At 43.2% G+C, this 144,179-nt stretch overlaps 1 protein-coding gene and 1 pseudogene across 2 annotated transcripts; one reads left to right on the top strand and one right to left on the bottom strand.

Annotated features, from left to right (window-relative positions):
• Positions 1-26,478: 26,478 nt before the first annotated feature.
• Positions 26,479-128,434, bottom strand: AP3S1 (adaptor related protein complex 3 subunit sigma 1). 2 transcript variants are annotated; one of them, XM_040343814.1, is made up of 7 exons: positions 127,970-128,434; positions 105,992-106,083; positions 104,943-105,054; positions 67,467-67,538; positions 52,569-52,676; positions 34,353-34,394; positions 27,416-27,503 (listed from the first exon to the last, which is right to left on the bottom strand). In XM_040343814.1, exons 1-6 carry the CDS (start codon positions 128,036-128,038, stop codon positions 34,359-34,361), a joined length of 489 nt encoding a protein of 162 aa, XP_040199748.1. In that variant the 5' UTR covers positions 128,039-128,434; the 3' UTR covers positions 27,416-27,503; positions 34,353-34,358. The 2 variants fall into 2 exon arrangements, with proteins under 2 accessions (XP_040199741.1, XP_040199748.1); XM_040343807.1 differs by lacking the exon at positions 34,353-34,394 and having other exon boundaries at positions 26,479-27,503; positions 127,970-128,427.
• LOC120925204 lies at positions 36,066-36,189 on the top strand (annotated as a pseudogene).
• Positions 128,435-144,179: the final 15,745 nt, after the last annotated feature.

Here is a 144,179-nt window from a genome sequence, read left to right as displayed (position 1 = left end):
AATTCCCTTAACCATTTAAGACCCGGACCATTATACCATTATGCAAGTTAAGGACCTTGCCCCTTTTTGCGATTCGGCACAGCGTCGCTTTAACCACTTAAGCCCCGGACCAATACGCTGTCTAAAGACCCAAGGTGTTTTTACAATTTGTCACTGCGCTGCTTTAACTGGTAATTGCGCGGTCATGCAATGTTGTACCGAAACGAAATTTGCGTCCTTTTCTTCCCACAAATAGAGCTTTCTTTTGATGGTATTTGATTGCCTATGCGATTTTTATTTTTTGCGATATAAATGGAAAAAGACCGAAAATTTTGAAAAAAAATGATTTTTCTTATAAGAAAAAGTAAAAAATATCGAATAAACTAAATTTTAGTCAAACATTTGGGCCAAAATGTATTCAGCCACATGTCTTTTGTAAAAAAAATCGCAATAAGCGTATATTTATTGGTTTTCGCAAAAATTATAGCGTCTACAAACTAGGGTACATTTTCTGGAATTTACACAACTTTTATTTTATGACTGCCTATCTCATTTCTTGAGGTGCTAATATGGCAAGGCAGTACAAAACCCCCCCAAATGACCCTATTTTGGAAAGTAGACACCCCAAGGAAACTGCTGAGAGGCATGTTGAGTCCATTGATAATTTTTTTTTTTTGTCCCAAGTGATTGAATAATGACAAAGAAAAAAAAAAAAAATTCCAAAAAGTTGTCACTAAATGATATATTGCTCACACATGCCATGGTTATATGTGGAATTGCACCCCAAAATACATTCTGCTGCTTCTTCTGAGTACGGGGATACCACATGTGTGGGACTTTTTGGGAGCCTAGCCACGTACGGGACCCCGAATACCAAGCACCGCCTTCAGCATTTCTAAGGCCCCGTACACACGACCAAACATGTATGCTGAAACTGGTCCGCGTGCCAGTTTCAGCATACATGTTCGGTCGTGTGTAGGCGCGAGCGGGCCGAATTCCAGCAAACATTTGCCCGCCGGGCCTTTTCCCAGCGGGCAAATATTCCTGGACGTGTTTTAAAACCGTCCGCTGGAATCCTGCCCGCTCGGACATGTACGGTCGTCAGTACAGACCTACCGTACATGTCCGAGCGCCCGCCGTCCCTCGCATGCGTCGAATGACTTCGACGCATGCGTGGAAGCCTTTAAATGGCAGGCCCGCCCACGTCGCCGCGTCATCGTCGCGGCGACGACGCGGACACGCCCCGCGTAGTGTTTACGCGCGGACTTCTGTACGATGGTTAGTACAACCATCGTACAGAAGCCCTCTGGCAGGCATGTACGGTGAAAACGGTCCGACGGACCGGTTTCACTGTACATGTTTGCTCGTGAGTACCCGGCCTAAGGGCGCAAATTTTTGATTTCACTCCTCACTACCTATCACAGTTTCGAAGGCCATAAAATGCCAAACTAGCACAAAACCCCCCCAAATGACCCCATTTTGGAAAGTAGACACCCCAAGCTATTTGCTGAGAGGCATGTCGAGTCCATGGAATATTTTATATTTTGACACAGGTTGCGGGAATATGACAAACTGATTTTTTTTTGCACAAAGTTGTCACTAAATGATATATTTCTCACACATGCCATGGTTATATGTGGAATTGCACCCCAAAATACATTCTGCTGCTTCTTCTGAGTACAGGGATACCACATGTGTGGGACTTTTTGGGAGCTTAGCCGCGTACGGGACCCCGAAAACCAATCACCACCTTCAAGATTTCTAAGGGCATACATTTTTGATTTCACTCACACAAATTTTGAAGGCAGCGATTGGTTTTTGGGGTCCCGTACTTGGCTAGGCTCCCAAAAAGTCCCACACATGTGGTATCTCCGTACTCAGGAGAAGCAGCAGAATGTATTTTGGGGTGCAATTCCACATATAACCATGGCATGTGTGAGAAATATATAATTTAGTGACAACGTTTTGTAATTTTTAATTTTTTTTGGTCAATATTCAATCACTTGGGGCAAAAAAATTAAATATTCCATGGACTCGACATGCCTCTCAGCAAATAGCTTGGGGTGTCTTCTTTCCAAAATGGGGTCATTTGGGGGGGTTGTGTGCCATCTTGGCATTTATGGCCTTCAAAACTATGATAGGTAGTGAGGAGTGAAATCAAAAATGTATGCCCTTAGAAATCTTGAAGGCTTTTAGGGGCCCCGTACGCGGCTAGGCTCCCAAAAAGTCCCACACATGTGGTATCCCCGTACTCAGGTGAAGCAGCAGAATGTATTTTGGGGTGCAATTCCACATATAACCATGGCATGTGTGAGCAATATATCATTTAGTGACAACCTTGTGCAAAAAAAAAATCAGTTTATCATATTCCCGCAACTTGTGTCAAAATATAAAATATTCCATGGACTCGACATCCCTCTCAGAAAATAGCTTGGGGTGTCTACTTTCCAAAATGGGGTCATTTGGGGGGTTTTTGTGCTATTTTGGCATTTTATGGCCTTCGAAACTGTGATAGGTAGTGAGGAGTGAAATCAAAAATGTACACCCTTAGAAAGCCTGAAGGCGGTGATTGGTTTTTGGGGTCCCGTACGCGGCTAGGCTCCCAAAAAGTCTCACACATGTGGTATCCCCGTACTCAGGACAAGCAGCAGAATGTATTTTGGGGTGTAATTCCACATATGGGGGGAGTATGCTTTGCACGTGGGTGTAAGCGTTACTGCCACTAACTAGCTACCTAGCGGCACCAGCGACACTAATACAGCGATCAGAAAAATGATTGCTTAGTGACGCTGGCAATAGGGGGGTGAAAGGGTTAACTCTAGGGGCAATCAGGGGTTAAAACCTTTATTAGAAAATGTATGGGGGTACCTAACGCTATAAAAACCTAGCGGGCGAACCTCAAAAAATAACTAGCTACCTAGCGGCACTAATACAGCGATCAGAAAATCGATCGCTTAGTGGCGCTGGTAATAGGGGGTAAAAGGGTTAACTCTAGGGGCAATCAGGGGTTAAAACCTTTATTAGAAAATGTATGGGGGTACCTAACGCTATAAAAACCTGGCGGGCGAACCTCAAAAAATAACTAGCTACCTAGCGGCACCAGCGACACTAATACAGCGATCAGAAAAACGATCGCTTAGTGACGCTGGCAATAGGGGGTGAAAGGGTTAACTCTAGGGGCAATCAGGGGTTAAAACCTTTATTAGAATATGTATGGGGGTACCTAACGCTATAAAAACCTGGCGGGCGAACCTCAAATAATAATAACTAGCTACCTAGCGGCACCAGCGACACTAATACAGCGATCAGAAAAACGATCGCTTAGTGACGCTGGCAAAAGGGGGGGTGAAAGGGTTAACTAGGGGGTGATCAAGGGGTTAAAAGTGTTAGGTTCAGGGTAGCCCCCTACCCCCCCAATAAAGGTTTTAACCCCTTGATCACCCCCTAGTTAACCCTTTCACCCCCCTTTTGCCAGCGTCACTAAGCAATCGTTTTTCTGATCGCTGTATTAGTGTCGCTCGTGCCGCTAGGTAGCTAGTTTTTTTTTAGGTTCGCCGCCATGTTTTTATAGCGTTAGGTACCCCCATAAATTTTCTAACGCTATAAAAACATGGCGGCGAACCTCAAAAAAAACTAGCTACCTAGTGGCACGAGCGACACTAATACAGCGATCAGAAAAACGATCGCTTAGTGACGCTGGCAAAAGGGGGGTGAAAGGGTTAACTAGGGGGTGATCAAGGGGTTAAAACCTTTATTGGGGGGGGGGTAGGGGGCTATCCTGGACCTAACACTAACTGCCTGACACTAACTACCTGTCACACTGACACTAAATGCAGTGATCAGTAAATGATCACTGCTATTTAGTGACAGTGTGACAGGGGGGGGCGATCGGGGGGGGGATTGTATGCCTATGTGTACAGGTGTCAGTGTAGTGCTTGTGTACTCACTGTGTGATGTCTCCGCTCCTCCGCCGGACGAATATACCGGCGGGAGGAGCGGTGACATCACTTCCTCCTCTGCCTGTGTTTACAATGCAGGCGGAGGAGGGCGGGGGAGGAAGCAGATTGGCTGGGAAGCGATCCGGAGGGGGCGGACAAAAACGAACCGCCGCCCCCTCATCCCGGATCGCTCCTGAAGCTTACCGGACAGCCGCAAGTACCGGGGGGTGGTCTAGATTGGACCCCCGACCCAAGTCAAGCAGGGCACGTACAGGTACGTTGATGTGCCTGTCCGTGCCATTCTGCTGACGTATATGTACATGAGGCGGTCCGGAACTGGTTAACTGACAATTAAAAAAACAGCAGTGATTAAATATCACCAAAAGAAAGCTCTATTTGTGTGAAGAAAATTATAAAAATGTCACATGGTTATAGTGTAGCATGACCACGCAATTGTTATTCAAAGTGTGACAGCGCTGAAAGCTGAAAAATGGCCTGGGCAGGAAGGGGGTGAAAGTGCCCAGTATTGAGGTGGTTAACCACTTAAGCCCCAGACTATTTCGCTGGCCAAAGACAAATCAACTTATTGCGATTCGGAACTGTGTCGCTTTAACTGACAATTGCGCGGTGGTGCGACGTGGCTCCCAAACAAAATTGACGTCCTTTTTTCCCCCACAAATTGAGCTTTCTTTTGGTGGCATTTGATCACCTCTGCGGTTTTTATTTTTTGCTCTATAAACAAAAATAGAGCCACAATTTTGAAAAAAATTCAATATTTTTAACTTTTTGCTATAAAAAATATCCCCCAAAAATATATAAAAAAAACGTTTTCCTCAGTTTAGGCTGATACGTATTCTTCTACATATTTTTGGTAAAAAAAAAAAAAAAAAAAAAATCGCAATAATCACTTGATTGATTTGCGCAAAAGTTATAGCGTCTACAAAATAGGGGATAGTTTTATAGCATTTTATTAATATTTTTTTTTTACTAGCAATGGCGGCGATCAGTGATTTATATTGTGACTGCGACATTATGCGGACACTTTTGACACCATTTTGGGACCATTGTCATTTTTACAGCGATCAGTGCTGAAGGGGTTAACCTGTAGGGGGCGCTGAAGGGGTTAAGTGTGACCTAATTAACTGTTAGGGGGCGTGGCTTTCCATGACATATCACTGATCGCTGTTCCCGATGACAGGAAACAGACGATCAGTGACATGTCAGGGGAAGGACCGGGAGATGTTGCTAGAACTAGTAAATAGATAGAAAGGTATATTATATTTACTTAACTACTAGTCCACCGGGCCTATTTTGGCACTTCTCTCCTTCATGTAAAAATCAAAATTTTTCACAATTTTTTTGCTAGAAAATTAATCCGAACCCACAAACATTATATATATATTTTTTAGCAGACACCATAGGGAATAAAATGGCGGTCATTGCAACTTTTTTTCTCGCACGGCATTTGCGCAATAATTTTTCAAACGCCTTTTTTGGGGGAAAAAAACGGTTTCATGGATTAAAAAATAGCAAAACAGTAAAGTTAGCCCAATTTATTTGTATATTGTGAAAGATGATGTTACGCCAAGTAAATAGATACCTAACATGTCACGTTTTAAAATTGCGCACACTCATGGAATGGCGCCAAACTTCAGTACTTAAAAATCTCCATAGGCGACGCTTTAAAATTTTTTAGGTTACTATTTTCGAGTTACAGATGAGGTTTAACCCACACGACGATACCTCACATGTGGCGTTTGAACGGCTTTTACATATGTGGGCGGGACTTGCATGTATGTTCGCTTCTAAGCGCGAGCTACCAGGAACAGCGGTGTTTTAAAAAAATAAATTTTTCATTTTATTTTTATTTTACTTAATTTTTACACTTTATTATTATTACTATATTTTTTTTTTATCACTTTTATTTCCTATTACAAGAAATGTAAACATCCCTTGTAATAGGAATAACTGTGACAGGTCCTCTTTATGGAGAGATGTGGGGTAATAAGACCACACATCTCTCCTCCAGGCTTACAAGCATTAGATCAGTGAAAAAAATTCTCTGATCTAATGCCGACAGCCGCGATTGCGGCTTTGTTTACTTCCGGGTACCGGGCGTGATGTCATAACATTGCGCCCAGACCTCCGACGGTCATAGAGATGACTGGTGACCATCTGGTATATGCTTTCCCAGCAAGCGCTGGCCGATTCGCTCTCCGAGCCCCCGATGGCACGGGAGAGCCCGGAGAAGCACCGGATGGCGGCGGGAGGGGGGGATGTCCCCTCCTGCCGCTTATAAGAATGATCAAGCGGCGAAACCGCCACTTTGATCATTCTTACTTATCGTGCACAGAATCGGCGGCTGAAGACGGCGATATCTGAATGATGCCTGTAGCTGCAGGCATCATTCAGATATCACCGCACAAAGTGGAGGACGTCATGTGACGTCCTCCCATGGACAAGTGGTTAATATTATTATTTACTAAACTTTGTTTTCCATTTCTACAGTTACTTCCAGGTTTCCATTTCCATATCCTAGGTTTTTGTGGTCTAGGCCAAAATGATGTCATATATCCCAGGAGTCTTCATGGGCATTTTTTTCTTTCATCGGGAGGAGGGGCACATCCTCCTGCCTGCATGCCTGAGCTAAGGGCAGATGGGTACCAGGAAGTATTTGCCACATGAATGACCTGCCCTTGCTACAGATAGACCTGATTAGAAATGAGAGGGGGGTGTTTCAAAGTGATTTTCCACAAAATAATGTATAGAGACATGATGGATAAGTGGGATTGCTTTGAACTAGGGTTGTCCAGATACCGATACCAGTATCGGTATCGGGACCGATACCGAGTATTTGCGGGAGTACTCGTACTCGTGCAAATACCCCCGATACCTAAATAGAATACTCCCCCCCCTTCCCCCCCCGCCGCTCCTGCCGCATCGTGCCACCGCATCGAGGGACATGGCTAGAGGGACATTGCTGCATATGTGAGGGACATGGCTAGAGGGACATTGCTGCATATGTGAGGGACATTGCTGCATATGTGAGGGACATGGCTGCATATGTGAGGGACATGGCTAGAGGGACATTGCTGCATATGTGAGGGACATGGCTAGAGGGACATGGCTGCATATGTGGGGGACATGGCTGCATATGGGGGGGACATGGCTGCATTTGAGGACACATTTAAAAAAAGTATCGGTATTCGGTATCGGCGACTACTTGAAAAAAAGTATCGGTACTTGTACTCGGTCCTAAAAAAGTGGTATCGGGACAACCCTACTTTGAACAATCAAAAATAATTAAATAGCAGTTTTAGAGTTTGTGTTCCTCAGATGCAGTTTAGTTCCACTTTAAATTCATTTTGAATGTGCCATTAGGGTGTGTTTATTTAGGGAGGAGACAGCACAATCTGGAAGGGATTTAGGAGCCCACAAATCACCTTATTCTCAGTTCCAAAGTCAATGAAATAATACAGACTGTTGATCTGTTTTGTCATTTATTTGTTCCCCTTTATACTGAAGAACAATTTAACATGTCAGATTATTAATTATTCTTTCATACTATTTGGATTTGTATGATGCATTATAGCCTCTCAAATATCTGATCCCTGTAGTCTTGTATTAATGTATTACAAACATCCTTACTAAACAGCAGCAGCTGACTTACAGTAGAAAGAGTTAGATGCATGCTGGATATATATCATTATGAAGGTTTAGAACACTAGGGTAATAGAAAAATCTGCACGTTTGATTTACTTGACATATAGGAATATTATATTGCGCAAAGACAGGAATAAAACACAGGTCCCTCAAGCAGCTGATTTCTGACTATAGAGGAAAATTCGAAAGCCTAACTCGGCTCTACTGTAAAAGGCCAGACAACCCAAACAGTAAGTTATATAATTTGAAACACCTAATAATACTTCTCTCCGTTACGTATAAATTTTCATGCATAGAAGTTCAACACTTTATTTCGATTTGTTGTGTGACTAGGTTCCATTGTGTTTGCTTTATTCGGTAAGCCATTTTGGGCCACAAGAGAATGACAGCAATTTCCTTTCATGTCATCGTAGTACAATGAACACATCTGCTACCAGATTCTGTCATCATATACCAGTTTCTATTTTCCCAACAAAGTGACGGAATTTATAACCACTACCCTGATCTGTCACTTTCTGACAAATCTTTATTTACCAAAACCTGTGAAAGAAGGCCTCATCCGCTGGGATCTGTATACAGTGTATGGGCACCTTAAGGAGAAACTGAACTGCAGCTGATCTTTTCTCATTACCAAACCTTGTTCTGCACTGGCTCTAAGTAAGGAGGCATTCATCTTAGTAGAAGAGTAGAGCTTTGCTTCCTTGGAGTTGTCCCACTTATGAGTGGTGATGTAATGACCAGTTGGGGGAATATTCAAAATGGAGCAGGAGAGCCTCAGAAAGTACAGATCCACAAAATGGATGAAACAGAAGCAGGGAGATCTTTATGCTGCAGGACTCAGGCACAGCATCCTCTCCAAAGAGAACAGTGAGCTGCACAGTAATGACATCACCAAAGCAAATGAGATTAATGGCGCGTACACACGATCGGTTAAACCGATGAGAATGGTCTGATGGACCGTTTTCATCGGTCCAAACCGATCGTGTGTGGGCGCCATCGGTTAAAAAAAACCCAACTTGTTTTAAATTTAACCGATGGATTCCTAACCGATGGGAAGAAAAACGATTGTTAGTAGGCATAACCATTGGTTAAAAATCCATGCATGCTCAGAATCAAGTCGACGCATGCCTGGTTGAGTAACACTGGTTGTTTGGATGTTCATGCGAAAGCCCAATACTTAGGGCATTTGGCATAGAGGAACATGACAGCTTTCGGCTATCAATTGTTGCTAAGGAAGCAGCAGCTGCTTGCACCCGCTACGTCCTTACCACGCACGGATGTCACTTGGTCCATTCACTTTCATGGCCGAGAATCCTCAGTCATGTAAGCAAATGGGGAGGAATAAAGCATGTCACATTATTGCCTAAATATAGCCGCATATGTACGCTAGGCATATTCATCCCTTTGATCATTGGATAATAGTTATGGAATTGACAAGAGGCTCACTCTAGGATTAAGAAGAACAGTGATAGCCTGTAGATCCACTGATAAGATGCCTAGTTCACAGACACAATACACCATGTAAATGGATAAAGAAGTGGGTCTATAAAAAAAAAAAAAAAAACCAAAGAATGCCTTCTGCGAGAACTAGATTATTCACAGCTTGCTTGTCTCATACTGCACAAGGTTGCATGAGGTCAGGTCCGCATTAATGAAAACCACACCACAATAACATTGAACTAGTCGGAGGTGTTGCTTATATTGAGAAACCTGCTTAAAATATTAGAATGTAGTTCAGTTTCAAGTGCAGTCAAAGCATGGCAAACATGGAAGAGAACCTAGCATACAATAATTCTTCATGGGATAAACCACAAATAGCCTGCACATAAACCTCTCTTGCCCATCTGTATGGACCCCCTCAGCAGGCTAGGTTTTAATACCATGATTCTTTCTACATTCAGATATGAAGGTGACCTTATGTTGAGTCTATACATGTTATATCTTCTTCTAGTAGAAGCTTTGTGCAAAGGAATGTATACAATCTAGATAAATGTTATAAATTCAACTGAAAGCAATTGCAAAAAGCATTTTTTTTTTTAATAATAAACATGGTATACTTTCCTGCTCTTTGCAATGGTATTGCACATAACAGCCTGGAAACGTCTCTTCTAGATTCCCCCACCTGCGCTCTTGATTCCCTTTCTTCTCTGCTGCCACCATACAGTAGATAGTACACCTGCAGGCTCACTCCCAAGACAGGCTGTGCCTCCATTGACATGCATAGCATGGCACAGCCCTGCCCCCTTACAGAATTAGATTGACAGAAGCCAGAGCCAATGACCCCTGCTGCTCTCTCTGAGCCTGTGAGGAGAGACAGAGAGAGTGACCAGAGCTGCTGCAGACAAACATAGCACTGGATTGAGAGGCAAGTATAAAAGGGAGGTGACGGGGTGATTCAGTCAGTGGGACATTTTTTACATTTTATATTTTTGTTATAGGGAATGCGTTTTAAAAATGTCTAGCCTTTAGAACCACTTTAACTTTGTTATGCAAGAGGATAACTTGTTAAATATTGGATTTTTCCACCTTTGCAATCAATTTTAATAAGTTAATTATATATGCAGAAAATAGTTAAAGAATTATGAGAGCAGTAAACTATAGTAATGAAGTACAAGTTTGATAGAACAAACCTTGCAACTGAAAATGTTTATCCAATTTCATATTCCAAATGATCAGGTAAAAGCCTAATATATCCCCATATATAGTAAGATTTATAGCATTATGTGAATAAAGCATGCATGTAGAATGTAAAACACCATCAATTTGGATAACCCCTATAATACCACAATATTGCACAAATGAGAGCTATGCCATCATAATCCTAAAATAATAGTTAAGATAGGGACAAGACGTGTCTAATCCTATCATAGGTATCATAGGTATTCACCCTATTGTGCTTTTTCCTTTTTCCAATGTTGTTGTCCTGCAACCTGAAATTTAAAAATGAATTTATTTGATTTATTTACTTTTTGATTTAAACATATTATTATTTTGAACATACATTTTTTTTTCTTTACTTAGAAGTGTAAAAAAAAAAAAAAAAAAAAAAAAAAAAAAGTACTTTTATGTTGCATAAGTTTTCACCCCACTGTTTCAGTGCTTGGAAACTTTTAAATTCAAGCTGCCAGTCTTTTGGATTCTCCACCAAAACTGTACTATTAGTCTTTGCAAAATTGCTTTATGCTTGGGCAGACAGCACTTTTTAAGGCTTGAGACAAATTCACAACCGGAAAGAAGACTAAAGCTCTGTACACACGGCCCAGAATCTCGTCAGGAAAAAAAACCTTTGTTTTTCCTGACGAGAATCTTGGCAAGATTCTCTTGCCGGCCGAGTGTACACACGGGCCATTCAAAAGAACCGCCGGTCTTTTGAATGGCACAAACGCAGTGACGTCATCAACTACGACGAGCATGTGCTCGTCACATTCGATGCCGTCGTCGCCATCTTGCTTCACCCTACCTATGCCTTGGAAGATACCACGCATGCGTCAATGTCATTTCAAGCAGGCGCGGGTTTCCATAGAGAGGCAAGTATACACACGCTCGGGTTTCTCAGCAGGAAAACACTGCCGAGAATTTCACAACGAGAAAATAGAGAGCAGGTTCTCTATTTTTCTCATCGAGATTCTGGGCAGTTTTCTTGACGAGAAACCTCAAAGCCTCATACACATGCTCGGTTTACTCGGCAAGAAAGCTCTGCCAGCAGTTTTCTTGCTAGTTCTTGCCGAGAAAACGTGTACGAGGCTTGAGCCTTGACTGGGCCTCTTAGTTTTAGACTGCTCCAGTGTAGTTATGGCTGTTTGTTTAAGGTCACGCCTTCCTGCTAGAAGGCAAACCTCGTCCCTAGCCTCAAGTGGCTTGTAGACTATAGAAGGTTTTCCTACAGAATTGCCCCGCACACCATGCAGTTTTTAAAATGCAACTGCAGTTGCGAGAAGAGGAGTCGGTGTTTACTGTCACAGGTGTGGGGGAAGAGATCAGCTGCTCTAAAGTAACATGTTACCCCCTAAATATGGGGTAATATGAAACAAGGTTATAAAGATGACTTCTACTTTAAGGACAAGCGCTGATGGGCTTCACTTCATAACTGCTTCTCTCCACAAGTTTATGGGAATGCAAAAGCAGGTCGACTGCACCTGCAATGATGTTTAACCACTTAAGGACCTGCTCATGTACATATACGTAGTTTTTTTAAAGATGGATATCTCGGTAACAGCAGCAGCTGCTGCCACAACCGAGGTATCCATCTTTAGCATGAGCGGTCCTGTAAATGATAACGGTGTTCTCCGCGGCGGATTCGCCCCCCCTCCCGCCGCTCTCCCGCACCCTCCGCCACTTACCGGAGCCGTCGGTAGCAGCAGAGGCAATCGGGGCCTTCAGCCTGCTGTGTGGGGATGCGAGTGAGGGCAAGATGGCCCCCACCCGTCCCCATAGCATAGCAGGGCGGAAGTGACGTCAAAACGTCAGTTCCACCTATGCGTCTTAAAAGGTAAAAATTTTTTGTTGTAATTTTTTCAAATGACAACATTTCCATTTTCTTTTTTTTTTTTTTCATTTAAGTCTAAATATGAGATCTGAGGTCTTTTTGACCCCAGATCTCATATTTAAGAGGACCTGTCATGCTTTTTTCTATTACAAGGGATGTTTACATTCCTTGTAATAAAGAGCCCGCGTCCCGACGAGCTCGCGCGCAGAAATGAACGCATACGTGAGTAGCGCCCGCATATGAAAATGGTGTTCAAACCACACAAGTAAGGTATCACCGCGATCGTTAGAGCAAGAGCAATAATTCTAGCCCTAGACCTCCTCTTTAGCTCAAAAGATGAAACCTATAGAATTTTTTAAACGTCGCCTATCGAGATTTTTAGGGGGTAAAAGTTTGACGCCATGCCACGAGCGGGCGCAATTTTTAAGCGTGACATGTTGGGTATCATTTTACTCGGCGTAACATTATCTTTCACAATATATAAAAAAATTGGGCCAAATTTACTGTTGTCTTATTTAATTCAAAAAAGTGATTTTTTTCCAAAAAAAGTGCGCTTGTAAGACCGCTGCGCAAATACGCTGTGAAAAAGTATTGCAATGATCGCCATTTTATTCTCTAGGGCAGGGATATGCAATTAGCGGACCTCCAGCTGTTGCAAAACTACAAGTCCCATCATGCTTCTGACTCTGGTGTCATGCTTGTGGCTGTCAGAGTCTTGCTATGCCTCATGGGAATTGTAGTTCTGTAACAGCTGGAGGTCCGCTAATTGCATATCCCCGCTCTAGGGTGTTAGAAAAAAATATGTAATGTTTGGGGGTTTTAAGTAATTTTCTAGCAAAAAAAAATGTTTTAGTCTGGTAAACACCCAAGGTCCTTAAGTGGTTAAATCATCTTACAAGTATCTCAAATTGATGTCTAAAGTATGACCATAACAGTGTTGCAAATTTAAGAAAGAATTTTAACTTTGACGCTTTCCAGATGTGTTGCTAAAGGCACCGTCTGATATCAGGCAAAAGTGCCAAAAATTATACTAAGAATGTAATATACTTAAAGCACAGTTCCACTCATTTGTAAGTCAGCAGCTATACAAAAAAAATGTAGCTGCTGACTTTTAATAAACAGACACTCATCTGTTCCACAGTCCAGCAATGTGGCCGCCCAAAGCCTCGTTCCTCTCCCCTGCCTCTCCGCGGCACCAGCATTGCAAGTGTGGGCACCCAGTTGTGACAGCTTGTTGCTTCACAGCCGGGTGCGCACTGTGCTCTCTTAGTGGACAGGAAATCTTCTGGGACCTGTGCTGTGTCCCAGAAGTTTGCCGAGAGGGAGGGGAGAGGAGGAGTCTCCTAGGTGGTGGGAGCTGGGTACCTGCCAAAACTAGGTACCTGCTCTCCCCCACCCAAAAAAAAAAAAAATGACATGCCAAATGTGGCATGTAAGAGAGCGAGGAGTGCTTAAAGCCAAAGTTCCACTTTTGGGTGGAACGCCGCTTTACAGGAGAGTTGCACTTTTAAAAACACTTTAGTTTATTCAACAAACATCCAGGAAAATTGAGCAAGTTTGCAAATATAACCGCTGAACATTTTTATTTACAGTAATTGCTTGAAAATCATAATGGATCATGCTTAGTACTCTTAGTTCTACTATCTTTTCATGCGCTAAGGAAGATTTTTGCAGACACAGTGCTCTCTGAAGACAGCACCTCTTTAACAGTACATTTAACCTAAGCCAACTTACAAATTAGCCATCAGGAACTAGCAAGAGCACAGACATCTAAAAGGCATGCCTTCTTTCACGTAACAATGAAAGGCACTGGAGCTTCTCCCCTCTCCTTCCCCTCAAAACATTTTCATATGCATTCTTTCAGACGATTTGAAGCAGAACTGTAGAAGAGATAAAGCAACTTTTAAAAGGTTGGCAAGCTTCAAAATCATATTTGCAATTAATCTTAGAAGATAGGTAGGTGCATTTGACTTCCACAGTTCAGTGCTTACAGGTTTCTAGCTCCTGTTAAGCTGGTGCCGTGTTCCCTGAAAACATTGCCATGAGTTTTGTTGTGCATTCCCATTCATACGCAAGCAGAAAAAAAGTCTATGTATTTCAATAAATGCCAGAAAAACACTCGCAAACATAAATGCCAGAAAAACACTCGCAAACATAAATGCCACAAAAATTATAATATAATATTCACCATTCAAAGCATTTCAGTGGGATCTCAAACTTGACAATCATTAAAGGGGTAGTAAACCCAAAATGTTGTCTTTGCATATCATTAAGTAGCTTTTTTTTTATTAAGAATGAATTGCCATGAGAAATTTTTACTGTATCTGCCTCCTGTCCGTGTTATCAATATTTAGTCAATAATTGAGTCATTACGTATACCGTGCATGCGCCGTATCCTCCTTCATTCCGGCAAGCCGAGACCCTGCCGGAAAGATTCAGTGTCCATGTCAGGGCTGCGTGATTTCCTGTTTTGGATGTCAGCCCCGACATCCCGCGATGCTTCATCAGAATTCCTGCACAGCGTGCTCCATTAGTCATGGTCACTCCTTTCTGAAGCACGCCATTATTAGTGTCTATTTGTTTCTGTAGTAACCGGAAACGAAGAAGAGGTTTGAATATCTTTACTAGTGCGCATGTGTGGGATTATAGAGACAAGGATGTTCTGTGGGCGGAAATACAGAGCGAATCAGACACGGAAGACCACTAGTGAAGATGGCGCTGGCGAATATGCTGAAATAATCTTTGGACGATTAAGAAAATATGCAGTAAGCTAACACATATATATATATGAAGTGGTCATTCGATTCATAATTAATTTGCCTTTCAGAATATTATGACTATAGCATTGATGTGGGTGGGTTTACTACCACTTTAAGAGGTCAGGTGCATGCAAAACATTATTGACCCAAACTGTGAACAAAATTAATCTAAAAGAATGCATCATTGGTTCTTCTCAAGAAAACCCTCCAAAAGTAAACCGTTATTGATCAGTTCATAGGTCTGAGAAGTAACAAACAGTTTATTATTTGAATACAGATGTGCAGTTTAACTGCACAGATTTTGATTTACAATATTATTATATATATATAAGTATATATACTATATATATTTACTAAAATGCATACAAAAATGTTTTTGTATGCAACATTAGTAAAACTGCTTTTGTTAAGTCAGCAGCATGGAATATTTTTGTATTGTGATTAGATTAGCATTCTCCTACTTTCATTAGCAGTTTTCAATGGACAGGGTGAAACAATGAACTTTAAGCAATAGCCAAAATTGGAAGCAGCTCTAAGCAATGTCACCTAATGTACTGTAAAAAAAATTTTTTATGGTAAGTGTAAAATCCTATTTCCTTAATAATACATTAAGAGACACAGCATGAAGAATTCTTGTCCAAGTGCAGTCCTGCGTATGGGTGGTTAAGACAGCACAAAAGGTGAACAAGCCCACAATAACCAACAAGTAAACAGAGGTAGCTCAACAGAGTCACCTTGTGATAGAAGCCAGCACCAGTTGAGGCCTGAGCATTCACCTGGTAAAACATAGATGTGTGAACAGAAGAAAAGGCAGCCTTGTGTATCTGAGAAACAGAGGCCCGATGCCAAAAAGTCCAAGAGGCACTAGCTGGTCTGGTGGCATGAGTTTTGAGACGGAAAAGGTCGAACTTTTCCCTTAAAGCGGGGGTTCACCCTAAAAACGATTTTCTAACATTACATCCAGCTCACTCTCTACATTGACAGTATGCCGGGTTTTTTTTTGCTCTACATACCTCGTACAGCCATTTTCTTCTCCGGCTTCCGGGTAGGGCCTCCCGCGGGAGTGGGTGTTCCTATCCAGCAGGTGATTGACGTGATGACAAAAACGACCTCCCCTCGTCGCATAAGGAGCGTCACTAATTGCCGAAAGAAGCCTAACGGCGAGTCGGCGCTATACGGTGCCTGCGTACCGACGTTCGGCTTCTTTCGGCAACTCGTGACGCTCCTTATGCGACAGGGGGGAGGTCGTTTTTGTCATTACGTCAATCACCTGCTGCATAGGAACGCCCACTTCCGCGGGAGGCCCTACCTGGAAGCCGGGGAAGAAAATAGCTGTACGAGGTATGTACAGAAAAAAAAAAAAAATGGCATACTGTCAATGTAGAGAATGAGCTGGATGTAATGTTAGAATTTTTTTTTTTTTTTTTTAGGGTGAACCCCCGCTTTAAGATCATAGGTCTGAGTGAGAAGTTGTCAAATCCATCTGGTGATAGTGGAATGTGAAGCAGGATGTCACTGACAGGGACCGTCAGGATTGATGAACAAGGAGTGAGACTGTTGAAAGGGAGCAGCAGCTGAGAAAAACAGTACATACCACATGCAGACAATGAAGAAGTCTCCCATCAAGGTTTGGGATCAGGACTTCACTAAGGTGTGGAAGGCAAGCGCTCTCTAAAAGAGCACTTCTAATGCCGCGTACACACGACCGTTTTTCAGGTTGTAAAAAATGACTTTTTTTAATGTCATTAAAAACAATCGTGGGTGTGCTCCAGAGCATTTTTTACGTTGTAAAAAATGGTCGTGTGTGGGCTTTAACGACTTGAAAAAAAACATGCATGCTCAGAAGCAAGTTATGAGATAGAAAGCGATCGTCCTGGTAAAACTAGCGTTCGTAAGAGAAAGCACATTCATCACGCTGTAACAGACTGAAAAGCGCGAATCGTCTTTTACTAATACTAAATCAACAAAATCAGCCCAAAGGGTGGCGCCATCCGCATGGAACTTCCCCTTTATAGTGCAATCGAAAATGTTGTACATCACCACGCTTTGCTAGAGCATTTTTTTTTCACGATCGTGTATAGGCAAGGCCGTTTTAATGATCGGGTTGGAAAAAACGTTGTTCTTTCTAGACCCTTAAAAACGTCATTTTTTACAACCTGAAAAACGGTCGTGTGTATGCGGCATAAGGTTTAAAATTGAACCTTGGTGGTACTCAAGGCCAATCGTTGATCCAGACCAGACTGGAAAAGACAGAATTTATCTAATGGAAAACTTTCAAGAATGGAATTACCACCATTGCACTAGGAGGAATATGCTTTCCCAGGTGAGATGGTAGACATTGTGAAAAGCAATTTTCCTAGCTTTTAAGAGTGTAGAGAACCAAATTCAATAGGCCCCTGTCCCTCAGGAAGTGTGCCAAGTTGCTAAAGTCAGCAACCAAAAGCAGGTTAGTAAACTGGCCCTTTTGACAGAAGATCCACGTGATCTGGGAGGGCCCTTGGGAGTCTGCTAGATGGTGACTAGGTTTGATTATAATGTTCTCATTCTACCAAACTGATGCATGAGAATCACCATAATGCCCTCCATTTTGATCTTGATTTTGAACCTCCTCAGTTTGTTGCTGAACCTGAAATTCAGGAGGTCCACATCCAGTGTCCTCCACTTGCGGCAAAGGCAAGGACAGAGTTTCAGACTGAATTTGTCGCACAGATTCACAAGAGCATCCACTACAAAGGCTAGTGGATGCTTTGGAGACCTTCTCAGTTTATTGTTGAACCTGAAAATCACAAGGTCAATATTGGGTGTGCCTCATCTGCGGCAAAAGGACTTTAAACACCTTGGAGTCCAGTCCCTGTTGTAATGGTCATGTGTACTGAGCACGCAAATAGCTGTGTGTGCAGCACCCACTTTGTTCAGGTCACAAGTCTTCTCTACCATTTTGTCATAAGTATGCATAGCCACTGTGGTACCAGGACCTTATCAATCCATTGATCGGACACACAGACCTCCCACTAACCAATCCACAATTTCTCTGTCTGAAAACCCTAATAAAACTGTCACCCTCACAAGCTTGAGCATTCTAGAGAACTAAACGGATACTCGGTCGTAAATGGCTCAGTTGAAGAGAATTGACAATACACGTCTGCTAGACTGGTTAGCACAAAATATTCTAAAACTTCAGCATGTTTTTTAACAGCCAGAATATAGACATATTTATCTCCCTTAGTTAATTTGTAGTTTGGAGCCCAAACACCGCTACTTTAGGAGTACTGGGAAAGGACCAACACAATTCCTCTCCTAGGTGAACTGGGCATCCGAAACCTGTCAAATGTATATTCATTGTGAAGCAAAATTCGGGCTGTAAAATATTATGCATGTTAGCAGACTGTACCCAGTCATTAAACCAAGGAACACCTAACAGGACTTAGGAGAGCCACTGTACCATTTGTGCTTGTTTGCTGGACTCTGCTGAAACCAAGATGTGCAAGTATTCTACATTTTTAACCCCTTTTTATTTATTTATTTCACATAATTGTGAACTGGAAGGAAAATAAACGATTTTCAATTTTTTTTTTTACAAATATCTGAAAAGTGTAGTGTGTATTTGTATTTGCCTCCTTTACTCCGATACCCCTAACTAAAATCTAGTGGAACAAATTTCCTTCAGAAGTCACCTAATTAGTAAAGAGTCCACTTGTGTGTAATTTAATCTCAGTATAAATACAGCTGTTCTGTTCAGCGTTTTCAATTCATTTCAATGGAAGGGGCGTTTTGTGTTTTAATAGCGCTATTTTTACCCCAAAAACGCACCAGTGTGAAAGGGCTCTAAAGCATAAAAAAAAGTCATAAGGAGTATGTATGTGCCCATAGTAACCATTTCAATTTCAACTCTTGGCTTAAATAAAGGAAGTATACTGGTAAACACTTTGACCCAACTGGTTGTTTTAGCAGAACAGGCTTTTTGCACTAGTTTTTATGCTGTCTATAGCAGTGTTTCTCAACTCCAGTCCTCAAGGCGCCCCAACAGGTCATGTTTTCAGGATTTCCCTCAGATGATACAGCTGTGGTAATTACAAGGCAGTGAAACTGATCAAATCACCTGTGCAAAATAATGGAAAGCCTGAAAACATGACCTGTTGGGGCGCCTTGAGGACTGGAGTTGAGAAACCCTGGTCTATAGGATGGCCCTAATGCCGCGTACACACAATCGTTTTTCGGGATATAAAAATAAATTTTTAATGGTCTAGAAAAAACGTTTTCTTCAACCTGATTATTGTTAAACTGGCCTTGCCTACACACGATCGTGAAAAAAAATTCTCTAGCAAAGCGCGGTGATGTACAACACATACGACGGCACTATAAAGGGGAAGTTCCATTCGGATGGCGCCACCCTTGGGGCTGCTTTTGCCGATTTCGTGTTGGTAAAAGACGATTCACGCTTTTCAGTCTGTTACAGCGTGATGAATGTGCTATCTCCATTACGAATGCTAGTTTTACCAGAACGAGCGCTCCCGTCTCATAACTTCTGAGCATGCGCGTTTTTTTCATATCGTTAAAGCCCACACACGACTATTTTTTACAACCTTAAAAATGACGTGAAAAATTAGAGCATGTTCTAAATTTTTAATGCCCATTTTTTACGTAGTGAAAAATGCTCTGTAGCCCACACGATCGTTTTTAATGACATAAAAAAAACTTCATTTTTTTACAACCCGAAAAACGGTTGTGTGTACGCGGCATAAGACTGCCCCGTTACTTCTCAACTTTGTTCACCCTCTGGCTCTATTCTACACTCTCCAACTCACATCTTCAATCTCACTATTTTCTGGCATCTTCCCCAACTCTCTAAAACATGCACTATTCACCCTCATACAAAAAAAGCCTTCCTTGGACCCCACCAACCTTAACAACCTGTGCCCATTTCCTTGCTCCCCTCTTCCTCCAAACTCCTGGTCTACAACCAAGTGACCACCGCATTAAGAATAACGTTCTTGATCCCCGTCAGTCAGAATTTCTCCCTCAACACTCCACAGAAACTGCTCTCCTAAAACTTAAACGATTTACTAACAGCTAAAACCAAATGGACACTATTCTATAGTCCTATTTCTGGACCTTTTGGCTGCCATTGATACGGTTGACCACCCCCTTCCCCCAAGAAAAAAAAAAAAACATTACTCCTTTGGTCTCAGACTACATTCCTCATGCTACCTATCCCACTGCACCTTCAGTGTCCCTTACACTTCCACTTCCTTCTCCTTTCTCTGTCAGGGTCCCCCAAGGCTCTGCTATTTGACCTCTCCTTTTCTCGATCTACATCTCCTTCCTGGTCAATATCATTTCTATGCCGACGACACCCAAATCTCTCTACCACTCAGCTCACAACAGTCTCCCCATGCATCACTAACTTACTGACTGACATACCTGTCTGGATGTCACGCCACTTAAAACAAACTTAATCAATCCAAAACCAAGCTCATAATTATTCCTCCCCCATATGCCCCTTATCCCGACTTCTCTGTCAAGATTGAATGACACAATCATCAACCTAACCCCCCTCCCCAGGGTGCTAGGTGTTGCACTAGACTCTGAATTCTCCATACAGCCCCACATCAATCACTGTCAAAAGCTTTTTGCCTCAACCTCCACAACATCTCCAAAATACACGCCTTCCTAACCAATAACATCACAAAGCTTCTAATTCACACTCTGGTCGCCTCAACTACTGCAACTCTCTCCTCATTGGATTACCTCTACATAGGCTATCACCCCATTAGTCCATCATGAATGCTGCGGCCAGACCCATCCACCTTACCAATTGCTCAGTGTCGGCTACCCGTCTCTGCTAATCACCTCATTGGCTGCTCAAGGAGCCGATGACGCATGCGATCGGCCGTGTCCAATAACAGCTGGCCACATGTAAAGGCAGACGTGTTATTTATCGGCTCTCCTCGCCTCACACTGACAGTGTGTGGCGAGGAGATCTGATCAGCAGCATCTCCTCGCAGGGAAGACCAGGACAGGTAATCGGGGCACTGATCATCAGTGCCCTGATCACAGTAAAGCCCCAGCAGTGCCCATCAGTGACACCAATCGGTGCCCACCAGTGTTGCATATCAGTGCCACCTCATCAGCGCACATCAGTGGAGAAAAAAAAATTACTTAATTTGTCTGAACATTTTGTAAATAAGGGAAAAAAAAAAATATATGTCTTCAAAATTTTCGGTCTTTTTTATAAAAAAAAAAAAACAGCAGTGATTAAAAACCACCAAAAGAAAGCCATTTATTTTTTAAAAGTTAGTTTGGGTACAGTGAAGCATGACCGTACAAGTGTCAAAGTGTGAGCACTGAAAACTGGCCTGGGCAGGAAGGGGGGAAAGTGCCCAGTAGGCAAGTGGTTAAATACCTTGGACTGTCTACTTTCCAAAAGGAGTCATTTATACCGTCCTGGCATATACACACACACAATATATATATATATACACACACACACACATATACACACACACACACACACACACACACACGCATTTGTAGGCTCTTCACAGACTAAATAATATACAATGAAGAAATGTAGCAGAATCCATTTTGGCCTAAATTTATGGGGATATATATATATATATATATATATATATATATATATATATATATATATATATATATATATATATAGTGATTAAATACCATCAAAAGTTAAAATTCGGTTTTAAAAATGATATTTCATTTGGGTACAGTGTTGCATGACTGATTGTACTTCTGGGTTCTCCCTCTATCATCCCCTTTAGTGGTAGTTAGTGTAGTTCCAGCTAGAGAAGTATGGACTTTTTTTTAATGTAAAATCACTGTTCCCCATCATCTCTAACAATGAGAAGCGAGCCATCAAACACTGCCAAATTGTTCAGCTCTCAGGGCTCCATCAGCGGAGAGCTGGTGACTCAGTCACTGCTCTTGCTTCTCTCCACCCCCCCAACCCCTTCATGCTCACTGGAGCACTGGGCTGTGGAGGCGGCGGGAGCGGTTAGCTCAGGCTCACAGTGGCTCGCCGAGAGGCTGGACCGCGTGCCAGTCCAGGCATGTGGGCGGATCACGAGTTCATTGTCGTGATCTTGCCCGAGCCTGGATCGACTGTGATGTCAGCCACCAACAGGGTTCAGCCCGCTGTCTGCAGAAAACAAGTCAAAGAACTGCACGCAAAGAAAAGTTTGGCTGTGCTGTCGGTTATGCATGAATTTGGCTAGTTCTGGTCAGATCAAGTGTATTCTTCTCAAAATGGGGGTATAGAACCTTTCCCATGCACAGGCAAGTTTGATGTCTGCTACAACCAGAAATAACAGTCACAAATTCTATATTTATAGGAGTTACTGCTTGTTAGGATGCACAACTGAATAGAACGTCAATCATAAATGATACTTATGTCTAGTCATAGCTTCCAATGTAAGGAATAAGCACTTACATCTTTTTTTATGTTTAAAAGAACCACAGTTGGAATTTATAGCAGAGAGCATTTTGTTGCTTTTAGCTTACCTCATTTCGTGTGATCAGCTTATGAAATACTTAAAAGCTCTGTAATACTTAGACGCTCAGTATGCACAGACTAACACAGAGCCAGGAATGGTGGGAGAACATCCAGTGCATGAGAAGAAAAAAAAAACCGAAGGGAGCACCAACTATTACACTGCCATCATGAAGGAAACAGCAGTTATCAAAATTGACAGTTTCCCTGTCGGCATTTAGGGACAGCATGATACTAGCAATTGAACATTGTGAAGAACAACATTAAGCTTACAAAAATGTAAATTACACCCAATTGGGAAATTATTATATATGAAAAGGTACTATTCAAAAGGCAAAGACATTTTTCACCAACATTATCTTTAACTAAAATAAAACAGTGGTGATTTAGAAAACCTGGGGGTGTGTAATTTTTCACATAATTTCCTGAGAACAGTACATTTTTACTAACCGCCTCACAGTCATTAGTAAGCAAGAATCCTGTTTATCCTAAAGTTTAGAATGTCAACAAAAATGATGTACCGATAAAGTTTTCCAAATGTATAAAAGGTTAACAATTTTATCAGCATGTATTTAATAGGAATGTCATGTCTGTGCCTCTGCAGGACAGGCAGGATGTATTAACTAAAGGGAAACGGCAGAAAACAGCAACTGATGGTCCTTCTTGACAGACAGGACACATTTAAAAAGGACTGTCAATGTAAAAAGCATTCCTGTAATCGAAAAGTTTCTATAGCAACCTTTCCGGCAACCCATTTGTTGACATGCTACCTCTTTGCTTCTCGCCCACTGCTGCAAGTATTCCACACTACCGGGTGTGTAGAACACTTGCTCCACCACTGCATGCTGTGGTTTCTCCCACTGGCTCGATGTCCATAAAACATCTATCCAACTATCCTTACCCCATCTCTGATCCCTACCTTATTCATTTCACTCTCCCTCGCCTCCTCTCCGTCCAAACGCCTAACGGTTACTCATAGAAACCTTCGCCATATCAACCCTTCTCTTCTATACTCTAAGACTGACCACCTCTGACTAAAATCGTACCGACCTAGCCAAATCTGTCTACAACACTTCACTTCTAGCATCACTGGACAGACTGGCCCCCCTCACTACACACAGAATAAGGCCACGCCCCCTACCATGAAGGAAAGGTACAAAAGGGCGAAACAAGTGTAAATAATGTCCATATAAACACCAATAAATAATAAAAAAACGCAGATCCCAAAAAAAGTTCAAATAATTGCAAATGTAGAACTGGTAGCGAGATCGCCGTGTTCCAGATTTAAGCTCCAACCACCATGCTCTCAGAAAGTGCAACATGTATATTAAAGTGCTTCACCCGAAGTCACAATCAAAATGCGCTCACCAGATTTAAACGGCAATAATTGACCTTCAGGCATATAAAGATTCTCTCAGGATCCTTCTTAATACAATCTCTCCCAAATAGGATCAATTCCCAATAAATCCAACACAGATGGCTCTCCTTGGTGAAAAAACTGTGTGTTCCAACCATTCAATCTGGAAAAAAATTCAAAACGGCTCCACCGCAATGAGCCACAAAACGGGGTATAGTGTATTATTTGTCACTTTAGGTGAAGCACTTTAATATGCACGTTGCACTTTATGAGAGCATGGTGGTTGGCGCTTAAATCTGGAACACAGCAATCTCACTACCAGTTCTACATTTGCAATTATTTGAACTTTTTTTTGGATCAGTGTTTTTTCGGATCTGCGTTTTTTTTTTATTGGTGTTTATATGGACATTTACACTTGTTGCGCCCTTTTGTATCTTTCATTCACAGTTATATTAGTCATTCACTAATTTTTGGAGCTGCACTTGTATTTTTTTATTGATAATTAAAGCTTTTTTTTTTAAGCTTTTTTATTAATCTTGATGTCACTGGTTCACTAGCGCAACTTACTTTTGACATCACATGCAATGTCTGTGCGATGCAAATTCAGCCATACCATTTGTATGGCTAAATTTGCATTGCAGTCGGACAAAAAAGGTGCAGGGCCCTTTTTTGGTTTGCACTGGAATCGGATCACATGGATTTTTACACCCATGCGATCTGATTCCTGTCTGATTTTACAGTTTTCACTGCGATCAGATTTACATTGACACTCGCAGCGTTTCACAGTGGGCAGTGTGAACTGCCTGCAAGTGAGATGAGGGAACCCGCACTAGATTGGCACCGGTTCCGGCATCGCACAAATGTGAACCGCGCCGTTTACTAAGGTGTAGCTAATCACCTTCTCAATGGCACACAAAACCATTTGATTTTTAACTAGGATCAGCTGTGGTCATCTTGATTAGCACAGCACGCATTTTACACAGAAATCGCTCAGCAGCAAAAAACAGGAGGCAGGGATCTGATGTCACACACTGCAGAGCTAGAGCACATAACTAAGGCTTGGAGTCAGCTGCTGTGTGCTGAAGGGGGGTGGGCTGTCTCCTAGAGGCTTAAAGGGGTTGTAAACCTTTGTGTTTTTTCACCTTGATGCATCCTATGCATTAAGGTGAAAAATCATCTTGCAGTGCCCAGCACCCCCCCCCCCCGTTTTACCTATGTGAGCCCCAAATTTCTGTGGGCGCGTCCCCACCGTCCTTCTCACCACAGAGTCCTGTGTTTGATCGGATAGATTGATAGCAGAGAAGCCATTGGCTCCAGCTGCCGTCAATCAAATCCAATGATGCGGGCGCCAGGTGTACGATTCAGGAGCTCGCCCGCAAGGTAACTCCCTTGGGAGAGCTGTCGAGGGACCCCAGAACAGAAGGCCACTCTGCGCAAAACGAGCTGCCCAGTTGAGGCAAGTATGAAATGTTAAAAAAAAAAAAAAAAAAGCAAACCTTTAATGTCACTTTAAAGTTTTTTTTGACGATTCATAGAGTGCGCAGAGGAATCGGAGAGGAACTACACTTCAGGGCAGTAAACACTTTAGAGGTAAATGTTTTGGTCATTTTTCACGTCTGGAGGTTTACAACCACTTTAAGCCCTCGTTCACACCATGCCGATTTGACATGTCAAATCTGAGCCTTTTGCCGGCAACATCCGAATTGGTGCGACGCCTCACAGATTCCCAAATGTAGTTTCTGCACTACTTTTGGTGACTTCGGGGGCGATTTCAATAGACATCTGTGCATGAAACCGCACAGATGTCTCTTAAATCGCCCCCCGAAGGCAGACTGAAATGCGGGTTTGAAATCGTGCAAGTTTAACTGAACTCGCACAATTTCAAACCTGCATTCAGTGTGAACCTAGGCTTAGTGCTGCAGCACAATTTTTTGAATATTTTGAAGGAAATCTTCTAGTAAACAATCTGGTTAAATCAGATTCCCCTACAAAAGCAAGGACTCCACAGCATAACTGATGCCATGAGCTACGTTTTCATCTACAATGCTGCCAGTTCTTTGATCTGAATTTAACTAATAATTAACAAACATGCAAAGGTTTATTTGCACCCCCTAATATCTATGTGTATGTAAAAAAACATTAAATGATCGGACCATATTTTTTCTCAGTTTTCAAACTGAGGGTAGTGTCTTTCTTATTTTTGCCTTAAAAAAGAATAGGGAGGAAAGCATAAAAATTCAGCTTTAAAGCAGGTTGTCAAGTCAAAGCATAAATAACAAGGAGATTGCTTTACATTTTGACCATAGGTGTTTGTTTCACTCATTAGTGCCTCTGTTGATTTACAGACATATATCTCCCACTTGTTGTCTAGTTGAAGAACTCACCTGAGAAAAGTCTACGTTATTTGGCAACCAATTGCTACATGCAATGTTAAAGAAAAAGGCTTTTAAAATTGTCAGTGTACAAAACAATAAATTAACCAAGCTTTAGCACTTGCTCCATAATTAACCTACATGTGGTGAAAAATCAAAACTTTAGTGGTTAATTTAAATTCAGAATACACGGATTTAAAAAAAAACTGCACATTTAAAATGCCTTGCCATTACCTGGTGCTGTCCTCATTTTCCCTTACATGTTTTTCCTCTTTTAAAAGAGTGTTATAAAATAATATGCCATTTAATGTACTGCAATTTGTTCACCAAAGAACACATTACTAAGCTGACCGAATCCTATACTTCCCTTTTAAACGCAGGGCTAGTTAGGAAGGAAAAAAAAAAACACAAGTGCACCATTCATAAAATATTTATTTTACAGTACATCCAACACATCAAACCAGAACATTAAACCTCAGCAATTTTATTACAGTGTTAAAATAATTATTTTTTATAAGCCAAGATCTATAAAATTCCACTGATAACAGACACTTTTTTCCCCCAGACATAATTATTCAAACCCATTTAATTTACACTTAAATGTAATGAAAAAAAAATGTAGTGAGACTAACATGCAGTCTACAAAATAAAGACATAAATAATCTGAAGAATGAGGAAAGGAACATACAGGAATGAACTTTATGGAATGAATTACAAAAATCAAGATTACCCATCAGCCGCACACAGTGGAGAGTCATTTTGTAAGGTAAACCAATGTATATTTTAGCAAATTGCCAGAAAGTGGTGATGTTCGTGGAGCACGAGGCACTCGGAGGTAAACCTAGTAAATTTCTTCTGTGGCAAATGCAAAAGTTACGATAGAAAATAAACACAAATCATTACTAATATCTATAAATAACCCCCTTTCATGCCTTATTAGTTTCTACTGATTCAACTTACAAAATGGCTGCCACTACCAAGCAGTTTTTAATATATTTTAGGAACATACAAAAAGGTAGCAACACTGAAAATTCAAGATTTTTTTTATTTTTGTAATACTTTCTCTGACATTGCAGCAGCCAAGACACGTAACATGCCTTAAAAAAAGGAGCTTGGATGCCATTTTGGAACCACGTTTCAGCTAGCGTTTTTTTTCTTCTTTAGCATTGGTGAGTAAAAAGCAATGCTTACATCCAACATTGCAGATTAGCACAAACAACCCAAGCAGTTCCTTCACTTAATAGAAAATTTACTGAAATTTGGTAAACTTATCTGAGCATCAATTGTGTGTCAGGGGAGGCAGTAGAATGCTATTTAAAAGAAGGCAAGTTTGGCACTTTTATACTGATGTCACCAATGTTAATGTTTCTTGGCATTTCTGGAAGGTTCATGTTCTTTACTGCAGACACAGCCCGAGCCGGAGCACCTGCTAATCCAGCCTGTGAGCAGAATAAAAAGAACAAATGAGAATCAGATTAATGTTTTCCCTTGATTGAGTGACCATGACCACAGTTCACTTGATAAAAATGGTCACAAAAGTTGTTGGGGGGTTTCCCAGTTTGCATGGAATGGATTAATAAGGATTAACGATTAGAAAAGAGCACAAAGACAAAGACGCATGAAATGTCAATCTGAACATTAACATGATTATGAGAAGGCCCATGAGGTGCTCAAATGCGAACAACCACCTATATCTGCCAGGTAGGTTACACAAATTCCAAATCCTAATTTTTTTCCTGAGCTAACCAATTTGCTCTTTTCAAGTGACAACTGGCTGAGCTTTATGTGGTTCTTAGGCAGCAGCTGGAGGTTACTAGTCAGACAAGCCTGCAATTAGCTGTAATCGGAATGCCTTTTGTCCAATAACGATTTCATATTATTTAATGAACAGAGATTTTTTTTTTTAAGCTTTACTCTGAAAATATTATGAAAAAAATATAACAAAGGACAAACTAATATAACCAGAATACATTTTACTACAAATGTTCTAGTTACTGTAAAAGCATTATGTCTGCATAGAATAAGAAACATAGTAAGAAAATGTAAAATCTGTTAAAAACAGAATTATTTGAGTAATAAAAAAAGGACACAGTGATTTAAATGTGTTAACATGTACAGTGAACCAGTTTACCTGTAATTAGTCTGCAAGGTAAGGGCCTACAATATAAATTAAAACGATAATCAAATGTAACAAATAAAATTTTGATTTTTTTTTGTAAATGATTTTTAAGTTTTTAGGTGCAACTTTGCTATAAATAAAAAACTGGAACAATTCTACGGCAAAATGTATCCATTGTTCCTTTAAGAAGAATTACTTTATTTCCAGATTTTACCAAGATCCCTTTCACACCAGAGCGCCACTAAAACAACGCTGAAGCGTCGGCTGTTTCTGCGTCAGTTTTCGGGCGCTAGCGGGCCGTTTAAGTTCACGTGACCTTTAAAATAAAAAAATAAAAAACACGCCACACAGAAAAACAGTTTTGTGGCGCTGCCTATTCACTGTAATGGGCAGGGGCATTTTGGGGGCACGATTTTACAGTGCTCCCACCCTAAAGATGCTGCTTTCAGGACTTTTTGTAACATCCCACAAGTGCACCACCCCAGTGTGAAAAGACCCATTGCAATGAATGGGAGGTGGTTTTCAGAGGCTATTTCTAGCGCTAAAATGCCTGAAAACCACCTCAGTGTGAAAGTGGTCTAAAACATAACATATTTGTGCATAATTAAGAGCATCTTTTGTTTTAAAAAATACACCAAGTCTGAATCAGTAAGGGCACTTTCACACTGAGGCGTGGGGGGGTTTAGAGGCGCTTTTCCGTTGTTTTAGATTTCAATGGGCAGGGGCGCTTTAGGAGCGGTGTATACACTGCTCCAGTGTGAAAGCCATCAGGCTTCACCTGGAGTGACAGGAGAGGCAATTTACAGTTGCTAGGTTTAAGGCTTGTAAAGCACCTTAGTGTGAAAGTAGCCTTAAAGAATGTAAAATTATCAGATAAAACCAATGTGCCCCAAGTTTAATATCCTAGGTCAGGGCACTTTTGGGTACCTTTGGTCTCTACAAGATGTCATGTCGAAAACACCTATAGAGAGATTGTGAAGCCCAGACAAGAAGGACACACAGGCTCACAAGACACAAATGTTCTCAAGCCAGGAACTGAGATTAGTGCTGCGTAAATGGTATGTGACATTAACTAAGAACATGATCAATGATGATGAATAATGATTGTGTGATGAGATCCAACCCTTAAAGCCAAGTAAATTGAATAGAAGCTATTGCATTTAAATGACTGCTGTACAATTACAAAACACCTTTCACTTAACTGTGGCTAAATACGCACATGGTAAATGGCATAGACTGTGCAATAATTTGCATCGGGATTCTGTACAATACAGTTATGCGATTTTACCGACCACGTTTACAAGCATTTTGGGCACTTAGTCACATGTGAATTGTGCAATATGTTATATATATTATATATATATAAAATGTTTTAAAGTGACAGTCTGCCAAAGAGCACAACCAATTATGAATCAGACATTGGCTGTGTAGTATAGCTAAAATATTAATTTGGTAATGTAGGTACATGAACAACAGGTCTTTAACTAGAGCTCTAGTTAAAAAGCCAAAATCCCCCAAAAAAAAAAAAAAGCTGGATTGTAGAAGCTATCATCTAAAACTTAATTCTGTTCACTGAGATAAGTCACTGAGGGCAAGCATGAGTTAGGTACTGCAACTTTTTTTCTCCTTTAACTGCTTGCCGACCAGCGCACCACTATATACACTGACAGCATGGCACGGACAGGGAGAAGGACGTGTATATATACGTCCCCTTTAAGATCGCAGCATTGTGGACGCACGCCCGCCGCAAGCTCCGTGAGCCCGACCGTGGGTCCCGCGGACTCTAGCGCAGCGGGGATAACCGCGATCGTCTCACGGTAAGGAAGAACGGGGAGATGCTGATGTAAACAAGTATCTCCCTGCTCTGCCTAGTGACGATGACAGTGATCACCACGTCCTGTAAATCGGAAGCGGTGATCACTGTCTTGTCACGTGTAGCCCAACCCCCCTACAGTAAGAATCACTCTAGGGCACACTTAACCCCTACAGTGCCATCTAGTGGTTAACCCCTTCACTGCCAGTGTTATTTTCAAAGTAATCAGTGCATTTTTATAGCACTGACCGCTATAAAAATAACAATGGTCCCAAAAATGTGTCAAAAGTGTCTGATGTATCCGCCATAATGTCGCAGTCACGATAAAAAAAAAAGAATACATTATAGCAAAAAGTAAAAAATATTGTTTTTCAAAATTGTCGCTCTATTTTTATTTATAGCGCAAAAAATAAAAACCGCAGAGGTGATCAAATACCACCAAAAGAAAGCTCTATTTGTGGGAAAAAAAGGACATACGTTTTGTTTGGGAGCCAAATCGCACGACCGCGCAATTGTCAGTTTAACGACGCAGTGCCGAATCGCAAAAAGTGGCCCGTCATTTGGCTGCCTAATGGTCCAGGGCTTAAGTGGTTAAAGTTCATTTTCAAAAGATAGAAATGAGAATTGGCCATCACCCTTACCCAGGCATCACTACCGATTATGTCACTGACCAGTAACAAGCATGTAGTCAGTCAAGTCTTAATTCTCATCCTGCTTCTATTGTTAGAAGTTACCTTGTGGGTATATAAACAAGACCTTGCTCTGTAGCCTTTTGGCAATCCACTGCATTTATTTTCCATAGCCTAAGATCTATGGTACTAGGCTAAGTGGACACCAGTTCCCAAACAACCATTCACTTTGAACTCCCCCCAAAAATCAGACATTGCCGGTACAGTACAGTGACTTTGCCTTTGGACACTTTTCAACTGCCCCTGAACTCATTTAATGTTATCTTATGTGTACATGTACACAGGTTTGTTTACTTTAGTTTTTAGGCAGTTGCATTTATAGGCCTTTTTTTTAAAGGCAAAAAAAATTAGTTCATACGCCAAGGTTTCCGTTGTTTCAGACGCGACTAAACGCGACATGTAAACGTGGCTAAATGGCAGTTTTTAGACACTGGTTTCTAGCTGTCAAGTTGAATCGTTCAGGAGAGGTTGAACAAAGCCCCGTGTACATGAAGGCTAAAAAGCACTTCTGTGTCCAGCACCTTCATAAAACAAGCCCTATGGAAGTCTTGAACATTCAGGCCAAAAGCTGAAAAAGTTCAGGGCTTGAATGCATGACTTAGGGCACTAAGGGAAATGGAAAAGTATCAATCCCTTTCAATCTCAAGTCTGAACAGTTTACATATCATTTAAAATTAACAGTAGTGGGGTTTTGTGCTTTTGCCGTCTCCTCCTTCAATATAAACTTTGATGGCCAAAAACTTTTTGGATACACACAGTACATGCAGCACAACAAAAACTCTCAAAATATAAGCTAGTGTTATTATTTTAGCTTATATACAACTAAAACTGCCACTTCTGTACAGGACTGGGTTACCATTGAAGCAGAATTTCCAGTGGCCACAAAGAGCTTGTGTTTTTCATTAAACATTAGGTAGATGTTTTGGTATGTTGAAACATCAAGTTATCGTTCAGTGTCAATGTAACAACGTAATTATCTTAGCCTAGACTAAAGAAACAAAAGGATCTACAAAATCACACTTAATACTACTGGCTTCACAAGACTTGGATACAAGATTTTAGGTGAAAGGATAGGCAACACGTTCACAAGGTAAACAGCATGATAAAACTACTTGGATGATTTAATGAAAAGAATCAGAGAAAGAAAACAAAATGAAGTCTGCAAATAGATTGAGATGAGGCCAAATTGATAGACGTTTACAGACATTTTTTCATTTTTCAAACTATGGAATCACAGGGATAGTAATGCAAGGAAATGGTTATATACTATGTCAGATTCATTTGCCAGATCCACAAAATAAAATAAAAAATTAAAATAAAAACACAAGGAAAAGAAAATACAAGCGATTACAAGAAAGTACTAGAGACTTGATTAAAAAAGTAAATGCTTATTATGGTAGTCACCAGCTTGTATTAAGCCTAGTACATGCATTTAATTGCACATTAGGCAACCATTTGAGAACCAGTGGTTTACCGTGGGTGTTTACATTCTAGTCCATGGCACATCTTATAAATATATGGTCTCTTATACTAGTGATTGGCTTCTAGTAGCACAACATAACTTTCTGGTTGTTACTATGACATCATTACACTGTGCCCGATGGGAACATCAAGCATATGTGAAGATATCACAGTCTACCTGCTCACCTAGCCTGGTGAACCCAGGCCATAACTTTACTTCCTGATGAGAATTCACAAAATAAGTACTTTCTGGAAAAAAAAGTTTGTTGATAATCTACCACAAGTTTAATCTTCAAATGTTCAGTGTAAAAAAAAAAAAGTTTACAGAATAGACATCGGGTTCTATTTTAGGAATATTTATGTTCTAGTCTGGTTCTGTTGGTTTTATAAAAATTGAATAATAAATGGGGTTAAAAACTACACACACACTGGGATGCAGCGACTTTTTGGGGATAAAGTAACCTGATTTGCCAGTGTGAATAAAGAACAATACTCATATTTGAGGAGAAAAAATAATAAAACAAACACACGCAACTGTAATGGTGTGGATGGGTCCTTTATATCTACACTAGTGTTTTTCATAACAGAAATGACAGGAACTTAGTCTTCACATTCAGTAAAAGCTGGCCTACCCAAACACTAAGTTTTAAACAATATGCATGTATTTTCAAACTTAACTGTGACAAAAACAAAAAATTTGATTCTCCCGTTTCTCTTTTGCCCCTAGGATTTATTTAGCTCTTTCACCACTGCTATGTGCCCAACTTTTTGCTGCACTTTTGCATGTATTGAATAAAATAATTGATCAATGCTGTATCCATATACATGGATCATTCATAACCCCTGCATGGGTTATATCTGCATATTAGCAATATCTAATAAATTAAAAAAAATACATAAGTTCACCGAAGAAAATGCAGACACATGTTCTATGCAATCCAATTACAGACTTTTGCAGGTGCAGCTCTGCCATGATTTAGTCAAAGTCTACATGTCTAAGGCTGAAAATAAAAGGGGTGTCATGTAGACTTCACTGCCCTGTGCTTTCTTTCACAAGGCCTGTATATCAAGGATTTGTTTCTGAAATATTGTTGGAGTGTTATCTAGCTAATGGTAAATTTGACATTTTATTTTTATAATATAATTATCTGCCACCCCCCCAATTTAAAGAGCAGTTCCAAGCAAAATGAGAATGTTGGTTTTAGATGGAGGTATAGGAAACCACTGAAGTTAGGTTGTAGTAGAGATATGCGGTTTAATGTTTTCTGTCCAACAGTGGCACCTTCTAAATATGCTGGAAAGCCTCAGATATACAATCAGCACAAGCAGTGGCGGCCCGTTCAATAGTGGCACCCCCCCCATCCATGTGTCCAGCCCCCTGATCTACATGCAGAGTGCTGGACATATAGATTCCAATCAGGGGCCAGAGGCTCCAATAGGCTTCCAAAAAGAGTGGGCTCAGGGTGCAGAGCACTGCGCCCTGATCCCACCCAGTTGCATGACAATAGCGAATGCACATTTGCTATTGTCACACTGATTCTCCTTTCGGCCAATCAGGAAAAGGGTCTAAGACATGTTTGCAGATTAGCCGAAAGGAGAAGCGTTCCAATTGGCCTAGGAGGGAGGGAGGAGACACGGCGGAAGCCGCCATGATGCCTACGGAGGAGAGAAGGGGAAGCCGCCGCCCATGTGGAGCACTGCCCTCCATAGATGGGGATGGTGGTTGTGGGTGCACGGTTTGCGCTCCCCCCAAAAAAGAATTCACCGCCACTGAGCACAAGTACTACAGAATGGCACCTTAGTATTAAAAAAACACATCATGGCTTTGCAACACTGGTACCCTATTGTATTTTGATTATTAATATAAATGGTCAATAAACCCAAATAATAGTTTTACCTTCTCCAGAATAACTTCTCAAAGAAATGCTTGACATACCATCAAAAGCTTATAATGCATGTTTTCTACTAAACTATGAACAAAAAACTGATATTACATTGATGAAAATAAACAAAGCATGAAATGCTACAAAATCTAGTAAAAGCACTACTTAAAAACAAAACAAAAAACATTGCACTAAAAATGGCCGTGTGGCTGGCACTTGTATAGGTTTGGGATTGATCTGAGATGTCTGGACTAAACAAGGTCACGACATCATTTTGCTTTGCCTTTCTCAGTAGTACATAAAGGAGATGCTGGCAGAAGTACCTTGGTCTACCTGTCCTGCCTGGAGGACTGAAAGATAAAACTCTGCAAGAGAGAAAGAATGCAAGAAGCTAAAAGAAAGTCGACAGCAACATTTACAGATTGTGCTTCCTAGGTCATCTACAGATCAAATCATACACATGACATATTTTAGAAACATCTGCTCACTGGAAATTCAGGGCTTTTACTTCAAGCCGTTTCTCATTAGTTTGAATCCGTGAAAATCTGTGGTTATTTTTAAAAAGGACCCGAAAGATTATATTTAAAAAGGGAAACATTTTCAGTAAGGCGCAATAAGAAATGTGTGGCGTTCTGTCCCATTCTCTGTTTAACAAATTAAAAAGAAGGTCAAAAGCTACACAATAGGATATGGCCATTTTCTGGAGTGAACCAACATATAGAGCATGGGTCTTCAAACTACGGCCCTCCAGTTGTTCAGGAACTATAATTCCCATCATGCCTGTGAATGTCAGTGTGTTACAATGCCTCATGGGATGTTTAGTTCTACAACAGCTGGAGGGCCATAGTTTGAGGATATAGAAGAATGCTGCCTGTAAATTCACAAGAAACTGCTTATATCACTTAAAACCAGCAAGGTGCTGGGTTCTAGGAAATGCTTGGCGGCATGATCTCATAAGGATTGATTTAGGTGCTGAAAACACAGCTTTCAAAATGTGTTACAGTTTTAATAGTCACTTTATACCATCAATCCATAATTCTAAAAGAAGCCCATGAGCATGAAACTACTTTATGGTCACCAACATAGCAGGAAAATTCATTTCAATTCTTAAACGGGTTTTCCTGGATAAAACACAACTGGATTCCTGCTGATGTCTGATGTCTCGCCTGCATAGCAAAATCAGAAGTGCCCACTTCATGTCTCCCTTTATTGTTTTATGGTGCTAAGATTCTTTATTTCTCCTGGTAATACAGGGGGAATAAAGTCTCAGCCCATTAAGCAAAATGTGACAGCAAGATATAGCATGGAACCGCTATTACAACATCAACATACCATACATCAGACTCACCCTAAAAATACCTTTAAGGCAGACACTAATTAATAGAATTTTAATAGAAAGATCCAAAAACCTATATTATAGTATTTACATTCAATACATTTTTATTGTTTACAATGTAAAGATTAAGACAGTGACACTATAATGCAATTTACAAAAGAACAAAACAAAAGAAAGCAAAGTACAAATACAGAGAGACAAATGCTCTAGCAACATAGCATGTTCAGCGGATAGTTTACAAAAAGAAAAAAGGGAGGGGACTCTGCATAAGCTTGAATCGCACATAATTCAATTAGGCACCATCAACAGCATAAAAATAAATCACTGTAGTTTAAAGGAGTTGTAAAGGCAGATAAAAAAAAAACAAAAAAAAAAAAAAACTTCTGCGCATAGCAGCAGCCCTCCTACTTACTATATTTTTAAAACACAAGACTTTACAATCACTTTAACCTCAAGAGGGTTGCTAGAGGTTTCGAGGGCACAGATTACTCTAGTTCTTGCCAGGAGCCTAACGCCCCGGGGGATCAGGGTTGGGTCCTTTTCGGAGGACCATTTGATGATGCACCCATCACAGTTTTTTGTGTATCACTCTTTATGTGTGTTCACATTTTTTCCTGCACCGGGTGAAGTTTTTGGGTTGTGTTATGCACGCCACAGGCTTTTCAATAAAAACAAAACAAAAAAAAAAAACAGGCTGCAGGTCGCTTCTTGGCCTTTTGGCTAAGATCAAGTGTAGTATCTGTTCTTATCAGTTGCCAGTAGGTGGTGCTATGCTAACACGGCTAGGTGGAAAGGGATGGCGGTTGGCAGATGCTAAACCTGCTGGGGTGGAGGTGGAAGCCTTCTGATTTGGATGGAGAAAACATGCGGTCGAAGCTGGAGGGCTGGGCCCCTAGCCTGGATTTTGTGGTGCCTGCCCCGGTCAGTTGTTCGGGAGAGAACACTAGCTCCCCCTTCCCACCGGGGGAGCGGTTAGTATTTCCCAAACATGATTAGGAGGGAGGGATGGGAGAAGCCTATTGGCGTGGGCTCTCCCGAATCTCTCAGAACTCCTACCTTCCTGGCTGGGATGGGTGCTGCTGGTCCGGGCCGTGGGTCAGGGTCTGTTGAAAAGCCTATGGTGATGTGCCCCTGGAGTGGGAGTCCAGGGGTACCAAAATCGCACTAGTGTTTTTACAAGGACTTTTGCTTTTGGGCACCTTGGTCATGTCACCATATCACACTTTTTAACACCTGACTCTAGGGCCGGGCCTTTTGGCTAGGACCAGAAGAATTTTTGATTATTGCACGATGGTCACTTTTCACTCTCCCTCATCTCCCTTTCTCCCCCACTTTTTATTATTTATTCCCTGTGTTTGTCACGTTTTTGTCTTTTTTTGTTTGGTACACGTTATTTGTCACTGTGTGAGATTAGTAGGCCAGCGCTGAACGTCTTGGAGTGGGTGGACATGGCCTTATGGCTTAGTTCGCCTGCTCTCATGGGGTCTCCCTTCGGGGGAGCCCTACCTAGTACTGGGAGGGTTCTGTTTCGGCAGATACTCCAAGGAAGTTGGGTCCGTGTCAGCTTCGGCTGCTCGGACAACTGAATACCTCAGTCCCCGTCTGGAGCCTGATGCCCCGGGGGATCAGGGTTGGGTCTTCCTCACAGGAGGACCACTTGACGTTTGCACCTGTCAAACTTTTTTGTGTATCACTCTTTATGTGTGTGCACATTTTTTCTGCACCGGTGGAGTTTTTTGGGTGCGTTTTGCACGCCATAGGCTTTTCAATAGAAAAAAAAAAAAACAGGCTGCAGGTCATAGATGTGCTAGTTAACATTCATTAATATAATTATAAAGCCCGGTAGGCACCAGTGAAAAAAAGAACCTAACAGCTCTGTGAAGTCGGACAGTTTTTATAGAACCGGTCGATGTCGCCCCAACATTCAGCCCATGTGTACTAGGCCTAAGAAAGCTGAAGTGATGGAAAAATTAAGGTGTTGCCCTCCATTGCCAAACATTGTTGTAATATAATGCAGAAGTGTGGGCAATACTCATTTCAGTTTTTACACAATCGCCACTACTGCTTACTTTTAACTGGGATAGATGCTTTTCTGCATCTTCGATTCTGCAAGTCATTGAATGGCAAAATTACAAGAGGAAAACAAAACCCTTAAAAGACAATTTCACAGTCTCAAAAAGTACCGACTACCGATTTGTCAATTCTGACTAAAACTACCACTTGTAAACCATTTGAAAAAGAAAGCTCCAGTGAGGACAAAACATAATTTGAGGGGAATATTAAAATATTATAATACTAATTTAAGGAGGTATCCAAATTGACCCGGCGTGAACATATTCTGTTCCAAACTCAAATTCAAAGCAAAACTTGTTTTCCTGGATTCATATATGTAAATGCTTATTGAAATATGAATATCAGTGTATATACTTTTTTCAAATATCGATTTATAGCTTTTATAGGACACAAATCGGTCTCCTGAAAACAAGCTGTTAACCTGATTAACATGCAGGCCGGGACACAAATACATAGGGCTAGATTCAGCAACGATTTACGCTGGCGTATCCATAGATACGCTGCGTAAATTCAAAGCTGTGCCGGCGTATCTTCTTTCTGTATTCAGAAAGCAAGATACGACAACATTAGCCTAAGATACGACTGGCATAAGTCTCTTACGCCGTTGTATCTTAGGGTGCATTCTCACGCTGGCCGCTAGGTGGAGCTCCCGTCGTTTTCGGCGGAGAGTATGCAAATTACCTAGATACGCCGATTCACAAACGTACGTGTGCCCGGCGTTCGTTTTTTACGTCGTTTGCATAAGGCTTTTTCGGCCGTATCGTTGTGCCTGCTTCTATGAGGCGCACTCAATGTTAAGTATGGACGACGTTCCCGCTTCGATTTTTGAATTTTTTAGGGCTGGACGTAATTTACGTTCAAGTCGAAACCAATGACTTCCTTGCGACGTCATTTGGAGCAATGCACACTGGGATATGTACACAGACGGCGCATGCGCCGTTCGTACAAAACATCAATCACGTCAGGTCAACACACACTAACATAAAACACGCCCCCCCTTACACATTTGAATTACGCGCGCTTACGCCGGCCCCATTTATGCTATGCCGCCGCAACTTACGGAGCAAGTGCTTTGTGAATACTGCACTTGCTCCTGTAAGTTGCGGCAGCGTAGCGTAAATACGGTACGCTGCGCCGCCGTTAGATTGCACGCCCCTACCTGAAACTAGCCCATAAACTCTAAATTTTAAATGCAAAAGCACCGATTCACTCCCATTTGCGTTTCACATTTCACCAGTAAGATGAAGGGCCAAAAGCAAGAAAGAAAAAGTAGGGAGCCAGCCTGGTGCCTCAGGAGTCAAACTTAACAAGGTACTGTGTGTGGTTGTTTATTCATTTTTTTATTCCTGCCTCATTCTAGTGATAATCAGCATTGGGACAGCTAGCAATTTTTTGAGAAGAAATATGTCTTATAGAATCTCCTGTTGATATTGAACATGTTTTAAAACCCTACACAAAACAGGCATAGCTACAAAACTCAATGGGGTAGATTCATGTAGGAGATACGGCGTATCTCCAGATACACCGTCGTATCTCTGAGTGTGCGGTGTCGTATCTATGCGCCCGATTCCTAGAATCAGTTACGCATAGATTCGACCAAGATCCGACCGGCGTAAGTCTCATGTTATTTGCAATTTTAGGCTGGCCGCTAGGTGGCGCTTCCGTATATTTAGCCCCCATTCACATCTAGGTGTTTTAACGCCTGTAGTGCTACGCCGCTGCCGCCAGAGGGATGAAAACACATGTCCCTCTATGGAGATGGTTCACATCTCCACGCTGAACGCCTGCCGCCTGAAAAAGGGTCCCGGACCTTTTTTTCCAGGCGGCTTTCGGCTAGGAAATGGGAACCATCTCCATAGAGGGGGTCAATCTGGGGCACATCTAGGCGGACAATACCGGCGTTTTGTCGCCGCAAATCGCGGTACAAAACGCCGCTATTTGTACCGCGATTTGCGGCGACAAAACGCTGCAAATTTGTCTGCCTGTGTGAATGGAGCCTTACGCGTCGAATATGCAAATTAGGTAGATATACGCCGATTCAGAAATGTACGCTTGCCCGGCGCATTTTTTTACGTAGTTTGCATTAGGCTTTTTCCGGCGTATAGTTACCCCTGCTATATGAGGCATATCCTATGTTAAGTATGGACGTCGTTCCCGCGGCGAATTTTGAAAATGTTTACGTCGTTTGCGTAAGTCGTCCGTGAACGGGGCTGTGCGTAATTTACGTACACGTCGAAAGCATTGGCTTTTTGCGGGTTAATTTCGAGCATGCGCACTGGGATTCTTTCACGAACGGCGCATGCGCCGTTCGGAAAAAACTACAAATACATGGGGTCATACTACAACACGCCCACATCATCCACATTTGAATTAGGCGGGCCGCCGTAACATGGGGCGCAAGTTCATTTTTTGAATACGGAACTTGCGCTCTAATTTACGGCGGCGCAACGTATCTGAGATACGTTACGCCCTGCAGAAAGATACTCCATTGTATCTGAATCTACCCCAATACCTTTTGGGTTTAGAGCTTTCACTCGGATAACCATTTTTGGAGAACCCTTCTGCCTGAAGCAAATTCAAAATCTAAAAGCCACTTTAAAAAAGGAAAAAAAAAAAGGGTTTACAGTATATTTAGTACATGTATACTTAAAAACGTATGTAAAGCATTACACTGCCTCTCACGTGCAATGTAAAAGGGCAACAAAAAATAATTACAATGCAAGAAATGGTTTACAAATCAAGGAAACTGGGGACTCCGGAGCACCCCCTGCTTAAGATGGGGGGGGGGGGGGCTGGGATGGTCGCTGCACTCCAGGCAGCACAAAAACAAGGTATGCCTGCCCCCTCCAACCCTGGAGAGAATGTAGCTCCCTGGTTCCCTCATGCTGCGTCCACCATGGTGGAGGAAACACAATAACTGAGACCATGGTGGAAGAGGAGGGATTTAAAGGTTACATGTGTTTCCTGCAAAAGAGGCGGAGCTGCGCTCTCTCCAGGGTTGTCCTGAAAGGCGATTTGAGAAAGTGTCTTTATTACCTGGAAAATGATTGCAATTTTTTTTTATCGCTTCCTATAGGTCCTGCAATATAGATGATGATTGCTTAACTTACTTTTCACCTTATCTTAACTTGGGTTAAATGGATATGAATTTTAAGACAAATGAGTTTGAAAAATAATAATTTCTTTGAAAAAAACTTTTTGGAGTACACACAGAAGCATAAAAGATTAATGAATGAGCTGGAGTTTGATATGAAACCATAATCCTGCAGTGAAGAAATTGCAATTTCTAATGCAACAATAAAAAGTATTCCATCAGACAGACAGAAATTATTTGTAGTAGAAGGTAGTAGTAGTAGAGTCAAGAAACCAACGCAATGGGTAGAATTACAAAAGGCAAATAAGCTGTTCACTCTGAATTTACCCTTAGCTTAGTAAATGTAATGAAACTATGCTTTGCATAAATTATGCAATAACCCAATAATGTGCAAGGAAAATAAAAAATGCATACGATTAGATAATGGGTAGAACTTAACTAAGCTAAGGGAAATTAACGCACAATTTCCTCTACAGAGTAAAGAGCCTATATGCGATTAGTAAATCATTCTGTAGTTTATTTGCCAGTAGGCTACAGAAAAGTAGGCCTGATATATAGTGGACTAAGGCCTTATTTCTCTATACAACAGAAATTATTAACATTGCCGAGGTATAAAGAAGATAACAGCTTTTAAAAAATGTTGGTTCAGCCACACAGACAGCCATTTTGCTACACCTTTAAAGTGGATGTAAACCCGGAAAAAAAAAAAAAAAATTTGATGTCACAATGTAGGGTATAAGACTGCCCAGTCTTGCCACACAGAGTTAATCCAGCCCTCTCCTCTCCTTGGATTGGCTGCATTTACTGTGTTTTGACTGGATGTTTCTCATCATGGGGTGTGATCCACAGTTCAGTGTGATGAGGAAATGCATGTATATTGCAGTGAAAACACAGAACAGAAAGCAGAATATACACAGACAAGTGATTTAGGTTAGATGTATCTAGTGAGAGCTGGGCAGAGGAGAAGCTCGAGTGATCTGATTGTTATATTGCAGTGTGTCTGAGGTCACCTGATCACAGTTGCAACATCAGGTTATTTACATATCTCATGCACTAGCCTGGAGACAGGCATTATTTTTTTAATTCCCACCCCCACTCCTTTTCTGAAGTCATGTGGTTACTTTTCTGGATTTTGACTGGATGTTAGGGATCATAGCAGAATTTAGTGTAAGGAATACACAAGAGAAAATGCATGCTGACAAGGGGAGTGTAGAGGTGGGCGGGGAGTCTACTGACCTCATGACTACACCCACGACCTCCAGACAACAGACCCACCCACAGAATCTGCAGATTTTCGGGTCTCATAACAGACAGAGGGGAGACATTTGACAGGTAAGGATACATGCAGGAGGCATCTATATCCTTATAGATCAGCACTAGGACAGTAGTTTAGAAAGGATGAGAGTGGGTTTACATCCACTTTAAACCACAAAGTTATTTTTTTCACAAAGCGTGTGCAAAGACCAGTGATAATATATTGTAACACGTAGAATCCTCCAAAATTAAGCTTAAAGTTAACATGTACTCTTTAACACTTTTTAAAAGCTTACTTTGGAGAATAATCCACACAATAGTCAGGAAAGCTTCTGCACACCTCTGATTAAGTGTCACTTGCTGAGGCTTTTCATTCCTTACCATGGCTAAGCCATATCAAAATGTATTACACCTACCAATGGGAGTTGCTCAGTGGCTGAAACCTATATGGCACACTTACTGGACAGAAAGATGGCAGTCAATGGAGCTTAGCCATGAAGTCAAGAAAAGCCTCAGTAACAAAAAATGCAACTTACCATATTTTTCGCTCCACAAAAAAATGGGGGGGGGGGGGGTGTCTGTGCTTCTTATGGAGCGAATATTGACCAGGTCCCTTCCCCCGTCATGTTACAATACCGGCAGAAGAGAGGACAACATCCCAAGTCTCCCAGCTGGGCCTGTCATGATGCATTGAATCAGTGCGACGTGTATCATAGGAAGCGGGAATATGTTACAGTGGGCGCTGGGATATTTGAATCCGTGACAGAGCCCCGCTACACTAAGGCTGCATTTAATTGGCACTAGTCAGGCTGCATTTCATGGGCACTGGTAAATATTTTAGTACACCATTTGGTTCAGAATTTATTTTTCTTGTTTTCTTCCTCTAAAACCTAGGTGCGTGTCTTATGGAGCAAAAAATACGCATGGTCAAATGTGAAGATGTGTGTACCACCTGGTAAGCACTTTGTAATTTGTTGCTAGGGCAGCGATGTTGGGGAGGAAGATTTTGTCACTTGCCAGATTAGTGACCAATCGGCCTGATCAAGAGTAAGGTTAAGGTCTCTCTCCCATCTGCTAACATAAGCCAGTGGTTTTGCAGTGTCTGGAGTAAGATGAAAGGCATATAGTTTGGAGATAAGCCCACGTCTATGGGGGGTCAGATTAGCAAACCCATTCGAAAAAAGTGTGAAACCTGGGTCTGAAGAGTCAGAAGGGGTACATGGGCTGGGAAAGCATTTGATTTGCAGGTATCGGAAGAGTTCAAAGGATGGAAGGCCATAGGTCTTGCAGAGTGACGGGAAGGATATGAAAGTGTTGCACGTGAAGAATTTATAGGCCCGGGAAAAGGCCTGCTGCTGAACACACAGAGAACGAGGTCGGGAGGACCAGGGCTGGATAAAAAGACGGGTTGCAAAGGAATGAGAGCAAAGGGTTGTGGGGGGACCGAAGGCCAAAGCAACCTTTAAGTCTATTCCATGTTTTGAGGCTATGTCTTGTAACAGGGTTCATGATGGGGTGACGATGAGATGGAACCAACCAGAGGAGATTAGCCATAGAGAGGGGTCAGGGTCAACAGATTCTAGAGCTACCAATAAGGGGGTTCCGTAGCATCATGGTATTTGGGGAGTTGAGCCAACTGAGCTGCATAGTAATATTTGAAGAAATTAGATACAACTAGGCCACTTTTGATCCTAGGTGTGTATATAACGCATGTTTGGATAGACGGGGCCTCAGTTTGCCCCAAATATATTGAGACGTCTGGGGTTGCAGGATACGCAAGTAGTGGGAAGGCACTGGGATCAGGAGTACATGGAAGACATGGAGGATTTTAGGGAGGATAGACATTTTGACAACAGCGATCCTGCCCATCCAGGTCATGGGTAAGGTGGCCCACTTGGATAGCAGAATAGTGAGATGGGAAAGCATAGGTGGATAGTTCACTGCATAATGATCCGAAGGGTTAGTCGTGAGTTTAATACCCAAAAAAGGGATGTGTGTGGTGGCTCATGGGAAAGGGAGAATCTCACGGAGTTGGGTATGCAGAGTGCAGGGCAGGGAGATGTTGAGCGCTATTGATTTATTGGGGTTGACTATAAGACCAAAGACGAGTCCAAAGCTAGAAAGAGAATTCAAAAAGTACAAAGTGGGGTGGGACTTTAAATGTAAAATTTTAAACTTAACTAAAAAAATGCACATTTAAAGTCCCACCCCACTTTGTACTTTTTGAGTTTTAGCTTACCCCTATATGCAAAGCTAGAAAGAGTATCAAATAGGTTGGGTGCTAAAATTAGGGGAAAGGACATGAAGACAAGAAGTCTGCAAAGAGACACAGCTTGTGTTGATGGCCTCAAAGTTCTAAGCCTTGAATGTTAGGGTTTAATTGAACCAGAAGTACTAGGGGCTCCATCGCCAGGGGGGGAGAGGGGAGAGAGTAGGCATCTTTGGCAGGTCTTGCATTCTATAGGAAAGGGGTCAGAGCGAAAGCCAGCGTATGAGACAAAGGCTGTAGAATACATGTACATCGCTGAAGTCCACCTTATAAAAACGGTTGCCAAATCCCAAAACGGTGTAAGATAAAGTGTAGGTATGACCAGGAAAGTGTGTCAAAAGCTTTACTTATATCCAGGGATATAAAGCAGGCAGGAATTCGGCGTGTGAAAGCCGCATGTGTCAGGACTCGGAGGGTAGCCTGCCAGACATGGTCAACTGCTTGACGAGAGGGGATGAACCCTACTTAGTTTTTGTGTATTAGAGATATTATAGGGGTTGAGATGGGTGGAGAGAATTTTCGCAAAGATTTTAACATCCATGTTAAGGATGGATATCGGTCTGAACTTAGACCAGGTGGAATTGTCAGTATAAGGTTTAGGAATCCTTCAAATGGCTTCCTATAACAATACAGCCTGCAACGAGTGATCATCCAGAAGGGTATTATAGGCTTCAGTTGGGAGTAGGGAAAGGAGGTCTTCAAATTTCTTGTAATATGATTTCCTCAGTTGCAACGGGTCATTCAAGGTTATCCCGAAGGGAGGGGAGAGAGGTTGGATGAATGGAAGAAAGGAGGGTTTCTGCACAGGCTTGGTCAAACGTTTTAGTGTCACGGTATAAATCAGCAAAGCGTCTACGAAATTCCCCAATGATTTTCACGGGATTACTGGAGTATGAGTTAGTAGAAAGATTCAACCAGATCGATTTATAGGTATGTTTGGCTCTACAGAGCACAAGGGTAAAAAAGGTGTCAGGTTTGTTTGATTTCATGCAAAAAGTGTGCCTTAACTTGCGAAGAGTTTTAGCAGCTGCTTCAGTCAAAACTAGTTATGTTATTAAAAAATAAAAATAAAACATAGGAAAGACCTTTTACTACACACCGCAGGGCCAGAAAAGTTTAGTTAAAAAAAAATGTAATTGGTATACAGCTCCATGACAGACCGAACAGGGTTTTGGGTTTGACCAACGGACCGAACCGGGGAGGGGGGCGTCTTTGGGTGGTTTGTTTTACCCCTCGGAGCACCAGCCATTACTGCAAAGAGGCATTTAGCCTACAGCTGATAATGCCAATTTATATTTGGCCATACAGGAAGTGCTGTATGAAGTAATACAGATGGTTCTGGGCAGTCCCAGGATGTGTAGAGTATAATTGATTGCTTTTGTAGCAGTTCTACAAAATTTCAAACATAAACTGGTAAATGTTTAAAGCTGAATTCCAGGCAATAAGGTTAATGCACTAACGCATACAAGGGAGCTGCCAAATGATATGGAATTGTTTCTAGCCATACCGGATATTTACATAGCTCTGCGACATAGCACAGCCTGTCCGATGGGGGAGGAGACCTGATTTTTCCCCGCTGTAATTCAGTAACACTTACAGGTCTTGTCCCACCCCCAGCCTGAGACTGGACAGTGTAGGAGAAGACTCATGAGCGCATCTCTACCAGTCTGCTCTCTCCTCCATTAGCATGCACCTTGCACTACAGCACAAATAATAGGATTTTTATAACAGCTTACCTGTAAAATCCTTTTCTTGGAGTACATCACGGGACACAGAGCTGCATAGCCATTACATGTGGGTTATAGAGTCTACCTTCAGGTGATGGACACTGGTGTAATCAATTAAACAGGAAGTTCCCTCCCTATATAACCCCTCCCCTACTGGGAGTACCTCAGTTTTTGTAGCAAAGCAATAAGTGTCCCAATATCCCCAAACAAGAGGGGTGGGAGCTCTGTGTCCCGTGATGTACTCCAAGAAAAGGATTTTACAGGTAAGCTGTTATAAAAATCCTATTTTCTTTATCGTACATCACGGGACACAGAGCTGCATAGCCATTACATGTGGGATGTCCCAAAGCAATGCTTACTGAGGGGAGGGAGACACCAACAACGCAGACCGCCATCAGACGTGAGGACCTATAATGCTGCCTGCAGCATACTGCGCCAAAAAGCTGCATCCTCTTGCCGTCTTATGTTCACCTGATAGGAGTTAGTGAACGTAAGCACAGATGACCAAGTTGCGGCCTTGAAAATCTGCGTCATAAAGGCTTGGAAATGCATTGCGCATAAAGCGCTTACCATCCTGGTAGGGAGCACCCCCACAAAAAAACAGGGGGAATCCTACTCTAACCACAAGCCTGAATAATAACCTGATGAATCAACCTTAACAGTTGATTTTAGACGCTGCCTGCCCTTTCCTGGGGCCTCCTGGTAGCGCAACATCAGTTTTCCGTATCCGAGCAGCCGCTTCAGATAGGCCTTGACCCTTCTTACTCCAACGAGAGAGAGAGTGTAACCATTTTAATAGCTGACCTGAACACTGCCTGCCCATCTAGGGTCTTCTGGCAGCCCAATAAAAACGTCAGCTTTCTATATCTGAAACCTTCAGATAGTTAACTGCTCTCATCTCAATTGAGAGAAAAGCAATAACCTTTCCTTCCGTGAAACAAGGTTTTGAAAAAAGGGAAGGTAAGAATATCTAGATTCAAATGAATACTAGATCCTTCTAGTAAATAAGGTTGGGTGAGGATGAAAATCACTCTACTTGTAAGAATAATTGAGTATGGCTCTATACCAAGAAAGTTGCCAATACTGAAACTCTCTTGGAGGCTACCACAACCAAGAACACCAATTCCTTGTTAAAGGATGAAGAGAAATATGGTGCATCGGCCCAAGGAGCTGACCCTGTAAGCCGACAAAACTAGAGCCAATCCTCCGAGCACAAGGGCGACCCAACTGGTGGACTTATGCACGTCACCCCTTGTATAACAGCCCGGACCAAAGAGTGTGAAGTAAGCGACCTTTGGATGCAAGGCCGAGATCGGATCCTTGATATAACTTAAGGCTAGCTCCGTCTCCTTTCCAAATGTAGGAAGGCAGGAATTTTACCTTTGACAAACTTCCACGGATGTCACCATCTGGTTTCACACCAGGAACATAGGCCTTCCAGACCGTAGGATATCTGGTCCTGGAGGCCAGCTCTCTTGTATGAATCAAGAGAATTGCCGCTGATTCTGAAAGCCCCGATCCTCGAGAATGTGGGCTATAATAGCCAGACCATTAATTCACCTGTTGCAAGGCAGGATGTAATACCCCCTGCAAAGTAGGCCTGGACAAGATGTAAGGGACTGTGGGTCCTCTACTACCACCCTTACTGTTCCTGCACCGAGAGGTCGTCAGGGTTATGCCGGAGTAATCAGGCCAGCTTCCGTTCTCCTCTAATGTTGCATAGAAGCCACAAAAGTCGCGGCACTGGGGGGAGAGACACAACCAGTGACAACTGGTCCCCCCGGATTACAAACACATCTGCCCCGCATGCGGGTGGATCCTTTATCCTTGACCCCAAGCTGTTCAATCTCTTGTTGAGCCTGGACGCCAATACATCTTATGTACAGGGTACTATTTCTGTGACATTTGGTCAGGAAAACAGTCGGGGTGTAGAGGTCATTCTCCCGGAGACACTTGTTGACGGCTCCAGCGAATCGCCTGCCAATTCTGCATTTCATGAAATGACGAATGTCAATAGGCAAGGCACAAGCTCCTCCTTGGTAAATTAAGTAAATCACTAGTATGGCATAGTCTGATTGTACTCTGACAGAACCAACCTGCCACCTGAACGTTCAGGCCCCTAAGCCAGATGCTCCATCGGTAGCTCTAGCTGACAGATAAGGCTCCCTTGGAGCTTGACTACTTCCCCTGGGCCATGGTCTCTTCCTGACCTGGCAAACCCTTTTAGTTAAGAATCACCAAGAGGAATTCCAGCATATCTCTGGGACCGGGTTCTTTGGATAACGCTAGGTCAATATCCACTCTTTCTAGGCCGACAAAATACTGTTTATAACAGCCCTGAATAAAAAAGTTAGTATAGGGAACTGTCTTGAATGAAGCCAGCATCTTCCCTAGTGCCTTAATCAAAAGGCCAAAAGTAAGGAACTGTTCCTTGCCGTGACCACATAGACCAGTTTTCTTATAGCGATGGTCTTGTCTGAGGCCAAAAAACTCTCCTTTTTGGACTGTGCCAAACATACCCAGCTTCTTGTCAAATGAAAGAATGTATCTTTAGAGTTCCAGATACTTGACCATGCTGGACACCCTTAGGTCCAGCCATGCTACTGACTGACCCACCCATCAGCAGGAGTTTGCTTTGGTATGCCATTACTGCTATACCCTGGGCCTACAGACCTGCTAGAGGTGGGCCCTAGCACCCTGACAACCCAGGCACGGAGGCTAACCCAAAAGGGCAAGACCACCAACTGGAGATAGTGCTGTTCCCCTGCGAAACGCAGACAACCTCTGCAGACCCAAGTAAATAAACACATCTGCAACTGGCTCCCCATGTGTGTATGTGGCAAGTGTTAAAGCCATATGCCTCAATGGAAGTGTGTGTACATGGCAGCGTGTGTTCCTGGAAGCATGAATTCATATAAATATGTTTTAAGCAAAACATGCATATAGCATGTGTGCTCTGGAACAAGCATCTTGCAAGCAAGCATGCGCTATAAACGTGTTATGCAACAATGTGCAACATGAACCCATGCTGACACGTATTTCTATGCAAACACAAGGAATCCTGTATTGCTTAATTAGGCCGCCATGTGCAACTTTAAAGTAATCATGCATCCTTATGCGATTCAGCATCTTCCATGCGATCAACATCTTATGCATTTTAAGCACTACTGTGCGGACAAGAACCCTTGTGTGACCAAGGACTCTTGTGTGACCAAGCACCCCTGTGCGATCCAGCATCCTTATGCACTCAAGCATCTTAATGCGACTTTAGGCATTTCTGTGAAACAAGCCTCTCTATGTGATCAAGTATCCTTGGGTAATCCAGGACGCTGTTGATCCGACAACCATGTGTGATCCAGCTTCTTTTTGCATTCAAGCATCCTTAAGCGATCTTTAGGCATTCTTGTAGAAACAAGCCTCTCTGTGTGACCAAAATATCCTCGAATAATCAAGGACTTGGGTGATCGGGTAATCATGTGTGATTCAGCATTTTTATGCCTTCAAGCCTCTTTATGCGATTCTAGGCATTTCTGTGGAAACAAGCCTCTTTGTGTGACCAAATATCCTTGGGGAATCAAGGACTTGGGTGATCAAGTAATCATGTGTGATTCCAGCATTTTTATGCATACAAGCATCTTTATGCGAACTTAGGCACTTCTGTGGAAACAAGCCTCTCTGTGTGACCAAATATCCTTGGGTAATCCAGGACGCGGATGATCAGGTAACCATGTGTGATCCAGCATCTTTTTTGCATCCAAGCAACTTTATGCGATTTTAGGCATTTCTGTGGAAACAAGCCTCTTTGTGTGACCAAATATCCTTGGGGAATCAAGGACTTGGGTGATCAAGTAATCATGTGTGATTCTAGCATTTTTATACATACAAACGTCTTTATGCGATTTTAGGCCTTTCTGTGGAAACAAGTCTCTCTGTGTGACCAAATATCCTTGGGTAATCCAGGACTTGAGTGATCAGGTAACTAGCATCTTTATGCACTCAAGCATTTCTATGCAACTCTAACAAACATGCAACACCATACAGACAGAAACATGTATCCTTATGCGATCCACAATAAAACATGCTCTGTTACTTGTTTTTATCCTACATGCATTCCAAACTCATGTATCTTATGCAACATGCGGACTGGTAAAGAGGAAGTTATCCTCTGTAGATGTGCGTTTCCTCAATTAAGAGACGTTCGCAATGTGTACCAGCAACTGTGCATCCCTCAGATGTGCATTTGGTTAGCCTGAAGCCGACACCAGGCTGAGGACCATATGGAGGTCATACTAGCCACCTATAGGAAAACCTCTCTTTACACTCTGAGAAGATAGAGGCTTTGGCCAAGTAGGCAGAGGGAAGTTATATGCATCATGAATCTCTGAAAAGACTGCAGGTGCAATCAGAACCTGTAGGGCTTTTGATAGCTTCTCCTCGATAGGCTGCAGCTCCTGTCTCCTGTCCTCTGACAGTGAACCTTCATCCCCAGCTCTTCTAATCCCTTTGTTTAAGGATTAAAGCAGGAAAAGGGACACACCCTGCTTTTTTTTCTTTTTTTTTTTTTTTGCTTCTTGTGAGGATGCTGCGAACATAGCAGTTAACCTCTTGTAGAACAACAAATGTGATGCAAAAAACAAAACACATGCAGAGTGGCTGCAATGTTGGGGGAGGCTGCTTTGATTGCCTGACAGGTCTGATGGCTCAATCTGTGAGCTGTCTCTACAGGGGAGAATAAGGGGCCACCAGGTTCAGGTGGCGATTCCTTTTTATATTCCTACCCCTGACCTTATTCAATGGGGAGACCAAAGTCCTAAGCTAAAAGCAGAGGAGCTTAACCCAGGTGCATCAACAGCTGAACTTAGTCTGGCAGCAACAATGCCTGCTAATCTGCACAGCTAGATGCGGAGTAGGCGTCTTAGATGAATCTGTATCCAACTCACACAAGGTGCTTGCGTTTGGGTCCCCCCAGCTTTACAGAGCTCTGACGTCTGGGCCTTTTTGAAGAGCCCTCTCTGCGACTGTACTGAGCCGGTGAGCACGTGCGACATCAGCCTGAAGCTGAGGAAGTGGGACGCACAATAGACCAGCTAACACTTAAGCTTCCGTCTTTGGAAAGCATGGTAAGCGAAAACATCAGGCATGTCTTTTACTGCCCATAGTAGTGGAAAACAGATAAGACTTGCAGCTACTCATGGAAGACAATGCTTTGCATAGGATTAAGGGCATTTTTTTTTTTTTATGTACCAGCCCCTTCAAGGGGAGATATATGGGTACTACAGCCATCCTGTCTGAACAGACATAGTGGCCCAGGCTACATGCCGGCTAGGGGAGGTATATGGGTGCCCTGAGCCATCCCGTCTCAGAAGACATCGTAGTTTACATTGCCCATGCATAAAAACATAATATAGGCGAGACCCATAGTCCCCTACAGAAGACCTACTGTCGAACCAAGTCCCGTAGGTCCCTCTCTTACCTTTCCACGCTGCAGGGTATTGCCAAGCAAGAGGCCCAATCTTCCCCCTTCACCGTGGGTATAGTCCTAGACCTTCAGGGACCGGGGTCCATGGCAGGAACACCACACCCCTGGACCTATATAGCACCCTGGCAGCAGAAAAAACATTTGGTCCTTAGAAGGCACAAAGTTCTGGAACCCAGGATCCAGCCCTCCGCAGAGAGGCATTATAGGCTAAACCTCGTTCTTCGTACCGAGGCCCGGGTACCGTCCACTTTGGCTATGAAGCACCTTGGACGGATCCGGATTTATGGAGGCTTTTTACATCCAGCATGGATCCCTCCAGTGGAGCTCCTAAGAGCACATGTTAACTCGTGACCAACACCTTAGACACTGATGAAAAAACTGAGGTACTCCCAGTAGGGGAGGGGTTATATAGGGAGGGAACTTCCTGTTTAATTGATTACACCAGTGTCCATCACCTGAAGGTAGACTCTATAACCCACATGTAATGGCTATGCAGCTCTGTGTCCCGTGATGTACGATAAAGAAAACTGGCTCATTTTACTGTGCCAGTCTGAGCTCCACTGTACACGGACTGCAAGAGGTAGGTTCCAGGTCAAATTTAGGTACTTGCATAATAATAATAAGATTTATTAATAGCATAGAGTTGCATTTGTGTCTTTTACATCTGTTCGGAGTTCAGCTTTAACCTACATGTCATAATATTTCGGGCCAATTCACACTACGCACACAGAGGAACGTGCTGTGCGTACCTGTGCGATTCCACATAGCATTCAAATTGTGATCTACATCGGGTGTCAATATTAAGATAAAGACACCCCAAACACAGGTGGGCAGAAATCGCAGCCCACAGACCTGCATGTGATTGGCACTAAAGTTCATCATATATGATCATTCTTCTGAACACTGGGTACTTTGCTGGGCTGGATTGGTCAGTTAGGACTCTGCAATACCATTTCTCCAATGCTAATTTTGTTCAATATCTACATGCTAACTAATTCAGCAATCAGACTCTGATGGTGTCATTACAGAGTAAGTTGCAGGTGTTTGACATGGATCCTTGCATTATACTAGACTAATATCCATAAATTAATCTACTAAGTCTGGAACTCTCAGCATGTGTGCTTTATGGTTAACGGGAAAAAAAAAATAGCTGGGGCTACGATTACCATCATTCTCTGACTCTCAGAGAATAATTTTCAAAGTGCTACAATACATTTAATTCCGCCATCACTGCCAGCTCCTACACTTCAATAAAATGTATTTCTGATAGTACTTATAAGACATCAGGTGCGAGTCTCATTCCTTACCTCAGATTTTTCCACTTTTGTCTGTGCATCAATCTGAGTAACAATTTCATTCATATTGGTCTCCAGAACCATACCTCCCATCACCATTTCTGCCAGGATGTTGTGGACCTAAAATACAACAAAACAAAAATATACAAAACTTTTTTTTTTTATATACAAAAAAAATACACAGAAATTACGACTTTTGTCCAACTGAAACCGATTTCCGATTTGGATAATAACTGAATCACTCTTCTTATGATGGTATAAAGTAATAAAGGCAATTTTAAGCAAAACATTTCATAAAATTTACAAACATGTTATACTTGCCTGCTCTGTGCAGTGGTTCTCTGCTCTGGTCCCCTGTCAGTGCTCCTGTCCCCGCCTTCTTAATGCCCCCAGAGCAAGGAGCTTGCAATAGCAGCATTGAAGCAGGCTTGCTCTTTAGTGGCTGCTCTGCGTGTCCATTCACACAGAGCTGTGGCTCGGCCCTGTCCCCTCTCTCATTGGCTTACCCGGTGTGATTGACAGCAGTGGGAGCCAATGGCCCCCGCTGTTGTCTCAGTTAGTGAGGGAGAGTCCCCAGAGAGATGAGGCTCTCGTGCACATTACTGGATCACGATGAGGCTTAGGTATGAGGGTAAGAAATCTAGAGCCTTTAGAACCACTTTAACAACCAGATCTCCTTGATGGGGTCATCAGGGTTGCTACTTCAACTAAAAGGGAAAGTTGTCACACTACCCATGCTGGATTCAGCACACTGTAAAGTAAAACTAAGCATTCAGCAGTTAGGGCCCTTTCACACAGGCAATTCGATCAGGTTCGCATGTCAGTATTTCAGGCAGAACCGATTAGGTTTGTGCATTCGCAATAGATTGGTGGATGTAAACAGACTTGTATCAATTTACACCCACATCCGGGTCCACTAAAAGTCCCCTTCTATTCCCCTAAAAAAAAAAAAAAAAAAAACAGAATCGGACTCGGTCTTCCTCTGTTTAGGAGGAGAAGATCAGCTGTAGCCAGGTGTAAATGGACAGCAGACAGTGTTGACAGGGGGATCTCTCCAGTGGTTGACTGACCAATCAACTCGAGGACATTCAGCTTGCCCATACACGATTCGAATCTTGTTCGGTTACTGCTCAACCGGACAGGATTTGAACCGTCAGACTGGCTTTACAACCACTTTAACCTCTAGAAGTGATGAGAGTTTATCCCCTTATCCAGCTTTAAAGCAAAACACAAGTTTACAAGGAAATGTTAGTGCCAATATGCATGCCTTTGTATTTGTTAATTCATGCTCTGATCAGGTTACATTCTACTTCCAAAACAACACCCATTTTGAGAAATTCCCTAATTATTGAAGTTAGAGATACAATAACATAATTCAAATTTCCGGGGCACTGAACAAGCAGTACTCTGCAGTCCTATAAATAAGCTTCCCTTTACTCGTGGAATATAAACAAGAGGTCTGGTCAGAAAACATAGATCAAGGCATAGTTGGTGTGTCTGAGATATTTCACATCCACAGCTGGAAGGTGGAGGAAATCAGTCAGCAAAAAAGAGCAAAGTCGGCAGTGAAATACCTCAGCTATACAAATCATTTCATCTCCAAGAATGGTGGAAAGTGAACAGATCTTCATATGAAGCATAAACTTTCCTATAAAGTGTCATTATGAGCCATTTCTTTTTCCAGGAAATTCTAGTGAACATAGACAATGAAAAACCCTCTTCTGGGATCAACATTGATTCTACCTGAAATAGAAAAGGACTCCGGATTTAATAAGACAGGGAGAAGCTGTCCAGGGAAAACAGAAATATTTATCAGTCTCAAACCTCCACAGGAAAAATGTATAGCACGTATATTCCCCAATACAGAGTAATATGGGATTTAGATCCATGAAGCCAGAACCTTACCAAATCTACGATTCCTAGAATTGTCTTTTTTAATATACGATAGATATATACATCTCTATCACACACACACACACTATTAACAATTGTGCATGCTGATTTTCCCATTTCCATACAAAAAAGATACATTAGAATTCTAATTGCATCCCGTTGGTCCATATTACCGTTAGAGGTTCTAAAAGTCTTAACCCTTTGCTTAAGGTCTTTGAAGAAGAAAAATTAAAAATGTATTTGTAAATATGCAAACTTGTAGCAACAAATAAGATCTTCAAAATACTTGCCATGCAAGTAGCAGATACTTTGGGGGTATATACTTTGAAAAAGGGGTTTATTTGGGGGCGTCTGTACTATCCTGGCATTTTAGGGCCTCCAAAACTGATAGGTAGTCAGAAAATTTAATGTACAAGTTGCGCCCTTTGAAAGCCTGAGGGTACTCGTTGGCTTTTCGTATATATATTTGAAAATCAATGTATTGACAGCATCTCATTTCTTAAGCCCCAGTAAAATGCCAGGACAGTACAGTTTTTTTGAAGTTCTATTTTTTTTGTCACAATTTTTTTTTTTTTACACATACTGTCACCAGTACCGCGTTATCATATGACTGACTGGTGACAGTAGGTTTAAGAAGAAAATAACTTATTACATTTTTTTAAAACGTTGTTTACTTACTTTTATCAGAGTAGTCCAGTATCACCATAGTGACACTGTACTGCTCTGGGGCGTGTTAATCAGAAATTAGTTATTAGTTTTTTTGTTTTTACACTTTGATTGCTGTTACAGTAATGATCACTGTAACAGCAATGTTTTGAACAGTCATGAATGGGTTACATTCACATCAGCTGTGATAACTAGTGATCTGTGATTGGCTACAACTAATCACATCGTACAGGGTGCTGTGATTAGCCCAAGTACCATGTGATAGCTGTTGGCCAATCACAGCGGTTAAAAATGAAATTCATTTAGAACAGTTGTATTGACACAGAGATCAAATGATTGCGTAGCGATGACCTGATATCCTGGTAATTCAAAGCCACCGGCTACTGCAATGCGCAATCGGCTGTGTCCGGTGGACACAGCAGACATGGGAGGGGCGTTCCAGTGTACATGTACTAAGCAATGTATGGGTACGCCGCTTAGCCTGCCCGTGCCGCCCTCCCGCAGTAAATAGAACTATTGCTACCCAATAAAAAAAAAAAAAAGCATACTGCTACACATAGTTTCCTCTTAGTCCCCCTGCAAAGTTCCACAAGCACCCAGGGAAGTCCACCTAAGGCTAGGTTTGAAATATATGCAGGTGTGGGTCTGCGTGCAAATGCACTGCTGTTAGCAAAGGTGCAGAGTGCCATTAAAGGACAAGTTCACTTTTTAGAAAAAAATAATAATAATAAATGAATGCACTTTTTATGCAGGTAAAAAAAAAAAAAAAGACCATGCAAGTCTGCTGCAGAGAGCAAGCAGACACAATCTGACAGGAAGAATTAATGAACTACCACGGTGCTCCACAGAAACTACAAGCCGACAGCCACAAAGGATATTGGGGATTGTAGTTCATTCACACAGAGTTGTGTGAATTAATGACGCGGACATGCGGGTAGAGCCCAACACAGCCATGTAGATTTCAAAAAGTGACAGCTAGTACGGGGAACTTCTCCCTGTAGTGCTGTCACAAGAAGTGGGGGAATCGGACAGTGGCTGCAGCATTGGAAACAGGTTACACCCTAAAAACAGGTGGAACATGCAACATGTTCCCAAAGGGGAACTTACTTAATGCAATTTCAGATTTCAATGTATCCCTTCATATCAATGCAACTCAGCATGGAGCGATTTTGGAAATGGTTCCTGTATTACTTTGGTGCGATTCCAATGCAATTTTGGCCCCAAAGAATATACAAGCCTTATCAATGTTGCATCCATAATAGCACTATATAATGACACTGAAAGTCGGACCAAAGCCGTACTTGCAGCAGTGTGAATCTAGCCCAATTCACATGCCTTTTTGTGACGGGAACCGCAAAGAATTATGAGGTTTTCCTTGTGGCTGCGATTTTGGAAAGGTGCAAGGACCTTTTTCCATAGGTACAGCAGCCCATTTGAATGAATATGTTGCTATGCTTGTGCAAACACAGCCGCCAGAAAACTGGCACAGTGTGAACCTAGCTTAGTGCAGTTTCCTCTGTTGGTGTGACAACATGCTGTATCGCTCCCGAATTTAGAGCAGAATATATATATATATATATATATATATATATATATATATATATATATATATATATATATATATATATATAAAACACATGCACAATTTTCATACTTTTGGCTCTGTATGCCACCAGAATAAAATTAAAATGAAACCATCCAAATGAATTTTAAGTGCAGACTTTCAGCTTTAAATCTAACCACTTCCTTCCCGCCGGCCATCATATTCTTGACGTTCTTGAGTTTGAGCAGGGATACCTGAAGGATGCCTGCAGCTACAGGCATCATTTAGATATCTTTTTCAGCTGGCCATTCCCTACACCATAAGAATGATCATATCGTCTGTTCCACTGCTTGATCGTTCTAACGGGAGGCAAGAGGGGACGTCCCCCCTCCGATGCTTCTACCAACTTACTGCTGCCATCGGTGAGTCGGAGAATGGATCCGTTGCCCCTTGGATGTTGACTATAGAGATTTCCAACAGATGGTCGCTGGAGTCTCTATGATCAGAGGCCGGGCGCAATGTTATGCCATCACGCCCGGCCTCTGCATTAAAAAACAAAACAGCGCTGCCTTGGCTGGGAAGTTGGGATAGACAACCCCCCCCCCCCCACTTCAGGCTTCCCAGCCTAGAGGTGAGATGCAGGGTCTTATTAACCCCATAGCTCACTGTAAAGGAAGACCTGTCATGTCATATTCCTATTACAAGGGATGTATGTTTACATTCCTTGTAGTAGGAAAAAAAGTAATATATATATATATATATATTTTTTAAAGCACCCCTGTCCCTGTGTGCGTGCACGCAGAAGTGAACGCATACGCAAGTCCCGTCCACATATTAAAATTGTGTTCAAGCCATACATGTGAGGTATCGCTGCGAACGTTAGAGCGAGAGCAATAATTTTGGCCCTAGACCTCTTCTAACTCAAAACATGTAACCAGCAAACAAATTTAATGCGTCGCCTATGGGGATTTTTTAAGTACCGAAGTTTGGCGCCATTCCACGAGCGTGTGCAATTTTGAAGCGTGACATGTTAGGTATCCATTTACTCAGCGCAACTTCATCTTTCACAATATGCAAAAACACTGGGCTAACTTTACTGTTTTTTTTGTTTGTTTTTTAAAGCACAAAACAATTTTTTCCCCCAAAAAACGTGTTTGAAAAATTGCTGCGCAAATACCGTGCGAGATAAAAAGTTGCAACAACCGCCATTGTATTCTCTAGGGTCTTTACTAAAAAAAAAAAAAAAAAAACACTATAGGTTTGGGGGATTCGATGGGATTTTTACATGTAGGAGAGAAATGTCAGAATTGGCCTGGGTGGCAAGTGGTTAAACATAAATATCAAGTCCAAATTTTAGGAACTGCAACCATTTTTTTTTTTTTTATAAACAGTCCATTGCCCCCCCCCCCCCCCCCTGGGTTGTTCTTGCAGTGTGTTTTGGATCATTGTCCATCGGTACTGTGAAGCGCCGTCCAATCTACTTTGCTGAATTTGGCTGAATGTGGGCTGACAGTATCTCTCTAAACACTACAGAATTAATCGGGCTGCTTCTGTCACATCAATAAACACCAATGACCCAGTGCCACTGGAAGCCACGCATGCCCTTCCATCACACTGCCTCCATCAGGTTTTACAGATTATGTTGTGTGCTTTAAATAAACTGTTCCAAGCCTTCCACAAGCTTTTTTCTTCCTGTCATTTTGTTAGATTACTCTTTGTAGACTTTGACATGATACACCCAGCTCCTGGAGAGTGTCCTTCACTTGTCTGGTTGTGAATGTGTTTTTCTTTACAATAGAGAGGATCCTGCAATCATCCACCACTGTTGTCTTCCATGGATGTCCAGGTCTTTTTATGTTGCCGAGCTCACCAGTGCATTCTTCTTTCCTCAGAATGTAGCAAACTGTTGATTCGGACATTTCTAATGTTACTGCTATCTCTCTGATGGAATGGTTTCATTTTTGAAGCCTTACAATTGCCTGTTTAACTTGCATGGACAGCTCCTTTGAACACATCATGTAGGTTCACAGCTATAGATTCCAAATGCAAATATCGCACTGGCCATACTTGGTCAAATTTCGAAAGCATCTTCTTTTGCATATCAGAAATTTTGTGTGTTTTGCAATTCAATGGTGCCACCATTGATTTTGAAATTCGACCAACCAATTCTTCAATTTCACCTCCTGTTACAGAAAAGAATTTGTGGCTGGGAATCGTCTTTTATTTCCAGAAATTTTCTTTTCTTGCACATGCATTTCTTTTGAGATTAGATTTCTTGCAAGATTCTCCCATCTTTGATTAGAAAATCGTTTTTCAAAATAATTCCAACATGCCTGATTACTCAAATTTGATGGTCGCACGAAAATCAGCTGTTGCTGCAGCCCACTAACGGTGGGAAATTCAAAGGAAAATTCTTAGATGAGAAAATTCTTTCAAAATTCGACCTGTGTATGGCCTGCCTTAGAATCAACTCCAGTACTTTTACCTGCTTAATTGATAAAGAAAGAACAAAGGAGTAGCCCACACCTGACCATGAAACAGCTTTTGATTCAATCGCCCGATTACTTTTGGTAAGGGGGATGGCTATTCTTAAGATATGCATTTCCTAAACCCCTTCTCCAATTGGATGTACATAACCTGAGAGTGTGCACCTTCAACCCATATCCACTATAGCTTGAATACATTTTGGTAAATTCCTGAAACCAAATTAAAAAATTGTGCCGGTATCCAAATATTTTTGAACCTAACTGTATCTACTATTGCCTCTGATGCAGTCTCACACTGAGTTGTAGGGTCTGAGGGGGAGCATCTAAGACACAAATGAAGGAGGATTTGGTTCAGTCAAGGAAGATGAATGAATTTTTTTCCTTTTACTTTATGAGGCTTGTGCATCACCATTAACTGAATTCGGTACTTTTTTTTTTTTGTTTAGACTGTCATAAAGGAGCCTTTAGTTGTTTGTTAAAGGCATTGTGTACTTTCCAATATTTTTATTGTTTTAACCACTTCCCGCCCAAGGACGTCATTTGACGTCCTGGACTTTCAGTGGGGATATCTGAAAGATACCTGCAGCTACAGGCATCATTCAGATATCCATCTCTTCAGCCGACGATCCTGTGCACTATAAGATCGATCATAGCGGCAGTTTCGCCGCTTGATCGTTCTTATAGGCGATGGGAGGGGACGGCCCCTCCCGCCACCATCCCGTGCTTCTCCGGGCTCTGCCGTGCCATCTGAGACCCGGAGAAACGATCTGCCGGCGACGGATGGGAGGCTTAGAGATCCGTGATTTTTTTTCCACAATCTCATGCTTTCCAGCCTGGAGGAGAGATGTGGGGTCGCTTACATATGTGTCCTGCCCACATATGTAAACGCTGTTCAAACCACACATGTGAGGTATTGCCGTGTGCGTTAGAGCACCAGCAAAAATTCTAGCACTAGACCTCCTCTAACTCTAAGCTGGTAACCTGTAAATAAAATAAAAAAAATAAGCGACGCCTATGGAGATTTTTACGTACTGAAGTTTGGCGCCATTCCATGAGTGTGCGCAATTTTAAAGCGTGACATGTTAGGTATCCATTTAATCGGCGTAACTTCATCTTTCACATTATACAAAAACAATTGGGCTAACTTTACTGTTTTGTTATTTTTTAATTCATGAAACCGTTGTTTCCCCCCAAAAAAAGGCGTTTGAAAAATTATTGCGCAAATACCGTGCAGGATAAAAAGTTGCAATGACCGCCATTTTATTCCCTAGGGTGTCTGCTAAAAAAAATATATAGTGTTTGGGGGTTCTGAGTAATTTTCTAGCAAAAAAAATATGATTTTTGCATGTAGGAGAGAAGTGCCAAAATAGGCCCGGTATGAAAGTGGTTAACTAGGTATTAGGCTAGGCTCAGATCTATGTGGGTGTGGAAATTTGTGCAAATCTCCCACATCCACATGTAGCCACACACAAAATACAGTGCTTTAACCACTTCCAGTTTGGGCCAATTCTGACACTCCTCTTAAACATGTAAAACAAAATTGTTTTGCTAAAAAAAAAAAAAAAAAAAACCACCAAGAAACGCTCAAACATTATATATTTTTATTAAGCAGAGGCAGTAGAGAATAAAATGGTGAATGTTGCATATTTTTTAGGTTACACGATTTCTGCACAGGTGATTTTCAAATGCAATTTGTGTAAAATATAAATATATATATATATATATATATATATATATAAAAATGTTACACCAAATAAACAGAAATGGCGCCAATTTAAAGAAACTAAAAATCTCCACAGGAAAAGCTTTAAAGCCTTTACAGCAGGGGTGTCAAACTGGTGGCCCTCCAGCTGTTGCAAAACTACAAGTCCCATGAGGCATTGCAAGGCTAACAGTTACAAGCATGACTCCCACAGGCAGAGGCATGATGGAACTTGTAGTTTCCGAACAGCTGGAGGGCCGCCAGTTTGACACCCCTGCTTTACAGGTTACCAGTTTAAACCCGGCCCTAAAGTTATTGCTGTCGCTCTGATGTTCGCAGCGATACCTCACATGTGTGGTGCAATCGCTGTTTACATGTCCGTGCAGGACCCACATGTGCCTTTGCATTTGCGCATGAGTGTAAACATTTTTTAAATCAACTTTATTGATATTACAAGGGATGAACAACACCCCTTGTAATAGCATGGGCCATGACAAGTCCTCTTTATGGAGAGATCTGAGGTCTACTAGGCAAATGGGAAGTGGTTAAAGACAAGTGGTGTGCCATTAGCGATTAATGGCACCCCCACACACTAAAACACTGTGGTCTCCCGCACACGGAAACACATGGTGCAGATAGGGACAAGCTTTAGTGAGCAGTGTGTCTTTGAATGCTTTGCATGCATGTCTGATCGAATTACTGTGTAGCCCTCACCTGCACCAGTGATAGCCTGGGAGGCCCAGGGATTGTGGGATAATAGGATTTTTTTGTACTCACCGTAAAATCCTTTTCTCTGAAGTCCATGGACGGACACAGCTCCTTAAATCTTGACAAGTGGGTTATGTTCCCTGTTTACAGGAGAGGACTAGGCAGAAACATGTTAAATAGTTAAATACATGTTACATTAACAGAGTTGAACAGCCCCGCCCAGGGGGCGGTCCCTCCAGACATAACCCTCCTCACTGCAGCCTGCAGCCTCAGTTCGTAACAAGCAGTACAAACCTAAAAAGGAGGGGTGGGAGCTGTGTCCGTCCATGGACTTCAGAGAAAAGGATTTTACGGTGAGTACAAAAAAATCCTATTTTCTCTTATCGTCCATGGACGGACACAGCTCCTTAAATCTCGACAAGTGGGACGTCCCCAAGCAGTGTCAAAAAACGAGGGGTGGGAAATATATCAGTAAAAACAATTTTTAACTTCACCCCAAAACAAGCAGAGCTCCTCAACGGAGGAGGTGCAACTTTAAACAGCCGCCGGCAAAAACTAGCGGCTGAAAAAAACATCATAAGATGCACTCACAGCAACCATGTAAATTCTGGAAAAAGCGTGAACGGACGAGCAAATCGCCGCCTCGCACGCCTGTGAGACCGACGCATGATGTCGGAAAAAAATTAAAAACCCCAGGAAGCACCAATTGCCCTGGTCGAAAGTGCCGTGACCGGAAAGGGGGGCCCGCCCATTAGGAGCATAGGCCTGTATGATGGCCTGCCTGATCCACCGAGAAATGGTGGTCGACGAGACCGCCAGGCCCTTTTGTGGACCAGACACCGACACAAAAGAGAGTCAGAAGCTCCGAAATGGAGCTGTAGTAGGCTGGTATACCCGCAAAGCGCGTACCACGGCTAAAGTATGAAAGGCCGAAAACCTCCTTCGGAAGAAGGGAAGGTCGCGGGCGCACCATCACCTAATCCTTATGGGGGGGATCAAGCATGGTGGCTTGCAAGACCGCCAACTCAGAAACCCCTCTAACAGAGGTAAAGGCCACTAAAGGGGCCACCTTCTGAGATAGTGTCAAGAGAAAATCTCTCTGATGTTTCCAAAAGGAAGGTTCCTGAAGAACCGAGAGCACCAGAGTCAAAACTCATGGGGGAAGAGATGGGCCAAGAGAGGAAAGTATATGACAAACCCCTTGCACACAAAAAAAGGGGACCCACCAGGGAACGGGCCGCAAAAAGGCCACTAAAAGAACACAGCCAAGGCTGAAATCTGCCCCCAAACGGTGCTTTAAGCAATTTTTAGATCCAATCCAAGCTTTAAAAACAGCAGGACCCTGGACACCGAGAGTATGCCCGTGGACGTCACTCCATCCCTTTGCACCAAGAGAGGTGCGACGGTAGATCCTCCGGAAGAAGACTACGGTGCCCTGTTGAGATGACCGAGTCAGACAGACCCTGGTCACCTAAAGTCTGGCTTCCAATAACCATGTTGAGCAAGTCAGTGACTGTACAACAGGAGGAAGTATGGGACCTTGAGACAGGAACCTCCTGCCCTGGCAATCGCCAGGGTGCCTCCGCTACCAGGCGCCCAATATCAGCGTACCAAGGACGCCAAGGTCAATCTGGAGCGATTAGAATCATCGGGGTCTCCTCAGCATCCACTCTGTGGAGCGGCCGAGGAAGCAACTACCATGGAGGAATGGCAAAAAATTACCGATACAGACAACACAGGGCCACCAGCGCGACTGACGCGTCTGTACAAGATCACTAGACCTGGCCGCTAACTTTGACACCCTTGCGGCGGAGACAAGCTGCCAGGAGATCCATGCCATGTGAGGCTCACCTCCTGCAAGGGAGCCGAAACACCCCAAGCACAAAGACCAGTCGCCCTGGTCCAGCATCTGGCGACTCCAGTAGTGCGCCTGCCGGCATACCTGATGGTAGACTGAAGCCACGGCCGTGGCGTTGTCCGGCTGAAACAGATCGGTCGACCACAAGGAGAAGCATAGCCTGATCGGCTAAAATAGTAGGACAATGAACAGTAGACAGCACCTGGTATTCCCAGGCGGTCTCCCACCAGGCACTAGCCAGGCCCGACCCTGGCTAGCTACCGAGACCAGACACATTCAAGGAGGTGTGGTCATAGGTCCACGCAAGTCCAGCGACTCAGGGCCGACTGGACCCCCCAGTTTTGTGAACCTCCAGGTTCACAACCCGTGAGCTGGCATCCGTCGTAAACACCGACCACTGGAAGGAAGGAACAACTTCCCGGACCGAAGAGTCGGGAATCTCTGTCACCAACTCAGAGAGACTCTGACTAGGTGGCGCACAGGAATCTAATGATTTCAGAGACAAGAGATTTTTACCACCTGGACAGTAGTTCCCCTGGAAAACCAGGGTGTGGAACTGGGCATACAGTACCACCTTGAAGGAGGCTACCCACAGACCCCGAACCAGCAGGCGCCCGGAGAGAAGACCGATTGCGTGATGCCAATACCTTCACCGCAGACTGAAGAGTCTGCAATTTCTCCAGGGGAAGAAGGACCTTTGCCACTGAGGAGTCTGGATCAACACTAGATACTCCAACGCTGAGTCGGAACCTAGCATGCCCATGATTTGAACCGTGGGTCGCACACATGGAGGGCAGGCTTGCTGCCACTGAGCTACACTTTCTGGCCTAAACGTTTAACATCCACCCGAATCTTCGGAGGGTCTGAATGGGAATAACCCATTCACTAGGTCGGAGACAGAAGCTGCTCTCAGAAGAAAGTCGTCCAAGTAGCCAATGAGGCAAAGCCTCGCTGTCCCAACAAAATTCAAATAAGTGCGAGCTCCTAGCTGAAAACCCATGGTGCCGACGCCAGATCAAAAGGGAGGGCCACAGGCTGACAGAGACCCTTCTCTCATCACGAAGCACAGAAAAAAAAAAAAAAAAACACTGTGACATGTGCAAAACGGGACATGTATGTATGCGTCCCTGATGTCCGAGGACGTCAGGACATCCCCCGGATGAAGCGCCCACCGAACAAATGGATTCCATGCGGAACTACCCGACGTTCACAAAGGTATTTAGGGCCCGAGGCCCATAGAAAACCCCAAAACTCTCGTCCTGCAGGAAAGGTAAAATTACCTCGCAGCTTTGCAAATCCCACACTGCCCAAGGCAGACCGACGGGCCGGGAGAGGAAGACACAAGGACAGAACTTTGTTCTGTGGATAGGAGGAAACCCTATCTAGTACTCCGAAGAGACCACCTCGCAGACCCACTAGTCGGAGAGCAGGGAGGTTTCACTGAATTGTGAACCTGCAAGCCGCCCCTGCCACCTAGAGACAGGGAGGGAAGGCTATATACATTGGCAGGATTTGGGTGCCGGCGTGATCGGCTTATGCACCCAGGGACAGATTAGTCCCCCAGCTGGGCCTTTGACGGCCTGGGAGGGTTGCCCCTAAATAATACACACACATAGTGTGTATGTATATTATGTAGGTGTATGCACACATGTCTTTGGAGGAAACCGGAGTACCCGGAGGAAACCCACGCAGACACAGGGAGCGACAATGGAAGCTCCAGGCAGATTGGCGTCAGTGTGCAGATTCGAACCAATGACTCTTTTGCTGCCAAGTACTGGAGTTAAGCACTACACCACCGTGTGCATAAAACCATTCTGAAACAGACCCTGGATAACAAGGGCGCAGCATTCAATAAGGAATCACAGACCTATATGAGGCCCTGGACCAGCTGGTCCGCTAGGCTAATAACCTCAGGAGAGAGTCGGTGCTCCTCCACTGTCTGGTGCAAAATGCTCACTCTGTGAGTTGTATACAGCACTAGGGGGTCAGGACTACTCCAGGATGGCCGAGCGTTCAGAACGCGGCCACAGGAAAATGGCCGGCACAATGTAAGCTGCGCCATAGCGCGGCTACGACAAAATGGGCGCCAATGGGAGTTTTCAATGTAATTGAAAAACCTCCCAAAAAATGGCGCCAGCGTCGACTGAGACCCCAGTGTAGTGGCCACAATAGGCCCGCAAGCCAGACCCCAGCATGGTAAACATGGAACGGGTCAGTACTTCGGATCTTCTATCAGTCAGATCCATACATGTGGGGGTTCCCGCCCGGCGGTGAGGGACTACAAAAGCCCTCAGCGGCTTTTCTCATTCCGCATCTCAGAAATTATCAAAGAAGGGCACAGAAGGAAAAAACCTACACAGCGGTCTGATTTGTGTGATCCAAAAAAGACCGAGCCCTCGGCGGAAACCCAGCTGCACTATGCAGCTTAGGAGAGTCCCTTGCAGCAGTAAAAAGCGCACCCATAAATGCCTTATTCTGCTTTTTTTTTTTTTTTTAACTAGGTACCTGGTCCATGGCTCCATAACAGAGCATTCCCCAGGGGATAACGGGGGAAGGGGGCACTCTTACCGCCCGCCCGCAGTCCACCCCCACCCTGGCACAAACTGTGTCCAGGACTAACAATAAAAACTCTGTGGGAATCCCAGGTGCTAACACCTGCTGCCACCACCAGCATGTAGGGGAAGGACCCAGATACTGACTCCAATATTTACATAGTGTGTATTATAATATGCACACCTGTCCATACAAATAGACAAAAGCTCCTAGAGCCCTATTCAGGGCCTCTCACCCACTTGCTGCGCTGACCAGGGGTAACCAGGGGACTCCCTCAGGAGGAGACTGCCCAGCGCTGCCTGTGAGGAAAAGAACCGTGAGGTAACTTTTGCAGGGACCTGTGTTTAAACAGGAAAAGCCTCCTAGGGCTTTTTTATTTAAGGATAAGACACAGATACAACATAAAAAGCAAAACCGTTACAGGTGTCACCAATCAGTCAGCGTCTGCTGAAGTATAATCATAAACATCTGTGCTCACCACAGGGCTTTTTACCTCACAGGAAAGCCCAATACAAAAAGAAAAAACACAGGCCAGATAACACAGTCCCCTCAGGAAGGCCCCCTCCCCCCTGACAGCGGCAATGTTAGCAATGCAGCAAGGGAAAGGAGCAGGGAAGTAAGGGGAAGGGACCCCCGAACCCCAGGAATGCCCAGCCGTACCAACCCACCGAAGCAGGAGGTACTGTACTTACCCGTCCAAGCGAGGACTCGCTGACGCATTCCTGACAGAACTACAACCGAAATGGAGGTAGCTGTCGGCCCGGTCCACTGTGAGTGAGACAACACCACAGCCCAGTCATATGTGGACCTCGGAGCAAAGCTCACCGGCCACCCCAGGAGTCATGGGGTATGACGTGGCAGACCAAGCCTCTTTGCAAAGGTGTGCCCACGCTTGCTGGTCGGACCGAGTAGACTACAAGGATCTATATTATCCAGCCTGTCTCTCAGCCGACAGTTGAAAGAAGATTCTTCAAGAAAAAGTAAAATAAAATTTCTCCTCAGGGCGCTGGGCCCAAAGGGAGCCATACGTCCTTCTCCTTTGCTAGGCAGAACGAAACTGAGGCTGCATGCTGCAGTGAGGAGGGTTATGTCTGGAGGGACCGCCCCCTGGGCGGGGCTGTTCAACTCTGTTAATGTAACATGTATTTAACTATTTAACATGTTTCTGCCTAGTCCTCTCCTGTAAACAGGGAACATAACCCACTTGTCAAGATTTAAGGAGCTGTGTCCGTCCATGGACGATAAGAGAAATATAGTTTCTTCACAAGAAGTGTCAGTTCTCACACTACAGAGGTCATGCATTACCCTGTGCAGTATCATGCCCAATACCACGTTTCAATTAAAAAATAAATTGTTTCTACAGGAATGTGAAGATTTCCTTTTTGTAGGCTGTGTGTACATGACACAATGAAAACGGCATGATCAATGCACATCTTTTGCAGGGGAAAAAGAGAGGGTACGGTTAGGAATGTTTACCATGCAATATAGGCAGATACATTACCTTATCTACATGGAAAATTAAATCAAGCTCACAGACGTTTTCAAAACATTTGTCCAAGGTTTCCACAAATACCTGGAAAACAAAAATAGAATTTGATAAATCTACTGGAATTATTACTATTCAGATTACCACTTAAAAAGGGGTTGTAAAGGCAATTTCTTTTTAAATAACAAACAGGTTATACTTCCCTCCACTGTGAAGCTCGAGTGGCCCCGAACCTGGTCTTCTGGGGTCCCTCGGCTGCTGTGTCGGCTCCTGCCCGCAAGAACTAAACACCTTCATGCGAGCGTGCTCCTGTGATACAGCCGGCAGCTATAGCCACTCACTGTATCACTTGAGCCCGCCGCATCTTTGGATGTGATTGACAACAGTGCAAGCCAATGGCTGCGCTGCTTTCAATCCATCCAATCGACGGGCAGGCTGAGCGTCGAAGGCGATGTCGGGGGCGAGCGCAGCAGGTGAACGGGTTCGGAGGGAGGAAGGGGAGGAGGAAGTAAATGAATGATCTACAAGTCCTGTCTTCCACTGGGGCAGAAGGCTTGTAATTCTCCTTTAAAATGTGAGGACGCTGGCAAGAGACCTCATAGTGCATTGATTCTCCCCCGATTTTCAGTAAGTCTGCCCATTCAGGAGGTGGCGACAGTCTGCAGGAGCCCAGCTCTGCTTCCACAACCTGCTGAAATGCAGGCTCCTAAAATAAATGCATATTTTTTACATGGAGCAAAAAAAATTTTTTCATGCCTTGTTCTTTAATATCCAGTGTCTGTGTAGCATGTGTATAGTTCTACTGATGTATTCCAGCGTACTCCTTCAAAGATGGTCGTCGGCAGACAAAGTCCATAAGCAAAGTGGTCACCAGTACACCATAAATATTGGGTAAATCTTTCCTTTGCCACCACAAAGGCACGGTGTTGATACTGATGGTATGCCAGTGACCACTTTGCTTATTAATTTGATCACTGTCGCAGGGTGTCTGATAAACCTCCTATGTGATAGTACACATTAGAAAATTAAAGGCTGTTTTCTTCTGTAAAAAAAAATAAAAAAAAAAAAAAAATAATAATTTATATATTTTTTTTTTTTTTACAGAAGAAAACAGCCTTTAATTTTCTAATGTGTACTATCACATAAGAGGTTTATCAGACACCCTGAGACAGTGATCAAATTAATAAGCAAAGTGGTCACTGGCATACCATCAGTATCAAAACCGTGCCTTTGTGGTGGCAAAGGAAAGATTTACCCAATATTTATGGTGTACTGGTGACCACTTTGCTTATGGACTTTGTCTGCCGACGACCATCTTTGAAGGAGTACGCTGGAATACATCAGTAGAACTATACACATGCTACACAGACACTGGATATAAAAGAACAAGGCATGACATACAGTATATTGCCTTGTCAGCCAAAGTTCTTGAAAGGAGCTGGCCCGTGGCAGTATTTATTATACAAATTGCATTAGCTAGTGTTTTTCCTTCTATATCTCTATGGATTCAGCTTAAAGGGTCATAACCAAGCAGCAATTATACAAAGAACGGCACCGCCCAACAATCTCCGCTTTCCCATAATTTATCCGACAAGGTTTCTTCCAAATAACTCTAAAGTGACATATTGAAGACAACAATCTGATTTCCTCGCCCTCGGCCAGTACAGAGGAGGGTCCCTGGGTATGCAAACTCTCCATGAACCCAATGATATCATTCATAGGGGAATACCAAAGGAATTCAAACCACTTACAACACAAATTTATGTTTACATACAAAATGTCAAGCGGTGCCTGCACAACATTTGTGATCCAATGCAACAATGGAAGTACATTAACCACACGGAGCCTTCACGATGGTCCAAAACCCCCCCCCCCCCCATTCCGTGGAAGCAGAAACTTCTACCTTTATAGGGAGATTGGAACAGATGGAGGCCGGAACAAGGCTCCAATATACAAGACTAAATCATATCAGTGACTTTTGTTTTAGAACATAAATTTATAAGATAATAGAAAAGGAAATTCCGCTGTTCTGTTAACACAGTGTTCACTAGAGATTTTATTAGCAATGTGAGCTAAACGAAAACAAGGATTAATCACATTTTCTGAAACCATAATAGATCCATCATGTGCTTGGAATTAAATTTATCATAACATAAAAACATGATCCAAATTCGATTAAGACCAGATGTGAAAAGGAACAAAACGCGACCAACAAATACGAGGTGATGAATGGCAGTTTATCAGTGATGTGAAGTGCACAATATGGTGCAGACAAGGCTTCTGCTCAATGTGGTAATGTCACTCGGAGTGTTCATTACGTAATGACAGAAAATGTGAGGTTCCAATGCAGCAACACAGCTTTGTAAAACAGTATTTTAAAGTGGTTGTAAACGCCTATATATACCCACTAAAGTGCCTAGCCTCAGGTAATGCACAGAAATTAAAGCCTCCTGCATAAGTTGTACCTGTTTATTTTCAATCCTCTACAGCCATTTAAAAGTACAGAATGTATTTTATTTTATTTAGCTCCAGCAGGCAGGGGGCAGGAATCTGATGTCACACACGGCACACCATACAGCAGGTAGTGGAGTGTAATCCAAGAACTGAGTGGAGAAAATAAATAAAAAATACAAACAAAAAAAAAAAAAAACACCCCCCTCTGCACTGTCTCAAAAAGTAAAAAACACGACAGCTAAAGCGGTCAATCACCTGCTGTACACTGAAGGGTCAGAAGTGACATATGCAGATAGCAGAGCACACAATGGAAAGATGCGCTTTACTCATTTTAAAATTTCAGTGGTTTATACTACTTTAAAAAAAAAAGGTGACACTTCAGTCAGTTAAATGAAATAAAAAAAATGGTAAAAAAGTATTTGCTACTGCGTGTTGCAGTGGCCAACTGAAAATGCAGTTGAAATGTCGCACATGCTACAAGTGTTGTAGAGCGCTGCGGGTCCAATTTGTAGCGTGTTATGGTACACCAACAGCCTATTCAAAGTGACCAAGTTGCCTTAAAGAGACCCTGTTGCTAGACCATATATTTAAAAAAAAAATTGTATTTAACATTTTAAGCATCTTATGTAAAAACCTCCCTTTATGTACATCCAAAAGACCCGAGCTTTATGCTGGGCACCAACATCATAAATGTGTCATCAGCAGCCCCAGGAGACTCAGGTGTCACTGAAGTACTCTGAACTCTATAGTATCCACCTGGCTGCTACATAAAGGGTACATGCATACAGCCGTATGAAAATACGGAAACAAACACACAGGAACTTGCTGGCAGAAGCTGCAAATGTTACGATTAGTAAGTTACATGACAATATCTTCCACACCCATTCATGTTCTGGGGTTTGGGCGGACTTGGGCACCTGAAGTATAAAAATACTTTCTGCTATAAAACAGACCAAAAAAAAATTTCTTAATCAAGGCAAGATTTTTTTTTACCGCATATTTTTGGTAAAAAATAAATAAAAAAAATTGGCGTATATTGATTGGTTTATGCAAAAGGAATAGCGTCTACAAACTTAGGGGTGTATGTATGTATGTATGTATGTATGTATGTATGTGTATATATACACACACACACATTATATATATATATATATATATATATATATATACACATACATACATATATATTATATATATATATATATATATATATATATATATATATATATATATATATATATATATATATATATATATATATATATTAGAGGTCGACCGATATGTGTTTTTCTCTGGCCGATGCCGATATTTGGAAATCGGGGTGGCCGATATGTGTGGCCGATATTTTAGGCCGATATTTTAGGCCGATTTTCTTTTTTTTTCCTTCATCTCAAAAAACCTAGGGTGGAGAGGTGGGGAGGAGATAATTGTTTAGGGTGGAGAGGTGGGGTGCAGCCTGTCAGTGACCACTGGTGCAGTCCATCAGTGCAGCCTATCAGTATCCATTAGTGCCCACCAGTGCAACCTCATCAGTACCCACCAGTGGAGCCTATCAGTGTCCAGAAGTTCCACGTTAGTGCCCACCAGTACAGCCCATCAGTGCCACCTCATCAATGCCCACCAATGCACCAGTGCATCCCATCATTGCCCACCAGCGCATACCACCAGTGCATTACCACATCAGTGCCCACCAGTGCATTACCACATCAGTGCCCACCAGTACATCACCACATCAGTGCCCACCAGTACATCACCACATCAGTGCCCACCAGTACATCACCACATCAGTGCCCACCAGTACATCACCACATCAGTGCCCACCAGTGCATCACCACATCAGTGCCCACCAGTGCATCACCACATCAGTGCATTACCACATCAGTGCCCACCAGTACATCACCACATCAGTGCCCACCAGTGCATCACCACATCAGTGCCTCACATCAGTGCCCACCAGTACATCACCACATCAGTGCCCACCAGTGCATCACCACATCAGTGCCTCACATCAGTGCCCACCAGTACAGCCCAATGTCATTCACTGCCACCTCATCAATGCCCACCAGCGGAGCGCTCCTTGCTCCGTTGCATCTTCTAGCCTAGCACAAGAAAGCTCCATTCGTCAAAACAGACAGTAAAACAAAGTAGCAACTATTGAAAGTCCCAAAGTCCAATATAATACTGCAGCAGCGCCATTTCCAAACAAACGTTTGAAAAACGAAACAAACTTCTATATTGATTATATAGAAGTTTGTTTCGTTTTTCAAACGTTTGTTTGGAAATGGCGCTGCTGCAGTATTATATTGGACTTTGGGACTTTCAATAGTTGCTACTTTGTTTTGATGTTTACATTTTTTTTGCAGCATTGTCTCATTTCTTGTGGCCAAATTTCTGTATTGCCTACTAATATCGCCCTTCCTTCTGTTTTAGCACTGCTCAGCGCTCAGGAGTCCTGAGCGCTGAGCAGTGCTAAAACAGAAGGAAGGGCGATATTAGCACTCTATCCACAAAGCTCCATTCGTCCCTGTTGTGCTGCCTACAATCACCAGAATGCAGAGCGGGCCGGTAACAACCAATCCGAGGCCGCCGCTGCCGTCATTCTCCACTCTGGAAAAAAACGTCCCCTGACGTGCTGCGCGCTCTGCCTACAAGCCCCAGAATGCAGCGCGGGCCGACAGTTACCGGCCCGTGCTGCATTCTGTAATTTGTAGGCAGCGCGCGCAGCACGTCAGGGGACATTTTTTTTACAGTGGATGAAGTCTGCAGCGGCGGCCGCCGATTGGCTGTTACCGGTCCGCTGGTTGGCTGCAGACTTCCTAAACGGAAACAAATATAAAGTCAGCAGATAGCGACGAGCGGGCGGGCAGGCAGGCGGAAGAATTCCACCCAGCACAGATCCTAGACAATCGGCCTAATTTACCAAATAATCGGCCGATGCCGATATCTTTAAAAACGCAAAATATCGGCCGATATATCGGCCGACCGATATATCGGTCGACCTCTAATTATATATATATATATATATATATATATATATATATATATATATATATACACATACATATACACACATACATACACACATACCAGAATTTGTATTTATACTAGTAATGCCGATGATCAGCGACTTATATCAGATAGCAGGGCTGGGATAATATGGTGTGCAATCTGACACTTTTTGGAAACCAATGACACCAATACAGGGATCAGTGCCAAAAATATACACCGTCATTGTACTAATGACACTGGCTGGGAAGGGGTTAACATCTAGGGTGATCAAGGTGTTAAATGGGTGTCTAACAGTGATTGGTGCATTTATCGTGTGCCAATTTTACTAAGGGACTGGTTTTTATTGCCTGCTTTGTAGGGAAACACAAAAAACTGGAACATCCCCGCTGACTGGACAGAGCTCCCTACTCTGAAGTGCTGGATTATGCATGAACGCATAACTGATCCAGCACAGGAAAGCCGCTCTGCTGTTGTACTCTTACATGAGGCTGTCGGCAAGCAGTTAAAAAGGCAAATAAACCACTCACACATAGAATATGATGATAGAGATCAGAGACTGCCAATAGAGAAACACTTTACTGCCTTGAAATGCGTAGTCACACCCCTTCATGTCTCCGGGTGTGCGACATATTTGGTCCATGCCGTCAGGTCAGCTCCAGAGCTTGTATATTCTTTTATTGGCAGTTCTGCTCCCCATCACATCTGCACTGCTTGGGTTTCTGGATGACAGCAAAAGAATTCATGACATGCACATTTTATTCTACTACATATGAGTGGTTTATATGTTTTTTTACTGATAAATGAATCTCATATATGGCATTTAGAAGCATCCTCTTGTTTTTCACCTATGTCCACACTACTGCAGAGAGGAAGCATGTTGTAGTTACAGGTTTTCCCATAATCACATTCATCCCATTAGGCTGCATTCACACCTGAGCGTAGAGTTTTGCGGCGTTTTTTTACCGCTATGTGTCGCGACAAAACGCGCCGTTTTTTACAGGTCTAGGGTCACCAATGTAAAACGCCCAAATTCGAGCGACAAAAAAGGGTCTAGAACTTGTTTGGGCTTCAGGCGTTCAGCGTCAGGCGTTTTGTAGTGGAGATGTGAACCATCTCCATAGAGAATAATGTATTTTTTCCCCTCTAGCGTTTTGGGGCGTCGCACTTCAGGCGACAAAACGCTCAGGTGTGAATGCAGCCTAAGGGCACCACTTGGCAGATCAGAGACCAGTGGGAGACAGGCATGCTAGCTTCTGCCACAAGTCCACTTTTTCCAAGAGAACTTTGCTTTAACATCCTGATTTCCATCCTTTCAGAAGTCTACTTTGAGGCTGCTGTGATCAGGAGAAAAGTGATGGCATTGTGCATTGGAATCTACTAGAAGGTCACCACAACCCAAACACGCTTCCAAAAGCAGCATCTGCCATGCATTTTCAAAGAAGACTGGAGCTGGTTCTAAAGAGGAATTACACTGCACAGGAGGGTCCCAGAAAACTGAACACCAGGCCAAGAAAATAAAAATCAACTAATGTATGAGAAAACAGCAACAACCACGCTGCTAGCATTTTCAGAAGGTGGTCAGCTATGGCATGGATGCTTTCTTCTAACGTTTATGTATAACAAACTTTTTGGGTTTCAGGTTACCACAAATTGGATTTTCAGAAAGAAAATGAGAAACATCCCAAGTGTTCTACAAAAATCAAAAAGGTTATTCATTAGCAGAGTAGGGGGAAGGCACTTTTTTTCTGTCTGTGTCCCGTTGCAAAAAAAAAAAAAATTCCCCTCACTTCCTATACAATGTTCCTCACTCCATTGAGGAACATTTTCTGCCTTGACATCCGCCTCATACACCACGATTGGACTTCCATCAGACAAATCCGTGGATTTATGTCTGGAGGGCGTTGGCTGTGAACTTGTTGTGCATACAGGACGCAGAACTTTTTCAGCCAACATTCACGAAACATGTTTTTTCTAGTCTTTAGCGCCACCCTTTGGGCAACTTCTGCCAAAAGTTGTCTTATGGTTAGCATTGGTTCGGAGCATGCGTGTTTGTACTTTGGATTTTGTGTACACACGATCGGATAATCCGACGTAACAGATTTATTGTCAGACAGTTGGTGAGCATGAACAACCAACATTTGTCGTTAATTCCACCAACAATTGTCCGATGGAGCATACGTACGGTCGGATTATCCGACACAACACGTCCATCAGACAATTATTGACGTAAAATCCGATCGTGTGTACGGGCCTTAAGAGTTAGCACAGCAGATCACTGGTTGCGGAGTCACCACTTGCCTATTAGAATGATATAGTAGCTTATTCAATTACAGAAGTGTCCAGTCTTTCGATGCAGAAGAGACTATGCCTGGAGCAGGTGTACCTTCCGTTGAAGGATATTGTGGCCTTTCCAATAACTGTGTAGTCCTTGTTTCCATTGATTTTATTAAATTTGAAAAAACAGAGTTAGTCTTACCGGAAACTCTGTTTCCAGGAGTCTTCCAGGACAGCCCTTGAGAGATGGAGCTCCTCCCTGGACAGGAAACACATCACCCCCAGCTCTTTAAAAGGCGGTCCCTCAGGCATCTGTTCAGTTTTAATCCAAGAACCGAAGGACGGAGCTGAAATACAGTTAATAACATATATACCATTTACATTATTCATGCATATATATATATACCTACCTCAAAGCATAGGGTGGGAACGTGCTGTCCTGGAAGACTCCTGGAAACAGAGTTTCCGGTAAGACTAACTCTGTTTTTCCCAAGGCGTCTTCCAGGACAGCCCTTGAGAGGATGAGCAAGCACTCACCAGTTTAGGGAGGGACTACTGCTTGGAGGACTTTTCTCCCAAAGGCCTGATCTTGATTACTCAAGACATCCAAACGATAGTGTCGAATGAATGTTGACATGCTTGACCACGTGGCGGCCTTACATATCTGCTCAGGGGTAGCGCCGGCTTTTTCTGCCCAGGACGTGGCTAACGCCCTTGTAGAATGTGCCTTCAAGCCTTGCGGAGGGTCCAGGTGCAGAGTTTTGTACCCTTCCAAGATGGCCATTTTGATCCACCTGGATATTGTCCCTTTTGAAGCTTGTTTTCCTTTTCGATTTCCGGAAAAAAGAACAAACAGGGCCTCTGATGTTCTAAACTCCTTAGTTGCATCTAGATAGGCAAGAAGGCATCTTCGGACGTCCAGCCGATGCAGCTGTTCTTCTTTGCTGTTTGCAGGTTTATTGCAAAAAGAGGGTAAAATAATGTCCTGACTCTTGTGAAAAGAAGAGGCGACCTTTGGAACAAAAGATTGGTCCGTTCTCAGAATGACCCGATCCTCCAATACCTGCATGTAAGGTTCTCTGATTGATAGAGCCTGGAGTTCGCTGACTCTGCGAGCTGTAGTCATTGCAATTAAGAAGACTGTCTTTAAAGTAATTAACCTTAGAGAAGCCTCTGATATCGGCTCAAAGGGCTCTCTAATAACTGCTTTCAACATAATGGAAAGATCCCATGTCGGTACTTTTCGGCATGGGGCCGGCCGTTGTTTAGCAACTCCCTTACAAAATCTGTTAATAAGTGGATCTTGCTGCAGTGAGCGTTGAACGTAAACTGATAAGGCCGCAATTTGAACTTTAATAGTACTTAAAGCCAATTTCTTGTCGATGCCCTCTTGTAAGAATTCTAAAATTGTTGGAGAATCGTATTCTCTCTTCCTATTCTCTTTCAGCCAGAGATTAAATTTTTTCCAGTGTTTCTGATAAATTGCTCTGGTATTTGGCTTGCGACTCTGCAACAGAGTCTTGATCACCCTGTCTGATAGACCCTTAGACTTCAGGATGTCTATTTCAGATACCAAGCCGCCAGATTCAAAAAGGCTGGGTTGGGGTGCTGGACCGGACCTTGAGACAGCAGATCCGGACTGCACGGCAACATCCAGGGTGGCCGATCTACTAAGCATAGTAGAAGTGAAAACCACGCCCTTTTCGGCCAAAAGGGGGCTATTAAAATGAGGGAAGTCTTCTCCATCTTGAATTTGGAGAGGACTCTCGGCAAAAGATGAAGTGGAGGGAAAGCATAGGTCAGGTTGAATGTCCAACTGTTCTGTAAGGCATCGACTGCTAGTGGCTGATCTCTTGGATTCAGAGAGGAAAAAATTTGGTAGTTTGGCATTTTTCCTGTTTGCGAAAAGGTCGATTTCCGGAAGACCCCACTTGGTAACTATGTCTGCAAACACTGTCGGATCTAGAGACCACTCCTCTTGAGAGATCGACTGTCTGCTCAAAAAATCTGCTAGACCGTTCTGCGTACCTTTGAGATGGACGGCCGATAGAGACTCCAGATTCCCTTCTGCCCAAACAAACATTTCCTTGGCTATATTCATCAGGCTGGGGTTCCTGGTTCCCCCCTGCTTGTTCAGATACGCCACAGACGTGACGTTGTCCGACCTGATCTGCACATGCTGATGTTTTAGTTGGTCTTGAAATGCTGCCATGCCTTTTGCTACAGCTTTTAACTCTCTGTAATTTGATGAGCGCTTCTTTTCTAGGTGACTCCAAAGGCCTTGCGCCCATTGATCCCCTAGATGGGCTCCCCAGCCTTGGTTGCTGGCGTCCGTCGTCAGTATGAGCACAACCGAGGGGTTCCACAACAGACCTCCTTTCAGATTGTTTTGGTTTCTCCACCACCAAAGTGCTTGTTTTGTTTTTTCTGCAAGAAACACTTTGTCCTCCAAGTCCTTTCCTAAAAGATTCTGTAAAAGGAATGACTGGAGCGGTCTTTGGTGAAACCTGGCCCATTTCACTGCTGGTATGGAGGCTGTCATGAGGCCTAAAACCGACATTATCTCCCTTACTGTTACAGGGAGATTTGTCTGTATTTGCGCTACTCGTTGAGTTATGTGATCGATCTTTTCTTGAGGAAGAAAGGTCTTCTGTTCTGTTGAATTTATTATATAGCCCAAAAACAGGATCTCCTGAGAGGGAATGAGGTTTGATTTCTCCTGGTTGATGATCCAACCTAACTGAGTCAACCACTGCTGGGCGACCACTAGGTCTGCCAGCAGTTTTTGCCTCGTCGGTGCTAAGAACAGTAAGTCGTCTAAGTATGGGACGACTGTTATGCCCTGGAGTCTTAGGGGGGCCAGTGTCTCCGCAAGAATCTTTGTAAAAATCCTCGGGACGAGGAGAGGCCAAAGGGAAGAGCTTGACTCTGAAAATGATAAATTTTTTCTTTCACTTGAATGGCTATGCGGAGGAACTTTTGGGAGCTTTTCCTGATAGGAATATGAAGGTAGGCATCCTTCAAATCTATTTTTGCCATGAAACAATCTTTTTGAAGCAGATTTTTCACAGAATAGATCGATTCCATCCGGAACTTTTTGTATCGAATGGCCGTGTTCAAAGGTTTCAGGTTGAAGATCAGGCGGTACTTGCCTGACGGCTTCCGCACTAAAAAGACGTGCGAGTAAAAACCCTGACCCTCCTCTTGTTTGGGAACTGGTATTATGACCTTCTGATCTACAAGCTCTCCTATGAGATGTTGTAATGCCTGGGCTTTTGTCTGATTTTTTGCCAGTTGTGTAATCAAGAACCTTTTTGGTGGTGCTTGATCGAATTCCAGAGCATAACCCCTTTCTATGACTCCTCTGACAAAATTGTCGGAGGTCAGTTTTTTCCATTGTGGAAGGAAGTCCCCCAATCTTCCTCCCACTTGGATCCTGATATCACTGGGTTTTGGGATTTTTGTCAGGAGGGTTAAAGAGCACATTGGCTTTCTTTTTCCCCCCTTGCGTCGCCCAGGGTCTATTTGAATTCCCTTTTTCCTGATTTTTCTTTTGCCCTTTAAAGGGACGAAAAAACTTATTGAAACCTGACTTTTTCTTGTCAGGAAGTCTTCTTCTTATCCGCAGTGCGTTCTAACGCTTCATCTAGCGGAGTGCCAAACAAAAAATTTCCTGAAAAAGGAACGCTGCAAAGGCGTAACTTAGAGGCAGTGTCTCCCGGCCAGGTTTTGAGCCAAAGAGTTCTCCTCGCAGCCACTGATAGAGAAGCTGCCCTGGCTGAAAGCTTTACCGATTCTGCCGAGGCATCGGCAATAAAGCCCACGGCTTTAAACAGCATGGGAAAGGATTTTAACAGCTCTTCTCTAGACGTACCTGCTGTCAGGTGTTCCTGCAATTGTTTGAGCCAAAACTCTAAATTACGTGCTACACACGTGGTTGCTAATGCTGGCTTAAGGTTAGCCATGGCCGTGTCCCAGGATCTCTTGAGGATAACAACCCCTCTTTTATCCATGGGATCCGCTAAATGTCCCATGTCCTCGAACACGAGATCTGAGTGTTTAGAAACCTTTGCTAGTGGGGCATCAAGTTTTGGAGATTGATTCCAGACCGCAGCAGGGTCCTCATCAAAAGGGAATCTACTTTTTAAACCACCTGAAAAGAAGGGCCTTTTGTCAGGTTCCTCCCATTCTTTCAGGACCAAGTCTGAAACTATTTTGTGCACTGGAAAAACCTTCTGTTTTTTCCTGCTTAACCCCTGATACATTTTATCATGACGTGAAAGCGAAGCTTTTTCCTCCTTCAACTCCAATGTCTCATGAATAGCCCCAATTAGTTCATCTACCTCCTCCTGGGAGAGTTTGAATCTAGTAGGGGTGTGGGAGTCATCCTGAACATTTTCTTGCCCAGAATCTCCCTGGGAAGAATCTGCATCAGAATTATCAAGGGAAATCTCCTCATTCTCTACAGGATCACCTGTTCCTGATGCTACCAGAATTGGAGAGGTGGGCACCTCCTGCTGTTTAGCAGCTGAACCTGCAATCTGTGTGTCAGCAATTAATTTTCTAAAAGACTGAAAAGTTGCTTGCATTTCATCCTTAAAAGAACCCAGAAATTTGTTGAGCGGGGAATCCTCTTCGCTATTCACAACAGTAGTAATACAGGGACCACATAAGCTTTTGGTATAGCCAGAAGCAAGCCTTGAATTACATGTGGCACATTTCTTTTTGTCTCTAGAAGGGGTTTTAGTATCCTTTGATTCTTTCTGACAGGAAAAGAGAGAGAGAGAGAGAGAGAGAGAGAGAGAGAGAGAGAGTAAATACATAACAAGTGCCCCCTCCTCCCCTGTTCTAAGGTGCCCACTGAGCTATACATAGGAATACAACCTATCTAGCTCCCCTACACAGGTGAAAAACACAGGCATAAGGTTCTGGCACAGCCAGCCTACCTGTGAAGAGCCGGCGCCAGACTCCCCTGGAGCGTGTGCAGCGTCCATGCTGCTCGGTGAATAGGCAGAGTACAGCCCACGCTTGCTGCCTTTTGAATGCGCCGACTCTGCCTTCTTCAAACCCCGCGCCAGAAACCGGAACCTGAGCTTCCGGCGCACAGTGATGACGCGCATTCCGGCCTGGAGGTTACGCCCAGCGACTTCCGGGTCACGGCGTCCACCGCAAGGAAGATTCTCCCGCCGCCAGACGCCGCCGCCCATGCACGCCATCACTGCCCACTCCCTCGCCGGGCACCGGAGGGAAGGAAGAACGGGGAACTCCAAACGCATGCGGAGGGAACCCGTGGCCCAAAAACGGAGAGGATTACCAGGTGAGGGAACAACCAGCCCAGCTGTCTTCCCCCGCCCTTTAGAGATGGACACTCTCCTGGATCCATCCCTCTCTGAAAAGACGGTTCCTCAGTGACATGTCTCCTCCGTTCTGAGGAAACACATAAAACTGAACAGATGCCTGAGGGACCGCCTTTTAAAGAGCTGGGGGTGATGTGTTTCCTGTCCAGGGAGGAGCTCCATCTCTCAAGGGCTGTCCTGGAAGACGCCTTGGGAAAATTAATGTCAGTAATTTATTAATTTGCCTGAGAAGAACACTTTGTGGCCTCCTGGCATAGAATTTTTGTATTAATTGCGGTGTGCAGTACAGCACGATCTTGCATGAGCACAGTCTGGCTCCGCTGTATGCCAGATTTCACACAGCTATTCTCTTCTTAGTTTATTATTGTTATAGGTGCTACATCGCCTTTTCTGGGGTCTACTTCCTGGAATTCAGCCATGTGACACAAAAAAATGTGTGCCCCTGTGACCCAATTTGAATCAGAGATAAATGCTTATAATGTCCATAGGTTACAAGCTGGCTGGTTATAAGCAACACATTTTTATTTATTTTTCTTCATGATGAACTTGGTGTCTGTATTTTAAGGCATCTTGCACAGGATACCCCTATTTGATCTACCTTCTCAGACATAATTTCAGGCTTTTTTATTGTATTTGTGCACATCTTTGTGCAAATTTGTTCTGTACAATATGAAAATGGACATTTGCGTGCATTTGTGTGCGTTCATGAGCCAAATTGCTGACCAGAAAATACAGATGTTTTCAATTTTTTTTTACTGAATACACGGTGCTCATTTGCACGCTTGTATGCATAGGCACATTACAATTAATGGACTGTATTTTAAAAACAAAAAAACGCTGTACTGAGCTTTTTCAGGTTGCAATGTACAAGAGGCCTTAAAGTGGATGTAAACCCGATTCATGAAATTTGAGCTGGGCACATATAGCTGCAGTATTTTGTTATCTCTCTTCAAAGAGCTAAGTCCTATAGCCCTCTCCTGAACTGTTCCTTTGTTATAAGCCTGATGACTCCTGACAAATTCCTCGGACCCATCAAATAAAAGCGAAAGAAAGAGTTGGGACTTTAAATGAGATGCGTGTTGATGCAAACAGTATGTATAAGTAAATAAATAAAGTAGTATAGCGCAATAACCAGGCTCAAACTTACCAACCAATGAAATAAAAGCAGCCTGACATTTCTGTTAGGGGAGGTTGCTATAAATAGATTAGCAGGGAGATGGCCCTGTCACAAAACACCTCTGAGAGTCTCTGCTTATGATGACAGGGGGTGTGTGCCTTTCCTCCAATCATCAATTTTAGCCATCTTGGCTGTATGCCCAGACATCACACTTTGTGTCAAACAGGAAGAGAACATTTCTTAACACGATCCAAACTTTCTAAACAGTATATAAATGTGAAGACAGGAGATATACATGTAAAACCTACTGTATGTAGGGAGATTTGGTTCATCTCTGTGTGTCATCTGAGGCTGTTCTCTTCACTGGGTGTATGGAGGGTTTACATCCACTTTAAAGTGTTAAGGTTTGAAAACAGAAGTAATTCTAGAAATAAAGGGGAGGGTTCTAACCTGTCAGTTTTTTTTTTTTACATCTGTGTCCCATTGGGGTGACTTCACTTCACTTTCTTTCCTATAGCCAAAACAGGAAGCGAAAGGAAATCCCTCCAAAGTGAGGGAATCATGGTGTGTCACCAAAACCAATATCTCAATTGGAAGATTTACCCTCTATTAGTGTTCGGAGGTCCACTCAAAATATAGTTATTATTTGATCCCCTGCAGATTTTGTAAGCTTGCCCACTTGCAAAGAAATGAAGGGTCTATCATTTTTTTTATCATAGGCGTATTTCAAATAATAGAACACACACACACACACACACACACATTTTAAAATGAGTTGCAGCGAGTAAAAGAAGTATTTGATCCCCAAGCAAAAAATTACTTTGTACTTGGTGGAGAAACCCTCGTTGGCAAGCACAGGAGGTAGGATGTTTCTTCTAGTTGGTGACCAGATTTTCACACATTTCATGAGGAATTTTGGTCCACTCTTACAAATCTTCTCGAAATCCTTAAGGTTGCTTGGGAACTCAAAGTTATAGCTCCCTCCATAAATGTTCTATAGGATTAAGGTCTGGAGACTGACTAGGCCACTCCATAACCTTAATGTGCTTCTTCTTGAGCCACTCTTTAGTTGCCTTGGCAGTATGTTTTGGGTCATTGTCATGCTGAAAGACCCATCTTCGGTGTTCTGGCTGAGGGAAGAAGGTTCTCATCCAAGATATGACAATACATGGCCCCATCCATTGGCCCCTCAATGCGGCAAAGTCGGCCCAAAGCATAATGATTCCACCTTTGTGCTTGATTGTAGGGATGGCGTTTTCAAGGTCATTGTCAGCATTTTTCTTCCTCCAAACACGGCAAGTTCCCCTCCTGAAGAAGGCACATGTACCGTCATGCCAATGAACATCTAAAGGATTCGGAGAAGGTTGGGAGAAAAAGCTGTGGTCAGATGAGACCAAAATGGAGCTCTGTCAATTAACTCGACTCGCAGTGTTTGGAGGTAGAAAAATGCTGACTATGACCCAAAGAACACCATCCCTACAGTCAAGCACAGAGGTGGAAACATTATGCTTTGGGGCCGTTTCTCTGCTAAAAGGCAACTTTGCTGCATTGAGGGGCCAATGGACGGGGCCATATAGTGTAAAATCTTGGATGAGAATCTTCTTCCCTCAGCCAGAACATTGAAGATGGGTCGTGGATGGGTATTTCAGCATGATAATGACCCAAAACAAAGCGCTAAGGCAACAAAGAAGTGGCACAAGAAGAAGTGGCCTAGCCAGTCTCCAGACCTTAACCCTATAGACAATTTATGGAGGGAGCTCTTTTTGCCAAGAGACAGCCAAGAAACCTTAAGGATTTAGAGAAGATATGTAAAGAAGAATGTACCAAAATCCCTCTTGAGATGTGTGTAAATCTGGTCACCAACTACAACAAACGTCTTAGAGCCCATTCACACAGGGGCAACACGACTTCTAGCACGACTTTGAGAGGCAACTTGGACACGACTTGAGTATGAATCATCAGGCAACTTACAAGGCAACTTCTAGTTGCCTCCAGGACAGAACAAGGCAACTTCAAGTCGCCTCCAGGACAGGAGGCTTTCCAGTGGCCAATCAAACAACAATAAGCTATGTGGGAGGGAGGGGTTTGCCTGAGAAATGTATGTTATCTTCCTGTACTGTTGCTTCAGTTAAGACAGTGATCTGACTTTTAAAGCGACTTCCATTGAAATCAATGGGTACAAGTTGCCTACAAGTCGGATTGAAGTAGTACAGGAACCTTTTCTGAAGTCGGAGCGACTTCAGTAGTGTACATTAAGACAGCTCCCATTCACTTCGATTAATTTTCTCGACCGCGCGACTTGAAGTCCGATCCCAGGTCGCCCCAGTATGAACCAGCTCTGGCCTCTGTGCTATCAATGATAATGGTAAACAAGACAAATAGAAAAAGTGAATCCCCTTAACAGGAGCAGAGACAGCAATAATGACAGGTGTTCCAATACCTGTCCAAAAAGTTGCCTTTAGTTACACTTTAACCGCTTTCCGACCACGCGTGGCAGGCACGCGTCTGGACTTTATGTCTGCTGGCGACCTCGAGTCATGCATCTGCCTATGTTAACAAGGCAGATCCCCGTTCTGGCATGAGACATCACGAAGATCAGTGATCTCTGGTGTTCAAGGCAGCCCTCCCCCTACAATTAAAACACTCACAGGGAACACAGTTAACCCCTTGTTGGCCCCCTAGTGTAAACCCCCTTCCATGCCAGTTTCATTTATACATTGATAAGTGCTATACAAATTTACTGATCAATGTAATATTGTCACTGGTCCCCAAAAAGTGTCATTAGGGGTCATATTTGTCCACCGCAATGTCGCAGTCCCAAAAAAATGAAATAAAGTTTTTAAAATTGTCGCCACTTTTGTTTATTGCGCAAAAAGTAAAATCCTGCAGGAGGTGATCAAATACAACCAAAAGAAAGCTCTATTTCTGGGTAAAAAAGGGACGTTAATCTTATTTGGGTACAGCATCGCACGACCTCGCAATTGTCAGTTAAAGTGACGCAGTGTCGGATCGCAAAAAATGACCTGGTCAGGAAGTGGGTAAATCCTTCCAGGGCTGAAGTGGTTAATATTTATTCAAAGCTATACTCTGGCTTCCATTGCTGATCTCCAAACAATACTAGCTCGCCGACAACCTTTGGCTGTAGTTCCGAGTCTCTCCTCAACCCGAGTGCAGATAATATATAGTCACAGTAAAGTCAACTCCTGGTCTGCGTACTAGTTACGAGTCTGTAACAAAGCCACTAGATCAGCAGGATAGAGATCTGCAATGGCTGCTTCCATATTCTCTCTGTACAAGTTTCCCCTAATGAACAATACTTGCAAGTCAAATCATCAAGACTGCAGAATCCTCTAGTACTATGGCAAATATCTTGTACAGGACAGTACAAAGGCATTACCTTAAAATAGCCAATATTGGGGGGGGCACACATAGAAGCTTTTGATCTTTTAAGTTAAGTTATGTCTGCTATATTGTAGATCTGACCTCCAAGCTGAAATTTTGACGGTCCATTTAAAAATAGTCAAGATTAATACAAGCCAAAAGAAAGAATTAAAGAAGAAGAGGAAGGAAAAAAAAAAAAAAAACCAACCCCGTCTCTACAGCAGTTTCTTTTGATTATGGCCAGGTCTTTTGTCCAGATTCTACAGCTTATAAAAATAAATCTTAACCGTCCATTTTATCCCCATAGCTAATCTTAAAAAATACAATTTAATGAACAGCTTCAAAGTTTTCAAGCTCCTGGGAAGTGAAAAAAAAATATCAGGAAACTGCAGCAAGACAGACAATAAGATAGATCCTATATGCCAATAATGTGTAATGAAAAAAAAGTGAGGTTTCCCAATTATCAAAAGTCAGTTTCAAAAAGGCAAGTCCTTTTACCTAGGAATTAGCTAAACAATTTGAAATTGTTGGCAAGGCTGGGCATGTCTTTCCAGCAATCACGGAAATCCGCCCCCACCAGAACACCACAGTGATTACAGCTAGTGACCATAACAGTCGCCAACAATAATTGCATGTAAAATCCAGCAGGCTGGTTGTACACAAGTTGAGCAATAAACCTAGGCACATTCAGCCTACACATACATGGTTCGAATATCGGCTTGTTCCTGCTGAACCACCCAAGATTCAAACAGTCTATGGCGATGCATTTAGGTGCATTGACTCCACTTTAGTCCACATTTAACAACTAAAGAGATAAAGAAGCAGACTACCGTTCTCAAAAACGGATCTGCTCAGAGCACCTTAATCAGGTACATGAGGGCAAGGTTTTACACTATTTACACATTGCATCTGGGCACAATTGACTTCACATGTGTAAATGTATTTCCAACCTGAGTTTTAATGTTGGTATATAGATAAATTATATGTTTTACCTTAGATAAAAAGGTACACCACGTGGCCAGATTTTGTACTCTGCAGTTTGAGTAAATCAACCCCATACTATCTTGTACTGATGCTGTGTATGAAGACCCAAGTTGAAACTGGAGCTCCAAGGAATCCCAGAGATGTTCACCAAGTTTAAAGTATAACTAAAAGGCAAATTATTATTTTTTAGTTTTGGATAGAGTGGAGATGGATTAGATCAGGTTTATTATGGCTGTCTGTGCCCCCATCAAGGGGATTCCCCCTCTCTATTTGTCCTGTGTACCATTAGCCTTGAGAGTGAAAGAAAAAGAAAACCCCCACATTTTTGGTTTTCCCCAGAAATGTAATAGAGGAGACATCTTCCAATGGGGACACTAGTTCTGGTACTTTGGGGTCCCCAAGAAATTCCCTTAATTTGCAGGGATTTCCTCTGACTTCCTGTTTGACCATCGAACACACACACACAACACACCTGACAAGAGTTATAACCCTCCCTTACTCTATCCAAATTGAAAATAAAGTTTTGCCCATAGTTCTACTTTAAAGCAGAGGTCCCCCAAATCTTTTTTTTTGAAGTCAGCAGCTACAAATACTTCACCTGCTGACTTTTAAAATAGAGACACATGTAACGGGAGTCACTTTTGGGCACAGATTGAGCCAGAAAACAATGGACATGCAGAATATGTCTTGGACTGCAGCCCACCTGTCTGTCTGTTGGGATGTAAATGAATCCAGACTAACTTCTAAGGATCTTTCATTGTGGCTTGTGCAAATTGACCCTGTATTCTGTGAAGGTCTACTGATGGTAATGTGTATTGTAAGTTAGCAGACAGCCTAAAGGTTAGGTGTATGAATCATCAGCTGTAGTTAATTAGCTCATGTAAATTATGTCAGGAGCAGGAGTCGGGATGTCTACTCAAGGATGTGTATTGTGGCTTGTTAGGAACGTTTGTGTGATGTTGTGGGTGGAGTTGGGTCATTGTTCATTTGGTTACTGTAGTCTTTTTGTGTATATAAGAGCCTGCTTTCTCAATAAAGATGGGCTATTCCTGTTGAACCTCAAACAGAGCTGTGTGTCTCGTTAATGGGGGGAATTCGTCTGGGTCGTGTTGGCTGGATTGTGATATACCATAAATGGCTTTAACCCCTGTGCCATTTGGGGTTCCGTTACACTTACCTGTCCAGGGTGCCCGTGATGTTGGCACCCGAAGCCAATCTTTCGGTCAGCTCTCGTGTGCTGCCGCCACCATCTTTGGTACGGGAATCAGGAAGTGAAGCCTTGTGGCTTCACTTCCTGGTTCCCTACTGCACATGTGCGACTCACGCTACACTATCCCACTGGTCCCTGCTGTATTCTGGGACCTGTGTGTCTCCCAGAAGAAACGGGGGGGGGGGGCAAAGGAAGTGGCGTAGATACCGGCAAATGGCTTGGGTATCTATGCCTGAAAGTGGGAGCAAATACCTGTATTACACAAGTATCTGCTCCCCCTGAAAGGTGCCAAATGTGAAACCGGAGGGTTACAAAAAGCGGAAGTTCCATTTTTGGGTGGAACTCCACTTTAAGTACAGCTGTGCAGGTCCCTCTTATTTATTAAAATGTCATGAGCCTGACTGAGCATTAGGGCCTTTCTAAACTGTTGCCAATGTTGGAAGTTCACAATTGTCTTTGAATGCTGTAGCATTAACAATACAATTTACTGAAAACACTTAATTATCTGGGAGGAGCATCCACATAAAATTGTGGCCATATACAGGGAGTGCAGAATTATTAGGCAAATTAGTATTTTGACCACATCATCCTCTTTATGCATGTTGTCTTACTCCAAGCTGTATAGGCTCGAAAGCCTACTACCAATTAAGCATATTAGGTAATGTGCATCTCTGTAATGAGAAGGTGTGTGGTCTAATGACATCAACACCCTATATCAGGTGTGCAGAATTATTAGTCAACTTCCTTTCCTTTGGCAAAATGGGTCAAAAGAAGGACTTGACAGGCTCAGAAAAGTCAAAAATAGTGAGATATCTTGCAGAGGGATGCAGCACTCTTAAAATTGCAAAGCTTCTGAAGCGTGATCATCGAACAATCAAGCGTTTCATTCAAAATAGTCAACAGTGTCGCAAGAAGCGTGTGGAAAAACCAAGGCGCAAAATAACTGCCCATGAACTGAGAAAAGTCAAGCGTGCAGCTGCCAAGATGCCACTTGCCACCAGTTTGGCCATATTTCAGAGCTGCAACATCACTGGAGTGCCCAAAAGCACAAGGTGTGCAATACTCAGAGACATGGCCAAGGTAAGAAAGGCTGAAAGACGACCACCACTGAACAAGACACACAAGCTGAAACGTGAAGACTGGGCCAAGAAATATCTCAAGACTGATTTTTCGAAGGTTTTATGGACTGATGAAATGAGAGTGAGTCTTGATGGGCCAGATGGATGGGCCCGTGGCTGGATTGGTAAAGGGCAGAGAGCTCCAGTCCGACTCAGACACCAGCAAGGTGGAGGTGGAGTACTGGTTTGGGCTGGTATCATCAAAGATGATCTTGTGGGGCCTTTTCGGGTTGAGGATGGAGTCAAGCTCAACTCCCAGTCCTACTGCCAGTTTCTGGAAGACACCTTCTTCAAGCAGTGGTACAGGAAGAAGTCTGCATCCTTCAAGAAAAACATGATTTTCATGCAGGACAATGCTCCATCACACGCGTCCAAGTACTCCACAGCGTGGCTGGCAAGAAAGGGTATAAAAGAAGAAAAACTAATGACATGGCCTCCTTGTTCACCTGATCTGAACCCCATTGAGAACCTGTGGTCCATCATCAAATGTGAGATTTACAAGGAGGGAAAACAGTACACCTCTCTGAACAGTGTCTGGGAGGCTGCGGTTGCTGCTGCACGCAATGTTGATGGTGAACAGATCAAAACACTGACAGAATCCATGGATGGCAGGCTTTTGAGTGTCCTTGCAAAGAAAGGTGGCTATATTGGTCACTGATTTGTTTTTGTTTTGTTTTTGAATGTCAGAAATGTATATTTGTGAATGTTGAGATGTTATATTGGTTTCACTGGTAAAAATAAATAATTGAAATGGGTATATATTTTTTTTTTGTTAAGTTGCCTAATAATTATGCACAGTAATAGTCACCTGCACACACAGATATCCCCCTAAAATAACTAAAACTAAAAACAAACTAAAAACTACTTCCAAAAATATTCAGCTTTGATATTAATGAGTTTTTTGGGTTCATTGAGAACATGGTTGTTGTTCAATAATAAAATTAATCCTCAAAAATACAACTTGCCTAATAATTCTGCACTCCCTGTAGATGTGTGATGGTCAGGTGTCCAGTTTTTAAAGAACAAGCAATACATTTTACATTTAATGCCCAGCAGCTACACATATTTGTCCATAGTGCCTTCAGGATGTCACCAGCAGCTCTCTGTCATGGCTTCTGAATGGGAGTCAGGTAGAAGGGGATCCAAATAAAGTAATTGTGGGAGCAAACCACAGTAGTCACTTAATAGAAAAGCAGCGCCACCGCCCAGAATTAAAATCCACTTAAAGGGCTACCGGTAAAAGGCATGAAGAGGTTGATCATCAGGTGTCCCTCAACAGCGGATGACCTCTCTGTGGAATTAATGATTACCTAGCCGCTATGCTAAAATTGCAGCAAAGGTTCCTAGGACACCAACCTGGAGCAAATGCACAGATCAGAAAACGCAGAAGGAGTAAAACCTCTGTTTATCTCAGGAAAGCCACAGGAAAAAGTAAAGCCTCAGTGTTTCTTTCAGGAAAGATTTTTAAGAGAAGGACTGAAAGTTCCTCTAATTTTGTTTAAAGGGTCCAATTCCTCAGAGAAACATCATATATTAAGCCATAGCTATGACACTGGGTGAGGAAACCATGTCAGAGGAGCTCCACAGTTGGATATAAAGAAAAGGGCCAGGCTGTTTTGATATACTGGATAGATAACTAATTAAGGACATGCTTGGACTCTCTCTAAAGTTCTGTAATGAATAGGCTTAGGTGGATAATTCCAAACATTCCACAAGTTCCTCTGCAGTGATGGATTTTCTTTGTGAGTGCAGCAACACAGTTAACCAGAGGATGCATTTGTGGAGGACTTTGTCGCCATCTGGTGTTCATAATAGAACACATCAAATATGAAATTGTGGTTTTCATTACACCTACATTATTGAAAAACATTTTCTTGAAACTATGAAAAGCAAAAAGCTGAATAGTTTACAAAAGTGTACCTGAAAAATTGTGAGGGCAAAAACTGTATGCTTTGAAAACTCTTGTATAGACTAAAAGGAAATGTATGCGGTTAAAAAAAAAAATGGAAAGCTCTGTAGCTGACTATGTTGTGATGCTGAATTGTTTGATAAAAACTTTTCTGTTAAAAAAAATAAAACAAATTGGAAAGCATCTTATTTTCATGTCTAACTTTATTTTCATTTTATGAAATTACTTATTGCGGGGATATGCAATTAGCGGACCTCCGGATGTTGCAGAACTACAAATCCCATGAGGCATAGCAGGACTCTGACAGCCACAAGCATAACACTCAAGAGGCAGAGGCATGATGGGACTTGTAGTTTTGCAACAGCTGGAGGTCCGCTAATTGCATATCCCTGACTTATTGAAATATTACTCTGGACTTCCAGGGGTCAGTCTAAAATGTTTCATTCAGGAGAAAAATCAGTTATGAAACAAAGCAGTTTTAGTACATACAGGGGCAATGTGCACCCGAAGTTCTGCTGGTTTGGTTATGTATAGACCAACCTATAGCAGTTGTTTGCATAATATACATCAGGGCGCAAACCCCAGGTGTCAAAAACAACCCTCCAGGTCTGCCGCTTACCCGCAAAAGGCAAAGTTTCTCTTCACCTGCACACACTGGCACCCCATGCACCCTCCGCACCCTCCCCCAGCAGATCCACTGCTACCCTACGGAAAGGCTCCCCTCTCCCTCGACACCAGCCAATCTGTGTGCACCGTGGCCTGCCCCTTCCCATGCAGGGAGGTGAGCAGAATCCAGCCCACACAGCACGCCACAACAAAAACAGCCTTAACAACCTCAAGTGTCTAATATCCACACTGAGAGCCCCAAAGGGACAAGCATCCCCAAAACCACCCAGTGAGAAAGCCATCCCATCCAGCTTGTCTGACTCCAGTCCCCTCCATGTGCAAATTCAAGATTTGTCACCTCTATTGCAGAAAATAAAGCCCTGTTAGAAAAAAAAACAAAAAAATGGCTCCTAAATTCAAAAGCAAGTCCTGATATATACAGTGGGCATAGAAAAGAACCCCCCCCCCCCCATAAAAATAATCACACTTTGTTGCTTTGCAGCTTGAAATGAAGACACAAACATCAACACGTCAGGAAAAAAAAGGAAAAGCAAAAACAGAATCACTGAGTTGGAAAAAGGATCACCCCCCTGTGTCAGCACTTTGTTGAACCACCTTTTGCTTTAAAAATGATAGCCTTTAGTCTGTTGGGATATGTCTCTACTAACTTTGCACATCTAGAATTTGAGCTGTTCTGCAAAGAAGAGTGGGCAAATATTGCAGTTAAATTTGGTGGTGACCTTTAATGGACTGCAGTCTCCAAGTAATTCCACGGGTTTTAAATGGGGTTCGAGTCTGGGCAAGGACATTCTTCTTTCCCAACCACTGTGTGGTAATTTTTGCTGTGTGCTTTGGGTTATTGTCATGTTGGAAGGTTTCCATTGACAACTTTCTGGCAGAGGGAAGCAGATTTTCCTCATCAATTCAATGGTATTTTGCCACATCCATTTTTCATTTATCCTCCAGTCCTTGCTGCAGAGAAATCCCCATAACAGGATATTACCACCTCCATGCTTTACTGTAGGAATGGTGTTATTTGCATGGTGATCTGTATTGGATTTCCACCAGACATATCAGTTGGCGTTGAGGCCAAATAATTCAATTTTAGTCTCATCTGACCAGAACACTTTTCCATGTGGCCTCAGAATCTTCAAGGTGCATTTTGGCAAAGCTCAGTCATGACTGCATGTGGTCTTTGAGTGGCGGCTTTTTTCTTGCATCCTTCCCATACAGGCCACATTTGTGGGGAATTTGCGATATTGTTGTCATGCATACAATGACAACACAATCATAAATTCCTACAACTGCTTGTGTTGCTGTAGGCCTCTCTGGCCCTTTCGTCAAGTTTGGAGTGATGCCTTGATCCAGGGAGGATCTGTGTTGTACCAAATACCTTCCACTTCTTAATAGACTTCACTGTGCTTCTAGTCATTAATAAAACCTTTGAAATTTCTGTGTATCAATTTCTCTTGACTTGTGCCTGTCCACAACCTTATCCTGGAGATCCCGGTGACAGTGCTGTGCCACCCAGAGATGATTTGCATCAGTTCCACTACCAGGGACTGAAATGCTCCAGGAAAGCCCTTTCATGCTGAGCTAATCAAAATGACCACAGCTGATAAGTTGAAAGTCAAATGGCTTTGAGAAGGTGATTAGTTACACCTGATTGAGTTTACAAGTCATTTTTAAGAGGGAGGTGATCCGTTTTCCAACTCAGTTATTCGGTTTTTGATTATTTGTTTTCTGACATATTGGGGTTATATCTTTCACTTGGATGGTCTAAGTGAAGAGTAAAGAGTAAGTACAGCTGGATAAAACCAAAAAACGGTCTTCATTTCAGGCTGCAAAGTAACAATGTGATTTTAAAGGGGGCGTTTTTTTGCTATACCCATAGACCTAAAGCAGAGTTAAACTGGCTGGCCTCTTCCAGGTGTCGGGCTGCAGCAGTCTTCATTGGTTGGCACAAGATGATGCCACTGCTGTGCATACGAGGGAGTGCAATGTGCCAAAACTTAAACAGAGCTGCCATTTCACATCTCAGTGTACATTCCAAAAAAGACTGCAAGTAGGCAGGTAGGTTTATTTTATTGCATACCTGCTGATTCTGCAGTTTTTGAAAGTAGGACATTAGTTCTGCTTTAAGATGGTGTTCTGTTCTTATTTAGAGACAACATGTTTCTGCAAGCTACCTTTTGACATTGCCAGCTCAGACTCGTCTAGGAAGCGGTGATCACACAGGGCAGCAGCCAAAAAGTGTACACATGCCCCAGCAGATATTAGGCCCTGTTGCTTTTGGGGGGTGTCATCGCCTGCCAATTGCGACCAATCCAAGTAAACAGGGCCACTCTGAAAGCACCCCATAACTGCATGCTTCCGTGGAGTTCAAGGGGTTAAAGAAGGTGGTAAGAAAGCAAAAACGCTGCCTGCTTTAACACCTTGTTTGCTGTACTGTACAAGGTTGCAGGGCACTTGCAGAGTAGCCTCATTCATTTGAATGGGTCATGCTTGGCAGGTGCTACATACACCAACCATCACAGGGTGTAGCACGCCTGCTGCTGTTTGTGTACACCCCTGGCTACTGAAGCTAAAGGGGGTATGTTGGGGCTGGGGTGGTAAAAACACATCTTAACTATTGGGTTTTACCAAACTGCAAAATGTAAATTAACCCTTAGAGTTCTGAGCCCCCTTTAAGGCTGCTTTCACACTAATGTGCTGCAGCTTACCTGCCCTGTGTGTTCAGCGCTGTGCATCTGCAACTTTCCTGGGTTAGCTGCGCTTGGCCATAGACTTGGATTATATCCTGCAGGTGGTGTGCAATTTCTGAACATGCACCAGAACTCCTGGATTCAGAAAGTTCACCAAACTTGCAGGATGTGATAGAAGTCTATTAGTAAACGCAGCAAGCCCGCAGGAAACCTGCAGGTACACTGCACCCACGGTGTGGGTAAACAGCAGCACATCATTGAGAAAGCAGCCCTATACTATTATGCCCAGTGTATTGCTTCACACTAAACTGAAGATCTCGTCCTTCCTGCTGCTTGCACCACTGCCAGCACTACAACTACAGAGGAGGCATCGGCTTGTGCGGCTCTTGCTCCTTACTACAGCTCCAACTTTTAAGTAGTCCTTCTGCATTGCAATTTGATGCTCTGGAACGGTGGGTCAGCAAGCCCAGACTGCGGTCTACCAGTCCCCTGTCCATGATCTACAGGTTGGGGATCCCCAGTGTATGGTGACCCCAAGGATATTCATTTTGTTTCCTGCTACAATTTCTATATATTCTAAACATAGGGCCAAAATGTGACAATAATAAGGGTCCATAATAAAGGGATTGTGCAACATTCACTGACGTATGCCTATTCCTTCATACCAATTTGTCATGCCTGTTTTAGAAGAACAGACAAGTGTCCCCCTGGAGTCCTAGTTGCTGTGTATTATTCAGAGTTTGAATGATGAAAAATAATTAAAAAATGTGGATGTTTTTTAGGGAATAAAATGCATTTATTCAGAAAAAAAAAAAAAATGAGCAATAAATCTAAAAACCCTTTATACTTTAACAGTAAATGGTTATCTAAAGCCATTTTTTAAAGCGCTAGTTCACTTTTGCACAAAACAGCCCTGATCCTCCTCTTTTTGGGTCGGTCCTGGCTCTCCTCTTCAGCCAGTGTCCCCAATAGCAGACCGCGTGCTCTGGGGGCACTGGTGCAGGCTCGCTCCTGAGCCCTGCTCTATGCTTCCATAAGACAGAGCGCTGCAGTTCAGCCACGCCCTCTCCTCATTGGCTTCCTGGTTGCGATTGACAGCAGTGGGAGTTCTTCTGTCTCAGCGAATGAGAGACCCAGGAGAAGCTCAGCTCTCATGCACATCGCTGGATCGAGAGGGAGCTCAAGTGATTATTGGAGGGGGGGGTATAAAAGCAAAACAAAGAGTTTTATAAGTAGAACAGACTATGGTATATTTTGTGATAAAATACTTCATTGAAGCAAATATACAAACTATTGATTTAAAAGGCAAATTCGCCCATCCTACCAGACACCAGTAAAAAAATGGTTATAAAAAAAAAAAAAAAAAAAAAAAAATACATGACAATTGTCATACAAAAAAGCACAGCAGGATTCCAAACGCTTCTGCAAAGTAGGTATCTATATAAGACCACACAATTCCTTGTGTTCAGCACCCAGGTTGTTAAAGTAGGGGTACCAATTTGCCAAAGCACCACTTGTCCCAGATGGGGCTAATGGTAGGCCAATTGCAACACTGATACCTCCGAATCTTCCTTTAAAAACAGTGCATCCTGGCTAGCAACAAATGAATTGGAAGTGCAAATAAACCACACCGTCAGCTGCAGTCTGACACATAGGGCCAATATATATCAGATAAAGGGTGATGATAAATTCCCAGAGTATTAGGATGGGCTGTGGGGGGAGCTGCACCCAGAAGGTTTTTTACCTTCATGCATAGAATGCATGAAGTAAAAATATGAGCCTTTTAAACCCACTTTCATTTCATTCCTGATCTATCCCTTCTATTACAGAAAGTGGACAGTTTATTTGTACAGAAATCAGTGACATGCGGTGCTTCTCCATGGGCGGTGATAAAATGCTTTGTGTCTGCATTTTACTGCAGCTCACAGCACCACCAAGTTGCATTGCAATGTGAATAAGGGAACATGGAAAGCAATTTTTTGCCCCAATTTTTTGCAGTGACCAATGTTACAGTGCGGGGGGGGGGGGGGGGGAGAAGAAGGGAAGAGACATTAAAGCACATGTTCCTTTCACCTTCTGTTCTGGTTACTGCCACTAGAAGGGCAGGAAAATGAGGGCAATCTTACAATAAGGCCCCTTTCAGACTGAGGCAGGAGCTGCGGTGGCGGTATAACGCCGCTAAAAATAGCGGCGCTATACCGCCGGGATTGTCGTGGGATTCGGCCGCTAGCGGTGCGGTATTAACCCCCGCTAGCGGCCGATAAAGGGTTAATACCGCCCGCAATGCGCCTCTATACAGGCGCATTGCGGGCGGTATTGCCGCGGTTTCCCATTGTTTTCAATGGGAAGGAGCGGTGAAGGAGCGGTATACATGCCGCTCCTCTCACCGCTCCAAAGATGCTGCTGACAGGAGATTTTTTTGTCTCCCGCCAGCGCATCGCCTCAGTGTGAAAGCCCTCGGGCTTTCACATTGAGTCTGCAGTGAAGGAGTTTTTCAGGCGGGATAGCAGCGCTATTTTTAGCGCTGTACCGCCTGAAAAACTCCTCAATGTGAAAGGGGCCTAAGGGCCGTGTGAGATGTTTTACCTCTTATCCCAGCTTAAAAACTTTCACCAAAAATATATGTAGAAGAATACGTATCGGCCTAAACTGAGAAAAAAAAATGTTATTTATAAATTTTTGGGGGATATTTATTATAGCAAAAAGTAAAAAATATTTCTTTTGTTTTTCAAAATTGTCGCTCTATTTTTGTCTATAGTGCAAAAAATAACAACCGCAGAGGTGATCAAATTCCACCAAAAGAAAGCTCCATTTGTGGGGGGGGGGGGGGGGGGGAATAAAAGGGATGTCAATTTTGTTTGGGAGCCATGTCGCACGACCGCGCAATTGTCAGTTAAAGCGATGCAGTGCCGAATCGCAAAAAGTGGCCCAGTCATTTGGCAGCCAAATGGTCCAGGGCTGAAGTGGTTAAAAACGCACCGTGGCCGGCCCGCAGATATGTGAACCGGCTCCATAGAGAAGGCTGCTGGTTCACATGTCAGGTGAATTGGATGCAGTTGAAAGCGCATTCAATTCACATATATGTGAACTGAGCTACAAGAAAAACAGAAATGGAAGGAGCGCACACCTAGTGCATTACCAGAGATCATTTAATAATATTTTATTTTTTTTGTATAAAAGTGGGTACTCACAAAATGCAACTGACAAAAAGCCATAAACACAGTGCATGGACATGCACAGAACACGGGGTACAGCCAACGTGGTTAGGGGCCGCACCCCCTTCCTCAGAGCTAGGCTAGCTGAGGAGCCTAGCTCTGAGGAAGGGGGTGCGCCCCTGAACCGCATTAGATGTACCCCGTGTTCTGTGCATGTCCATGCACTGTGTTTATGGCCTTTTGTGAGTACCCACTTTTATACGAAAAAAAAATGTATTAAATTATCTCTGGTAATGCACTAGGTGTGCACACCTTCCATTTCTGTTTTTCGTGTAGTTCCTTTGGGATTACCCCCATCTGAGGAAGGCATCATCCACCTAGCTTTAGGATACCATATATACCTTTTACACCACCATTTTATCTGATATCTGTTACGTCACACCTTGGAAGACCTATTAATCGCTGGAAGCGACTGTTTTTTGTATGTGTGAATGGAGCCTTAAACTGGGGCCATAGGCGATGTTGAAAAAAAAATTCTACAGGTTGCATGTTTTGAGTTACAGAAGAGGTCTAGGGCTAGAATTATTGCTCCCGCTCCAACGATTGCGGCGATACCTCACATGTGTGGTTTGAACACCCGTTTTCATATGCGGGCGCTACTCACGTATGCATTCGATTCTGTACGCAAGCTCGGCGGGTAGGGGCGCGGTTAAATAATTTTTTTTCCCTTATTTTACCTTTTATTTCAAAAAATGTCACTGTTCTTTAAAAAAATAAATACAAATTCTGTCACTTTTATTCCTACTACAAGGATTTAAACATCCCATGTAATAGAAAAAAAGCATGACAGGTCCTCTTAAATATGAGATCTGGAGACCTCAGATCTCATATTTACACTAAAATGCAATAAAATATATATATATTTTTTTCAAATGACAAAAGTTTTAAGACCACTTTTATCTGAAAGAGAATCCTCAGCTCTTGAAGAGGATATGAGGTTATGGTAGCCAACTGCTACTATAACAAATGGTATTCATCTTAAAAGACAGGACGTATATAGTCGTCCTATGGTAGGGAAGTGGTTAAAGTGGTTTTAAACCCATTACAACCACATTAACCTACAGGTAAGCCTAGATTAAGGCTTACCTGTAGGTAGAGCTGCACGATTCTGGTCAAAATGAGAATCACAATTCTTTTGCTTAGACTAAAGATCACAATTCTCAAAAACTGAATGCCGCCAAATAAATAAACCTGTGATTTATCTAAAAATATTAATATATAAAAAACAGACCAGTGATATGTCTAGAATGTTAAAGACCATATAACTCCTATAAAAAAAGCAGAATCAAACTTTGATTCTGCTTTTTTTATAGGAGTTATATGGTCTTTAACATTATAGACATATCACTGGTCTCTTTTATACATCAGAAGCAGTACCGCCGGCAACCACTGGGTGGCGCATGGATACACGCTACAGTTGTACAGAACTGTGATTAAAGCCCAGGCATCTATCCAGCAGCGCAGGCTGCTGCTGTCGGTTCCGATATCGGCACCATTTGCGTTCCACGCTGGTTACGTGGAACCGGCGGTGACACAGAAGAAGCGCGGGTCATCCCGCGGTGAGATTGCAGGCGGAGAGAATCGAGATTCTCTCTGCGATTAATCGTGCAGCTCTACCTGTAGGTGCAACAAATATCTCCCAAACCTAAAAGGTTTAGGAGATAGAGATTTGTAGAAAATACCGGCACCGATGTCCACGGCGCATGCGCCGTAGGCATCGGGCGCAGGTGCACTGAGCGTGCCGCTTCTAACCGCGATCATGGCCAGTCACAGCACCGGAGCAGCGATACACGGAAGTCACTCCGGGTATCATGGTGGCAACGGAGGAGGTCACCCAGGACCGCTGCGGGGGCTTCGATCTCAGGTAAGTACTACATAATGAGCTAGTATGCTATGCATACTAGCTCATTATGCCTCTGCCTTTGTTTTATTTATTTTTTTAGAGAGGGTTTACTTCATCTAAGATTTTAGTCAACATAGTGCATACAGTCTCAATGCAATTTATGATCGAGCAAGTACAGGAAGACTGATTATTTATTACAAGTGAGTTTAATATAGATTCACAGATAACATTTTATATCCTGAAAGTATTTATTGATCAGTTGTTTTATTCCTCTTTCAGGCAGAGTTGAAATTTTATAAGGGAGTCAATTCAGTCTCACATACCAGAACCACACAGCCCAGCAAATCTAAGTGAAATGTGATTGGACAAAGTCTGAATCATGCCCAAGCACAGTAATATTTACACAGATAAAATACTACCGAGGAAGATAATCAATATGGAAGGAAAAAATCATGGGAAAGTAAATGAGCAAATCTCCATATATAAAATAAATAAAATATGTAGATCAAAATTTTTAGCCATTTGTAACAAATTGACATAAAACTGGGGAGTACGTTTGCCACACTTACACAAAATTAAAATATATATTATACTATTAGTGGTGGCAATTGTCGACTTAAAGTAAGAAAGCAATAGTGCAATGTCTGACACTAATACCACTGAAATTAATAAAATTTGCCAATACAGTGATCAGTGCTAATGCTGTACACAGTCACTGTACTAATGACACTGGCTGGGAAGGGGTTAACATCTAGGGTGATCAAAGCAAAGACTTGAGGCCCACATTAATAATATAAAGCCTAGAGAATTACAGTGGAAATTTAGATGGCATGGAACAGAATGACAGTAGCTGAAATACATGAAAGTTGACCACCAGCACTGAAGAGGTAATGACAAGCTCTAAATACCTGGCGCTGTTCCTGGAAATAAAGCCAAACCACCAATTACAATGCCATTTTTACGGCATAAACAGATAGACATGATCTCACACACACACACACACACACACACACACACACACACACACACAGCATCTTCAACTAAGGCACTGAAAAAAGCAACATGTGAAACGTGAAAGCTGTTACCCTTCTTGGAACGGTTATCTAAACCAGTGTTTCTCAACTCCAGTCCTCAAGGCGACCCCAGCAGATCATGTTTTCAGGATTTCCCTCAGATGAAACAGCTGTGGTAATTACTAAGGCAGTGAAACTAATCAAATCACTTGTGCAAAATAATGGAAATCCTGAACACATGACCTGTTGGGGCCCCTTGAGGACTGGAGTTGAGAAACACTGATCTAAACTCTGAACAGTTGCTATAGGCTCCCGTACATCAGTAAGTTCTCTTTTTACTGCCTTACAGAATGTGCCCAAAGTACAGAAGAGACATGGAAGCACAGGACCAATTCCAGTACAAGTGTTTTTCAGCCTGCAGAGACAATGAAGATAGAACACCAGAGCTGAAGTGGGGCTTTTATAAAAGACCATTTGTGAAGGACCACCACCTCTGTTACAGCCTTATGAAGTTGAAGTTCCATTGAGATCTACAAAGTCGGAAGTGATTCACACCAAGTTATGACCATATAAATCATATCAATTTGAAGGATCTTTAACATTTTTATAACAGGTTTTTATTAGGCCCAACGTAGCGCATATTTTAAACCGTAATGCAAGGCCCATTTTACACATGCGGACCGGACCGAAGGTTAGCTTTTTCTTCTATCCGTGTACGGATGAAAAAGGGACATACATTAATCCCTGTGAGATAGCGGGTCATCCGCTGACACGCGATCTCATCGATGTCCACTATGCTCCGATTCTGCAGACGGAGGAAAATCCTATTTTTCCATCCGTCTGCGGATCGGGTGAACACGGACAGACGGTCCGTGTTCATCCGATCCCCCCCATTAGGGGAGAGTGGAGATCTGACAGGGCGGTCCCTGCACAGTGTGCGGGGACCGCCCTGTCATCCGCCGGCTCAGCAGGGATCGACGGAGCGATCCCTGCTGAGCAAGCGGATAAAACGCATACGGATCCTCACAGGATCTGTACGTGTGAAAGGGGCCTTAGTGTCACAAAATGTTTAACATCTAAAACCTAAAAAGCCCAACTGAAATTTGAGTTTAAATTAGCCAGACAGTTAAGGTGATTAAAAAAAAAAAAAAAAGTGTTTAGGCTCGGCTTTCACGTGTGCGACTTGGGACTGCAAAGTTGCATGACAAGTCATACCCCATGATTTCCAATGAGTACCGTTCATATCTGTGCGACCTCAAAGTAGTCCCTGCACTACTTTGGTCCCACTTTGATGCAACTTGAGGTCCATTGACCTCAGGAATATACAGGCATTGCTTCAAGTCGCATTAAAATTACAAAAAAACTAAATAAAAAAAAATATAACAACTTTCAGGTCGCAATAGTAGAAACCTAGCCTCAAAGTCAAATGCCTGGTTTACACCATTGTGGGTGTTTGCCGGGGCAGGAATTGCAGCGACAAAAAAACAAAAAAAAACAAACACTGCTGTGTAAAGACACACAGGGCTCCCATTCATTCTTAAGGAAACCGCAGATAAATCACATGGTACAGCAAAAGCACCATGCAATTTCCCAGCCACCGCATTTCTAGAACAGGATATGCCTCTCTTTTTCTCTGGGAGTAAGGAATGACAAGTCAAAAAGGCAAAGAAGGTAAACTACAGGTAAAATGAACAGTATCAAACAGATGTCCACTGATGCCCTTAATACAAGTCCAAAGCCCATCAATGCCAGGTCCTTACAGTTCTTTTCTTTAATGTAAGCACTGGTCTCCTGCAAAGGGCCAACACACCCCTTGCTGTATCAAAGTTGGGGCTCTCCAATCAGCAGAATGTGAGCCATGCGGATTGAAGAGCTCTAGCTCTGACTTAGCAAGGTAAACCTCTGCAAGAGAGAGCAATGCTTCTACTTTGAGAGCAAGGGTCCTTCTCTGCAGCATTCAGGCTTTTCTAAAGAAAACAAAAAGTTCAGTTCGGGGGAAAAAGGGTTCATCTTTACTGAATCGGAAGTTTGCAGGAGCAATACCCCAATATCGAAGGCACAGGCCAGTCTGAGTGGAGAGTAATTTGTTCTACCTAGGTAAGTACGATTAAAAAGGAGAAGTATAGCCAAAGCTATTTTGACTATACCTTTCCCGGTAGGTTGAAGCAGTGCACTCCTGTGATCCATTTTCAGCGAACAGCTGGCTCAGCCTCTCATCGATCTGGTGAGAGCCTGAGCCAGCCTCTCCCGCCCCCCAGTGCCCAATGCTCCAATGAGTGCTGGAGAGGCAGAGTAGAGAGCTGGTGACTGACCGTCACGGTTCATTGTTCAGAGCGGAGGGGGAAAACTGAGCGATCAGCTGTGTTTGATCGCTCGGTTCTCACTGCAAAAGTGGCAGAGAACAAATGAAGCATTGGACCGATGAGGCATCCAACTAGGGGAGTATAAATGCTTCGATTTACAAGTCCTTTGGATTACAAGCATGTTTCTGGAACGAATTATGCTTGCAAACCAAGGTTTTATTGTACTTCTCTTTTAATGAATAAACTTTTTCAAAAGTTACACCCTGGACATTAATGGTGTACAGCATACACTAGAGCTAGGCGATTCTGGCTAAAATGAGAATGAAGATTTTTTGCTTAGAAGATAGATCACGATTCTTGCGGCGTAACAACTTTCACATAAAAAAAAAAAAAAAAGAAAGAAATTGGGCTAACTTTACTGTTTCACGTTTTTTTTTTTTATTAATTGAAGTGTATTTTTTCCCCAAAAATTGCATTTGAAAGACCGCTGAGCAAATACAATGTGACATAAAATATTGCAGCAAATGGCATTTTATTCCCTAGGGTCTCTGCTAAAATGTGTATGTATGTATGTATGTATGTATGTATGTATGTATGTATGTATGTATGTATGTATGTATGTATGTATGTATGTATGTATGTATGTATATATATATATATATATATATATATATATATATATATATATATATATATATATATAATGTTTGGGGGTTCCAAGTAATTTTCTAGCAAACAATTTTGATTTTAACTTAAGAAACAAGTGTCATAAAAAGATTTGGACTTTAAGTGGTTAAACTTCCTGCATTTACACACAGAAGTTTGATCCAAGAAGGAAGTTGGTTACAATGTTTCATGTTGTTAAAAACTTGGCAGACTGCAGGTTTTCTCTTTACACACACAGAAGTTTATCCCTTTGATCTAAACTTGGCAGACTGCCCAGATATTTCCCTTTGACAGCTGAGTGAGCAGATAAAGTCTTGACACTTGTATGAAAGACTCAGCAAACTCTGCATTTGAGATCGTCAGGGGGTTGAATCAAGATCATGATTTTTTTTTATCACAATGCACTGCTGGAACCCAAACGTGTATATATTAGTGTACACTACCATCCCACTCAGCAGTGCCTGCTGCATGAATGACATACTGCCATGCTTGATCACCATCGTGTGTGGCATAATAAAAGGTGCCAGGCGTTCAGAACGTTATTTTTGTGGGATTTGTTGGGGCTTCCAGTGGCAGGTTTGACTGTATATTGAGAACGTAGTACTACAGGATGTTTACTGTACAGAATATCAATGGTACTTTGCTTGCTCTGAAGATATTACACGTTCCCTTTAAGGTTTTGATTACAGAAATCCACATCTGAAATCATTATGGACAAGACCATGTTGACTGCCAGGGAAGAAAAGCCACTCTCCCCTCAAATGGATAATACAGCTTGAAGGGCCTGACATACAGTGCACAATCAGTTCAATATTTAAATAACTAGGTCAGCCCTCCATTAATATTTCATGTCGGTGTTCTATTATTCCATGAATATTTCAGCTGCTCCATCTTAAGTAAGTTGATATGACAAGAAGGGATCAATAACATGCGCGGCAATGACATTTAAGCAATATAATTACCTCCAGAGAAAAACAAAAGAAATGCTTCATGGCTGACAGTATTGTAAAACTTGATTCACCTTTGAATTAAGTTTTGCAGTAATGCCAATGTGCTAAATAACCCACCGCAGCCAATTCAAAAATTATTTATCACTGCTCCAAGTCTAACTGCATATAATTCAAGCAGTTTCTATGGTGTATAACTATTTGCAAAGCCATATTAAATAGGACCGCTTACTCATGTAAATGTAACACTCAATTACCTATATATTGTCTAAGAAACTGTCTATAATAGATGGAGGAATGCATATTTTAACTCGCCCTTTTGTGAGCCATAATGTACCTAAAACTACAATTTTAAATACAACTTCCCAAGCAAAAGAACAAACACTTGCCTCTCTGGCTGCCCGTGCCATAAGTAAATGGAAAAGCGCCACCTGAAAAATCTGTAGAACCTGACATTTCTTGGAGTACCAGATTCCTGTTCTAATATGACCAAACCCCCACTTCCCCCCAAGTTTCACCTGATACCTACATCACAACAGTGCAGAATTATGCAGGGGATGGCGGACTGGATCACAGAAGGGGACTAGGAATCTCAACATCCCTTTCTAAAGATTCTTTAGATACCGGTTTCTCCTTACTGCAGGAGACTGGCAACATAGGTAGTAGGAGAGCTGGGCATCCAAGTTCCTTTATCCTAGGTTCACATTTGAGCGATTTGTCATGCGATTTGAGAGACCAAATCGCATGACAAGTCGCAGGCAATGGCACTCTTCCAATCGGTGCGACACCAGTTTGCAAAAGTAGTTTCTGCACCACTTTTTCAAATTTCAGGTGCAACTTTAATAGACATCTATGCATGAAGCCACACAGATGTCCATCAAGTAGCACCTGAACTCACGCTGACCTTGTTACTTTGAAATCGCGCTACTTGACTTGAAGTAGCGCAATTTCAAAGTAGCATCAATGTGAACCAGGGCTTATGCAGGGGCAGATATTAAGTTTACCGTTAAGCTTTATTGACAGGTATTATGTGCCTGCAGACCATGGTTGTATACTTTCCAAGTAGCTCTGCTGCACTCTGGGAATGTGTTCTAGGCAATCTATTAGGATGAACCCGCTCTACAGTGTGGATTGCCAGAAGAAAGTGCCTATGCAGAAGTTTCTAAAAAGTTAGAACTTGCATAGCAGTATCGCGGGATCCCTCAGTACTGTAGAAGCACGTTGAAGTTAGTAATAATAGTCTGCAGGCAACAGAAAAAGCACACCAAAAAAACTTTCAGGGGTGGTTTAATTAATGGTTACTAAGCACAGATATGCTTTAACAACCTTGCATTTTTTTTTTAGTATACAGCATTTTGTGTACATACAATAACAACTTACTTGTATAAGATCTAGAATACCAAGTTCACTTTCTGAAGAATCCACACAAAAGACAAAATATAATGTTGCATAGTGTCGATAGATGAGCTTATTGTCAGATCCTCCTATTAATCTAAAAAAAAAAAAACACACACACATTGTCACTTTTTACTGACCAACTGCATAGCATAACACAAAGCTGTCTATGGCAGATAAAAAACACCTGGTTTCCTATCAGACCTATTGAACATGATGACATTGCAATAAAAAAAACACACCACACACCACACACACCACACACACACACACCACACACACACACACACACAATTAATGCCCCCTTTGAATATATCCCCTCTATATAGATTTATTTGAAAAGTGCTTATTCCCTACAAAAACATCCTACCCCATGCCCTATCTAAAATCTATTCCACTCTACCAAACTCCCCCAGACCTTTATTCACCTGAATAATAATAATTAAAAAAAAAAAAAGAGAATAAAAAAAAAAAGGAGGAGGGTACTAGGAAGGGCATTCAAACAGGAGAAAAAAAAAAAAACAACACACAATACATATTTCACTTCACTCGCAAATCATCAATCTCAAGCAAGATCCAAAAGTCAGTACAGACTTGAACATACCACATCATGCCCTACGTGTGTGTCCCAGAAGACGGGCCATTCAGAAAGCGTTGCCGAGTTTGCGCAATGCGGAAACCGGCAGTGAAGCCTGCAGGCTCAACTGCTGGTTTCCTTTAGCTACAATGGTGGCGCCTGCACCCGAGCCGATGGATGGATCTGCCTTGAGGGGGGTGGCATCAAAGGCTCCCTGGACAGGCAAGTGTCCTTCCTAAAAGTCAGCAGCTACAGTGTTTGTAGCTGCTGACTTTAAAAAAAAAATTGCAGCTGAAACACTGCTTTAAGTGGTTAATAGATACTTAATTTTATTTATTTTTTTAACCAGAGTTTAGTGTCACTTTAAATGCGGTTTAACTTTTACTTCCAGCTTGCATTTACAGTTCCTTGGAGTTGGCAGTAGGGTACAGAATGGCAGAATAGCTTGTCTACTTACAATCCTCCTTCCAAGAAGTTGCAGACATTTTCATCTCGTTTAGAAACTAAATGGAATGTTTCTCTAATAATTTGCTGTTGGGTGTCTTCACTCTGAAAATAAACATATAAGATTTTAATTAAAGCCCTAGAAACAATTCAGACACAAGATTTGAAATACTGGGTCAGTGATCATGTTCATATATACTGTAATGATAACTCGGGAAACACAACATGTTACAAATAGGTTCCTGTGGTTCACAGTATGTATGGTGTAACCATCAACCAGCCAGGAAGGGGAAGTATTGATTCATCACTTTACTGACAAGTCATCCTATCTGCTATGATCAGTGTACTTGACTGTACACAGAAAATAAAAAGTAACAATTAAATGATTTAGTGATAGGAGACCCACACTTTAACCACTTAAGCCCCGGACCATATTGCTGCTCAAAGACCAGAGCACTTTTTGCGATTCGGCACTGCGCCGCTTTAATTGACAATTGCGCGGTCGTGCGACGTGGCTCCCAAACAAAAATGGAGTCCTTTTTTCCCACAAATAGAGCTTTCTTTTGGTGGTATTTGATCACCTCTGCAGTTTTTAGTTTTTGCTCTATAAACAAAAATAGAGCGACAATTTTGAAAAAAAATAATATATTTACTTTTTACCATAATAAATATCCCCCAAAAATATATAAAAAAAAAGGCCGATACGTATTCTACATATTTTTCGTTAAAAAAAAAAAAAAAAAAAAAAAACAACGCTAAAAGGGGGTAAATTTATTGGTTTGCGCAAAAGTTATAGCGTTTACAAAATAGGGAGTAGTTTTATGGCATTTTTATTAATATTTTTTTTTTACTAGTAATGGCGGCAATCAGCGATTTTTTTTCTGTACTGAGACATTATGGCGGACACTTTTGACACATTATTGGGACCATTGGCATTTTTATAGCGATCAGTGCTATAAAAACGCATTGATTACTATAAAAATGCCACTGGTAGGGAAGGGGTTAAGTATGTTCCCTGGGTGTGTTCCAACTGTAGTGGAGGTGGACTCACTAGGGGAAATGACTGATCGCTGTTCATACATTGTATGAACAGACGGTCAGGCATTTCTCCTCTGTAACGAGCGATCGCGGGTGCCCAGCGGTGATCGCGCGCAGGAGTCAGGAGCCACCCCTAGTGGCCGCTTTGCGAAGCGACGTAGAGCTACGGGCTCTAGCGCAATAGAGCCGACCTGCCGCCGTAGAACTGCGGCGGCTGGTCGGCAACTAGTTAAGCATCTGATTTAATCACTCAGTGAGTATGTAGTTTCTTTACCCTTTAATCCTGGTCTATGTTCTAGTTGGTGCCATGACCACTGCCCCAGGTTTCCAGTTTGAGGGTGGCTCTTTTCTCTTGCTGCATCCTATAGATGCCAACCTTTCATGCACAGACTAGGAGTTGCGTCTCTACACTGTGTACATCAATAGAATCACACATTTTTTAACTGAAAATTTGAAATCCGAGGTCTTTCTGGCCCCAGATATCGCAATGCTGGACCCTGACACTATTGCCTACATAGCATAGCCAAGACTTTATAATCCTTATACAGTATCTAGTAAAAAGTATTTCAGAAACATGCCCATAAAACTAGAAAAACATTCATAAAAACATTATGTTAGATCAATGTTTACATTGCAGTAAAACATCCATCACCGCACATAGTGTGAATTAGTTCTAACTGCAAGTGGTTAGAGATACCCATGGAGGCCCTTGTGTATTTATATCTATTAGCTTTAACTGTAAGTGGAATCATCCACCCAGCTGTACTGGCATGTGGCCGTGTAAATCTCAGCTTCCATAGGCTTCATTTACCTGTGTATTTTGGTCACTTGCGTTGGGATCAGATCTAAAGTGCAAAAAAATTCGCACACATATTTTTTTTTTACATTCATGCATAGAATACAATGCACACAGGTTAAAACAAAAAGAAAAAACACCCTGAGCCTTTACAACCACTTTAAATATGCTGAGAAAAAAAGTGGAAATTGGCATTGTTGACCTCCCTTCTGAAAATGCTAGTTGCCTGCTGTTATGCTCATTCAACAGTTTCATTGCTTTCCTTGTCACTATCCACATTAAATATGCTAATCAATCAGTTCCAACGTTATCCTGACTAATCAATCGTGCTTGTTCCAGGTCATTGACTCCAAAAGTACTGAAGCCAAAGACAACCTGGTAACTAGCATTCTCAGAATGTCAACAACAGTAGTTTCCCTATTTCTTCAAGCAGAGTTTACCTCTACCAGCCAGAAAACTAGCATTTACCAAATAAGAACTCCGCAATGGCAGCCTTCACGTTTCTCTGGAAAAAGATTTATTTTAATTTAGCACCCATGAATTATTTAAGTAGTATTAAAGTCTGTTACTTTAACTTTAAAGTGGATGTAAAGCCACTCTCATTCTTTCTAAACTACTGCCATAGAGCTGATCTATAAGGATATACATGACTCCTGCATGTATCCTTACCTGTCAAATGTCTCCCTTCTGTCTGTTGAGACCCGAAAAAATGCAGATTCTGTGGGTGGGTCTGTTGTCTGGAGCTCTGTGGGTGGAGTCGTGATGTCAGTAGACTCCCCTTGTCAGCATGCATTTTTTCCTGTGTATTACTTACACTAAATTCTGCTATGATCACCAACATCCAGTCAAAATCCAGAAAAGTGACCACATGACTTCAGAAAAGGAGTTGGGGTGGGAATTAAAAAATAATGCCCGTCTCCAGGCTAGTGAATGAGATATGTAAATAACCTGTCACTCACAGCAAGGGGGCGGAACGGACTAAGGTTTTTCTCTGCAAGTCAGTTTTATTTCACTGAACAATAAGAGGATTGCTCAGAGCTGGATTAACTCTGTGTGGCAAGACTGGTCACAGATGATAGAAAATCTTACTCTACATTGTGACATCGAAAAAAAAAAAAAAAAAAAAAAAATTCGGGTTTACATCCACTTTAATTAATATATGACTTAATCCAATAAATCACCACTCAAAGCACCGTCGTTAACGATGTATGAAAAGCACTTATTCAGAGGTGATCACCACTGCTGGCTCCAGATCACTCAGCAGTGCTTCCCCAAGCTCCCTGTCTGGGATTTGCACTCTCCGAGCATAAAAGGACAGTCTGCTGCACCTGTCTATCAATTAGCATGGAGGAGGAAGCAGAAGCAGAGCAGCTCGCCGTCCTAGGCATGCATAATAGTGGCTCCATAGTACCTTGCAATGAAAAGGAGCCACCCTGAAACTAGACAGAAGTACTACCACTGAGGGGAGCATCTGAAGCAGGAGGAAGGAGGACTTGTATTTCTTTAAGTGGCAACATGTATTGTAATGTCACATACACACAATCTGAAGATGGGACGGAAAATACTGCTTTCAAATCGATCGTACGATAATCGGATCGTTAGTACAGAGCTTTCAAAAGCCAATCATGACAGTTTATCCAATATTATCCGATCGGACAAACACGAAAAATGTTCTCATACAATACCAGATCGTACGATTTTTGTTTAATCGGTACAGTGGTCGCCCGAAAATACAATAGAAATACACTACAACATGTGACATCACTTCTGATTTTTTTATTCCGTCATACAAGAATTTGTCACTTTAGTAACCTCTCCATTTTCGATATGCGACTAGCATGAAAAAAAAAATGGACGATCTGTCGTCCGTTTTTCAAGTCGTGTGTACAGGCCATAAGTCTTCACCTTAGCAGGTGAAATTGATTAAAAAAAAGTCGAAGGCTTTAAAAAACAAAAACAAAAACAAAACCAAACACACTACAAGGTGATACCACTGTAAGTGCTAGTTCACAGATGCGTGTGCTTTTTTTTCTGCACAAAATGCATGCACAGTGTTTTTCATGTTTTCCAATGGCTCAAGTTCACACCATGCAGTCAGTTTCTGCACCAAAAACTGACTGCATGGTGTGAACTAGCGCCATTGGAATACATGGAAAACACTGTGCATGCATTTTTAGTGCATGAACTGGCTCTTAAGGGGGTTGTAAAGGTATTTTTTTTTCTCCTAAATAGCTTCCTTTACCTTAGTGCAGTTTTCTTTCACTTACCTCATCCTTCCATTTTTAAATGTCCTTATTTCTGCTGATAAATACTCACTTCCTGTTCTTCTGTCTAACTCCACACAGTAAATGCAAGGCTTTCTCCCTGGTGTGGAGTGTCATGCTCGCCCCCTCCCTTGGACTACGGGAGAGTCAGGACGCTCTCTACGTTGCAGATAGAGAAAAGATCTGTGTGTTGGTGGGCGTCTTGACTCTCCTGTAGTCCAAGGGAGGGGGCGAGCATGACACGTCACACCAGGGAGAAAGCCTTGCATTATTGTGTGGAGTTACAGACTGAATAACAGGAAGTGAAGATTTCTCAGAAGAAATAAGGACATTTAAAAACAAAGTCGAAGGATGAAGTAAGTGAAGGAGGACTGCACTAAGGTAAAGGAAGCTATTTAGGAAAAAAAATATTTACCTTTACACATGCAGCTAATACTGCAGCCCCTCTGGAAAATGAACTGCGGTGGATCGCCTTTCAGAGGGCGTTCAACAGGCAGTAAAGAGGCAATACACCCCCTTCTCTGCCTGCTTTAACCCTTAAATTGCACCTCTACGCACTTGAATGGGTTGCACTCAGTGGCACATTCGGCTGAATAGGACATTCCATTTAATTTTTGCTGTGGCCATGAAGCAAAGCATGTCAGATGTAGCATGTGTACATCCCTGTATAATAATCATAATCCCTGAGCAGCTGCATGTTCTGGGGGACAGTCTGCTTCTACTGCCCCCCCCCCCCGACCATTCAACTGAACTGTGTGAATTAGCACCAAGATTGGTCTGAATCTCCCCCCCCCCCCCCCCAAAGCAGTCAGATTAGTGACATTTGCCAAGAACATGCATAGCCTATAGTGAATTAGAGCACACAAAGCAGGCTTCAAGTAATAAAATATAAAACAACGTTGTCCTATTATTAATTAGTCTGTGTGATACATAGCCAGGCTTCCATTTTTTCAGAATATTGTTGCAATTTTACTAAATGAATTAAAGCTTTTTTTGCACCATCAATAGTGTCCTGGTCTTGACCCTCGAGAGAACTTTGTCTCTTTTTTTGTTCAATTAATGACTTCTTACAGATCAGTGACCCTCGTCATTTCTCTGGAAATCAGCTGAGAAATGAGTTTTTAGCCCATAATGCAATGCACCCCTTTTGTTTCTCAACATCTGTCACCAACTCCCATCACATGGAGTCATGTGGGAAGCAGCAGACAGATCAAAGCCTTTCCGGACTGAACACGGCCATTTACATCTACCCAGCAAATCCTCAGACTGGAGGGTCGTTCTAATCATTTACACAAAACCACAAGTGCAACGAGACATTTCTTTTTTTTTTAACTTCAATACTTTTTTTTATTATTTCCATACAAATACAAAGAGAAATTTACAATTCCGTTTTTTTCCATACTTAGTGCATTTTATGTGCATACAGGAGGTTAATTACAAACATTAAAAGTGTCCATTCGTCCCATTACCCCCTCCCTCCCCTCCCTACGAGACATTTCTTAAATGGTGTATTTGTTAAAATATCCTGCGATCCAAATGCTCTGTAAGAAAAGACCAATGTCTGTAAGCAGAGTGGCTGCAGTATGCTGGAAACCCACAAGTAATATGACCGTATAGTGTGCAGATTGGCCAACCGTTTCAACAGCTCATGTGTTCCAGCCATCCCTTTATCTAGAATTAGTCATGTGAGAAAAGATAAATAGGACAAAAAGCCGGACAGCGCTTCCTAGTATAGACTAAAAAAAGCCAACAGAAAGCAATAGAACACTCCAAGGAAAATGTAAATTATACTTGTCTTAGGCTGGCCATACATTGTACAATTTTCCTTTAGATTTACCAAAACTATATAATAAGAGGTCAAACCTAACTTGCAATTGGGCAGGCTTTTGTACTACATAGTTGAAGGTAAATCTAAGGCTGTGTTTACACTATTGCCGTATGCAGCGCACAGCAGCGGTCTGGTGCGTCACCGTTCACTGTTTCAGGTCCAATTTCAGCCCCAATTTTTGGGCTGAAGTCAGACTTGAAATGGACCAAAAGATGAACAGGACCCCTGTGAAAATTTGCATCGGAGCCACAGTGGAGATATGTGAACCAGCTACATAATCACCTGCTATGCAAATTGGATGCGGGGGGGAAAACCAACATCCAATTCTCATAGGGGTGAACCCAGCCTAAAGAAAATTGAATAAGATCAGTAAGAAAATTGTATAATGTATGGTCAGCCCTACACCCAGGCTATTGGCACGCTTGCCTAGGCAAACAAGACATCACTGGGGATTCTCGCAGGATTTTGGGAAAGCTGAGGATCCAAAATCCTTACGGAACGTAATGCTGCATAATGCCGATTTTCTTTGAAAATTTAGGACGCCCAGATTTACTAGGATCCCGTGGTGGGGCCCAGTGCCGTCACCAGTACCACAGGAAGTGGCTGAACGCCGGGGTGTAACAGAAGTGCCGATTCACACGGGGGCAACCCGACTTACAGTGTGACTTTGCAAGGCGACTTCAGCGCGACTTGGAGTAACTTACAACGCGACTTAAAGTTGCCTCCAGGACAGGCGACTTTGGCTGGCTAATTACAGAATAATCAGCTCTGTGGAAGGGAGGGGTTTGCTTGAGTAAACTATTTTCTTTTCCTGTAAAGTTTCTTCAGTTAAGACAGAGATCCGAATTTGGAGGCAACTTCCATTGAAATCTATGGGTACAAGTTGCCTAGAAGTCACCTTGAAGTAGTACAGGAACCTTTTCTGAAGTCGGAGCAACTTTAGTAGTGTGTATTAAAGCGGAGGTTCACCCTAAAAAACAACTTTATACCATGCAGGGGCGGACTGACAACTCATGGGCCCCCGGGGCAATAGAAGATTATGGGGCCCCTGGGCTTACAGATGGCCACCACGCCAAGAGGCAGTGCAGAGGCGGGGCAGCTAAAATCTCAGGATTTTCACATCAAAAGCATGTCGGTTTCGGACATATCAGGGACAGATCTAAAAAAAAAAAAAAAAAACAGATTTTTACATACTGTCCCTGGTTTCACTGAGCCTGGCAACCCTGATGGGGCCCCCTAGTGGCATGGGGCCCTCGGGCAGTGCCCGAGTGACTCAATGGTCAGTCCGCCCCTGATACCATGCCATACAGCAGGGATATGCAATTAGCGGACCTCCAGATGTTGCAAAACTACAAATCCCATCATGCCTCTGGGCGTCATGCTCGTGGCTGTCAGAGCCTTGCTATGCCTCATGGGATTTGTAGTTCTGCAACAGCTGGAGGTCCGCTAATTGCATATCCCTGCCATACAGCATACTAGCATCAGCTACAGTATGCCTTTATTTTTTTGCGCTGTACTCACAGTTTAATCCATTAGTTTTGTTTCAGACACCCGCAGGGAGTAGGCGTTCCTCTGAAGAGGGGAACATGATTGACGGCCGGCTATGGCGCGTCACGCTTCCCGAAAATAGCCGGAGTAGGACTCGGCTCTTCACGGCGCCTGCGCACAGACTAGGAGCTGACTGTGCAGGCGCCGTGAAGAGCCGAGTCCTATTTCGGCTATTTTGGGGAAACGTGACGCGCCATAGCCGGCAATCATGTTCCCCTCTTCATAGGAACGCCTACTCCTCACGGGAGTCTGAAACTTAACTAATGGATTAAACCGAGTACAGCGCAAAAAAATAAAATAAAGGCATACTGTAGCTGACGCTAGTATGCTGGATGGCATGGGTGAACCCCCGCTTTAAGACGGCTCTCATTCACTTCAATGGAAATTCTTATGTCACGCGACTTTGGGCGACAACAATCGGATCCCAAGTCGCTGTAGTGTGAACCGGCACAAAGGATTTTTGTGTTTCTTTAAACTGTAAATCAGTTTCATCGGTGGTGTGAAGGTTTACAAAGTACCCTTTGTGCTACAGAGATCTACTCTATATATCTAGTAAACATTGCAATTTAAAGATCAGGGGCCAGATTCTCAAAGAGATACAACGGTGTATCTCCTGATATACCGTCGTATCTCTGACTTAGGCCCGTCGTATCTATGCGACTGATTCATAGAATCAGTTACGCATAGATATGCCTAAGATCAGACAGGTGTAACTGTGTTACACCGTCGGATCTTAACTGCAATTTAAAAATGGCCGCGGAGGGCATTGGCGTATCTCGCTGATTTACATATTTCTCAACGTAAATCAGCGAGATACGCCAATTCACAAACGTACGCGGGCCCGACGCAGTGTTGTTACGACGTTTACGTAGCGGTTTTCCCGGCGTATACTTACCCCTGCTTCTGTGAGGCGCAGCCAATGTTAAGTATAGCCGGCGTTCCCGCGTCGATTTTTTTTTTTACGTCGTTTGCGTACGCCGATTCTCTAACGCGTCGTCATTGGGAGCAATGCAGGCCGGGAAAATTCGCAGACGGCGCATGCACATTTAAATCGGCGCGGGGACGCGCCTGATTTAAATGATACACTCCCCCTAGCCGCGGAATTTGAATTCCGCCGGGGGATTTACGATCCGCCGCCGCAAGTTTGGAGGCAAGTGTTTTGTGAATTACCCACTTGCCTCTCAAACTTGCGGCAGCGGATCTTAAATCATATAGGTCACGCGGATCTAAAGATCCGCTGATCTATGTGAATCTAGCCCCTAGAATTTTTACTACGCATTTCAAAATACATTTTTCATATGGTTATTATGTGCATTCACTACAGCACAGTTAAAACAACAATTGTGGGATCTAGAAAAATAAACATTCATACTCATCTGGATAGCTGTAGCATTGATCTGATGCTGCAGCTGTTCCTTGCTGGGTCTACACTGAGACCTGAGCGATCAAAGAACGCTGATCAGCCAGTTCTTGGGTCCGCTCTGAGCACAGAGCAGTGACTGTCACTTACTGATCTGTGCTCTGCCCTCCAGTGATCACTGAAGTGCCGGGCTGTGGCAGGAGCAGCTGGCTCAGGTTCTGAGCAGAGTACTAAGAGGCTGTGCCAGCTGCCGGTCAGGCATCTGGGCAAATCCCAACTTTATTTTCAAGATCCTTACAGAGCATGGAGAGGCTTTGCGACATCAGCTGACAGCACGCTTTAGCCCGTTGTCGGCTGAATCTGGGTAACAGGAGTGCGGTGACCCGAAGGACATACTCCTTCGGGTCACCGCACTCCTGTTACCAAAAGTAAAAAAAAAAAAAAAAAAAAAAGAGCCACATCATAGATTTTACAAAAAATTGCTGGCCAAAAAAAAAAATCTGTAATTTATAAATGAATTAATAACATTTAAATAAAACTAATGCATTTTACATAGATCTTTTTTGTAATCCCTATCAGGGCATTCCTCCACATCCATGTCCCCGTCAGAGACTCCCTCATATCTGCGCCCTCAACAGCACCTCCTCCATTGCCATGTACCAGTCAGCACCTCCTCCATAGCCATGTACCAGTCAGCACCTCCTCCATAGCCATGTACCCGTCAGAAAGGCTAATTTCTGTCCAGCACATTGCCCCCATTGCTGTCTTTATGTACTGTACTGGCTGGCCTGGTTCACACCTATGCATTTTATAGTACGGTTTCAGTTTTGCAGAAACACACTATAGTCCATTTAGCATGGTTTCCTAAAGATCATGTTCACAACTGTGCATTTTATGGAAAGGGCCAGGGACTTTTTTCTGGTTTTTGGTTCCATAGACCTCAATGGATCAAAAATGTGTTTTGAAAAGACACAAAATGCACCTGGAATATGTAAACTGCAACCTGCATAGGTGTGAACCAGGCCTTAGTCTCCTGCACCTTCCAGCTCCCATGCACACAAGCAGGATGAAGGCACAATGAACACTAATGCAAACAGTGGGCGGGAGCCAGGAGGTGCTGCACTGATGACATCATTGGTTGCTGGGATGCCATGACCAATGCCAGAGCACAGCTTGGCGGCGCTGGAGGGGGTAGGAAGCAGCTTTGTCTGCTGCTTGCTGGGATTTGCCGAATATTGTCGACAGCTGCAGATTTTGCAGAGGCAAGCAGACTGGGCAGTGTAATTGTCTTAAGGAGTTGAACAAAATGTACAACTGGGCCGGCTGTAGCTCGCGGGCCAGACTTTGAAGACCCCTGCACTAGAGCATTTGTTTTCTGTAGACAGCAATAAACCTGGTTTATCCTGCAGTTGGTGGCTTCCCCCTCCTTGTCTGTGTCCCCACTGCAGCCTGCAAATGTGTAAACCAGCTGTTAACTACTGAGCATGCTCCAGTTTTTTTTTAGCTGTTCATTTCCTCTTTTTTCTTATCTGTGCAGCCCATTTGACTAAAGACTTACACATGTGGGCATATACACAGCGGTAAATGAGAGTCCCCTCCCCCTCTATGTCAATCCGCACAAGGCGCCCCACGTACCCCCTCATCAAAGGATTTGACTGAAAGCAGCTGGAGCCAATAGTTTCTGCTGCCTCAGCAAAACCTGAGACACCAGAAAGTGAAAACGCTGCTGTAGACGGGCACAGTGGTGGGTGGAATAGGGGGGTCAGGAAAGTATATGGGTTAACCCCTTCAATACTGGGCACTTCCCATTTTCCAGGTCAGACCTATTTTCAGCGCTGTCGCACTTTGAACGACAATTGCGTGGTCATGCCACACTGTACCCCATCAACATTTTTACAATTTTGTCTCCCACAAATAGACCTTTCTTTTGGTGGTATTAGATCCCAGCTGGGTTTTTTTTTTCACCCAAATAAAGGCTGCAAATAAAAAATAAAGTTTTCTGCTGGGCACCAATTGGCATCTACAATGGGCACTGACTGGCACCTCTAAAGTTCAGATCTGGTGGTCTTGGGTGGCATACCTGGTCAGAATCCCTGGTGGCCCTGGGTGGCATCCCTGGTAGTCCTGGGTGGGCATCCTCGGTGGGGGGGCTGCACGGATAATCAGCGCAGACACACCATGGCAGGAAAGCAGCCGATCGACTCTCCTCTACTCGCGTCTGTCAGATGCAATAGAGGAAAAGTCAATACACGGCTTTTCCGGTTTACACAGTGATCAGCTGTGATTGAACACAGCTGATCATGTGGTAAAAAGCCTTCGTCAGAGGCTCTTTACCCAGATCGGAGATGCGGTGTGTTAGGCCCCTTTCACACGTGCGGACTGTATGTCCGCTTTTTCATCCATCCGTTTTCAGATGAAAAAGGGACATACATTGGTCCCAATGAGATTGCGGGTGTCAGCGGATGAACATCCGCCGACACCCGTAATCGTCCGCCTCCGCAAAGATCCGATTTTGCAGACGGAAGAAAACCCCATTTTTTTTCTTCCGTCTGCAGAGCGGATTGGATAAACACGGACATATGGTCTGTGTTTATCTGATCCCTCCATAGGGGAGAGCAGAGAAAAGACAGGGCGGTCCCTGCACAGTGTGCGGGGACCGCCCTATCATTCGCCGGCTCAGCGGGGATCAACGGAGCGATGCCGCTGAGCAAGCGGAGCATATGGAGGCGGATAATTACTGATCCGCCCCGTGTGAAAGGGGCCTTAGACTGACGTCCGGCCAGGATAACAGAACCACTTTCCGCACGTCATATTGCTATATGGCGGGCGGGAAGTGGTTAAGGGAGTATACTGCTACCTAATTTTTTTATAGCCTAAATGCAAGGAATGCATTAAAAAGGGCTGCTCATAAAGCTACAATACGGGGTAAATTGCTGCAACTGGCGGCTAGAGCTAAACGGTCTCGTGAACAGACAATTCGTCAGTTGGAAGGGGATTTCAATTCTTTAATGGAGGAACAACGCGGTAATCCTCAAATGGACATTAGGCATAAGATAAACGAAGCTAGGTTAGCGCTCAACATGAGTCTGACCACCCAAGCGGAGAAGCATATTTGCTGGTCCAGGCATAGATACTATACAATGGGGGATAAGCCCACCACTTTGCTAGCAAGGAAATTAGTGCCCCGACCGTATACGCCAACCTTACTGAAGCGAAGGTTACCCACTGGACGCCCTACTCAAAACCCTGAACTAATTCTTCAGGAATTTCATAGATTCTACTCTAAGCTGTATGACCCATCGACTACGTTTGACTCTTCCAAGGCAGACTTGTTTTTGCCCAAATTGATGCAGGCCCATACTGACATTATGGAGGGGGAGATTACGGAAGTGGAGATTGCGACTGCCAATAAAACTATCCACCCCTATAAGGCCCCGGGACCGGACAGTTTTACTGGCCAGTATTATAGAAAATATGACGACCTCTTAGTCCCCCATATGTGTTCCCATTTCAATGATTTAAGACGAGAACGTAAAATCCCTAGTAATGAAAATGCTGCTCATCTCACGGTACTGCCGAAGCCGGGGGAAAGACCTTGGAGACCGCGCAAATTATCGTCCGATTATCTTAATTAATACAGATCTAAAAATATTGACGAAAGTCTTGGCCCTTGGATTGAATACTTTTCTTCCATTCTACATTCATCCGGACCAGGCCAGTTTTGTTCCGAACAGACAGGCTTCGGATCAGACTCGCAGGGTAATCAACTTAATCTCCGCAGTTCAGTCTGACTGGGACCGTAAGGGTCCCAGGCAAGGGATGCTGCTTTCGTTGGATATTCAGAAGGCGTTTGACTCCCTTTCCCGGGATTATTTAACGTCTTGGGTCGCTTTGGTTTTGGCGAGCGCTTTCTGATACCCCCATCGGCCTCATTGATGCTCAGAGGGTATTCCTCCCAATTGTTTATCATTAGGAGGGGTACTAGGCAGGGCTGCCCTTTGTCCCCGCTATTGTTTGTCCTAGCAATAGAGCCACTGGCCATTAGGATTCGTACAAGTCCGGATGTCCGGGGGATAGTCTGCGGTGACTGCGAACATAAATGCCTTTTATTTGCCGATGACCTCCTGCCAACACTGACGTCTCCAATCACCTCCCTTCCCAATCTACATGCCATCTTAAAATCATTTTCCCGAGATTTCTGGGCTGAAAATTAACCATAGCAAGTCTAGGGCTCTGAATCTTTCCTTGCAGGGAGCTACTCAGGAAACTTTGAAACAGTCCTACCAATTTTTGTGGGAGCGAGAGGCACTTCCATATTTAGCGATACATTTTACTCCCTCAATTACAACACTTTATAGAATGAATTATCCTGTCCTTTTCAAGAGGTTGACTGATGATTTAGCTAAATGGCAAATTCACCCCCCATCGTAGCTTGGCAGACTACACTCGATTAAGATGAATGTGTTACCGAGGTTGTTGTATCTTTTCCGCACTATACCAGTGCCACTGGTCAGACATGACCTTCAAATGTTTCAAAACCAGGTTCTTAAATTTGTATCGGGAGATAAAAGGCCTAGGAAGAATAGAAATACTATGTACACTCCAAAGTGTAAAGGGGGACTTGGGCTGCCTGATTTACAGAAATATTTCTGTGGCCAGGAGGGTTCAACCTATCACATCTGGTGGACCTGCCCTGGAGCCAGGAGATTTTGGATCAGGGTGTATAACCTTATTTATACCCTTACCCAGGTTAACCTGAAAAAGTTGGCAAAACATGCGCTGCTGGGTGGCGAGGTGCTGGAGGCCTCCAGGTCCCAAAGGTGGCTTCTTACATTTATCTTTATTTCGGCTAAAATAACTATAGCCAGGAACTGGAGGTCTGCTGCCTTGCCATTCGATCAGCTGAGGCATAAACTTTCGTGGCTCATGTTAAACGAGAGGCTAATGGCCATGGTACAAGACAGAATGAAACTATTTCATAAAGTATGGGACCCTTGGATTGGATATCTAACGAATGACCCCAGGTAACCATACATACTGGAGATAGCTCTTCTGGTTATGGTGCTGTTGCTCCCTTCCTCTTGCATTTCTTTCGTCTTTCCCTTTCTTTCTTCTTTACCTTTATCTTTTTACTTTTTGTATTGTTTTCTTTACTTGCCAGATCTCAACCCTGGCATTGTTGGGTTTTGATGTTTTCTTTTTATCCTCGGTGGACCATTGCTGAGTTGGGTGGATATGGGAGGAGGAGCCTGACTCCCCCGGAAAGTTTGTTGGGGAGCCGATTTGTCAGAGTGGGAAGAAACTGCATTACAGTTTTAGACCGCGGGAAACCCTTGGGTTGCGGGCATGGCGGATCGGATTACAGATCTGATGCTTACAACTCTTGTCAGGAATAACAAGTGATCCATGAATGCTGAATGCTATATGGGCTGAATCTGTCAGGCCCTGAAGGATATGTAATGTTTGACTCCCTGACTGTGTTGTATACCATGCAATGTAAAGCCGAGAATTTTCTACCTTGTTTTGAAAAATCTTGGAGAAATTTCAATAAACATTATTGAAACATAAAAAAGGTAAAAAAAAAAAAAGAAGTCTAGGCTTTAGAAACACTTCAAGGGCTCTCACTGGTGTGCGGTGCGATCTGACTGAGCTCGGTGCAGTGCAAACTTTATAAAGCTGTCACACAGACATCTCATAATGTTTAATTTCCAGCCGTGTGCTGTGAGGCAGTGGCCTTGCGATGCACTACACTGATAAAATCTACTGCATGCATTTCAGCACACTGTGCCCACACATCATTGTAACAGTTCTATGAAACAGACACATAGGAGATGAGGCATTTTGCCATGTCCATGTGCTGGAATAGCTGCACAATGCAGTCCCACTGCATCTGGTGTGGATATACACTTACACCAGATTTTTTGCTGTGAAAATGACAATGGTCCCAAAAATGTGTCAAAATTGTCAGGTGTATCCGCCATAATGTCGTAGTCACGAGAAAAAAAAAAAAAAAAAAAAAAAAAAAAAAAAAAAAAAAATCGCTGATCACCGCCATTAGTAGTAAAAAATAAATAAAAATAAAAATGCAATAAAACTATCCCCTATTTTGTAAACGCTATACATTTTGCGCAAACCAATCAAAAAAAAAAATATTGCTCTATTTTTGTTCATAGCGCAAAAAATAAAAACCACAGGAGGTGATCAAATACCACCAAAAGAAAGCTCCATTTGTGGGGAAAAAAGAACGCCAATTTTGTTTGGGAGCCACGTCGCACAATTGTCAGTTAAAGCAGTGCCGAATCGCAAAAAGGGGCAAGGTCCTTTACCTGCATATTGGACCGGGTCTTAAGTGGTTAAACGCAGCAAAAATTCCAAAGCTGGAGAAGGTTGTATCTTTATTGAATGCACCGGTGTTAACTAGGGTCATTGGGAAACGTGCCAATTATTGTACATGCAGTCTGAATTTGGTTTAATATGTAACTAAAGGAAAAAAATGTTTTCATTTTGGATAGAGTAAGGCCCCTTTCAGACGTGCCGACCGGATGTCCGCATTTTCATCCATCCGTTGCGGATGAAAACGAGACATACATTGGTCCCTATGTGATTGCGGGTGTCAGCGGATGAACATCTGCTGACACCCGTAATCACCCGCCTCCGCAAAGCTCCGCAAAGCTCCGCAAAATCAGCCCCCGTAGTACCGACAGCGCAGGCAGCGATCACTATGATCGCTCCTATATGTCCCACTGGCAGCTGATATATAGTAACCGCAAGTGTTACTATCTATCAGACTGTCATTTTATGAATGAATGAAGATTATACAGAAGATTTTTTATTCATTCAAGTAAAGTGCTACAGAGAGAGGGACTTGCTTCAGTCCCTTTCTCTGTCTCAAAAAAAAAAAAAAAAAAAAGGGAAAGAGATATAGTAAGACCCAGTGACTTTTTTGGTGGACAGCAACCCGCCCAGGTCCGTTCGCCTCTCCACGGTGACCCCTCCACGGCCTCCTCAGCTTCTCCTCCTGGCCAACCCCGATCCGCCTCCTGTCCTGATTGGGTGGGAGGAGAAGCCGGAAGACAATAGTGAATATTAATTCACTATCGTAACAAGTGGGTGGGTTGGGGGGCGCAGTGCTCTGCGCCCTGAGTCAAACCCCTGCGCCCCTAATGGAACGGCCGCTCCTGGTAAGACCCCTTTTACATAGAGCAGACTCTGTCAAGCAGATCTGCCTGCTAATCTCCGCTGAGCAGGTGGATGACAGGTCCGAGTCTGCTCCGCTGATGCAGAGCGGACACGGACACAGCTACTGTTCTCTATGGGGTGGCTAGATGGAAACGGACCGCCTGTCCATTTCCATCCGATCTGCTGGATGGATGGGCGAATGGGATCCCTCTATTTTTAGCGGACTGGACCGGATCAGATGCAGGCAGGTGTAAATGGGCACATGTCAAGTTACATCAGCTTCACCATAGAGAACAGTGGGTGGTTCGATTGGACCCACCTGAAAAATGGACAGGCAGATTTGATCGGTGTGCTTGTGTGAAAGGGGCTTAAAGTGGATGTAAACCCCCCCCCCCCAAAAAAAAAATCTTTGCTGTCACAATGTAGAGTATACGATTTCCTATCATCTGTGCCCAGTCTTGCCACACAGAGTTAATCCAGCTCTGAGCAATCCTCTTATTGTTCAGTGAAATAAAACAGACTTACCGAGAAAAACCTTAGTCCGTTCCACCCCCTTGCTGTGAGTGACAGGTTATTTACATATCTCATGCACTAGCTTCAGACAGGCATTATTTTTTAATTCCCACTCCTACTATTTTTCTGAAGTCATGTGGTTACTTTTCTGGATTTTGACTGGATGTTAGTGATCATAGCAGAATTTAGTGTAAGGGGGAGTGTAGAGGTGGGCGGGGAGTCTACTGACATTATGACTACACCCACAGATGCTGCAGTTTGTCAGTTCTTATAACAGACAGAGGGGAGACATTTGACAGGTGAGGATACATGCAGGAGGCTTATATATCCTTATAGATCAGCACTATGGCAGTAGTTTAGAAATGATGAGAGTGGGTTTACATCCACTTTAAGGCCTTGTTTACACAGGGCATACACAGTGTACCTTTACAGGGATGCACAGGTGTTCCTTGCATCTCTGTGCAGGCCGTCCCATTGATGTCATTTGAGATGCAGCAACTGTACAAACAGAGCCGTTGCAATTTGACATCCATGTAGGTCCGCATGCACGTTCCTGAGCTCTCACTGTTTGTGTTCGGGGTCATGTGCCCACAGGGATGTCAGATTGGAAGCAGCAGCTATTCCTGGGCAGCCTTTGCATCCAAATTGACATAATTGGGACTGCCTGTACGGTGATGCACGGAACACCCGTGCATTCCTGTGCGGGTAAACATGGCCGCCAATGGGTGTACACTTTCGTATGCCATATGTGAACGAGGCTTTAGTAGCAATTTTCTAAGTTACATTGTGTAGTGTTTATGTGCACCATTAATCATTTTAGTGTATCTTTAGCAAAAAAATCGTTTTGATAAACATTTGCGCAAATATCAAGCTGCCTTAAAAATCAATAGCACCTTATTTTTATTCTACTGGCCATGTGCTTTCAGAAAATGTAGGGTTTGGGGGGTCTTTTACAAATTCTGAAAGCTGCAAGTGAAAAAAATGGAAAACCTTCAGATTTTAAGAAACTTTTGCGTACGTCTGCTTTTCACTTTCTCAAAAAGGCGCAATTTAAATTTTTCAAATATTTGTTATTTATGAACTTAATACTGGTTAAGCTTTTATATTTACTAGGAATTTTGTAAAATTTGCTGTTTGTATCTGCCAATAATGATTTTAGTATATTTTTTCAGTAAACATTTGTGCAAATATCGTGGGACCTTAAAAATTAGTAGCACCTTCTTTTTATTCTACTGGTCCTATGCGTTCAGAAAATGTATGGTTTGGGGGGGGGGGGGGGTATTCCACATACTTATAGGGAAAAAAATAAAAACCTTACGATTTTTTTGGCGTACGTTCGATTTTAACCATTTTGCAAAAAGGCACAAATGTAAAAATTACAAATATTCGGTATGCATTAACTTCATACAAGTAAAGATTTTATAGTTTGTTGGAATTTAGCAAGAATTTTGTAGCTGTGTTTTTTTTTTATATGCCAGACAGCTAATAATATGTGTTGAATGTTTTCAGTGTATTGACGTGCGGAGGGGGGAGATTGGTTGAGAGATTTATGTCCTGCTGGTAACGGAGGATGTTGATGGTGAGGGGTTTGATGTCAGACACTGATTTGTTCCCCTGCTCTCTCACCGCCTCTCCGCTCGTTTTACATTGTTTTACTTGACCTGAATGGGGTTTTCCCTATTGGTTGAAACCACTTGAAAGCGAGGCTTGGTTGCGGCTCTGTGGTTATATCGGTGACGGCTCAGTGCGTCGCCCGTGCCCTTTGATGACGACTTTTCATGTCGAAACTAGTCAGGGCAAAGCCACGCACTGACGTCATCACGTCGAATGTGACCCCAGAAGCACGGGCGCACGTTTGTTTGATATCTTGCTTTTAACTTTTTTAACTTGGAAATTACCATGGAGTGTAATTGTTACACACATCAGTGTTTGGAGTCTCAAAGTGAGCGGAGTACCCTGAAAAGGAGATTGAAATCCATTTATCACCAGGCGAGGATCAGCTGGTTACAGTCCTTTCCCTTTGGATTGAGTGGACCGATATGCTGTATTTAAACAGTTATCTGGTAAGAGTTTATTACTTACTCCTTCCTCTGTGTATCCACAGGATTTCCCTCATTCTATTCAACTTCACTCTGATCGGTGGTGGAATTTTCGCATCTTCATCTTTCCAATTTACATCCCTGGAGTTGTTGTTTGGGATTTGGACAATTTATTCAATAATCATCCACTGTGTGGGGACATTATCCCCGAGTCCTTATTTTTTGGGATTTAAATGTAATTTTTTATTTATTATTTCATTATTATATTTTTTTATTGCACATGGCACATATGCCCCTCTAGATGTGTTAATATTTTGTTTCATTAAGGACTATTTACTATCCATCCATTTATTCGTTTATTTAATATCAATTTATTAATTTATTCACTAATACTATCAAGTGGATATACTCACATATTTATTCATTTTTTATATATTGATTTAATTACACATTTTCACCTATGTGGTATTATTAGCGCAACTCTTCTTTTTGTTTTCCGTATATGCCAATAATGGTTTTAGAGTATTTTTAGCAAATTTATTTGATAAACATTTACATTTGCGCTAATAGCAGTTTCAAAAAGCAAAATCAGTAGCACCTTATTTTTATTCCAGAGGTCATATGCTTTTAGAAAATATATGGTTGGGGGGGGGGGGGGTGTCTTTCACAAACTCTGAAAGCTATAAGTGAAAAATGAAAACCTCCAGCTTTTTTAAAAAATTCTTTGGTACGTTCGATTTTCATCATTTCGCAAAAAAGGTGTAATTTAAAAGTTACAAATATTTATTAACTCAATACAGGTTAAGCTTTTATATTTAGTAGAATTTGGTCATATTTGTTGTGTATTTATCTGCCAACCAAAAATATTGTTTTGATAAACGTTTGTGCAAATATGGTAGGACCTTAGAAATCAGTAGCACCTTCTTTTTATTCTACTGGTCATGTGGTTTCAGAAACTTTATAGTTGGGGGGTCGTTTACAAACTCTGAAAGCTAGAAGTAAAAAAACAAAGTGAAAATTGCAAAATAGACCTGGGTATACAAAATGGCGCAAAGGGCCTGGCAGCAAAAAGGTTAACATTCAACATCAAAACAGTCAGACGGATTCCAAAATACTGCATTTCACTACATAAGCTCAGTTTACTGTTAAAAATAAAATAAGTGTGAAATGCAAGATGGTGGTTGTAAAAAGATGTACGCTTGGAGCCTTCAAATGTAGGCTTACTGCGGACAAGTGCGGGTGTACCAAGATGGCTGTGACGGAATGTTACAAAATACATTAAGATAAAAAAACGTTCTGCCTTTACAACCACTTTAAAGTGATATTAAAGTTTTGGGGTCCCCCGCCAGCACTCCTCTTTTCCCAGGAACTCCGCTATGTACGTCGGGACCCTTCGGGGTAAGACCGCCCTATATTAACCACTTAAGGACCGACTCACGTACATATACAGAGATATCCATCTTTTCCTTGGCCGGTCCTGTAAACGATAATGGTGTTCTTAGCGGCGATCACTGTTATCGGCGGTGGGAGAGGGGCCCCCCCTCCCGCGTCCTCCGCCGCTTACCGGAGCCGTCGGTAGCGGCGGAGTGATCGGGACCTTCTCCCTCTGTGTCATGGATATGAGTGAGGGCAAGATGGCCCCCTCCCGTCTCCATAGCAGGGCGGAAGCGACGTCAAAACGTCACTTCCACCCATGCGTCTTAAAAGGCACATTTTTTGTTGTCATTTTTTCAAATGACAACATTTTTATTTATTGTTTTATTGCATTTTAGTCCAAATATGAGATCTGAGGTCTTTTTGACCCCAGATCTCATATTTAAGAGGACCTGTCATGTTTTTTTCTATTACAAGGGATGTTTACATTTTTATTTATTTTTTAAAAACAGTGTAAAAATAAATAAAATCAAGTAAAATAAATAAGAAAACAAACAAAAAATGTTTTTAAAGCGCCCCAATCCGACGAGCTTGTGCGCAGAAGCGAACGCATATGAAAACGGTGTTCAAACCACACAAGTGAGGTATCGCCGCAATTGTTAGAGTGAGAGCAATAATTCTAGTCCTAGACCTCCTCTGTAACTCAAAAGATGCAACCTATAGATTTTTTTTAAACGTCGCCTATGGAAATTTTTAAGGGTAAAGGTTTGACGCCATTCCACGAGCGGGCGCAATTTTGAAGTGTGACATGTTGGGTATCATTTTACTCGGCGTAACATTATCTTTCACAATATATAAAAAAATTGGGATAACTTTTCTGTTGTCTTTAAAAAAAAAGTGAATTTTGTTCACTTTTGCTCAACCCCCCTCCTGACCACAAAGCAAGCCATCTGCTATGGGGGCAACGAGCTGAGCCTTTGTATGTCCATTCAGACACGGAGCCATGGCTTGGCCCCGCCCCCTCTCTAAGAGACAGTCGAGACTCTTGTGCAACAATCGCTGAATCAAGGTGGGCTCTGGTATTAAGGGGGCTTTAACTAAATGCATCAAGATAAAAAAAAACTTCTGCCTTTACCCATCCATAAAAAAAAAAAAAGTTTCATTTCCGGCACGTGCCAGAAATGTAACACTCCCATTGGTTGTGCTCTCAACCAAACTGTCAAACCACCCAAAGGCTGGTGTCATAACTGATCACATGTGCAGCATCCTGGCAGTTGTAGATTAAACAGAGGCAAAGATGGCAGCTTCCTTGGCTGAAAACGATAGGGAGGTTTTACTTACACTTTAAATGCAGATAGCAAATGTAGTGCAGTCGCTTGCCCCAGAGCTCTTGGTACCAAAGTACCGTGCAATCTGGTTGCTGTGCGTTTTTCAAAAGTAGTGCATGCGCTACTTTTGGTGCGATGTCAGCTTATTAAAATGAATGGCACTAGCCTCAAATTGCACACGTCTGAATACACGTTCCTGTGCGATTTCTTGTGTGAACCGGCCCCAAAAACGCATGCAAACCTGCATTGAGAAATGCATGAACATGAGCCCTTCCACACTAAAAACATGTTATGCGTTTTAGACACTTTTTTTCAGCATTTTCTGGATTCCTGCCTCCCAGCATGCACCTGTGCACGTTGACTCCAAAAATGCACCACGAATACCATTTTGATGCATTTTCCATTCTTTTCAAAGGGTAGGTGTATTTTTGGTGCTCTTTTTAAACATGCACCAAAAAATGCAGAATGCAGGACTTTTAAAAATGCACCCCCAGCACAATGGTGTGAGGAGTTCCATTGGATTTAAAGGGGTACACATTTCATGCATTGAAGGGCCCTGTACCGGGTACATGGAAGCCCTGCCATGGTGTACACCAGGCTGATTGGAATACATTCATGTATTGTTGCCTATCGCAAGACACGTGAGTGCAGGTGGTGCTGAGCCCTGACAGAAGAGACAGGTGTATCCCCAGCCAGGTGTCACCCTCCCCGGAGCGCCACTTACGTAGTGCTGGTAGAATTTGCAGAGCCGGGGCTTGCCGTGGTTATTGAAGATGAGGATGGCTTTGATCATGATGGCTCCGGGCTGTGACCACCTACAGCTGGAGCCTCGCAGCGCTCTGCCCTGCCCAGGTATTTAATCCCCGGATGTCCAGCCGACTCCCTCACTCTCTCTCACACACGGGATCAAATCCGAATCAGCATCCAGACAGCAGCCACTTCCCGAGACACGTCACTCCAGTCATGTGATCCACAGCTCGGCTTATCAGCGCACTACTGACACCGCAGGGGGAAAGAGAAGCGCTGCTAAGGCTTCACTACGTCATTACAAGGCGACACTGCTGTGCTAGAGCTACTCAGGGGAGAGGGGTGCAGGGAGAGAGTATCGTAACAAACCGGGAGGCAGTGTGTCACAGAAATCGCCGCCCGTGCGGCCATAGTTTCCTCTCACTGTCTTTGGGGTGCTTTCAGAATCATAGGTGCCATTTTGTCCCCTATAAATGCTATTTCCTGACTAGATGCGGTTGTCATGGCAACCATGGCCATGAAGACGAGTACAGGGACAGACATAACGCTTATTTATTTATTAGACGGACGCCCTCTACTGCAAAACTCGAAAATTACATGTGTGAATAACGGGATGTATGGGGGGAAGAAATGACTGGACACACACACAGTCAGCTGCTGCATGTACTGTCGCAAGATAACAGCTGATTGGTCCTTTCGGGTTCCATAGCTTAAAGGTGTGTGGCTGTAATGCCTCTCTCTCAGTGTTGCCAACCTCCTGCAGCATTTTTTTTACTGACAAAACATGGAAAATTTGCTGACCAATTTTATACTGAAAAATGAGACAATCAATATTAGAACAGTAAAAACACAGAGAAGACCCATAATAAAACATTTGCCTGGTTTACACTAAGGCTGGCCATACATTATACCAGGGGTTGACAAATTTGCTTGGAATCTAGGAGCCAGCTAAAAAAGTTAGGAGCCAGAAAACGCACCCCGTCCCAACGAGCTTGCGCGCAGAAGCGAACACATACGTGAGCAGCGCCCGCATATGTAAACGGTGTTCAAATGCAATTTTGAAGCGTGACATGTTGGGTATGAATTTACTCGGCGTAACATTATCTTTCATAATATTATAAAAAATGGGGATAACTTTACTGTTGTCTTATTTTTTTATTAAAAAAAGTGTAATTTTTTCCCAAAAAAGTGCGCTTGTAAGACCGCTGCGCAAATACGGCGTGACAGAAAGTATTGCAATGATCGCCATTTTATTCTCTAGGGTGTTAGGATAAAAAATATATATAATGTTTGGGGGTTCTAATTAGAGGGAAGAAGATGGCAGTGAAAATAGTGAAAAATGACATTAGAATTGCTGTTTAACTTGTAATACCAACGGCCACCACCAGATGGCGCCAGCTCACATCTGGTGGTAATAACTTGTAATACCAACGGCTCACCACCAGATGGCACCAGCTCACGAAAAAAAAATTTTTTTTTTTTTTTGCCCACCTTCCAAACCAAGTCGCCAGGACACTATTTCTAGTCGCCATGGCGACCTGGCGCCCGGGATTTGTCGATCCCTGCATTATACAATGTTCGTCTATAGATTTACCAAAACCATATAATATGAGGTCAAAGCTAAACACTTTCAATTTGTATGCAATCAGGCAGGTCCTTGTACTACACTACTACACTACCTACTTATATGGTGTATGGCCAGCTTAAAGGGTTTGTAAAGGTTAAAAAAAATTCACCTTAATGCATTCTATGCACCCCAGAAGACCAGGATCGGGGCCACTGCATGCAAAACGAGCTGCACAGTGGAGATAAATATAACATGTTTGTTATTTAACCACTTCATACCCGCACGCCGTCAAATGACGGCGGGCGGAATCCCCTATTCTGACAGGACGTCATATGACGTCCTGTCATTTAAAGCTGATAGGGGGCGCACGCGCGCACCGTCGGGTTACTGGGAACACAATGCGCGTGCCCGGCGGCCGCGATGGCCGCCGGGCACCCGCGGTTGCCCAGTAACTGAGCAGGACCGTGGATCTCTGTATATAAACACAGAGATCCACGTCCTGTCAGGGAGAGGAGACCGATGCTGTGTCCCTTGTACATAGGGACACAGATCGGTCACCCCCCTCCCCCTACAGTTGGAACACTGACTAGGCTACACATTTAACCCCTTCCCCGCCCCCTAGTGGTTAACCCCTTCCCTGCCAGTCACATTTATACAGTAATAAATGCATATTTATAGCACTGTTCACTGTATAAATGTGAATGGTCCCAAAAATGTGTCAAAAGTGTCCGATGTGTCCGCTATAATGTCGCTTTTCCAAAAAAATCGCAGATCGCCGCCATTCCTAGTAAAAAAAAAAAAATCATTATGTCCCCTACTTTGTAGGCAATATAACTTTTGCGCAAACCAGTCACTATTTTTTTTTTTTGTTTGTTTTGTTTTTACCAAAAATATGTAGAAGAATAGGTATCGGCCTAAAATGAGATAATTTTTTTTTTTTTTTTCAAAATTGACGCTCTTTTTTTGTTTATAGCCCAAAAAATAAAAACCGCACAGACGATCAAATACCACCAAACAAAAGCTCTATTTGTGGGAAAAAAAGGACGCCAATTTTGTTTGGGAGCTACGTCGCACGACAGCGCAATTGTCAGTTAAAGCGACGCAGTGCCGGAAGCCAAAATTTCGTCTGGGCAGGAAGGGGGTGTATGTGCACAGTAGGCAAGTGGTTAAAAAAAAAAATATTTCCTTTACAACCCCTTTAACCACTTAAAGCGGAGGTTCACCCTAAAAAACATCTATGTACCATTACATGCAGCATACTTGCGTCAGCTACAGTATGCTGGTATTTTTTTTTTTTTTTATCGCTGTACATAGCGTTATATAGTTCATTTTCTTTTCTTCCTCCCGCGGGGAATAGGCGTTCCTATGAAGAGGCGTAGATGATTGACGTGCGGCTAAGGTGCGTCACGCGTTCCGAAAATAGCCAGACTAGGAGTCGGATCTTCACGGCGCCTGCGCACAGACTAGGAGCTGACTGCGCATGCGCCGTATATAGCCGAGTCCTAGTTCGGCTATTTTCGTAATGCGTCTTAGCTGCACGTCAATCATCTACGCCTCTTCATAGGAACGCCTATTCCCCGCGGGAGGAGGAAAAGAAAATGAACTATATAACGCTATGTACAGCGATAAAAAAAAAAATACCAGCATACTGTAGCTGACGCAAAATGGTAAGTACAGCGAAAAAAAAAAAAAAAAAAAACAGCATACTGTACATGTCGGCAGTATGCTGGATGGGATGGTATATAATTGTTTTAGGGTGAACCTCCGCTTTAAGACCCGGACCTTTAGGCAGCTAAAGGACCCGGACAGTTTTTGTGATTCGGCACTGCGTCGCTTTAACTGACAATTGCGCGGTCGTGCGACGTAGCTCCCAAACAAAATTGGCGTTCTTTTTTTCCCACAAATAGAGCTTTCTTTTGGTGGTATTTGATCACCTCTGCGGTTTTTACTTTTTGCTATAATAAATATCCCCCAAAAATATATAAAAAAAAAATGTTTTCCTCAGTTTCGGCCGATACGTATTCTTCTACCTATTTTTGGTAAAAAAAATCGCAATAAGCATTTATGGTTGGTTTGCGCAAAACTTATAGCATTTACAAAATAGGGGATAGTTTTATTGCATTTTTATTATTTTTTTTTTTTTACTACTAATGGCGGCGATCAGCGATTTTTTTCGTGACTGCGACATTATGGCGAACACTTCGGACAATTTTGACACATTTTTGTGACCATTACAAATGCATTGTTTACTGTGAAAATGACAATTGCAGTTTGGGAGTTAACCACAAGGGGGCGCTGAAGGGGTTATGTGTGACCTCATGTCTGTTTCTAACTGTAGGGGGGTGTGGCTGTAGGTGTGATGTCATCGATTGTGTTTCCCTATAAAAGTGCCGCCGCCACAGTGAAGAACGGGGAAGCTGTGTTTACACACAGCTCTCCCCGTTCTTCAGCTCCGGGGACCGATCACAGGACTCCAGCGGCGATCGGGTCCCACGGTCGCGGAGATTCGGACCGGGTCGCGGTCACGCGCCCGCGACCCACGGCTGGGCACTTAAAGAAGACGTACCTGTACGTGCTTGTGCCCAGCCGTGCCATTCTGCCAACGTAAATGTGCAGGAGGCGGTCCTTAAGTGGTTAAGGCTACTTTCACACTGGCAAGCTTAAGGCTACTTTCACACTGGGGGCGCCCGAGTGTTAGCGCTAAAGTGCTGCTTGTTGTAGCGGTTCTTTAACACTGTTTAAGCGCTGCTGTTTAGCTGCTAGCAGAATGCTTTTAACCCCCGCTAGCGGCCAAATAAGAGTTAAAAGTGCCTGTGTTGCTGCGCTTCGGAAGCGCTGCCTATTTATTCCAATGGGAAGGGCGTTTTGGGAGCGCTGTATACAGTCTTAATGTGCCATCAATTGCAGCCACTGTGCCCATCAAATTCAGCCACTGTGCCCATCATATGCAGCTACTGTGCCCAGCATATGCAGTCAACTGTGCCCATCATATGCAGCCTCTGTGCTCATCAAATGCAGCCAACTGTGCCCCATCAATTGCAGTCTCTGTGTCCAGGCTATCCTATAATAGTTCAGGGGTGTACTGACAAATCTTTCTATGCCAACGCTTTCCAGGCATTAGTTAAACGCTGGGATAAGTGTATAAATGTAGCAGACTAGTATATTGAAAATTAAATGCAGTTTCCACTGCTTGAAATTTGTTATTTTATTATATAAACGCAAAAGCTCCAGTTTGACTTGAACATCCCTCTTACTTAAAGGGATTGTTATGGATTTTTTTTTTTTTATCTTAATAGCTTCCTTTACCTTAATGCAGTGCTGTTTTCATGTCGTCATTGTTCGTTTTTGCTCTCAAGTTGCTTTAATTCTTCTCTGATCTCCACACTTCCTGGTTGTCTGTTTCCTGATCACCACAGTACTGGGAGCTTTCTCTCTGTGGTCACTAATCAAGGAGGTGTGATTACTGTGTGTCTAAAACCCCTCAGCACCGTTCAGTTTCGTTTTCCAAACCATCACTGCCCTTTATTGGCTCTGTACATCACAGAAGCAGGAAACAACATGCAAAAACAAAACTAGAAACTGCAGGTACATTATATGATTGATTTTTATCTATTTTAATCATTTTTAAAAGCAATCAGTTAACTATTATGTCTCTATACCCTGTAAACAGTCATTTCAGCCCAATTTTTTTTTGTATTTACAACTCCTTTAAAGCGGAGTTCCACTTGTAGTGATGTGATAGTTTATTTGCCCATTTACCAAGTGTATACTCTTGTTATACAGTGTTTGTTTGCCCTTTTCCAATATGCTGCTATGCTCTCTCTCTCAAGGATGAGGTCATCAAGAAGAGCAGAGGCTGGCAAGAGGGTTTGTGGGTAAGTGGGGGGAGAGAGAGATGTGTGGCAGAAGGAAGACAGAGAATTCCTGATTAAGGATGAGCTCCGGCGTGTTCGCATGGTACACGTGCAGAGCCCGCCAGGAAGTCTGCACGGCGCTGCGCTAATCACAGTCAGGGAGACATTGTCCCGATGCTCGGCTGCAGAGATCGGGAAATGTCTCCCTGGCTGTGATTAGCGCAGCGCTGTGCAGACTTCCTGGCGGGCTTTTCACATGTACCATGCGAACACGCTGGAGCTCATCCTTATTCCTGATAAGAGAGATCTGACTGTGTAAGTGCTGCAGCTTCATCTCACTGAGACATACATAGAGACTGTTAATGATTTCATGTTCCTGTTTGGAAAATACTTTATGTTGGATGGTTCACTGAATGTTATTTCTTCAATACATGGACTTTCAAATACAATGCTGTGTGGATTACTGTCTATGTGGAGATATATTTCTCAATTGGGATTTCACTTGCTATTCACAAGCCCCAATTGAGTGGAGGCACTGTGCTTGTTAAAGATCCTGTCCTGATTACACAGATTATGAAGACTGTGCTCCTAAATACTATACAGGTGACGCCATCATACCTCAGAGAGAGAAAAAAATAGTGCTACATTTGGAGGCTACTGCTGAGATCAATATCTTGGATCAGGACATTAACCACTTATGACCCGTACCAATATGCAGGTTAAGGACCTTGCCCCTTTTTGCGATTCGGCACTGCTTGGCTTTAACTGATAATTGCGCGGTCGTGCAACGTTTTCCAAACAAAATTTATGTCCTTTTTTTCCCCACAAATAGAGCTTTCTTTTGGTGGTATTTGATCACCTCTGTTTTTTTTTTTTTTTGCGCTATTAACAAAAATAGAGCGAAATTTTGAAAAAAAAATGCAATATTTTTTACTTTTTGCTATAAAAAAATATCACCAAAAAATATATAATTTTTTTTCCCTCAGTTTAGGCCGATACGTATTCTTCTACCTATTTTTGGTAAAAAAAAATCACAATAAGCGTTTATCGGTTGGTTTGCGCAAAATTTCTAGCGTTTACAAAATAGGTGATAGTTTTATAGCATTTTTTTAATATTTTTTTTTTTTACTACTAATGGCGGCGATCAGTGATTTATTTTTTTAAGGTTACAACCACTTTAAGTAAAACTAAAGGAAAAAAATGACATCCATGCTGCAATCTAGCACTGTAGACCGAGTGACCACATTGCAAGCCACCTGCTATGGGGGCAACCGAGCTGAGCCTCTGTATGTCCAATCAGACACAGAGCCATGGCTTGGCCCCCCTCAGAGACAGTCGAGACTCTTGTGCAACAATTGCTGAATCGAGGTGGGCTCTGGTATTAGGGGGGCTTTATCTAAATGCATAGAGTGCATTAAGATATGAAAACAACTTCTGCCTTTAGAACCACTTTACTGAGACTTAAAGCGGAAGTAAGCCCATTCATAAACAAAGTTTCATTTCCGGCACGTGCCAGAAATGTAACACTCCCATTGGTTGTGCTCTCAACCAAACTCAAACCATCCAATGGCTGGTGTCATAACTGATCACATGTGCAGCATCATGGCAGTTGTAGATTAAACAGAGGCAAAACTGGGTTTACTTACACTTTAAATTACTTGCACTTTAAATGCAGATAGCAAATTTAGTGCATTTGCTTGCACCAGATCTCTTGGTACCAAAGTACCGTGCAATCTGGTTGCTGTGCGTTTTTCAAAAGTAGTGCATGCGCTATTTTTAGTGCGATCGAGTGCGATGTCAGCTTATTCAAATGAATGGCACTGGACTCAAATCGCACACGTCTGAAAGAACGTTCCTGTGTTTTAGACACGTTTTTAGCATTTTCTGGATTCCTGCCTTCCAGCATGCACCTATGACACTTGCACGTTGACTCCAAAAATGCAACACGGATACCATTTTGATGCATTTTCCATTCTTTTTAAAAGGTAGGTGTATTTTTGGTGTTCTTTTTAAACATGCACCAAAAGTGTAGCTATCGTTGCCAGTGCCAGTGCTGATTGTTGATGGGTAACGATAGAAAGAATAGGAGTAAAAATGTGTAAAGTGTACTTTCTCATAAAGCTGGTCCCTTAACCCTTTCGCTGCCAGCGCCGTATTTACACACAAAAGGCCAGATTCTGATACATTTACGTTGCTCCACGGCAGCGTAACGTATCCCATTTACGTTACACCGCCGCAGGTTTACAGCGTAAGTGCCTGATTCACAAAGCTCTTACCTGTAAACTTGCGGCGGTGTAACGTAAATCCACTCGGCGCAAGCCCGTCTAATTCAAATGGGGCGGGCACCATTTAAATTAGGCGCGTTCCCGCGCCGAACGTACTGCGCATGCTCTGTCGGGAAAATTACCCGACGTGCATTGCGCTAAATGACGTCGCACGGACGTCATTTGTTTAGACGTTAACGTATATGGCGTACAGCGCCATTCACGGACGACTTACGCAAACAACGTGATTTTTAAAATTTCGACGCGGGAACGACGGCCATACTTAACATGGCTTAGAACACCTAGGGCTCAGCCCTAATTTTACGCCGCGTATCTCGACGGAAACAATGTAAAGTTAGAGCGACGGGTAACGCGGACATTCGTGGATCGCCGTAACTAGTCATTTGCATATTCTACGCCGACCGCAATGGCCTCGCCACCTAGCGGCCGGCATAGAATTGCATTCCTAAGATTCAACAGTGTAAGTCAATTACACCTGTCGGATCTTAGGGCTATCTATGCGTAACTGATTCTATGAATCAGCCGCATAGTTAGGACGGGCGGATCACAGAGATACGACGCGTATCAGGAGATACGCCGTCGTATCTCTTTTGTGAATCTGGCCCTAAATTTTTAGGCATGAAAATTTCCCAAAACATTATATATCTTCTGAAAGCAGACTAGAGAATAAAATAGTGGTAGTTCCAATTTTTTTATCTCACACAATGCTACCTTGAAGGTTACTACACAAGGCTCATTCACTCTTGGTGACGTGTGGATTATTCTGTGCACCATGGATTATTTTGGGACTTTCCTTACATCTACAAGTTTGGCCTTCCTGCACTCTTTAATGGGACTACAGTATATGAATGGGCACATTTTTTATTTATTCTATTTGATATTTCCCACATATAATAAGGGCTAATATCAGGGTGTGCGGTATGCTGATCATCCCTAAACTGTGGGATCAGCATGGAGACTTTATCCCGTTACTGTAAAATGCTATGAGACATAGATCCTGGAACCCTTGACCTTGCATGAATGAGAATCTTAGGTGCCACGAATCCTATTTGCGCCATGACATTTATCTGCACTGTAACTATATATACTGTGCATATATATGTACTGTGTGTGTATATATATATATATATATATATATATATATATATATATATATATATATATATATATATGTAGCACTACCCCCGGAGGAGCTGCTGGTTGTTTTTGGGTCTACGCTCAGTGACTAACCCCTTAAAGTGGCTCAAAACCCTCCCGTGACACACCTGGTAATATGAGAGTTGTGGGCCCTAGTAGCTTGCGACGAAACACAATGGGGCTGATTTACCAAGCCTTTACTCCATGACTCATGGAGTAAAAGCAGGAGTAGCAGCCGTTTGGTCATTTACTAAAGAAATACGCTGCTAGTGCAGTGTATTTCCCTAGTTACTAATGTGCTCCGTGCGCCCAGGAGAGGGTGCATTGTGCACCAGTACAGACCTGGCGCACGGCACATTGAAATGTAAATTGCGGGGGTTCGGGCGGGAGTTTATTAGGGGGGGAGGTGGGGGGATGCAGGGGAAGTGAAGTGACATGTGTTTTGAAGTGTTTGGCGGGCCGAATTGAAAGGGAAAGTGTTTTTTGAAAACAGATCCCCGTACGCTTGCACACTGCGCCTGAACCTCGGGAGGTTCATTTGCATACTGGGCATGCGCAGAGAGAAATTTCGGCGCTTCCCGTGTGCCTTGTCAGTACGCCGGGAAAATCTTGGTAAATACCAAGCGGCGTACCCGTGAATGCGCTGCGTGACGCAGCGCACGGGAATCTCCGAGCTGTTTTCAGCCATGAAGGGGAACTCCGCGCCAAATTTCAAACTTGAAATCGGCGCGGGTCCCCCTCCAGGGCTTCATTAGGCTCTTAGGCTTGGTCCGGAACGTGAGGGGTTAAACCCGCGCCGATTCGGCGCGGGGGTCTCCCCCCCAGATCCAAACCAAGCCCTCATCCCAAGCACGCAGTCTGGCCCGGACAGGAATGGGGGTGGGGACGAGCGAGCGCCCCCCCCCCCTCCTGAGCCGTACCAGACCGCATGCCCTCAACATGGGGGAGTGTGTGCTGTGGGGGAGGGGGGCACTGCCCCCCCACCCCACAGCACTCTTGCCCCCATGTCGATAGGGACAAGAGCCTCTTCCCGACAACCCTTGCCATTGGTTGTCGGGGTATGCGGGCGGGGCTAATCGGAATCTGCGAGCTCCCTTTAATAAGGGGGCCCCCAGATACCGGCCCCCCACCCTATGTGAATGAGTGTGGGGTACATCGTACCTCTACCCATTCACATGGGGGAAAGTGTAAAGTAAAATAAAACACCACACAGAATAAAATATTTTATTAATCAGCTCCGGAGCCCCCCCTTTCTTCTTTAGCTCTCTTACAAGGGGGGGTTTCTTCTCTCCTGATCTTCCGCCGGGACCCTGGGCTTCGGTGATTTCTGCCGGGGGAGGGCGCCATCCCTCGGTCCTCTCTGGAGCCTTCCGCCGGATGTCCCCACCCCATTTAAGCTCTTTTACTTTGGGGGGGGGGGCATCCGGACTTCGGCGACTTCTGCCGGGGGATGGCGCCTATCCCCCGGTCTTTCCGGTGCCTTCCGCCAGGGTTCCGGTCTTCCTGGTCTTCTGCCGGGGGTGCGCCAACTCCCAGGACTTTTCTCTTCTGTCTTCTCTGCTCCCTCTTCTGCCTGGCTCCCCCTGCGGAGCCAGGGCTTTCTTCCGTCTTCTCTCTACCTTCTTCTGCCTGTCTCCTCCGGGAGCACGGGGCTTGTCTGCGCTGTCCTCTCCGTTCTCTTCCATTGGATGTTGACACGACGAGGTTCCGCGCTGACATGCCGTGTCAGCGGCGGGCATGGACTTATATAGGGTAATGCCACCATGTGACCTCAACCCATGTGACATCACATTCCCATCATGCCCAGGGAATGTGATGTCACATGGGTTGAGGTCACATGGTGGCATTGCCCTATATAAGTCCATGCCCGCTGCTCAGACGGCATTCCAGCGCCGGACCTCGTTGTGTCAACATCGAATGGAAGAGAAGGGAGAAGACAGCGGAGACAAGCCCTGTGCTCCGCGGAGGAGACAGGCAGAAGCGGAAGGCATCGCAGAAGCCCGCGGGTGTCGCCCCCCGGCGGAAAACACCGTAGAAGACCCTCCCCCAAAGGCAGGAGCCTCACTGGTGAAGGGGGTCCCGGTGAATTACGGCGCTGAAGACGGGGGTGGGGTGCCAGTGCACCCCCCCCCGCAGAAACCGTCGAAGCCCAGGACCCTCCCCCAAAGGCAGGAGCCTCACTGGTGAAGGGGGTCCCGGTGAATTACGGCGCTGAAGACGGGGGTGGGGTGCCAGTGCACCCCCCCGCAGAAACAGGCTGGCGGACGGACGGAGAAGAAGACATGAGAAGACAACGGGCAAGATGCGGGACCAGAAGGCTGAAGGACGGACGGAGAAGATAGAACACGTCGGGCAAGATGTGGACAAGAAGACCCAAGAAAGAAGCAGCGGAAGAAACCCGAAGGAAAGAAGAAAAGAAGATTTTATCAAAAGATTTGTCAAAAACCGGCTACTGTCATTTTTAACACTTTTGACATTTTTTTTGGGGTGAAATGGTAGAGGTACAATGTACCCCATTACCATTTCACATAGGGGGGGGGCCAGGATCTGGGGGTCCCCTTTGTTAAAGAGGTCTTCCAGATTCTGATAAGCCCCCCACCCGCAGACCCCCACAACCACCGGGCAAGGGTTGTGGGGATGAGGCCCTTGTCCCCATCAACATGGGGACATCCTCCCCATGTTGAGGGCATGTGGCCTGGTGCGGTTCAGGAGAGGGGGGGGCCGCACTCTGTCCCCCCCTCTTTTCTGCGGCCGGCCAGGTCAACGTGCTCGGATAAGGGTCTGGTGGGGATTTTTAGGGGGACTCCACGCCATTTTTTTAAAAATTTGGGGTGGAGTTCCCCTTAAAATCCACACCAGACCTGAAGGGCCTGGAATGGATATTTGCCGGGAACCTCACGTCTTTTTTTTTTTGTTTTTTACGGCGGGGTTCCCCTTAATATCCATTCCAGACCTGAAGGGCCTGGTAATTTAATTTGGGGGAACCCCTACACATTTTTTGTTTTTGTTTTATGAATGAATCCCTTTAGAATTGTCAGAGCCGACAATTCATTATAGCCGCGTGTGAATTTTTAAATGACTTTTTTCCTTCTGAATGTCATTTTGTGCAGGGGCAGTTCTAAGTGCGGGAAAAATGCGCTATTTCACATGCTGACATTACACCCCCCCTAGGTACAAAATTTAAAGGAATATTTCACTTTTATTGTTTCACTTTAAGAATTATTAATTTCACTGCTCCCGAAAAAACGGCTGTTTTAAAAAATAAAAAAAACATTGATACATGTCCCCTGGGGCAGGACTGAGGTCCCCAAACACTTTTTAGGACAAAACTTGCAGATTAGCCTTTAAAATGAACACTTTTGATTTCTCCCATAGACTTCTATAGGGAGTTCGGCGCAGCTTTACATATTACTTTCAATGCGCCGGCTGCTACGCTGGTTCATGCGCCTAATTAAGCCTCCACCCGGCGCACTAATTAAGGCATGAACCAGCGCAGCGCACAGAGCATAGTAAATCAGCCCCATTATCTCATTACACAGCAACAGATTAGGCAAATAAAAAGGGTTACCTTAAATGGAAGGATCCTGCAATACGAAAGATAGGCTGCACACAGACTTCAAGATAACCAAATTAATGCTTTACTTAAAGTGGAGTTCCACCCAGGAAAAAAACATTTGCCCAAAAATCATTAAAAAAAATTGAAAAAAATAATAAATTATACTCACCCGAAATACCTGTTGCTATGCGGAAGTTCGTAATCTGCCTCTCCCGTAGCCACGGTCCGTCTTCTTCTTCATCTTCTCCTAGTGAATGGGGCGCGCTGCTTTCTGGGAACTGTGTGCGTTCTTAGAGAGCAACCGCCCATTCACAAGTCGGCGCAAGACTCGCGCATGCGCAGTAGGAAATGGGCAGTGAAGCCGTAAGGCTTTACTGCCTGTTTCCCCTAGTGTGAATGGCGGCGCGGGACCTGCATCGATCGTGGGATCGGCATCGGGGGGGCCATCAGAGCGGGCAAGTAGGACAGGTAAGTGTCCTTATTAAAAGTCAGCAGCTACACTGTTAGTAGCTGCTGACTTTTAAAAAAAAAAATTTGCGGGTGGAATCCCGCTTTAAGGAAAAACAAAGAACATAAGCAAAACAGTGACACTTTATTCTCAGATCCCTGCGGTATCAGCAACAATATTAAGGCTTTAAAGAAAGTTAGGCTGCAACGTCAAATAGACCCATGTGAGCACACAGCAAGGGGGACGGACTCCTTCAACAAAACATATACATTGAAACGCCCTCTTGCCAAACCTCACTCAGCTCTTGGCCTCTATACAATACAATATAAAGTAGTAGAACTGATTAAAGTAGTAGAACTGATTGCTCGGTCAACGAGCAATGCAACGAATATAGTGAATATACAACTCTAAATAGATAACCCTTGGGTATTATAGCTATAGCTAATTAGGATGGTCTGGCGTCCCAGGCCAAACTTCAGCACAGTCTCCTGCTAACAGTTCGTGCACTTGTTCGTTGGCATGCGGTGGCGTGCAAAGAACAATTTATAATCCAAAAGGGTAATAGTAAACTGTTAAAATTTTCCTGGGTAGTCAAACCATAAAGATGGATGTCAACGATCTGCCCTTCTGCAAGACAAACTGTACTTTCAGACAAGTGCCCGTCTCACCCAACCGGTTCAGGCCTTATCCTTCTACGGCACACCGTACGGTCGGTCAGCAGTCTCCGGTCCTCAGACAGTTCGCAGGGTTACTGGGATCTCGTCCGATAACTCCGGCAGGTACTCTGTCCTTCCTTCTCAAAGCCAGGCGTAAAGGCCCGCCATCAGGGGGGTACAGGCAGTACACCTGTAAGGGGCCAGGATGGCAACCCCTCTGGGGCCTGGAGGCCCACAGGCCCCAGATGGCAACTCCCCCCTTTTTGTATTTATTTTTATAAAAAAAAAACTTTTTTATATATTTTTTATTTTTATATATATACTCTGTCCTTCCTTCTCAAAGCCAGGCGTAAAGGCCCGCCATCAGGGGGGTACAGGCAGTACACCTGTAAGGGGCCAGGATGGCAACCCCTCTGGGGCCTGGAGGCCCACAGGCCCCAGATGGCAACTCCCCCCTTTTTGTATTTATTTTTATAAAAAAAAAACTTTTTTATATATTTTTTATATATATATATATATATATATATATATATATATATATATATATATATATATATATATATATATATATATATATATAAATAAGTTTTTTTTTATAAAAAAATATGAAAAAAAAGGGGGGTTGTCACCCGGGCCCCTGGGGACCTCCGGACCTCGGAAAAAAAAAATTGGCCCTTTAATAAAAAACAAAATAAAAATATATTTAAAAATATATATATAATATTATTTATTATTAAGGGGCTCAGAGGGCCCCATGTGGCAAACCCCCCCTTTTTTTTTATAAATGTTTATTTTTTTATTTTTGCTTATATATTTTTTATTTTTAATCAAAGGGCCCAGAGGTCCCCAGGGCCCTGGATGGCAACTCCCCTTTTTTTATTTTTTATAAATGTTTATTTTTATTTTTTTATATATTTTTTTTATTAAAGGGCCCAGAGGTCCCGGATGGCAACCCCCCTTTTTTTGTAATTTTTTTTCATAAAAAAAAATAGATCCCCAGGGCCCCAGATGGCAACCCCCCCTTTTTAAAATAAATAAATATATATTTTTTATTTCTTTTTTTCTTTTTATTAAAGGGCCCAGAGGTCCCCAGGGCCCCCCGGATGGCTACCCCCGGATGGCTACCCCCCTTTTTTTATATATATTTTTCTTTATTTCTTATTTTTTTGTAAAGGCGCCCCCCCGCAATCTCAATTTCAGGCGGCAGCACCCCCATGCCTGATGAAGCTGTGTAAGGGGCCACATAATTCCTTGCAGTGTCTTCCTGGGTTGAAGAGGCGGTCCCGAGAGAGAGCGCCAAACACGTCCTCTCCCTTAAATTACCTCCCTTAGCAGGCAGTGCGGAAGGCAAAGCATCTTGGGGTGGCCCAGCTGCTCTCTGGGTAATGTAGTTCATTACAGGCCAGGGCAAATGGAGTCTCTTCTCCTTCTGGACTCAATTCTCCAACATTCACTGTGGTAGAAGGGTGAATTGTAAACAACAGGTGGCTCTAACCCAACTCGGCCACAGGAGGGAGCTGAGATCCTTCAAGATCAGCAAAGGTAGTCTTTTGTATCACATCAGAAAGGGCGATACCCCGCTACATATATATATTACTGAGATAATGACATTCATAATGCAGTCCACAATGACTTTGGCTTCCTTTTCTTAAGCATCCTCCAGTATGCTACATAACAGGTCATATGTTTATGTCCACGGCAGCGTAACGTATGTGATTTACGTTACACTGCCGCAGGTTTACAGCGTAAGTGCCTGATTCTCAGAACTCTTACCTGTAAACTTGCGGCAGTGTAACGTAAATCCGATCGGCACAAGTCCGCCTAATTCAAATGGGGCGGGCACCGCCGAACGTACTGCGCATGCTCCGTTGGGTAAATTACCCGACGTGCATTGCGCTAAATGACGTCGCATGGACGTCATTTGTTTAGACGTTAACGTAAATGGCGTCCAGCGCCATTCACGGACGACTTACGCAAACGACGTTGTTTTTTAAATTTCGACTCGGGAACGACGGCCATACTTAACATGGCTTAGGACAACTAGGGCTCAGCCCTAATTTTACGCGGCGTAACTCGACAGAAACGATGTAAAGATAGATCGACGGGCAGCGTGGACGTTCGGGAATCGCCGTAACTATTCATTTGCATATTCTACGCCGACCGCAATGGTCTCGCCACCTAGCGGCCGGCCTAGAATTGCATCCTTAAGATCCGACAGTGTAATGCAATTACACCTGTCGGATCTTAGGGCTAGCTATGAGTAACTGATTCTATGAATCAGCCGCATAGTTAGGACGGGCGGATCACAGAGATACGACGGCGTATCAGGAGATACGCTGTCGTATCTCTTCTGTGAATCTGGCCCAGTGAACTTAATTTTCTCAGCTCGTCTTAAAGTTGTACGTCACTGCGTTCTTGACGTTTGGAATTTCTGACAACATTTGTGTGACCATGTGTATGCAACACAAGTTTGAGCCAACATTCCGTCTCAGAAAAAAAAACACGATTTTGTTGTCAGAATGTCGGATCCTGTGTACTGGTAAAGATAGCCGATGTAATAAAACTTATTTTTTTTTTTTATATTTTTTATTGTAAAAGAGGGCAACATAAAACTAGTGTGATATTTGCCACTGTTTTTGATAAACGAATGCATCAATATTGGGTTTGATGGATGTAGTAGCAAC

This window comes from Rana temporaria, chromosome 1, assembly GCF_905171775.1.
Source record: "Rana temporaria chromosome 1, aRanTem1.1, whole genome shotgun sequence".
NCBI classification, from domain to species: Eukaryota; Metazoa; Chordata; class Amphibia; order Anura; family Ranidae; genus Rana; species Rana temporaria.
The sequence above is the reverse complement of the archived record's forward strand: the minus strand, read 5'-3'. Positions and strand labels throughout refer to the sequence as shown.

Excerpts from the sequence above, each read along its gene's own strand:
- AP3S1 (XM_040343807.1), bottom strand. The coding sequence starts at position 128,038 with ATGATCAAAGCCATCCTCATCTTCAATAACCACGGCAAGCCCCGGCTC. Across the intron at positions 67,539-104,942 it reads GTATTCTAGATCTTATACAA|GTATTTGTGGAAACCTTGGA; the intron begins GTAAGTTGTTAT and ends TTTGTTTTCCAG. Across the intron at positions 27,504-52,568 it reads CAAAAGTGGAAAAATCTGAG|GCTGGATTAGCAGGTGCTCC; the intron begins GTAAGGAATGAG and ends TTCTGCTCACAG.